Genomic DNA, 108,540 nt, shown 5'->3' on the forward strand with positions numbered 1-108,540 from the left:
TTTTCTCTTAGTATGTTTGGGTCAGAAATAGCTTTGAACAGAAGTGAAAAACCCAGGTTGAAGCACAAGAATGAAGGCAAGAAGTGTTTCCTATTGTTGATCTTTCAGAAGAGATCAGACAGATCACCTCCCAGCTTCTCAATGAAACATGCCAAAGTCTAGCCCTTGGAGAACACCCTTCCACCAGAAAGGGTTTTACAGTACCATCTCTTTACTATTTATTTATCCTCACCATTCTCATCACCACTCCAGGATTACCAACGTCACTCCCTACCCAAAAATAACCCTTGATTCAGCTAAAATCCTCACTCCCTTAATGAGGAAAACACCAGATTTTATTTAGAGGCTTGGGATTTTGCTGTTACTATTGGTTTAATACATCACATTTTCAGATACTGTGGTGACGAGAAAAAAAAAAAACAACAAAGAGGCCAGGTACTAGGTAGTATCCAGACCGGTATTTTATCTGATTTTTTTCAGTCTGTTGTAAGAGTGATAGAGCAAGATAATGGTACTGACTTCAGCTCAACCTGCTGTAATGGGGTGGAGAATTGGAGGCAGTAGACTCCTCATGGAAGTTGCATCAGCTGTAGTACGTACACCCATATTCACCACAAGAAGAAATCTCTCCTAGTCTACTTTCTGATACTTTGTTTCTTTTTATAACAAGCAAAAATGTAAAGGGCTCCGATTGACTTATTTTCCCAAAATGAATGATTCTAAAGAAAACATCAATTTACTGCTTAGTCTTTAACTGGATGTTATTCCCAAGTGTTTTGTAATCATTAAGTGAGCTTTAATTTAACAAGTGTGCTGCTCTTAGCACACTTTTACTTATGTAGTAGTAAATTAACTATAACAGATTATAACTGTTCTCCACCATTTAGCAAAAAGTGAGACTTCCCATAAATATATTTAGAACTAAACCAAGGTGGTTTTATGGCATTTGCTCACAACTCATTCTCATTTTTGATCTCAGGTGAAACAATATCCATTTCAAAGAAAAGAAGATTATTTTTCATGCTGAGATTCAAAATTCCAGTTCATTTGCTTTCTGGTCACTGGGAAGGAAACTGCACCACCTGAGGCATGTCTCACCTGGCCACCTCCGGTAGGCGAGCAACGCTTTGATAACGGGGATGGGAACACTTCAGGGGCCGAAGTGAATTTGCTGGATCAATGGGGCATCGCTGCATTTTCAAAGTGATTTCTCTCAGTGTCTCATAGTTTCATGCATTTATATCACAGATTTTGCTTTGGTAGCAATCAGCAACTGGTTTCTGAATGACTACAATAATACTAAGGGCCAAATCCCAGAAATACAATAACCAAACCAGACCCTCACCTTTAGAGGAGCTCTCACCCTTTTTTATCTGTAGCCTGCTGAGTTCTCGTGTTAACCCAGGCCTCTAACCTTGTGTCTAAAGGGGAGAAACTCCTTCTGAGAGACTGTCCTTACATGACGCTTCTCTGTCTGCTGCCTATATAGATAGGGAATGACCATGATTAATTAGAACAGCTACTAAAGTAATTTCTCAAGAACAGTGATGATATTTAACTTGAATATTGTTTTCTCCCGGGCTTTACCCTGATCATTTAAGATTGTGCGCTTCAAAGGAAGAAAAAATGGATCTGGCACTTACAGTTATGCTAGGCTGACGTTGTTGGTTTGCTGCCAAAGAGGCATATCACAGAGGCAACAGCTGAGGGATCTCAGCCATTGAACCTTGGTGCTAACCTTATAAGAAATCACTTCATTGGTGACATGGAATATCTCTGTCCATTTTGTCCTTAGAGAAATGCCATCCCAATTTAAGTTAAATCAAAGCTTTCTCATATAGGCACATGACCCTTCAGAATTGAATTGATGCCATCAGCTTGTTTCACATTTAACAGCCTGAAGCAAAGTCTTGCAGAATGAAAATTTTGGTTATAAAAAGCCTGGCCTGGCCTCACCCTCTTATTGCCCACAGCGTATCACAGACCCTTCATATAGCCTATCCTTCCTCTGAAGTGTTCTATATTGTTGGGTTTGGGGTTTTTTTTAAGGGCAAAAATAAACACGACGTGAAAAACAACTGTTATTCTCCTGCCCTCAGCAAAAAGAACTTGTGCTTGCATTTTCATATAATTAAATTTGCATTTCAAAACTGTTTAACCATAATGGCCCCTTGTCAGTATTCTCACTCAGAAATGTTCTTCTGATTCCTTGGCATCTCTTTCTCTCCCAGTTGGTGGGGATTTTGGTCTCTAGCAGAAACCAGCAGAGAACAAACTAGCTAAAGAGGCTAGTGGAATTTGAGTTGCATAGGGATGTTAAATTAATTATGCATAAAGTGTCTACTCCCTTTTTTCCAATAAGTCCATATGTTCTTTTAAATATACAGAATGATGGTATTAGATAGGTAATAATGCTTGATTTCTCTCAGTAGCCTTAACTGAACTGTGAGATAGAATTGCTCCTCTGGAAGGAAACTGCCTGTTTTAGCTTGGCAAAAGCAAATCTATTCATCCAGTCAGGCAACCGCAGGAGCAGGACAGAACAGGAATTTGATCAACATCTTCAACAGTACTGTTTTTTAATATGTAGAAACTTCTCTTTTCTTTTATACACATTGCCAAAACAACATCTCCAATTTGGAATTTGGGATTATTTTTTTTTGAGGGAGTGAGTTTTGGAAGTGGCCCACTATCACTGGAAAATACAATAAATATTGCTGTATTTAAAACCTGGATTTCTGTCTGGGTGATTTGTATGTACAGCAGTTCTACTGTGTCCGTGCTTCTTCTTTGTCAATCTATGTTATTTAGATTTTTATTATTTCAGTTCTTATGCTATTCTGAAAACTGAGAAAAGCATCTGTAGTGCACCTTATTTTTTCCAAATTTTAAACATCTTTCATTTGTAAACAGTACTCCTTAGAGTCTGTAGAGAAAGGCATATGTGAGCGAGTCCAACACAAGTTATTTTATTGCTGCATATCCATACCCTAATCTTGTTCTCAGTTCAGGTGACGTCCCTGTTTATTGCCTTGCCCCCGTGTATGAAGGTATGATCAGACTTTTGGTGTGGAGACCTCAAGGAAACAGGTATTGGTCATCGGAGGCTTGATCTATGTATATTACGTTTATGTGGCTGTGCTTAAAGCTTTTTAAAAAAGGGCTAGTTCTTTAAGACAGGATAATGCTTGTGTTATGGGCAAACTTCCCTCAACAGTGATGCTTGTTTTATAACGTTTTGAGAAGATGTGTTTCCCTCTCAGTCCTTTCATTGATAGCCAGATGTCAGGGAGTGCTGGAAGCAGATAGACGAGTGTAATTACAGGTATCCTGGTGATAGCCTGTTTTATGACTCTGATCGTAAAAATATTTGAAATTTTCATCAGATATGTTACATTAAAAGCATGTCAGATAAATTATGAAAAGAAAAATGGAAAGGAAAGCGGCCGAGTTGTTTAACACCTTAACTAAAAGGGGGAAAAAAAGCGCATCAAAGAAGCCTAAGCAGCAAATCTGTTTGCTGTTTTTTTTATCAAATATTAACTGGATCCTGAGGGGTTTTCATTATCCAGATGAAAATATTGGGCTTGTTTATCAGAGTGCAGAGGCCTATGCTGAAATGATAGTCTTGTATTCAGTCATCATGGAATGGCACACATCAGAGGCAGTGAAACTCGTGAACTGATTGAAGCCTTACGTTTGGCTGTGATCCTAGAAGCCCTGGTAGCGTGGGCTCAACTCCTCACACTGTGTTTCCGCAGCACTTCACTGAGAACGGGGCCTTTGACTCTAAACTCATTTCGCCTGGTCTTTGATTCCTTGTCTGCACCATGTGACTGCTATCAGTTTACAAATAAAGAAAAATTAAAATTGGTTTATGAACTGTTATTATTGTAACTGAGTTCTGCTATTAGCTAGGTCTAAATGTTTTCATATATTCCACACCTCTGTTGCCCTTTGAGATTTTTAACTGTTGTTTTCTTGTACATTAATAATTTCCTTGTGTAATTGTTCCCAAGAGAACGAGCTGAAAGAATTATGAATTAATTTGCATCCTTTAATGTACTAATAAACTCACCAAGAAGAAAATTTCATTCCATCCAGGTGGAAACCAATCACTTTAAATCAAAGCTTAGTGAATTTCAACGAGGTTTTCGTTTCAAGAAGTTGCAGAACAGTAGTGCCCTGCATGTTAAAAGTAATTAGAAAGCACAAACAGCAATTTTAGAAAAAGCCCCAGGTCATTTTTTGCTGCAGTATAGAGTTCACAGGCATTTAGGAAAATAAGTATTTGTTGTATTTAAACAAAATGAATAGCAATTTCTTGGAGGTTGAGAGGTCTCATGCTGTAAATGTGGATTTCACCCTTTCATTGAAAAATATTTGTAACTTTTTAAGCTTGTTTTGTCATCTGATGTAAATAAATAATTCATGCTATAGACTCTAAAACATAGATCAAGAAAACGAAATGTCCTTTTATGTACAATTTATTCAAATAGAATCTTCAGTGAACAAAATGTTCTATCTTACATATTCATTTATAACCGTACAATGTCGGGTCCTTGTTCACCAAAGCACTCATCTTCGTCTGTCTCTGAGCACTTGAGTAACCAACGCACTGCTCCCGAGTAACTAAAGCAACAGTTCTGAGCATGTGCTTTAAGTAAAATACATTAGAGTGCTCTTCCAAGTAGTAGCATAGTTACTCACAACCTGATGCAATTTACTGAACTGGGGATTTGACATCCAAGTGTATATACCTTCAGGTATTTTAACCTTGGTTAAATTCAGGAATAGAAATGAATACTCTAGCCCTCATTTTCCAAATGAGATGTAAAATACATAATTAATGGAAAATATAAGACTTGATATCAAACTTCTGATTTTTGAAGTTCATTTTAGTAGTTGATAAAGTTTAGCATTAACGTTTGGCAGGGCAAAGAGATTTGTTTAAATGGCTGTAGACTGTCTAGGCCAGAATCAATCCCACAATATGTTTTGAAAGAAAATTCTCTTTAGTGTCAAAATCCCTGTTTAATGTGTGAAAAAAGTAAACAGACTTCTTGTTAAGAAAATAAAGGGAGGGACTACAACTGCCTTTAACCAAGAGTTGATTACATTCCGCAGCTGGTATGGGAGAGGGAACAGAAGAGGGAAGGGGCTGATGAAGCCCAGGGAGAAAGCAAGGATAAAGCATAGCCGGCTCGGAAGCAGACCGAAGAGTGTCGGAATTGTGACCCAGGGGAAGCCTGGGAGAACGCAAGCAGTAGCGAGAAAAGGCCTGGGCACTTGCAGTGACCAGGGAAAGCTCCAGAGCAAGAAAGAGGGAATGGCTGTGCTAGGTCCAAGAATGGAGTGCTGCTAAGAAGGCTGTAGCAAAGGTAGCTCTGCCTCTTCCCTAAGGAAAGAGATGCAGAACAGAGACAGGAGTTCATCAGTATTGGTATGGCTGTAGGGAGTCCAACCTAAAAAATGCTGAATACAACCTGGGTCGTGTTTCCTCTCAGAAATATAAAAACAAAGTAATTTCTACAAAATAGGGCCTAAATACGAATGATAAAAAAAAGGATGTAGGAATTTCTCAGTAGAAGATCTGGCCATTTAGATTTTTTTCCCCATTAGGGCTTTGAAGACTGAAAGCTTCTTTATCACCACAGCTTGATACGACAACCTTTCTTTAGTATGCCCAAGAAGGAAAGCATTATCGTATTGACTGAAAAAAACACCAACAGAACCACTTCCTCCCATAAAGCTCCTCTGTGCCATGCATCTTTCCATAAATTCTACCCGAAAGACTTTTTCTTTAGTAAGTTTGAAGTTTGCGGAGTATTTGCAGAGCAAACTTGTATGTGTGCTCATAGCATTGTTTTTCATGAAAAGTGCCGATGACAGGCAGAGCACCTCTAGCACTATGAAAATACACATTTAAAACAAAGCGGCTATTTTTGTTCTTCGAGATGTATTGTTTTGTTTTCCAGGCTGTTTCTGAGGTTGCAAACATATATTGTTTGTTTTCTATTCATAAAGTATTTTTTTACACAAATGTGTATATATAAATTAATTTTTTTAATGTCTACAGTAACTTTAGAAGGCTGACTATTTTTGCTGTGCTCAAAACACCATTTTTCACACACAGGAAAATCCAGCCATCTCTTAACCCAGAAGACATTACTTTACACCAGAAGTGCCTGCTGTAATGCGTTCATTTTATTTTATCAAGATCGACAAAACATGAAATTCCTCAGAGCTGATGCTTCTTAGGACAGTGCGTGGGGAATTTCCTCACAAGCACACACAAACCTTTTCTCCAATTCCAGATACAGTATTACTACATTGAAGTTACTTTTGCTAAATGGAAATATGCATGCACGTCCTCAAAATATACAAACTGCAGTCCAAATTCCGGTACAATGCTTTTTAAAACTAACGAGGCATTTTTTTCTTGCCAGGCTGTGAGAAAGATATCAGTAATGTTTCCCCAAATTCCCTCTGCACTGCACTGTCTTCTGATATCTAATCAAAAATAAGAACATGATGCTTAATGAATATGTGTTTGTTACATGAATAACAGGAAGAGATTAAGTCTAAAAGTCCGCTGTAATGTGCTGGGAGAGCTATCTGGAGTGATACAGTCAGCATAGCCAGAAAACCTTCAAAATATTTTTCTTCAGCTCTAATTTGAAAAACTTCAATGGCAAAGTTGACCCTAAGGAGAAATTGTGCTAACCACAGATTTATTTATTTTCTGACGATGAACACAGCCATGTGAACAACTGACAAGAGATGTCTTTTTCTGCAGGAGGACGCCAGAGCTGCAGAGTTAAAAGCTTAAGCTTCAAAATTGACACTGACCCTATTTATTAGCACAATAATGTGCTTGTTGTGGCTCATGCAGCTTTCCAGGATTGCACTGGGCTAAAAATAAGAGTTTTTTACTGTCCCATTTCAGGTGGCTGAAAAGGCAGAGTGTGCGGCTGAAAATACGTCACATGTTATCTCCTGGAAGATGACTGCATTGCTCACCATCCTCACTTTCATGGCAAGACAACAAAATCCCTTAAGAAACCATTTATCTGTAAGAAGAGACTGACTTTATTGTTTGAAAATATATGATGTTTCTTATACAATACTTGAGGAGGGGAGTTTGGAGGAGTCTCTTTGGGAGTCAGGCAGTCAGGCCAGCTTTCCCCCTCGGGCATGGCAGCCGGAGACCACCATCCGGTAAGCCCTGGCAGCAGCCCTTCGCAGGAGATGTCCCTCCCAGGAGGCAGCAGGGCTGGGAAGCAGGCAAAGGGCTGGGAAGCGGGCAAAGGGCTGCTCCGTCAGCTGGCTTCTGCCTGGCAGAGGCAGGGCTTGGAGCCTGCCCTGCTGCCTGCCACCCCAACTTCACACATCCCGTCGGGATAGTCAAGTCCCTTCACCATGGTGTTTGCTGATCTTGCAATATTTCTAACTAGACATTAACCCTTTAATATCAAACTGTACTTGATCCTGCCTTGAGAACTATTAGATTTCCAGCAGATGCAAAACATGTTGTAGACGAAAACACGGCCTACTGAAATTAAAATCGTAGGCAATTTTTATGCCTGTACAAGTCTTCCTGTTTATACTTTTGATTTCTGAGGAATTCTTCACCTATTTTCAAAAAACAGTATCTTTGTGTTTTTTCTTTTTTAGTATTTTTGTTTCTTTGGAAATATCTTTTTTTTACATACTGCCTACAGAAAATGTTTACTGTTTTCCAAACACTTCTTATCAGTGCATATCAGTCCTGAAAAACCAAAAGTGCTTCAGACCCTTCAGGAATGATCATTATGTTAATACTTCGTAGACTCACAGAATAGCTGAGGTTGGCAGGGACCTCTGGAGATCATCTGGGCCAATTCCCCTGCACAAGCAGGTTGTTCAGGACCGTGTCCAGTCAGCTTCTGAAAATCTCCACAGATGGAGATTCCACAATTCTCTGAGCAACTTGTTTTATTGTTCAATCACCCTTACAGGAAAAAAAAAAGAAAAAAAGTAATAATTTAAAAAATTCTTCTGTTTAAACAAAATATCTTGTATTTCAGTTTGTGTCCATTGCCTCTTGTCCTGTCACTGGAAATCACTGAGAAGAGTCTGGCTCCTTCTCCATTACTCCCTGCCATCAGGTATTTATACACATTGATAAGATCCCCTAAGCCCTCTCTTCTCCGGACTGAACAGTCCCACCTCCCTCAGCCTGTCCTCATGTGAAAGATGCTCCGGTCAGTTAATCCCCTCTGTAGCCCTTTGCTGGACTCTCTCCAGTATGCCCATATCTTTCCTGTACCGGGGAGCCCAACACTGGACACAGTACTCCAGGTGTGGAGCGCTCACCAGTGCCGAACAGAGGGAAGGAGACACCTCCCTTGACCGACTAGCAATGCTCACCTAACGCAGCCCGTGATACCACTGGCCACCTTTGCTGCAAGGGCACACTGGAGGCTCAGCTTGTGCCCACCAGGGCCTCCAGGGCCTTTTCTGCCGATCTGCTTCCCAGCTGGGTGGCCCCAGCCTGTGCTGGGGATGGGGCTGTTCCTCCCCAGGTGCAGGGCTTTGCACTCCCTTTTGTGGAATTGCATGACATTCCTGTTTGCCCAATTCTCCAGCCGACTGACATCCCTCTGGATGGCAGCACAACCATCTGGTGTATTGCCTACCCCTCTCGGTTTTGTATCGTCTGCACACCTGAGGGCACACTCTGTCCCATCATCCAGGTCATTAACAAAGATGCTAAACAGCACTGGACCCAGATCCAGGTGCTGAACGCACAGCACACTTGAACACAATCCCATGAAGGAACAATGCATCGGAGTTAAAAAGCAAATTTTAATGTGTGTATTTGTCTGCTATCTCATCAGCGAGCCTCGCTGTCATGCTGTTATCCCTGCTTTTGTCAGCATGGGCTTCGACTACTGCAAAGGCGCAGCCAGCTGCTTTGAAGCTCTGCAGCAACTGCAGGTGGCACAGCGACTGCAGCTATCGCCTTCCTGCCTGGGAGAAACAGTCCTGCTACAGCGGCGCCAACAGGCGCATCCAGCCTGCTGGTTTTAACTCAAAAACTCTTAGATGGATTGGGATTCGCTTACAGAACTGGACACTGTTTTCCCCGCTTGTGCACCAATTTTGCTAGCTAGAGCATTTACATGTGTTGAACATCTCTCTAGTAGAAAATGAGTATCTTTTAGCAGACCAGTTTCTGTGAAAAGGCCTCAACAGCTGAATTTGCTCCAGTGTGGGCCCTGTGTGGATTTGGGTTGCTTCTGGGAAAACTATTTAAGAAACGATTCGGGACAGAGCTGGATTGAGGATCTTATTTGAAAGTTCCAGGAGATTTTTTTTTACATGACTACATGCTGTAGTAAAAGAGATAAGTTTGATTCCGTGCATGAATGATGACTAATAATAACTAAATTATAAATTTAAAATTAATGATTATAATGAATCCTTTAGTACCTAACAATTACAGTGTTACAAACTCTGAAATAAACACTAGAAGTCTCTAAATAAACAACATATTTGTGGCTTGAAACTGGCTTTTTTCTTCCATTGTAGGAGACCTTGGGGCAATAGACTTCAAAGCTCTGGATTTTCAGTTACTCCAAAGGAAAGCAAACAGGCGTCGGAGTAAGTAAGAATCAGACCCTGAATCCCATTAGATTTGCCCCCCTTTGATGGAATTTCCACCCTTCTGTCATGCATTCTTCTGCTTCATTCTTCTCAAATTCTTCTAGATTCTATGTGCTGGTGCACTTTTAGACCTCTAACACATCTGATCTCTCTTAGCTGACATTCATTTTGCAAACCAGCAGTTCACTATATTTCCTTTCTTATAGTTTAAACAAGGAGGCTCCAAGATATAGAAAGGCTAATCTCGCAATCCTCCAAAGTGTACCCGTAACTCTCATTCTATTTCTGTACTTAATTCTATATTTGACACCTTTTTTTTTTTGTTATATGTGTCTTTGATCCTGTTCTAGGCTTTCAGTCTGTTTTACTTGGCTGTGAAGAACCATACCCATATGTAGCGTTAAGGCTGAAAGAAACTACAGAGCTGTAGCTAGAGCGGGGCTGGAAAGGGGCTGCCAAAGCAAACATAAGGCTGCCAAGAGTTCTCCTCTGAAGAATACTGTGTTTCTCAATAGTGCCTGGCTTATAGTTTGAACTAGGGTTAGGATTATCACTAGCATTGAGAGAAAAGAAAGCCTGATATGCAGTTGGGATGGGGCTGGCAAAGGAGAAATAGGTCTGCCAAATAAATTCTTCTCCCGGTAATGTTAAGGCTGTGTACAGAACCATGTCACAAGCCTTTGGCTCAGCCTAGACTTAGGTTTAGGGCTGATGCAAAGGAAAAGCCGGAGCTCCGGTTGGAGTTGAGTTGCCAAAGGAAATGAAGGGCTGCAAAAAGATGAATTCCCCTGAGGAACTGTTAGTCCAGGGAAGTGCTACTGTCTTTTCGAGGGCTCAGTTTAAGGTTAAGCTTGGAAAAAAGCTCAAAGGTCCAGTTGGTGTGAGGCCAGAAGCTGCCTACAGAGAACGTTTAGCCCCTGGAAGGCCTTGAGTACTCTCGCAAGGCTCTGCCCAGAAAAAGGCTAGAATTAGGCCTGGAAGCATCCATTTCTGTAATTTATGTGAACAATACTGTATTTCGTGCTCACCTGGCATGCAGGCACCTGCCCTAAAGCAGGCAATACATACTCACAGAAGAGAGGTATAACTCTGAAAAGCTAACAAAGGGGATTTACCTCCCATTCAGACTAGACTGCTCTGCCGTAAGAGGAAAGAAACGTAAAGGGATTGAACTTTCTGACACCCGAGAAGGGCACGACTTAAATTCACACGCAAGTGGTAAAGGTGACAAAAAGGCCATGAGCAGAGCCAAGGCGCAGACACCAGCCACAGACACCGTCAGGAGTCCAGCACGCCCTTGGCTGCTGCCTGGTGGACCACCGTGGTTGAGCCACTGTTGCTGCGACCACCACAGCCAGCTTGGGTGCCCTGGCCGCCAAGCCTCTCCTCCCTGCCATTTTAAACTCCGCCTCGGCAAACGGAGCTGCTGACAAAATGGAGGGGGGAAAGCGCGGAGAACAAGGCGTGTGGTTGTACTCCTCAGAGGCGAAGTGCGCTTGGCAGGCCTCGCTCGGGTATTTCCACACAGCTCATGCCACCTGCCGGCAGGCAGCAGCAGCGGCCCGGCCCCGCGGCCCAGGCCCTCCCTGGCCAGCAGGGACGATCCCCAGCCGGGGCCCTCTACCTCCGCATGGGCGCACCGGGGGCGCTACGGTTACAGCCTCCCGGGGGGCTGGGGCTCCAGCTGAGGCCGGGCTGACCAGCCGCGGACCGCTCCGCAGGGGGCGGCTTCGCTTCCTCTCCTCTGCAGAAGGGAGCAGAGGCATCCACCCCCTCGAAATGGTGCCGCGGGCTGAAATGGCTGCTGGTCAGCTCTGCTCGCCCTGTGGGGAGGGCAGCGGCTCTTCTCCGCCTCCCGGCGGGAGCGGCAGCGGCACCGCGCGCAACGCCTGATTTACGGCCTGCGACACGGCGGAGTTGCGCAAGGCAGTGTCCGGCCTCAGGCGCCTTCCAGAAGTTTCTCTGCCCCTACTAAAGATGGTGCCCGCGCCTGTCTCGGGGACCGCGGCGCGTCACTTCACCCGGCCTCCTCGAGCCAATGGCGCCTGCGTGCTCCATAGTCACGTGGAGGGAGCGAGCCAGTCACCGTCCGCGCGCGGCGCGGCTGGACGTCACTTCTGCTGCTGTGGCGTCGTTCCGGCTGTACGCTGCGCGCGGGGTCGGTCGGAGCGAAGTCGGAGCCGCCACCCAGGTGCGCGGGGCGGGCGAGGGGGCCGCTGGGTGGGGCCTCGCCGGGGCGCGGCGGCGGGAACGGTGGGGGCCCGGGAACGGTCCGGAAGCGAGTGAGGGCCCGTGGCCCGGCCCGGCCCAGGCCAAGGCCCGAGGCGGGCGCTGGCCGCCCCCTGTCCCCTCAGGGGAGCCGGGCCGCCCTGCCTGGGCCGGAGCGGGCGGCCTCCTGCTTTGGTGCGGGAGCGACCTCGCAGTGCTCCCTGCTGCTGTGTTTGTCGGTTAATGTGCTGGAGGTGTTTTGTTTCTTTTTTAACGCTCTGCTGTCACTCGTCGTTACTCCTAATCTAATGTTTGAAGTTGTGTTGCGTCACGTACTAGTTTCAAAAAAATTGAAGTCAAAAGCGTAGAGCCGTCACTTTAAGTTCCTACGAACTGTATCGTGCCAGTGGAAGAGTGGGGTTTAGTGCCGGAAACAGGATGTGCTTCCGAAAGTACTTCCACTTACAAAAGCAGGATTTCATAACGGAGCTTCAAAGCAAACTGACTTCTTGTGGCAGCGGGGTTGTGCTCTCGCTTTCACTTCTTTGTGGTTAATGCTTGCCGTCCGACTCAGTGGGGCTCGTTTCTCGTCTGTGTTTGAAGTTATCTTTATTTAGAATGCTCTTAAACTATACTGGGAGCTGTATGCATAAGCTATGAATAGTCGTCTGAAAAAACATATCGGTGGTTGGGGTGTCACACAATATTAGGGGTTGTATATAGTGATAATTAAACTACATGTACTTATAATGTCTGGGGAGGGGTTATGCATAACATATAAGCTACTTGTGGAAGTAAGCTATCAGTTTTAATACTAGCTATAGAATACATAGGCTGGTGTCTGCTTATGCCGTCTATGAGTAGTGTCACTGTTCTCTCGTCAAAACTGCACAATACGACCTCTGTTCTGGGCTGTGACCTTGACTGAATGACATGTCCATAAAGCTCATTAATTCTTTAAAGAATAGCTTAAAACCTCTCTAAAACTTTTCCACTGCATGTAATGCTATTTACTCATTTGGGTTTATATTTAGTTGAATTTTATATAAATTTGGAGCATCTTTTTGAACATCTACTTGAAGGGCAGAGTACTCACGCAGTGTTATGTCTCAAAATGAAAGTTAGTTGCCAAAGTAACTCAAACATCAGTACATAAAAGTTCTTGATATAATTTATATATGTGCAAAGTGATATGTCCTGTTTTCATGTAAGTTGCAAGAGAGAAGTCCGATGGAACTGGGAGACGAATATAGGTAGAATAGAGGTAAACTGCATATTTAAGAAGGTTCTGGTTCTTATTACAGTGCTGTAGTAATACCATTTCTATTATAGGCTGTAGTGTAGTTGAGAATGAGTAATATAGGCGTACTGTGTCTGAAAACTACATAACAAAACAGTAAAACTTTTTTTTATGTACTTGCAGGAACGCAGTGTGTTAAATTATCAAAGCAACCATGCTGGCTGCAAGGCTGGTATGCCTGAGGGCGTTATCATGCCAGACTATCCGCCCCACCGTTGCCCAGGCTTCCCCAGCTTTGAGGAACTCCAACATAAAAGCATACAGGCTGTGGCAGCCTAACCAGGTAACCTAATTCTCTTTCTAATGGTTCTAACTGCTGATGTTTTAAAGGGTTAAGTGTTTCGTTAAAAGAATTGCTTTTGCACGGAGTTTTGAATTATTATGAGCGTTCTGCTTGTTGGAGTTACCTGCTTTAATTTACTGAAGGAAGAGTGTTATTCAATCAAAGAACGGGGGTTAAGAGCAATTGAAATAACATATTCTGTTCTAATGACTGTTTCTTCATTGAAATTACTAGAAAAAGGGCTTAAAGGAAGTAGGTAGTGATGGACAAGCCTTACTATGCAAGGTGGGAGGCGCAGAAATTCTTGTCTGACCTCTTCCTAGTGCCCAGTTTGTGTGTAAGAGTTTTAAATACAGTATTAAAGTAGAAACTTTTTTTTCAAAGACTTTAGTCCTTCTGCGCATTTAGAGCTGTTGCCTGGGTTAGAGCAATTTCTGAACTATGGCAGGACTACCATGGGTCTTGCCAGTAATTTTAAAAACTGGACTGTTGTTATCCTAAGATACTGTCTGTTTATTTTTCATTGAGAGATGTTTTATTTCTGCTTTATGCCCAGGTAACTCACAACTGTTAGGAGGCATTGCTTTTTTGTCACCATCTTGGTGAAAGTGACAATGGCAAATTCTTTGCCCTCTTTGTGTTTTTCTTTTAAGCATAGAAAACTGTTTTAAGCATCCTAAAATTTTAGGTGTATTAGGTATTTTGCATGTGTGTGTTTTCATCTTTTTTTCCTTTTTTTATTTTAGTTTTATTTCTGTGGTAAGTGCTACATAGTTACAGTGTTGTGATAGGTCTTGTTGCAAAGCACAACAAAACTTATGTGTGGTGGTAAACTTCCTGAATTGTATTGCTCTAGTGGCTGATGACAGTGGTGCTTGTAGATTTCAGGTTTTGGATTTAAAAGAAACTCACAGCTTTGAGTGAGCCCTTACCTGCATAATAATTTAGAAATTCCTGGAAAAAAACAGTAAGGAAACTTCAAAAGTGCCTTCTGAACTTAAATATGAGTTTATTCCTTGTTCTTGCAGCTTACTAAGACTTTGAGCAGCATGCTGTATTTATTTGGAACTTGTCAGTCTTAAAAATCTTATGTTTATAGGCCTTCATTTAAGGTTTGTTTCTTAAATCAAGGCTAGGGTTGAAAGCAAAGAATTTGTCCTGCTTTTCCAGATCTAGTGTCTGTAAAGTGTAAATATTGTGCGAGAATATCTTTTTATGTAAAAATGTTTATATGAAGAGTGTTTTTACATAGAAAGCAAAGTAACTTTGCAAAATAAAAAAGTAAAGAGTATGTTTTTACGTTTAAAAATAAAAGCCTTATGGCCTTGTTTAGTACAGTGGGACTGGAGCAGAAGAAATGCAAACTGAAAACTTCAGCTTCTGAAATGCACTGCATTGGTTCTGTACTTCTAGAACGTGTGCATGTTACTCACAAAGCTTCCTGAACTTTAACGTTCAGTTGTTTTCCTCGAGTATAGTTGTTTCATGTCTTAAGGAGGTAAGCATAGATAAAGAAGAGACTATGTAGCAATTTGAAGTGTACCAAGTAAATTGATAAGAAATGTCTTCTATTTTATTCCATTGAATCTTTTGTATGTTTTTTTTTTCTGAATCTAACAGTGTTATGCCACGAGAGTAAGAACGGGTGTCAGGCGTGGAAAAATTGGCCAGGAAATTAAAGAAGCAGCATTTGAGCCATCTGCAGAAACAGCACTTAAAGGTAGAGTAGCTCTGCTTTAAATACTGAGAATCTTTGAAGCTTAACTTAAAACTTCCTCGAAGGAATTTGTTTCATTCAAACCAACGAAGAGACTGAGAATATGGTTTCCTATGTAATTTTGCTTAGTGATCTCCCTCAAACGACTGGAGGCAGTTTCTCTGCCTGTCTTTCCTTGTGAAGTTAAAGCTGCAAATATGTCACAGTGTAGAGAAATGTCGTCTTGTCTCTACTTTCAGCTGCTGTTGAGAACTATTAAGTCAAAAACTGTTGCCTCTTAATGGAGACTTGGTTGCAGATATTAAAAAAAAAATATACTGACACTCACTTTGCTATATCTACATTGTATACTGTTTAAGAGAAGGATTCTTCTACAGTGTGTACAGTTTGCAGAAAGTTTCTGGTGCTGCGCTTATGTAAGGCATTGGCTTACTATGCTTGATTGTACATCTAGTGCGGATCATAATTTCAGTAGCTTACAAAGGGATTTTTTTAGATAGCAGTGTTCAGCAGAACAGATTGTAAATGTCCCATAATAGCATTGAATTGACAAACAGCGTATGTGTAGATTGGCTAGATAGTGTTTTTGCCATAACGCATTAGGGAACAATGTAGTCTTACCTTGAGTTGTGTAACTCTCTCTTTATTTGGTCCTGGCTGCTCTTACGTCAGTTATAACAATGTTTTATGCTTGTTATTTATGTTTGAGCAGTGATTTGGTATGTGGCATACAGATGATAGAAACTGATACTAAGTCATGTGTTGTTGCCCATGAGCTTTGGAGGTCCCTTTTTAAACTGATTTGGATATAGTTGCTACCAAAGAGCTCATGAAGGAGCAAGCATTAAGGGCAGTTGAATAAAAGGAAAGGATACAACGTCTAGTTTTTCTCCTGTTTTATAGTGAGTTGGCTAGTGAAATCCTATACTAAATCAACTGACAGGTGAACTTTTCTGTTGGAGAACCTGTTAACTGGTTTTGTGTTGGAATTTCTGTCACTGTAATGAAGATCGGTAAATGTGGCATGTTACTAGCTGGTCTGTTATTTGTTACTCTGTTTTATGAAGCTATATTGCGTTGATAGGCTGAATCTAGAGTTTTTTACGCGCAGCTCATTGAGAACTAGTAACACAGTGACTTGAAGTGGAACTTTAAGAAAGAAGTCTAACATGGATCAGCTGTTGTAGATACAGCAAAACTCAGGTGAGGATGTTATTAACTATCTAAGAAAAAGCATTAATGAGAGCGTGAATTTATTTTTTTTATACAGCTGATCGTCTGGGGAAGTTTATTGTTGCTGGTGGGGCTGCTGTTGGCCTGGGGGCCCTCTGTTACTATGGATTGGGCATGTCCAGTGAGATTGGAGCTATTGAAAAAGCTGTGTAAGTAAGATAATAACGCTGGTAGTTGCTTACAGTTTTAAGTAAAGAGTATGTTGAGCGACTCTCCCTCCTTTTTATGCCTGTCTCCTCTTTAGCTAGTATGATGCAGTGTACACGTAGCTTACGGGGGTTTTTTTTTAAGCTCTGAACAAAAAGCCATCACCTCTCTCTGTGCAGGATTTTAAAGTGTGTAACTGAAAGCAAAATTTAAATTAATGAAACTTCAATGGATATTGACTTAAGTGAGTTCCTTTGTTTTGCTAAATTTGAAATTTATTTGTGAAGAGTATATTAGTATGTCTTATGAGGTGTGCCACTGAGAATTTATGAAGGGTAGCCTTCTATAAAACATATTGCTAAGACTGCTTTACCTGATGTTCCTGTGAGACTATTCATTAAACTTTAATACAGCATGTTGGAAGGAGAGGCTTCTTTAAATGCGCTGTTTACCTTGGTATAAGCCCTATTCTAATAAACATGTTTTGCTTAAAACTTTGATATATTGCTTTTTGGCCAACAAAAACCTGACTGTGATGGCAAAACCCTGTAGTTACTTAGACTTAAAAGGTTGTTAGTGATAAGCATGGGCTTAGGAGAAATAAGTGCTGGAGACATTTTGCTTTACTTAATCTGCGTTTATATTTGGAGTAATTTCAACATTCTATATTGAGTGCTTGCTAGTTGTATCTATGAGAAGCTTTTCATTGATACAGCTATCTGTAAATTGTTTTCTCTGCAAGCCTTGAAGTAACGGCTCAAAAGAGTAAAATGGGAGAAAACGCATACACTATGTTTAAATTTAGTGTTAGCAGGGAAAGCTTCCTGTCCATAGTATGACAAAATCATACTGCAGAAACTCTCATTCATGGCTAGGTCTGTTGCTATTGTTAGAGCTCTCAGAATGATGCTTGTGTCTTGTGATATCAGATAATCACGTGCGCTGTGACTCAGCAGTTTGTGAGCAGCTCAGCAGGCTACTTGCACAGCTCAGCAGGCCCAGTGCACGTTCTGTAGACATTTCTCCTTAAACCAATATATATTATGTGTACACCATTCTGTTTTTTCATAGTTAAAAAGCATTCATTACTCTTTCTTGTGTATGCTTCCTCCCTAAAATTGAACTATAATTAGCATTATTTGTAACTTGCAGTGTTTCTAGAGAGTTAAGTTACGTTAAACCAGCAAGATTTAAAAGTTCGGCCCCCGTTGTAAGGTAGACCTATGGCAGAAGTCGCTAGACTGCACCTTTGCTACAAAACCTCCTTTATATTCACAACTATAAATATATTTAAGAGCTTGATTGCATTTATTGTTGATCTTCATTCTGATACTGGTAATTGCGCACCTATGTATGACTGTTTATTTTTCAGTATTTGGCCACAGTATGTGAAAGACAGAATTCATACTACTTACATGTACTTTGCGGGAAGCATTGGCTTGACAGCACTGTCTGCTGTAGCTGTAAGCAGAACTCCAGCACTCATGAGCCTTATGACAAGAGGCTCCTGGCTGGTAAGCTTATGTTAAAAAAATATTTACTGAGAAAAGCCCCCAGATGTGATGGTTGATATAAAAAACGTGAAATGTAAAGTAGTTGGTGAAAAATAAGGTAAAACTGACTTACACTAGTGTCCTTATCCATAAAGGCTACTTAAGTATCCTAATGATATTTTGTGATTCAAGATTTGTGATTCTAATTATATACTGACAGGCACCTTCTATACTTCTTTGATAGTTTGTCAAAGACAAACTACACGAGCAAAAAAAATGCTATGCTGTCTTTACCAGCTATATGCAAGGAAGAATCTGTTATAAATAGCTACCTGAGGCTAATGACGCTCTTTCTATCTAAAAATGGAAACTGAGGTCCCTATGCATTCTTACTGCTCCCTGTGCTCTTCTGTGTAGCTCTTTGAAACCTGTCTCTTGTTTGCCAAGGCTGAAACGATACCGGTAGGCAAATCATCCAGGCAAACTGCTAACAAAATGTGTCTGCTTAGTACATATTTAATGTGTTAAGTGGAGTGGAATACTAATAGTTAAATGCCACCACCTACATAATTTTACAGAGATTAATTTAATAGCGCATTCTTGGTGATAAACCAAAGTTGTACATTTCAGTGTGCTAGCTGTTGGATGATTCTGTTTGGAATCAGCAATAAGAGGAGGCAGTGAGGTTTAAGATCGTTGGTAGTAAAAGCATGTGAACTGAGTATTGGCTTTGGGTGGAGAAATGTACAGGAAGAAAGTAAGGCTAACATTTCCGGTACCTTAATGAGGATTAGAGTAAGGGGTGGAACCATATGTTGGGTTTTTTTTCTCTTACCTTACACAACATCTTACCACTAAACTTGGGTTCCTAGAAGAGTGAGTAAAGGTAAAATGGGATTTCTGCAAGCTAGCATCTGCAAAGATTTGACTCTAACCTTACAGGAGTAAAACTGACAAGCGTTCCCATTATGAATTAGGTTGCTCATTTCAGAATTACACTATTTGACTTTTAGAGTAGGAGGTTAGAACAGAGACCATATGTCATAATGCTCTGTAACACTGTTTTTACAGGCAATAGGCGCAACTTTTGCAGCTATGATTGGTGCTGGAATGTTGGTCAGGTCCATATCCTACGAAAATAGTCCAGCAGCTAAACATTTGGCTTGGGCGATGCATTCAGGTATGTGATTTTAGTGTTCTTTGTAGAGATATCTGTGCTTCAGTCTCACCAGATTCTTACTTTAACAAAACTTCGACTTCAAGGTAAATTTTTATATACTGCTGTAGGAGAGTTTAAATTTTTCAGAGACCAATAAGAACTCCTGAACGTCAGGAAGATTTCTTAAGTGTCCTTAACACTACTGTAATATTTTTCTTAACATTCTAAAAGTCATGCTCAAGTGAAACTTGAGATACGTATGTACCACATTGGATAGAACTAGTAGGTTTCATACCAGCTTTAGTTTCATAACTGTTTTCTGGCACTATAGCTTCTGTAAGCGCTATTGCCTACACCTGCCATTCTTTAGCTGTACAGGATAGGAGAGTATTTGAAAACTTGACTAGAAAAATGAGATTTTAGTATTAAACTGCAGCTTCTTAGATACATATTCCCATTGGGTACATAAGCTGTGAGTACAGATCAGTTTCTCACTAATGAATAACAAGGGCTATCATTTTTCAAATCTGTTTTGCTAGAAATAATTTATGGTTCAGGAAAGATACTGGAATCATACTTGCCTCTTATTTTTAGCAAGAAGAAATTGTGTTTATTTTAGTGATTGTTACTAAGTTAAACAACCTAATGTGATATTGGTGGACTAGATAGAGGTTTCATACAAGATTCTAGCAAAAAGTCTGACTTGCTTGTCTAACTAATTGTTGTGGCGGAAATACGTCCTGCTTTTCAGTGTTGAGCATTCCTGTGACTATTATGTAGCTGATTAGTCCATGCTAAGTATCTCTTACCAGCTCTGTTTTGAACAGGTTGATATGTTGACTTTTGTTAGCCTTTCTTCCAAAGACCAGCTCCTTGAAGTACTCTCCAGAGCTAGACAAAAGGAGGTCATGGAACTTAAGGTTGCTAATTTATTGTACTCCCTTCTAGATAGGTGCACAATCAAGTGTGTTGGTATTTTGTCATGTAAGTAGATTAGTTTGAGCCATGTTATCTGGCTGTAAAAAAAAAAATATAAAAATTGTTTTGGCAGGTATTGTTTTTACCAGAACTGTTACAAATCTTAGAGTGTTGTTTTGTTTTCCTTTGGCTAGGTGTCATGGGTGCAGTGGTGGCTCCTCTGGCCTTCTTGGGTGGTCCTTTGCTGATCAGAGCTGCCTGGTATACTGCTGGAATCGTTGGAGGGCTCTCAACTGTGGCCATGTGTGCTCCGAGTGAAAAATTTCTGAACATGGGAGGACCGCTTGGAATAGGCTTAGGCTTTGTTCTTGCCTCTTCAGTTGGTAAAATACTGTTTTCACACTGTTAGATAAAATATGTTATAAACTTAAGCTGCTAAGGTGCTGCTCGTGTTTAATTGCGGGCTGGTCTGTCCACTTAAGATTTGCCTTAAATAGTCCTTGCAACATTAGAACAGCAGAAAATACTCCCATTAAATTTGTTCTTGAAAACAAATAAGAAGTTACAGTACTGGCAAGCATTAATCTGGCAAACTGATGATAGTGGTGGCTTGTATTTTTAGTTACTGCCAGTAACTAGGGAAGACAGTAAACAGGATCTTGGTTCTTGATCCACTTGTTATTCTCCCTTACATGTTTCTAGGCATTGTTGTAGTCCTAGGGTCAGAAGTATTCACATGGAGAAAAGTACGCAGGGTTCCCTAGGGTGTTCAAAATAACTGGATCAGGTTGTATATGTTACCTCTTCATCTCGTGTATTAAAAATGCACCATGAATTGAGAATGGAATACTCATTGGAAATGCGTGCTACGGTAACTGAAGCTTGACCCAACTCAGAGTAGCAGATATACATAGTAGCTTTCGTTAATAGTATTGTACCTTCCTTTCCAGGATCCATGTTCTTGCCTCCTACTTCTGCTTTTGGTGCTGGCTTGTATTCAGTAGCTGTTTATGGTGGATTGGTGCTCTTTGGCATGTTCCTGCTCTACGATACACAGCATGTTATCAAGCGTGCAGAAACTATTCCATATTATGGAGTAACAAAATATGATCCAATCAATGCGTAAGTATTCTGTGTTAACACAGCTGATCTTAATGTCAGTGTAAGAGTTTGCTTCAAGCTATGTTGAAGTATGCTTTCAAAACAGACAGACCTTTTGTTTACTACTCAAAAGTGTAGTGCTCCTAAATGTGAAGAATCACAGGGTTTAAAAATACAATGTGAAGATAACTAGTGGAGTTAAAACTGAAACCGTGTGCTTCAAATGAGAGAAATGGGATTGAATGTGTGGTGCCACATGCTTCCAGCAGTACTTCCTAAAAAATATTTTTGTTTTCTAAAGCATTGCTGGGAGAATTTACAGCTGCTTTCTGAAAATACCTGTCAATATTAGCTGAGACAAAAAATGTTAACTCTTTCATAGCCACTTAATATTCACTAGTCTTTGTCACTAAGTAAAAAGCTTCAACAGTATGATAGGTAGGGAAAGAAAGATTAATTGACTCTCGGTAGAGATGAAGTCTGACTAACAAGTAACTTGCTTGTAAATTTTGTCTGTCTGATCTTAGGTGAGTTGTTTACCTCCTTGATTCTTGTTTCTTATACTTAGAATCTAATACTGACACTTTTCAAAATTCTTGCAGATAAACAGATAAAAGTACATAAGCATATGTCGTGGTTTTGTCCGGATTGGCCAAGCAGAATGACAGATGGCCCTTCCCCCTCACCTCTCCTCAGAGAGCAGAGGAAGAGATAAGGAGATTTACGAGTTTAGAAGAAGAACTAAACTACTTTAATGAAAATAATAATAAATAAGAAAATAGCAAATAATAATAGAAAATAAAAATTAAAGAAAAAAAGTATACAATATATACAAAACCGTATCCAGCTCCCAGGGTGACGATTGCGTCACCAGCAGACACAGGAAAAGTCCCAGACTGGAGTCAGCGACGGACAGGAGCTGAATTCCGCAACTAGAGTCAGGAGTGCTCGGATTGGGATCAAAGGCAGACGAACAGACAGGGTCCTCCTCAGACATCGGCCATTGAAGAAAAAATGAGCCAGAGCCCCCTTTGCCCCTTTGATCCCTGAGCGTGATGCATATGGGATGGAATACCCTGTTGGTCAGTTTTGGGTCACCTGTCCCATCTGCTCCTCCCTATGGGTAGGACCCCTCTACGCTTCTCTGCTTCCGACCCTCTAACGGTGCAAAACAGCAAAGTTAGCTGACCTTGGTTGTTATAGCAATAAGTCTAAGGAAGAGCCTTTGCGCATACTGTTCCTTGGTATAATCAGGTCTTATCACTCTGAGAGTGAACAGTTTCTGAACAATATGCTGTTAATTTCAGACTTTAGTTAGAAGAGGCCCAGCTAAAAAGTAAAATCACAAATCAGAAAATTGGTTCTGTTTTACCTCAAACCAGGACAGCATAAAAGCAGAGGGTTACTATATGAGAACAGTATACTGTTTGTTAAGACTTCTGTAAATAGTTCCTGCTGGCAGAGATGGTAGAGCAAAAATAGGGGGGCTTTTTGGCATGTCAGGCACTGAGGGTAATCATAGTTGGGTTTTGTTATGGATGTTTCATGAAGGCTTTTAAAAATGAAGTATAATGGTGTGAAACATCAAATAATACTATTTCTGTTCAACAGTATTAACTTTGATTTCTTCTTTCCTAGGTGCATGGGTATCTACACAGATACACTGAACATCTTCATTCGGGTGGCCACCATGCTTGCAGGTGGTGGAGGTGGCAGGAGAAAGTAAACCAAGACTCCTCTTTGCAGCTGTCTGGCAGCGTACCTAGTGCACATATGAAATAAAAATTCGTGGTTACAAGCAGTTTTGCTGCAAGTCAGAAGCATAAAGCATTTCAGCATATTGTTTCAGTGCAATGTGATTCAGACTTAATAGTTTTTCTTCAAACACTTTCCAGCTCTGTGTTTAAAGTAGTGTGAACTGCTTCTAATTGTACGTTATTTTGGAAAAGTAAATTATTTTTAATATATGAATAAGATAGTCTGTCTGCTTTTTAATGGGTTTGACAGCAGTTCAACTCTTTTTTTTTTTTTTTTTTTTTTTAATGTTACTGCGTAGTAACAGAAGTAATTTCTAAACTGGTATCCCATATGCAGATAGCAATACAAGCTACTTCATGAAATGCTGTTGAGATGCATCAGTTTTCAGTTAAGATTGCATAAATGATATTTTAGTGACACTATAAGAACAACTGCACAAACAGGATATGGCACTAAATGCAGTGATGACGTCTACCTGTGCAGAAATTTCAGAAAGGTTTAAGCAATTGTCAGAAATGCATTGTATTTGACAGGTGAGGTGACCAAAAAGCTTAAAGGAGACAAGATGAGGAAACTGTGTGGCACTTGTCCCATAGCAACTTCAGTCTCTTTCTGGAGCACCCATGAGGACTTCTTCCTTTCATGTTGACTGGATATAATAGCTGTGTTCTTTTGATACTAGATTTATCGAATTATTGAATAGCAATAGAAGTGTGTCTTTATTCCAGGGACAATTTCAGTATTGTGGATGAAGCCCCATCCTTCAAAAGAGCTCCCAGGACTCATGTCTTGCAGACTTGTACAATTGACTCAGAAACAGGGAATTGAGGATGGCCTACTGTAAACCCAACTATCATACATTTACCGTACTGTTGTATGCTTTAGTCTGCTTCTTACTTCTTCTCCAAATTGGTATATTTAGCTTGGTCTAAAAGAAATGTTCCCTTTTAGTGAAATTGATTTAACATAAGAAATTTATACTTGACAAACTGAATTGCTATATGTTGGAATAAAAAGTGAGTTCTCGGGCACAAGAAAGTTTTGAGCTAATGTCAACGACTCAGACTTTCAATTTCTGGTAAATATGCTATGTTTATGTGTTAACTTACAGAACAATAAAACTCTAGCCTCACAAGTTGACTACTTTCACTTTCCCTGTGTTAATAGAAATATTTTAGTACCCCTGCACTAATAACTTGGTAAAGAGTACTATAAATATTTTTTTTGGCTACAATTTCCTTTGTAAGAGAGTGCCTATTCCTCTGAAAAAAAAAAAATCCACAAAAATGATTTCTAGTGTGACTGGCTAGCATGTTTTTGGGGATATTTCCCAGATGAAAGCTGCTGATCTACACTTGGTTCAGGTGGTTCTCTTAGTGTGTAACCTGTTGGCTATTGACTACAGCCAGTGCTGTTTTTGTGTCTGTCATATACTGGAGTAATTTTCATCTCTTCAGTTATAGGGAAGAAACAGTGGATTGTGAAGAAACTTGTTGCAACTCCTTTGTGCCTAAAGTTTATACAGCACAGTCTAGTTCCTGGCACTATTACATCTGAAGGAAAATCTAGTAATTAAATGGAAGAAATCTGTGTATCATGACAAGTGTAAGTAGCCTGTTTAGAGGGTTTTATCTTTTTAAGCAGTTTTATATGCTTAATTTCTGCATACTGTTGCTGTAGCTGAACACAGCAGTGTGCTTGTCCTCAAATTCTGAAATCTGCAGGAAGCTGTCTTACACCAAAATTCTGGTTCTGTGCCTATAATAAAAGAAAATCTGAGCAAAACTCTTTTTGTCTAGGTTCTGAGGACAAAATTTTAGAGGTTGACCATGAACAAGAGAGGGATCTGGGAGTCAGGTTGAAGAGGGTTATACACAGTTGTATTCCCTCATTGAGTTTTAGTCAAGATACTTATTACAGAGTTTTGCTCATTGTTTATAACCAATTAAGTTTTATGGGGGAGTGAGAGAAATCGATCACAAAAGCAACCAGGATCAGATACTTTCATGGTTTCCTGTTTCAAGTAAATAAATTCATATTTAAGGAAAACAGTTTTCATGTTTTCAAGTGAGATTTAAGAAGGTCAATGTTATTTAGTGAGAAGCTTAAGCAGCCGCTTAACTGACAACAAATACAGGAGAAGTACCTATTTATGTGTAAGCATAGCAGGAAAAAAAAAGGAGTCATAAGTTTCATTAGCCAGAAATAGGACTGTATTACAATCATGATAAAATAGGGTAGAACCCAGGAACACAGTTCGAGGGCGGGGAAATTTCAAAACTTGCCATGGGTTAATGGGGGTTGTGGTTAGTTCTCTTGAAGCCTTCCAAGTCAATTTTGGATCTCATGCTACAGTGCAGTGGTTACTGGGAGCAATGTCTTGGTAGAAATTATGCAGGAGGTTGGGCTGCATGGTCAAGTTCCAGCCTTTTTTAGGCTTGAGATGTAAAAGTCCGTTTAGTAATTACACAGTATTGGCACTTAATCTGTCTCATCAGTTAACTGAAGCAAGTCTGTCAAAAACAATATTCACTTGGACTATGGTTAGATCCATGAATTACAAGCAAAGAAAGTCGGAGTGAAGTGGGAAAGGTTTTCTTTTGTTTTGTTTGCTTTACAGACAGTAAAATTGAGACTCTACAGTTTGGTGGCTGCAGTGTATTCAGTTGCATTGGTAGCTCACACTGATAAAGGTGGACAAAGGTGTGTGCCATGTTTCCAGCTTGGTTAAGTCAGGTAGTCCAAGGCAGCAAGAATTGCTTCAAGAGCAACATGGTTGATCTTTTCTCCATGTACCGTTTCACTCTGGTACGTGTATGTTGGTGGCATCTAACTGGGGCAGTGGGGCAGACGTGGGTGTTGGGTGGGAGTATTAGTTTCCTTGGCAGAGAGTGTGTAAGAACAGAGATGAAGACCTCCAGCTGAAAGTGTATTATTTCTAGGAGACATGGGGATTAGAAAGCTAAGAGCTCCCTTGTCAGGTTCCACCCGTGGTTCAGGCAATTAGCTAAACTTCATTGTAAATGCCACCTAAGATACAGTGGGAGAAGTGGGAAGGCAGAAAATGTTCTTAAGCAAACTGGAAATAGAAGACTAGAAGTAGTGAACTGAGGTCATCTTCAGACTTGCCAAGAAGAAGGAAAAATCTTTAATAAAATAGGTCAAAGAATGTACAGAATTGTAAGACAGAAGTGTGTCAGGGGAGTAGTTGGAGACAGGAGATGGAATGAAAAAACAAATTACTATATAGCCTGCTAACCTGTAACTTTAGAGTCTGACAGCTGGAAGTTCAAGGCATTTGTACAATAGTCTTTAAAGCATTAATTTTATGAAAGGAGCAGCAAATGTTGTACTGTGTCTTTGCAGTTGAAAAAAGGGTGTTGCTCTTTGCTAAGGTGAGTTGGGGGCTGGGAAGGAAATTGAGTGCAGAGGTAAGTACTTCTGAATCATCCAGGGGAATAAGGGATGCATCCTTAGATTCATATTAGAGTTCAAAAGCCACAAAGGATGTCTCCCAGAATTGTGAGGAAAGTAGTTTGAGTTCTCATTGTTAAATTAAGGCACGCGCTAGAGTCTTTTTGCACTTGACAAAAAGAAACTAGATAAACTCTTAAAACTGCAGTCTTCATAGTCATTATTTCTGGAGGTGGTATGCTAATATATTATAAGATTCATCAATATTTTGTTAAAAGCTCATGCCATGCTAAGAAGAATCTGCGTTTTGTATATGAGAATTTATTCTAACCAGGTTGAAGCAGCTGCTTGTGGCATAAGGAGAATAAAACAGTTGGAGCAAATGATCTTGTTAAATTTAGAGATAAATGAAACTAGCTTTTGAGCTGTGAGAAGGCAGGGAACGTTAAGAACTTTCAGGATGCAAAGTTAATTTAATTCAAACTAGACTAGTTATGGTGAGCCAACCTAGTCCTCTGGGAGTACATGCTGGCCTCTGCGTTCAAAGGGGAAGGGTATGTAGTGTAGGAACTGCAGGCTATGGTTGTATTCGCTGTATTAGAGGCAGTAATGACAGAGTCTGGGATATAGTAACTAGCAAAGGCCAGAATGAAGAGCAAGACTGAGATCATCATTTCTCTTAGCAGTTTATGGTGAATTGATAATAGCTCAGGAGACTGTCGTGGAGCAGGGTTTAAAACATCTTCCACGGAGCTTTTTTTGCAAGTGTCCTGCCACTCCTTGTTTTGTGCCCTGTGAGTAAATTCTCTGCAGAGCTGGCAGCTGGCGTGCCTGTGAGTCTCGTGTGTGGTGTTTGTGGTCTCTGAGCTCTGTCTCTTCACTCTTCTGTCTCATCAGACGTCTCTATTAAGGTGGGGCTTGTAGCTGTGTATATTTTGCCTGGTTTTAACTTTCCTCCTGCAGGCAACATGGTGAAGATGGAATAACAGATGTGTCCCCTTTCCCCCTGGTTTCTTAGGTGATTTCTGTTCTTTCTCTAGTCTTTCCAGGCCTTAGATGTGATGAGGGCCAGTTTATCTGGTAGCTGTAGGCTTCTAAACAGAGAGCACACTAAGCCAAGGCAAGGCTTCAGTCCAAAAACATTTACATTGGATACAGCGCTAAGCGTGCTATGCGTGAGGGAAACATCATCTTCTTGTGGTGGTCTGGTGCTCTAGTTCAACCAAGATGTGATTTAGGAAACTGTTTTTGACAGCTGATCTGCCAGAGCTCATGCCTCTGTGACAGGGTGACAAGAGGAGCTGTGTAACCTTCTTGTTATGGAAGCAGATCTGTTCCCACTGCGTGTCACTTCTTCCCCCAGAGTGAGGAAAAACACAGGCGCCTAAGCAGGGAGGGTTATCCCTCTTGCCATTTACTGTGGCTCTAAAAGATTTATCCTTCTTTCACTCTTAGCTGCTGTTGAGAAAGCGCTTTTTCCTTCTTTCAGAAAGATGATAGAAGAATACAAGACACTGTTGGGTCTTTTGTACAAAATAACTAGTCTGGTTGCCCAATACTTAGTTCCAGAAAGCTTAGTATGAGGAAACAAAGTGGTACAATGACAAATGTCTGGGCAGGCATCTTGTTCTTTTTCCTGAATAGATAAGGCGTTTAATTCATTTGGCAAGCCTCCAAAGCAGAAAACACTGTGCAGCTGTCAGCCTCTAGGGCTTCTGGAAAGATTTCGTGATTTATCTGCATATTGATGTCTTTCTTAAAAACATAGATAAACCGTGTTTGTACTGCTCTGGCAGGAGGTGGTTTCAGGGCTAGCAGGGGAGTTTGCCTTTCTGAGTGGGTATAAATGGTGTTACTGAGCCACTGTGGCCTCTTCCTGGATCTTCTGTACGTTGTGGATATGCTGATCATTTAACACAACCAAAATAAGTCGGCAACATGAAGTCCAGAAAGTGAACTAAGGTGCTTAGAGGCTAAGGTGCTCTGCATTTCTGTAATGGTATGAGTTTCAGCTTCTTCCTATCAGCTCCTACAGAGACACATTTGTCTGAGGAGAATATTGCATCATTTGATTTAGTGTCAGCTACTGGTATCAGCTTGCCTGAGCTAAAATCCCGTGATCCAGTTCACTGGGCACCATTTCAATGCAATGAACACAGTCTGTCCCCCAAAGCAGTTAATTGTCACTGCAGTTGTATTTAAGTGACTAGGAAGGTGTGGAAGAAAAAAACCACATACTTCATCAACAATGGTTTTAATTTTAGCTAGAAATTTGATGGGATAGGAGAACTCTGCTGAAGCTTTTAGTGAGAGCCCAAGTGGTGTCTGAATCCATCTCTGTAAGAGACACAAATGATAGGAGAGTAAGTTTTTTGCATTTCAGGTCAGCTTATGTTTCTTCCTTGGGACTCAAATGTAATTTGCAAACATAGCTGGAATTTTGTTTCCTTACATTGTCTTGGGCGGGGGAAGGAATCTGGTTAAGTTACTCTTGCTCCTGAAGGGATGTATTGCTTTAAGAAATGCAGTTGTTCTTGTTTGGTTTTTGCAGTTTGGGGTTGTTGGGTTTTTTTACTTTTTTTTGTGGCATCATTTTTCTTAGAAAAGATGGTGATGGATGAGGATGCATTGTGTACTGCTTAGGAGGAAAAAGTGATCTTCATCTCTGGATGGGCCATCAGCGCAGTCAGGAACAATGTGAATTGGTAGTGATGGTAGATGTGTACCATCCTGTGTCAGTACAGGTACAGTGATTTTAGGCTTGCACTCAGTAAATGAAGGCCTGTAACTTAAAACCATTACGTTTATACAAGTAAACTATCATGCTTCTGCTATCTCACCATTGCAGTGGTGGTCAGTTAGTGTCTAGGAAGAAGTCCAGTACTTCCATAGATACCTAGACCACTGTACATTTTATTAAAATGTCTAAGTAATATTTTTCATGGAAGCTGCATTTAATCTTGGATTTTCCAGTTAAATACTTAATTTTTTTTTTTTCCTGATAGTGGTCAGAAGCTCTTTTTGTTTTGGTTTTGGTGTTTTTCCCTGCCCCAGGCAAATTCCTTCTTGGCTAAGTCAGTTTCCAAGAAGATGATTTGTCATGCTATTTTTCTAAATGAAACTGTGGTAATTAAAAAACAGATTTCCACCAATTCTTTTTGGTGTTCAGACCACTAGCAAGAAATGCAAATATATAATATATTACAAGATTGCTCATTCACACAAAAAAACCCGCTGCTGTCTTGCAGTTAAAGCTTAGCTCCTCTGTACAAGTTAGTAAAAAGAAATGCCGTACAGTAGTGCTGAAGATTTGTTGAAGCTTAATGATGATGACCAAATGGGGTCAAAGCTGAGTGAAGGAATTAAGAAAGATAGCATGTCTTTCTGAACCCATTCCCATTCATTGTTGGCACAGGAGAGGTTGTTAAGAGCTAAAAGTCATCGCTTTGAGATATGTTAGGTATGTGTGAATGTGACACTTGCGTTTCCAGAGTGTGTCAGTTCTGTGTTATACGTGTGTTCATAAGCTGTAAGATGGGGGTGGGTGAATGCTGGGTTAATGACTGCTCTCAGAGCCTTGTGCCAGCAGGTTACTTGCCTTTGTAACAGCTGACCTTCCAGTGACAGATTACAGGTCTGAACAGCCATCCTCACCGAGGGTTGCCACAGACTGAGGTACTCTGTTTTCTGGGTTGTAAGAACCTGTCTCCACTTTATTACGATGACTAAAGGTCACTGAGATGATTGAATGTTGAAATAAAAATCCAGTTCTTACTTAAATACTACCTGGCAGGGTTATTTAAATGCTTTTTTCTTTTTTTTTTTTTTCAAAATTAGTCAGTTTCAAAATTTGAAGTGAACTTATGGCAACCATTTTTAAATTCTAAGTTTGCTGTAAACTGAAGGTCATTTATCAAAGAATAAATAAGCTACCTTACTGGATTCTTTTCAAACATTGAATAGTTTAAAAAAAAAAAGTCCTTCTCTTTAATGTCAGCAGAAATAGGGAGGAATCATCTTTGTCTTTTGGAGAGTAATTCAAGTTTTAGAAAGGCATCAGGCATACCTAGTGTTACTGTTTTATAGGTGTACTATTATATAGGTTTTATGAATGCCAGTGCATGTTACCTCTCAGCTTCCAGCAGTGTTGCAGGTGGGACAAGTTGGATGAAAGTTGCAAAGCTAATTACATTAAATATTTTTCATAAGGTGAGATCTAAATTTCATCCTGTATTCTGCCATGCCAACTGAAAATACATACAGGGGTCAGGTCTGGCCTTCTTCCAGCTGACTGCAAAGAACCCTTTCTTAGGAAAATAACAGATTTATATGTTTGTTAAAAAAGTTAAAGTAAATTATTAAAAATTATGCAGCTGCTTATTTAGATCATGATTTAAAGCACAATTATTTGAAACATCATGGAAATCCTTAGAAACATCTGCTGTAGTCAGTATCTAGGATCAGATTTTAATTTAATTGCAGGGTAATTTAATTGCCTTGTCTCAAATGTTCTTTGGCACACATAACAAAATAAGGAATTCCTGTAAAAGGTGGGGAATTTTTAGCCATGTTCTGTTTACATATCATTGAGTCATGCCTGGACCTGCAAAAAATCCCACAGGGTTTTATGGTCATAATTAGGTGTGACAGTGGTCCTTTTTATATATGTATAAGTAACAACACAGAAGTACTGGCTGTAGTGCTGAAAAGGAAGGAAATGGAAAATTAGCAGGTGTGAGAAGTGAGCTGAATGTGCTTTTAAGAACAGCAGTTATGGGACTAGGTAGTGCGTGTTTGAGAGCCAACGGGATGTGTGCCCTTTGGCAAAGAGGGTGACACAGTCAAGGGCATAAGGGAGAGAAAGAGCTCTGACAAAGACGGGGTCAAGGACACCCCTGCTACCACTACTCTGTGATTTACGAAGGAGCAGCTGGGAGAAGTATTGGAAGGCAAAAAAATCAGACTTTGTGGTAATTGTGGACCTTGTGGTGTTTATCCTAGCCTAGGTAATGGGTGACCAACACCTGCATGGGATCTTAGCAATGAAGGGAGGAAGGAAGGGTAGAGCTGGTAACATCAAAGAATAACTCATCCTACTGCAACAGCAGGGAGTTCATGAATGTCAGGGAAACAAGGGAGACTGTTGGCTCTGTAGGTAGGAGTTAAGTGAGCAGAGCCTTGCAAAAATCACAAATTAGAAACTTACCTAATTCTGTAGTAGGTGAATCTAATGTATTAAAATTATGAACGCTGAAATCAGAATAAGCATGTACTGAGCTTATTCTGAAGTGTTTATACCTCCTTCAGGTATGCAAAAACTAGTAGTGCCTTGTAGGCAAAGGCTGTATTTTGTAAAAATTGATGTGGCAGTTATAGTTATATCAACCAACTTTGAATGTTTCCTTAGGGAAATAATGAATGTGTATAAAGGGGAAACAAGATTAAGAGTGGATATTAAAATCTGCTTTTTAAAATCATAATTTAAAATTGATTATTTAAAGCACTTTGAATCAATGTCTTCCATAGTGCGTGGGGGCATACTGTGGTCCGTTGTAGTCCCGATCTATGAGATGCTAATTTAATGCAGGCTTAATTTCTGCCGTAGCTGTAGTGTGCCTTAGTATATTTGTCATACTAAAAGTCCCCTTGAAAAGCAGGGGATTTTAACAAAAACCTGAGTAGACAGCAAGTTAAAACAAAAAAAAAATTTAAAAAAAAAAAAAAAAAACAAACAAAAAACAAACAAAAACCAACAAAACCCACATTAACTTGAGCCAATTTTGGCCTTCCAGCCATAACTAGGCATGTCACTCTGAAGAATGTGGATGTATTTTTTGGTATATACAGAACATAAGGCTTGCTTATACAAAAAAGGAGGGAATGGAAATCTGCAGTCACGAGGAGGGACAGGGAAGTAGTCTTGAAATATATGGGTTTCGGGAAGGCCACTGGTGGGAACTGGCGTGGCTACAGCAAGGCGAATGCTGTGATGAATAGCCAGGCAGTGAAGGTGTGCTGTGAAACCGAAACAGGAGGGTTTCGGGCTTCCTGGCAGCAGGCGAGAGCGGCTTCAGCTCAGCAGGGAGACTGGTGAGGGAGGGACAAACCTTTCTGCCTCTAAATGCAGAGCTCCCGCTTTGTAGAAGATTTCAAAAGCTAAGTTGTTTCAGTCTGGTGTATGCATCAGCAGGTTTCTAGTTGCAACATAGTATGAGAGATTATCCGGAATGGACAATTTAGACCACATGATGAGTGGGAAATTTTATGCTTGAACTTTCTCTCCCATGAGGAATGATGGTAGAGTCTAAGCATGTATATGATTTGAGACTGGTTCAAAAAAAATAACACTTAGGTTTTCATGCATTTGTATTTTATTGGAAAGTCAAAATATTTCTGCCAAAAAGCAGACTCATGCCTGGAAAAAAATAGCTTAAGGGGGGGGGGGCAGAAATAAAATCAGTTAAGCAGTTGCAATAAAAAATATTGTTCACCTATTACCAGGTCATAATAAAGAAAATAGGAGACTGGGACAGAAGTGGATGATAGAGGAAAAAAAAAAAAAGGCATGGGAGTGACATAAGGGAAGAAAGCAATATGAAAATAGAACAGACTCAAGGGCAGAAACTACAGGTGTCTGCAAACACCAGGTGAGGAGATATTTAAAAAGTAACCTAAATGAGCATAGCTACTGGCACAGACATGCTGAGTAGAGCACATAGGCAGACAGCAATGGCAAAAGTTATAGGCAGATTATGTGAAATAAAGATTAAGAATCAAATAACGTAAGACTAAGGATAGTTTCCCTTATAGAAGGCGATGTGTCTTGAGCCGAACGGATGAGAGCATGTAGGCTGGAGATGCTGCGTACACATTGGAGAAAATACAGGAATGGACTGTTCTGCCGTGTTTTGAAGTAGCGATCACTGATTCTTTCTGGTCTGAGGGCTAAAAACACTTTGCAGGTAACATCTTCCTATTTGCTCAAGAAAGCTGTGGAGATAATGGCAGTCTCCCTTGGTTTGCATGCAGACTTGGAGGTTTGTGGGCAATACTTCAGACTCATCTGGTGAAGTCCTTTGTGCTCTTTTTGGCGCAATGGTTTGGCTTCTCCAAACTCAGAAATAAAAGGTGAAAGGCAAGAGTGTAAACCATTTAAAACTGTTCCCCTGGGCAGACAGCAGAGCTTCCCACCACCTGCTCCATTTCCCCTCTGAGGGGTATTTGGCATGCAGAGGTAAGTATACAGGTTTGCCTCATTTCCCATCACAGTAGCTGGAAGGCTTGGATTGTTGTAACAGCAGAGGCTGAGTAGCAGCCTGCCTCTTCCAAGGAGAAAACAAATAGGGCATCCAAGTAGCACATGCTTGGGGTGGATGGTAAAGTTACAATGCAGTTATCTATATTTAGAAAAATAAGTCTTTGTAAACACTTCTGTTGCCAATATTCTGCTGTAAATATTTCAGAAGAAAAATATGTCTTTTTTTGAGGTAGGTGTTGGCAGCAGTGCGTTTAACATTCCAACACTTTTCCAGTTTAATTAAATGAACATAGCTAGAAACATCAGTAGCCATCATGTGATGAGGTTCTCTTATGCAACTTGTCTCCCATCTCACCTGGTTATTTTCCTCTTCTGTATCCATTTTTTATTTCTTATCACGCACACAGGAAGAGAAGGAGATGGTTCTATTCAATGCTAAAAAGACATTAAAAATTCTTTAGGTATTGTCATGGTTTAACTCCAGTCAGCAACTAAGCCCCACACAGCCACTCACTCACTCTCACCCCTGGTGGGATGGAGGTGAGAATTGGAAGAGTAAAAGTGAGAAAAGTCATGGGTTGGGAAGAAGACAGTTTAGTAGGTAAAGCAAAAGCCACACACACAAGCAAAGCAAAAGAGGGAATTCATTCACCACTTCCCAGTGGCAGGCAGGTGTTCAGCCATCTCCAGGAAAGCAGGGCTCCATCGCTCCGAACATTACCCCCCTTCCTTCTTCCCCAGCTTTATACGCTGAGGGTGATGCCACATGGCATGGAATATCCCTGTGGTCGGCTGGGGTCAGCTGTCCCAGCTGTGTCCACTCCCAGCTTCTTGTGCCCCCCAGCCCACTTGCTGGTGGGGTGAGGAGCAGAAAAGCCCCTGACGCTGCGTGAGCGCTGCTCAGCAATAACAAAAACATCCCTGTGTTATCAACACTGTTTCCAGCATAAATCCAAACCAGAGCCCTGTACCAGCTACTGTGAAGAAAATTAACTCTACCCCAGCCAAAACCAGCACAGGTATAAAATCTTAGTAGGCTTGAGTTAAATGTGCCTTTTTTAGGATTTTTTTTTTTTTTCATTTTTACTTCACCTTTATATTTAAGGAGGAAGGATAGTTGACTGAGGCAGCTGCCATTTTCAGAGGCAGAGCTGAGATGCACTCAGTGACGTGATTTTCCTTTTTTGTTTTTCTTTTATCAACAAAGTCATTCTTGGGGGCTGGGGAGAGGGAAATGGTTGTTCTTTGTTAACAGAAAAGCACGGAAGACCTTGAGTGTAAATCTGAGAAATAACCACCTTAAAATCAGTGAAATTAAAATTGGTTTGGGGAGTAAAAAGCTTTAAAATGGTCAGAATAAGTAACAAGAGTTTTTGCATGAGAGCTTTAACCATTTCTATAGAGTATAGTACTTCTATACAAATTAAAGGATTGATTCTGTGTTAACCAGCGAAAATGTTGATTTTAAAAGTACAAGATGATGGCTCACATCTGTATGGTTCAACTATTCAAAAGAAGCCCGAGTCCATAAAACCAACGTGGACACTCTGTTGTGCTGTTCGTTTATCTCTGCGTCATTGACTGAACCATAAAAGTATCTTCTGAGAAGCTCAGCAGCGACATGAACTAAAAGCCTTACTACAGTCTGAACGATGATGCCAATGATGAGACACAGCTGCTTATAAAGCACTTCGAAGATAATACTATCTGTAGCAAGGGTTGTTAGTGGTTTGATCCTAGAGCCTCACTAATGTCAGCCTTGGCAAAAAAAAGACTGTCAGGCATTAGTAATCTTTACAATATTTGGATATTGCTAGGTAGAAATGTAGAGATAAGATTTGGGGCTAAAATTGGTAGATAAAGGGGTGACCTGATTTGGAAGGCTGCTGGTGCAGTGCAAGAAACAAGCCAAATCCAAAATCTGAAATATGAAAGCTTTGAAAACTGGGGGCCAGGTGAAGAAGGGCAACATATGTGCAGCAGAGCGAAGCCTTCTGTCCTGCTGTAATTCCAAGTCTGAGCCGCTTCCAGGTACTGCTTCCAGCTCATAGGGCTGCATAGCTTACAGCATGTTCTGGTATTTGAGACCCAAATCTTATCAGAATAAACTGTGAGAATTAGATGCTGCCAATCGTAAACGTCTGTGTTATTTAAGAGTCTCAGCTCTGCAGTTGATCCCTGATTGCAGGACTTTTTTTTTTTTTTTTTAATGCGTGTTCTCTGAACCTTGATACCATGTTGAATTTGATGAACTTTTAATCTTGATTTTTAACTGGAATCTCTGTAACAGACTTAATTATCCAGATATGATAGATACTGAGAAGTTAATAATAAACTCACCAATCTGCTGCTTAACTGGCTGTCTTGTTAATTATGTTAACAACACATTGGCAACTGCTTTGATTTAAATCTGCGTTTTGTTTACCTTTTCAGTTCCAGCTCGATGTCCATACAGCTTCCTTTCAGCTGCTCTCTGCCTTTCCCAGCACCCAAAGGAGCACACAAGGTCACCTAAGGAGACTGCTGTAAACGACAGGACACTCTACATCAGAGCATCCCTGTATATGCTAAGACTCAAAGCCAAGTGCTCCTTTTTAACTGATAGGACACTCTTCTACAGCTAGCAGCTTCCTGATTTTGTTGAGTAAACTGCTTCTCATAATAGGAAGGGCTGTTTCTTTTCATCCCTTGAAGTGCAATACAAAGGCCAAATCTCCACCCATTCTGAACACGGCATTCCTTTCAACCAATCTTATAAAAAGGTAAGGTTGCGCTGGAGGCAGACTAGAACTGCTTCAGCCTCCTTGAAGACATCTCCTGACCAGCTGGAAGGATGAAGCTCCTCATGCTTTGTGGCTTTTTGTTTGTCCTTCTTTTGTGTCTCAATGCCTTTACTGCAGAAGGTACAGTATATTCTTCTAACACAACTGTCTCCTTTCTCTTCCTATTCTTTCCTTTTGTGATACAAAATGCTCGTTCTCTATGTTGATTTTAATTAAGGAAAACAAACAGAGCTAGATGACTGGAAAGGAGAGAATTAATTTAGGAAAAGACTTAGACTGCAGAATGTGGTTGCATAGCAATGCTTTGGTTTGTAGTGCTTCCTCTCTGTTACTGCCTGTTGCATGTAGTACAGCATGATTAATTTTTGCGTTAATCTGTGTTCAGAAACCCACCTCTGAAAAAAATTCCGGTTATATTTTTCCAGTAGATAACTATCTGCCAATGTAAAATAATCTATCTTCTGAATAGTGAGAAACACATTAATGGAAGAAGTTTCTACCCTTATGAAACAAGGGAATATGAAACAGTCAGGTCACCAGAACTGGATTAAATGCCAAGTTCTTTATAGAATAGTGAAACAGGTGAGAGTAGCTCTTCTGACCTTCAATCAGTCTTGGCTTTTTTTTTCTTTTTTTTACCACTGATACTCCACACTTTAATTACTGTATTACCTTGTAGCACCCAGTTACGATTTTGCAGTACTCCAACACGCACGAATTCAGAGAGCAGTTTAAATCTTAAAAACAGAGGTTTTTCCATCTGTCTATAGCCACATCCCTAGAGATGTCATTCTGTGTTTGCAGGGAGACATTTTAGTAGGATTTCAAAATTCAAAGGTGTAACTTTTAGAGTTACCTGTTCAGATTTGATGTTTGATATTGTAGATCTTTGAGACTCACCATTATTGTTCTATGGTGTTTATTTTACACAAGATGTAGAGAATGGGTATGAGATAAGGAAAAACAAGTAAGCTGAATGTCCAAAGGTCAGGAGTAGGAGATTTGCTGTGCTTCATACGTTCTACAAACCTCCTAAGAATCACTTTATGTGTAAATAGGAGTGTGGAGAAACATGTGGAAAATATCTTTCAAACTGGTCAAGTCAGCTGCCCCGTTTTCTCCTTTACCAGAGTCTGTTCTGAGTTTTAGAACTGTTTGCCAAAGCTGTGGTGAGGGAAATGAATGCTAGAACAATGTCATCATATATGTACCTGAAGTCCTTCTGCCGCTCCCTTTGCGTTTTATATTTCTATTTATTCATGTTTCCCGGCCCCCTTGAGGGAAACCTAAGGAACAGTGCAAAGGAAGCTGGCGAATATCTAGATGTGTCTTCAGGAGCATAGCAGAAGCCTGTCCAGGAAGGACAGGAGACAGCAATACTAAATAAAACCCAAATGAATACAAACAGGATCCTATAATAACATTCTTTGTTGTTAATTTGCACCCTAGGAGTTTGGTGCATCACTGAGTTGGAAGGTGGGGAGGAGGCGTGCAAAGGACACTGTCCCTTATCCATAAACATGCTTATGGGAAAGTAGAAGTGCCTGGCTGGGTGTGCAAGATGAATGGACATTTTGTGTAAAACCTGTTACATCAGAATGAAATGATGGTGACAAGACACCTCAAACCTCTTGGATGCTAGAGCAGCCAACATCACTAGTCTTGGCTGTAGAACTGTGCCACAGGGATTTCCAGAAACATTGAGCATATGCAAGATTTTGTTGATGAGAAATCACCTACCTCTGTCCTTTCTGCTCCACCTCTGGTCCAGAGTCAACCTTTCTTCTGACTTTAATGTGTCCAGCTCATAATGTGTCAAGTGCAATCAACAGCTCACTTATTTAGGTCCAGTAGGGAGGGAATAATTAAATGGCTTTGCCTGTCCAAAGCAATTTATTCTACCCTCCTGTGCATATGGACACAGAGATACTCTTTTTTTTTTTTTCCCCTGTTGGTAATCTTTTATATTTTCACTAAGTGATGTAACTCTAAAAAGAGTGTAGAGTCTCTTTCTGAGGTTTAGGCAGCTGGAATTTGCTGCTTTTATTGCCTGCCAACATATGACATCTTGACAATGTATCTGGCGTATCTACTAGTGATGGAAAAGAACAAATTTGTTCCTGTTCCATTCTAGGGACAAAGCTATGCACAGATGTAAAAATCAGTCATGACGATCCTTCGTTTTACAGATCTTTCTGTTCAAAGATTTTAACTGTAATCAAAATGTCTGTGGACTCTGACCTGTTTGGTGTATATGTACGGCTATTCGCACTATCTGTTTTCACTAACATATTTTTCACCCTTAGGTCGGAAAGTTAAAAAAGTCTGCTGTTCAAAACTGCCCAAGCTCAACAAAAAAGTGCATAAAGGTAATAAGATTTACAGTTTCATTACATTAATTAGGTAATCATTATAGATAAATCACAACGCTTAGAGGTTTTTCCACCTGCAAACTTTGCAGAATTTTCCATGCAGGTGAGTATTATCTTCGTTGTACCACTGAGAAATTGTTCTCTCTTCTCCATCACCTTATTGAGTGTTTGGATTGGAAGAAACACCCTGTGTACCTGCACGAGGCTGCAGCCAGCTTCATTTGCTTGGCTCTGGAACAAGATAATGCAAGGAGGGAGTAAGTCAGCTGGGAGTTAACTTAGCTTCTTGTTCTGATGCGCAATGAAAGAATTTAATGTAATTTTCCAGTTCTAGTTAGAGCTACTTTTGATAGCAAAAGGACGATTTCCTGCAGAAAGAATCATTGTTTCTTAAAGCAGTTATTGGAACTTCTGCCATCATTATCAGTGCTTTCCCTGCGTAAATATTACAGTTTTATCTCTTGGCAATCTTGTCCACTTTCATATATCCTTATTATGGTGATTTGTCACCATCACTAGTCCGAAAGCACTCAGTTTGCTTCTTTCTGTATGTCTGTAGTATCCCTGGTTTAAGTGAGACCCCAGTAAAAAAAGCTAAACCATGAAAAAGTCTAGGATAAAAGGATTAGGTATGCTTTTTAGGATAACAACATTTTACATCTTAAAAGTTTCTAAATTCATTAAAATGCCTAGCTGATAACTTTCATTAAACTTTAAAGGTAGTGAATTTGATCTAAAATAGTCTATTTCCTACTTATTTACCCTCTTCTAATCTTTTAATCATAAAATTACCAATTTGAAGTTCACAGCAAATTCATTCCAGCTGATAAAGTACCTTAAATGCTTTATTCTTTTTTGTGTTAAGGTAACCCAGGTGGAAATCCTTGTGTTTCTCTGCAGTTTTCCTTTATGTGGTGCCTTTCCATCCTTTCCAGTCTCCCGGTGCTTCGTTTTATACGCAGAGCCCTATTGGTATCAGGGGCAGTGAACACGTTGCAGATTTATGCCTGTGGGTCAAGGGTTTATAGCTGTTTGGGGCTCCTTTCTTATTTAATTGGCAGGTGTAGTAGCAACTGAGGACTTCAGCTATAAATGATCCACGGCAACAACCGTGAGTTCCCGGCCCGTGCAGAAGGACTGGGGAATGCAGTGCTGAACGCACAGAGGTGGCTCTCGTCACTCCTGACCTGAGACAGACCGTGTGTCCCAGCTGGCTGAATCTATAGCCTTTCCAAAGTACTGAAATTTCATGCCATGAGCATAGCTGTTACTTTTCAATCTGAGGTACCTTCTGCTGTCTGACAAAACAGCAGGCGTTTCGGGCTTTTCTCATGCAACAGCCATGAATTCTCTCTGATAAAAAGTGCTTCCAAAGAGAAGGTTCCTTTGAAAGCAGGCTGCTGTTTCCCATGGGTAAAATACAGTGATAACCAGTCTCACAGAGCAAGGGAAAGTACTATGCTGAGGGGAAGAAAGAAGTACAAAGGAAGCGCACTCCGTTAAAATCTGTAAATGCACTGCAAAGATCTTCTACAAAGGGAATGTGAAATGCCTTCCTCTATTGCAGACCCAATAGTGCTTGATGATCGTGGCTTGTCCCCTGTTAGACTCTGCCCTGGTTCTGAGCACTCCAGCCTGCTCACTGGGGCTCTCTTTTTTGGGTCAGGGATTGCTGTTTATTTGCTTTCGTACAAGGCGCACCTGCCTGCTGCACATGGCTGCTTGTCTCTGTTACAAATCTGCCTACATGAAAATGCTTGATCTGAATTCGTTTCGACCGAGAGGCAGATGTAAAAGCTTAGGCCTAATGCAGCAACTGCCCAAAGCGAAACACCGTGTTTTGTTTCATACGCGGTTCTGGACTGGGGTTGCACGCTGTTGGCTTGGTTTTGTATTGTGGTTGTATGGTTGCTGTTGTGAGATTTCTGGGTGACTTGTGCTTCCATGTTGCTGCCTTTTCTATGGGCACGTTATACAGTCTACGGGCGAGGCACCCTGACAGTTCTTCGGTGTTATTCTGCGCTGCTCTTCATGCCAGGCGTGTGCCTGGGGGAAGCAGCAAAGCCATTCAGAGGCGAATGCAGCGTGGCTTAAGGAGGGGGGTAATTCAACCACACTGGCTACTTCTTTTGAAGCAAAACCATTGATGTCCTAGAATGTTATTCTTCCAACAGAAACAATTACTGTCCCAGAAAGCAAATGTTTCAAGCCACTGCCAGCTTGTGGCTTCTGTCTAGGAAAGATGGTGAATGTGATGATATTAAGGAGAAGATACCATGTAATGTGTTAACTGTGGGACTCGAGCTCTGGAGAGAGAGTAGCGCTGCCCCTGTGTCTATGAAGACCTTCATCTGACTGTGGAAACTTCCAGAAGCAGCAATCATATGGTCAGTGATTGTGCAGCCTCAGTACAGGGAAAAAAAGATGCTGGGAATGGGTGATCTCCAGCAATCTGATGAAGAGGAAAAAAAAAAAAATTGCCATCACATCCCTTTTTATTTTCAGATCACTAATAATGTAAGCCTGCCAATACAAACACAGCTCAGCTTCAGGTACTAAAGTTGTGTGTCATTCTCCACACCTCCAATTAAACACCTCTCTTCATTTTCTCTCCTTTCCATCTTTGTTTTACAGGTATAAATTTCAAAATTACTCCGATGGAAATAAGGAAATATTGCAAGCGTTGTCCTCCACCAGGCCCTCCGATGGTTCCTGGACCCCTTCCACAGTTAAAATGACGGGGAGCTGGCTGAAAAGCGTCTGCCTGCCACTACATTTCACAGTGCTTTACTTGGTTGAGGGCTCTCCTTTCACAGATAGGACATGAGTGTATATTACTTTCATTTTTTGTTTGGGAAAGGCTTCAGTCAGTACTGTTTGTTCATTCACTCAGGCTCCTTCATCTTGTTAATGTTAGTCTGGCAGCTAAACTTGGGGAAGGCTTGTCTGGTGCCTCTGGACTTTGTGTCGGTTGCATATTCCTCCACACCAAACAGGGATTTAGCTCCTCAGATAAGAGAAAGAGGAGAGCTGGCTGAATCACTTTGTTTTGCATTTTTGGATTGCCTAAAAGGTGGGGAAGGGATGATGTTATTGTTTCTAGCTACCAGTATATATGCATATTTAACCTTTTCTATGAATGATTTATTTTGTATTGACAGAAGGATTTTGTTTGTAGCTAGGCACGTGATTATTTTTCCTGCAGCCTTTGCTCTTGGTGCTTGAAATCCACTTGGAAGTAAATTTCTAGCAAATGAGAAAGAGCTCATCTTTTAGAAAGGGCTGAGAAACTAGATAAGCAGGTTGTTAAAATAGTGGTAAAGGAGCAGATTCAAGTACAGTGGTAAGCTCTTCAGTATCTCATCTAGGGTTTAAATCTGGCTTTAAAAGCAAAGGGGGCTGTTCTTTAACTTCCTAGAAGATTGTCATCAGGTAGTTATTAAACAACATACTGAAACGGTGTTAAGGCTAATCAGATTAAATCTCTTTCTCCGGAAACCAGAAGGCAGCTGTTCTTTCAAGGCACCTGAGTTGTGTGATCACCTCAATAAACAAAACTTACTGGAGTGCGAAGTAAGTGCTAAGAATAATACCAAAGGGTTGAATAACAGAAAAACTGAAGCACCCTCTGCTGACCTCTTAACAGTGACTGGGGTCTTCACTCAGGTATCTTCCGTCCTTTCCTAACTTATGCTGCTATCTCTCTGCCTGGGGTGAGTCCTTAAACCAGAATTACTTGGATGTTCATAGATTTGGGTTTTTTTACTTCTAGCGAATATGAGGAGGAGTAGAAAGCTCTTCTGCTGTTGGGCAAACTGCAGATTGACAATAGTAGTTTTTCCTTCAGTACTCAAGTACTGCTTCTCTTAACATAGCTTTCAGTATGATAGAAGTGGTCTTGGTGCCCTTCAGAATTTGGGGGAGTTGAATGGGGACAGCCAGGGGCCTGTTGTAACCCACACAGGCAAATGCAATTCTGAAGGGTTGAGTTTATGGGCACTTGCATGTGGCCATGCTCTCGTATTGGCAATGTTTCTATCGTACTCAGCAATTGAACTGATTTCTGGGTCTTCCGTGTGCTTGTTATTACTTTATTTTCTTATTGCTTTTGAGATTAGATAGACCTAACTCTCCACTTCCTATTTTTGAAGAGCTGTCCATGCGTAGCATTTTTCTATCGAGGATAAAAGAGCTGCCAGTCCTCCTCACAAGATCTGAGTCAGGAGGTTGGTGAAGGAGCAGTGTTTGATTGTTCTGCTGATGATCACTAGGCAAATATATTTTATTTCTATTTTGGCTTTTGTAGCTCACAGAAGGAATCTGTAGAATACAAATGATAAGTAAATGTAAAAAGCATTTTTGGTATTAAATGTGTTTGCAGCAGGGTTTTTACTCTGTTGAATATGGCCGTGTGTGTTCACAGCTCTGTATAAAGCATTGCTAAAAGGTACGAAGATTCTGTGCTCTATTGTGAGCTTAAGCCCATTTCTTTTGTATCTGAAAAATGCTGTGTGATTTTTGTCTTTGCCCCCACCATCCATCCAGTCCATCCAGTGTGCTCCACACCCTCCGATCCTCCTTCAGGAAAAACTTTCTCTCTGATTGCAAAAACATAAGCCCCAAAGTCCACAAGCACAATTACAGAAATATTCTGGGTGTCTGGAGGGATACGGGGACATCATCCAAAGCACCTGAGTATTTTTACTGTTTCCCAGACAGGCCTCAACCTAAGGTTGAGGGCTGTTCAAGTTAAAAATGTTATTTGTGGGAGGTTCTGGTCTTGACTGAACAAACTTAAAGCAGGAATCCTCAAATTATTTCAGCGTGAATTGTGACTGCTGCCCAAACATGCTTTTTTGTTTCATCTAGGGGTATCGGGATGTCATGTGTCAGCCCCTGAAGGTGATTCCTCAACAGAGTTTGACTTTTATGTACCAGGCCATGTTCCCCATGTGGTAGAACAGAGCTACCATCTGATCATGGCTTCACTCACCGGCATCTGTTCTTCCTTTTGTCTTCTTTCACTTCTATGTATATTTGTTTGGCATTACCTGTGGAGAAACATACTTGTTTAGTGGCTTTTCGAAGTACACAAGCTGTATGCTTATATAATGCAGTAAACTTAGCTTGTCCAAGCTGACAAATGCATTTGTTTGTATCTTGTGGTTTTGTGTGCATTCGGCTGTCAAGCATGAAAATTGCACAGCCTTCAAGTTCCAATAAAGATGTTTCTGAAGTATCCCTATGCCTGCCGGAACAGATGTTGGATCCTGGTCTGACCTTGTCAGCTAAGTGAGCCGGCTGGCCCCTTGCTTTGTTTGGAGCTTAGTACCACTAGCTAACACCAAATCGGTCTGTCTTACTTGGCGCTATGACTATGAATTGTCAGGGGCATGGGAGAAATCATCGCTGCTGACAGGGAGTGCTGAGGCAGAGGCAGGTTTTGGTATCTCTTCTTTCAAAGTGGGTATTAGAAGAAATAAAATTATGTGTTCTTTATACAAAATATGACTCCAAAAGGTGTAATGGGAACTCTTGCTGTTTGGTTTTCAGCCCTCTAGACTGTGTGGCCCACAGCTGATGCAAGGGCCCACATATAGTTGAAGAATTCAGGATTTTAGCTCTGGAGAAGTTCTGCTTATCCAAAGTATGGACTTCAGTGGTGATTTCTTGTGATGGCATTTGCCAAGGAAAGCTAAAATCCTTCATGGACAATGTCAACTCAAATGATAAATTCAGGTGAAACATAAAAGCAGAGGAATGAACGCTTCCTGTTGGAGATTTATATATTCTTATAAGACAACTCTTGCCAAAGCTGAGTGGAAGACTCCTGGTGACTTCAGTGTTCATTGGATCAAGTCTGGAGATCTGTTGCCTGATTCTATTTTGTCCAACGTTACTGCCTACCCCCTCATGAATAGTTTTAGCAAACTATTGTCAGATGGTGAATGCAGATCTATTTCATATCCAGTTTTTACTGAAGTTTGTTCTGAGAATTTGTCCAAAGCTTAGCAATGACTTTCTCTTCTTACAGGCTGAAGATGAGGGGAAAACCCCCTTATACATCGGGGTTTTTTGCCTCGGATCAACCAGTTCTTATTAAATGTGAGCAGTTGTCTCCATCACAGCGAGTTTCTCTGCAGGACTCATCAAGTATGTTTTTTTAAATGCTGGTGGGGAGCAAAGAGCTCCATAGTCTTACATTAAGTGACATGATCAAGGGTGTTGTTTCCAACACGCACATGTCTGTAGTTTCCAGTACCACTTCAGTATCTTGAGACTTACGGCAGCCATTGCATGACCAACATTGTTCTTGAACACACAACTGTTTCATCATGCTCTGTCTTTTGATCTTAGAGCAGGACTATCAGCGCAGAAGGAATTCCCAAAAACTACTTCTGTTTTCAGTGTCTCAAGGGTGGGAGTCTTATAGAAAAATTCAGTGTCTGGATATGGATTTGTCCAAATCATCATTCAGCCCTTGTGACAACATTTATTTATGTGTTACAGAGGCATTGACTGTGAATATCTTCAGGGGTGGGGGATTTAATTCCATGTTTTCAGGCTCATCTTCCCCAAGTGAGTGGCAAAGGCCAGAGATTTGCTGTGGGATAAGCACCTTACATTCACAATGCCATCTGGTCAACCTCTGAATGCATTATCAGAGAAATCGGGTCACTATGCGCCTATGAGAAATCCTAAACTAAACATGACTTGTCCGTCGTCTTCAGTCTGACGCAATCACAAAAATCTCTGTAGTGGTAAGAAGCTGTCACACCAAGTCCGGTTTCTATCAGAGACTCAAACTGCACCCAAGATGTTAGTTCAAGAGCTGGTTAGCCCCAGCTGACAGTATAGCACAGATGCTCACAGATGAAGATTTAAACCTTATATAGGAGGCATTCAAGCCCAAACATTCAAAAGTTCAGTATACACAAAAATGCCTGTTCAATAGATGGTTGTGATTAACTGCCCTCCAGGCACTTGTAGTCTCCTAACTGTATTAACATCCATTTGCATTTGTGATTAAGTGTAGTGCAGTCAAAGCAACTAATATATCCTGGCTAATAGGATCTCCAAGTCCAAAAGCTAAATGGCAGCAGGGTTTCCCTCACCTGACAGGCAAGATGGCACTTAGAACTTAGGTCAGTGAAAAAAAAGTGGTTTTCTGCTGGGTTCTGTGGTATTGTTTGGTCATCAGCACTGATCCCAACCTCAGGGGGAAAAAAAGACGTATTCCTGAGGCACCATTTGCTTAGTCTGTAGCCAAGACAGTTTGCACTGTCTCTGAAAATCAAATCTCTGTAGCATGCTCTTAAAATTAGCTCCGCAAACTGAAGTGCAGTGGAAAATGCTGTCCTTGCTAGGTGGGTTCTCCAGACAAAACTTCCTGAATTGTTGCAGAGCCCTGTGTCACAGTCAGTGCCAGCTGTGTGGCATTTTCACTGAGCAATGCTAAAACCTATTTGCATCCCAGAATTTTCCCCAAGAGATCCATATGCCTGTGAAGAAAGATGTTTTCATACAGAAAAAAAGTGTGAAATCCATCTGTTTACAAAGACTATCTGAGAAACAGTGAGATGGTTGAAAACAAGATTCTGAATGAGATGAGAGAATGCAGCAGTGTCTGCAAGTCCCTTCTTAAAGCGTTTGTTCTGACTCACTGGCTTTTGAGTTGTTAACTTTTTATTACTTAGGAAACAATAAACAATGGCAATTGTCCCTGGGCTCTTATCTTTAAGTTGGTTGAATGTACCAAGGTTAAACAATTTAGCGTTATCCTTTCACTTAGTTACATATATACTAATCTTGTTGCTTTCTTCTGCAAAAATATTCAGGTGAGTGGTTGATGAAAAGGGACATTTAAAAAAAAAATCTGAGCTGTTAACGCCTAGCAAAGCACTATGTGCGTGGTTGACCTTAACCTCGTAAACTCCACCTTTAATCTTGAAAGAAAGTCCCCTAGATTTCCACCAATTTAAGTCAAGGCTCAACAGTTTTAGAAACAGATCCTTAAGTCTGAGAAGTGAAGTCAACCTGCTCATCGTAATTTTATTACAAAATGTGCTTTGCACCTTTTCCTGTCAATTGAACAAAACTTTCTCTCTACTTCCTTCCCCAACTTTCTTTCCATGCTTTCTTCTGTTCCTAGACATGATTTTACCATTTTTGATGCCACATCTTCCTCATTGGCTATTCTCACTGACTAGAGAAGTCGTCTTTTGGCATGATGGTCCCCCATCTATTTGTCTATGTGCGATCTTATCTCACAGAAATTCTTCTGCTTTCTGAATGTCCTCAAGTTTTTCTCCTTGTGCTGAATCATTTTCATTTGACTCTATGAATTTCTGTCCATGACACTGACTGGAGCGCACCTTGTCAAAAAGACATGGTGTAAAATGGTGCTGCATTGCATTTGTTGTTTCCAGGCATTACTTTTGTACCAAGGACAGTTTCAGTTACAGGATTTGAGCACCTCTGTTTCAAGGCACCATGCAATCACCTTAAAGTCACAGTGTGAGTAGGGATTTTTCTGTCATTTAATTTGTATTTCAGCCTTCACTGCAGTAACTTTGGATCATGTAATCTCAGTTACCAGATATGGAAGTCTGTTCCCAGATATTTTATTCATTCCTCAAATTAACATCTGTTGTTGAGATTCCTCCTGTGTGGTTCTACTGATTTATTTTATTGACAGATTGTTGTAAAAAAAAATCAAACAAGCACAGTACTTTGAGATAAAGTACTTGAAGGCATGGGAGGAGACAGTAAGAGCACAGTGCTCATAGGTAAACCTAGTGGGCATGAAGAGTCAACCTCTGGGCTCTAGCCAGGTTAAACTACTTGTTTTGAGAACCAACATATGTACAGGACTATTGACTGTAGAAATCTCTCCAGACAAAGGCTAGATAGTTGCTGGAAAGTGTATCAGGGAATAGAGTGATAGTCCCACGCTTTTTTGAGGTAAGGTAAATTACCTCAAAGCTAAGTATTTATTGGAAATTCAATTTATTGAAATATACCTTGCTTTCTAGGTTAAGGACCAGCACTGCTTTGGTGTAAGGTGGCCTGGATACTGAGATTTCCTCTTAATACAGCAATCAAAGGCAAAGGCTGAGATAACTGCCCTGGCCAGTTAGACCTCCCAGATCCTAATAAGGTAAGTACCTCAGCACTTAGTCCAGTTTGAGAGTTGCTCAGTTGTGGGGTTCCCTTCTGAAAATGGTGAAGGCACATGCCTTCATTCCCAACAAGGGAGGTTACAGGAATACGCGCTGCAACCACAGTGCCACACCTTTACCTGAGTGAAATCCAAAGAGTGTGCCAGCCCCTGTGGCTGAAGTGCTGCTGTGGGCTAGAGCTGATCTCTAGCGAGGGCTTTAGTTCACCTGCAGTCGTTGCATTCATGCCATTCCTGTACTGAAGAGCTGAGTTTGGTTAGACGTGGCAGTGAAAGGAGCACCTTTAATTTTCATACGTCCACTGGTTCAACAAGTCATGTTACTGCCTTGTAATCAGGGTTTATATACAATGATGTCCATAGCATGCACGCCAACCAGAAGATTTATGGGGAGAACGCAGGCATTTCCTTCCTCTGCCTTGACAACTCTTGTTATTTTTCTCAGCCACACAGCAAACTATAAACTCGTGATTCATTCGTTATTCACACCTCAACTCTGAGTTATATATACTATTTTTACAGGCAAAACAATACACAACACTAGTTCTTCCGTAAATAACTTGGACTGTCTGTCTGCTGCTAAATGGCATCCTTCGCACAGATCTGTGTCATGCTCCATGGCACCACATCCATCAGAGATCATGCTGCTGAAGTGAACGTAGGCTATCTAAATATACCTGGATATTCTAGGGACTATTTGTTCTTTTTCTATCCCTGTCAAAGCAAAAAGAGGAGAATGATCTGTAGCTTCCAAAGAAGCAAGGTTACTGAATTGTAAATGGATTTTGCAGCGGTCTTTAAAAGCTTCTAAGCTAGTAAAATTGCTTAGCAGAAACTTTAATTACTTAGCAGCTGTGGCAAATGTTCTCCTTTCCCCAGTTACCTGCAGCGCCTTTATTGCAAACACTATAAAACGCTCTTTGGCAGACTACAATCAGGAAGATCTGTATTTGAGATGAAGCACTGGGAGAGTTACTGCGTTTTCCCAGGAATTCACCAAGCCTTCTCTGCTGCCACCCACAGTGAATGACAATAACTCATGATAAATCATACAGGCAAGTGCTCTGAGATTTTTGCTTTGCAGACTAGCAGGTTTTTTCTGAGGGGACGAAAGCACTGTCTCTTTACCTATCTGGAAAAAACCCACCACAGTTTGTTGGGAAGCACTTTGACATTTGTTTGAAAGTCACTGTGGAAATACTAAAATTGCTAGGTGTTTGGTGTCTGCTTTCCCTCTGTTTTCTTCCCATTGTCATTTCTTAATTCCTTTGGAGACAAGAACGTCACGGCTGTGGTTCCCTCATGACAGTGTTCTGTAAAGCTGTAGCATGGCTTAAATATATTGTGGTATGTGAAATAACAGGGCTGTCTGCCCACACAGAATGGTGTTATTCAGGTTTTAAGACCACTTTGTCCTAAGGAGCCCTTGGTTCTTCCTGTTCCTAAACCATTACCTTGTCGTGTTTTTTCTGCTACCCGGGTAACTTGTCTTGGTTCCTGATGCAGTACGGCGAGTCATTTCTCAGTTTGTGCCTAGCAGAGATGCTATCAGAAGTCCAGTAAACTGGGGCCCACAGAGAATGAATATTGGTTTTATTTAGATATACGTGTGGAGTTTGGCATTTAAGACACTTCCCCAGCAAGAGAAGATTTGGGTCTGATTCAGTTGTACCAGGCCATTTAAGGAGTTAGGGACAGGAAAATCTGACATTGTTTTATGCCTTATAAGATACTGACCAGATACACCTCCATAATTTGGTCTCGGTCTTTACATGCTTAAACGATAAAGTGAGTATTTCCTCGTTCAAGGTCTGTCTTGTAACCTCACAACAACACTTCACTAGCAGTTACTGGAACAAGAATCTGACTTCCTTCTAGCTTTTCATAGCAGTGGGAGTGAACACAGGTAAATATTTTTACTGCTGGTAGGCTTCCAGTTTTGCTTCTTTTTTTTTTTTTAGAAAGCCTCATTCTCAGATTTTGTCATGATTATAAAGTGCATTTTCACAGGTATGAGATTGTGTATGGATATGATTGTGTACCTGCTCTCTTAGAAAGCCTTAGATAGAATATGAGAAGTTTCTTGCTCTATTTAGTGCTTTGTATGTAAGTACGTATGAAAGAAATTTAACATGAGGATGTTATATATGTGTACATGTGAGTACACATCCCGTGTTCAGCAATGGGACTACTCCAAAACAGTTGAAGGCAGAAGAATTATGATTATTCAGGAATGTATTTTCTTTCTGTTAATTTATTCAATAATCCTTCATCAGCGTCTGACAGTATGAAGTTTTCTTGGCTTATGGAGAGCTGTGTACGGTGCTGATAAGAGAGCCATGGGTGCCTGGGCTGGGGACGGTGTGCCTGTGGAAGGGAAGCTGGTGTGACACCCCTGCAGCTCCTCATGTGCCGCTGCCCTCGCTGACAGAGGTTTCTGCATAATTGTGCTTGACCAGGTGTGTCCAGGCTGTGACAGTACTTCCTCAGCGGGGCAATGGGGGAGGTGCTTACCAAAAGAAAAAGGTGCATCCCAAAGGATGATGGAGACGAGCTTTGCTCTGGATCAAATATGAAATCAGGCTGTGAGGTGTGAGGGTATGCGCAGAGTGAAAGGTGCAATGCAAACAGGAGACTGCATAGCTGGGAGAAGGTTTGTGATCTTGATTTCTCTGGCTTTCTGGCCTGTTCCCAACAAAGTTACCCCCATCCCTCTTTCCTCCTCTGCTTCCATTGCAACAAAAAGCATATCCACTCCTCACAAATGGCTGGAGCGGGGGGTTCTGCCAGTAAGAGTCTGTACAGCAGGATGGAAAACAGAGCTTTTCTCTCTGGGAAAGTCTTGACAGAATCCATGTTTTTGTTCCCCCTGAAATTTTCAGTTTCTCTGTGGAATAATATTAAGCACAATTTTTACATAAAAAACTAAAATATTTCAAATCTGAATATGGTTTTACTGCAATATGAACATTTTCCAAAGAAATAAGATGAAAATGTTTGAGGTCAAAAATTGTTTTCTATATTAGAAAAAGTGATGATGAGTGGAATTTTTTTACTGATCCTTATAATTCAGATACTTTGTCAAAGGCCAAGACAAAAGTTGCTAATTTTAACATGTGAGTCTTAATTTATAAGCTCTCCAATTTATTTATAAACACAAGGGAGCAAAAGTAGATCACGTACAATCTAAAAGTGTATCCAATTATTAAAAATGACAAATAAGCCAAACCAAAGAAATTGCTTTCTGACACTGAGAAGTAACCAAGTACCAGAAAACCTAGCTCTTGAAAGGAAATTAAGCTTTCTGGTTACATGGCTTTTGCCAAGATTTTCTGTGTCGAGGAAGAAGATAATGTGCTATATCTTGCCTGAAGAAACTGCAGTTTGTGGGCAAGCTTTAATTATTTGTTTACCCAAACTTTGTCACAGAATTTCAAAAGCATCCAGCCATTTTGGGTGCTTCTGTTCTTGTTATCCAATATAGGATGCTCTAAGGAGTTTCAAGTTGACATAATGCTTGTGGTCAGATGCTTGTAGTCACCCCTTTGAATCTTGGTTTTCCTTTCCATGAATGAGGAATATTTTTCTTCTCCTTTTTTGTGGGGAGTATCTTCCTTAATCAGTTGAGTTACCAGTTTTATTCATGGTATGTGTTTTATCAGAGTAGATACAAGGAAGAAATCTTTTACAATGAGGGTGGTGAAACACAGGAATGGGTTGTCCAGTGGGGTCGTAGATGCCCCATCCCTGTAAACATTCCAGGTCAGGTTGGACGGGGCTCTGAGCAACATGCTTGGTCGAAGATGTCCCTGCCCATTGCAGGGGGGTTGGCCTGGATGACCTTTAAAGGTCCCTTCCAAGCCAAACCATTTTATGATTCTATCCAGGGTTTTACCATTCTCCTGTACACTGCTGAGATTTAGTGTAGCTGCTCAGAGGAGCTGCAGTGTAAAAATGGGTGTGTGGACAGCTGAGTTATAACTCATGTTCTTTAAACTCCTCAAACCAAGCAGTACAGTATTGCTTTCAGCTTTCTATTACTGAGCTGAGAGAGGTTTATAAATTTGACCAAGATCATTAATGATCACATCACTATCTTTTGATGACTTTAATGTGAATTTAATGATCTTCGGTTTATTATTTATAGACTGTCTGCGGTAGAGATGAAAACTGAACTTAGACCCCTGTGAGTCAGAACTGTAACAATGAGATCATTTTCCTTTTAGATGTGAAGGTGTTAATTCAGTTAGTAACAAGAGAATAACACAGTGAGAGGGAGAAAGAGGTGTTTATTGGCATGTATTTGAATCTTGCAGGACTGTAAAAAAATCAAAGTCATTTTAACACATTTGCATATCCCAAATGATGGGAGTGGGCTGTGGAGAGATGCATAAACTCTTATTTAGGAGGTGGCATATTTGTTCTGGCAACAGGGAGGATCAGAATTTGGTGATCATGGCCAAGGGCTCAAGCATGCTGTCTCTGATTAGATTTAACCACCAAAAACATGGGACTGTTTCTCTTTTGCTCCTCCTACTGTATTGTGAATCTACTTCCCTCTTATAGCTGGTAATTCAAAACGTATAGTGATGGACCATGAAGACATCTGAGGGATTTTAGGCTCTTCGCTCCTGCCATCAGACTCGCTCAGGTTCTTGCGGATCCCCAGCGCTGCCCATGGTTTCTCTCAGCAGCCAGAGAGAAGCTATGGTGCTGTGCTAGGAAAATGCAAAGCATAGCTTGTGTAAAATTCTTCACCACCAAAAACAGTCACCTGAAATGGACATCAGCAGTTGTTCCGGAATTTTCACCACCATTTGTACTCTGTAGTAATGGAAGTTGGTGGAGAGTGGTGATGTGCCTCAGTATAGATAATCTCTCAGTGCTTTGGGGGGAGATTCTGAGGGGGAGGAGTTATGTGGTTTGGAGAGGTGAGAGCTTTGTGTTTCTTTTGTTTACGGTGAGAACTGTGCATTTAACCTTGTCTCAACTCTCTGCTTATACTGGCTCAGCTCTGCTGAAACAAAGAGCACTATGACTCCCCCCCAGGCTCCAGCCAGAGAGCAAACATCTAAGCAACTAGTGCGTTTGTTGTGTTTACATTAGCACGTCCTGCTGCTGTTAAGACGTTTGGAGAACAGCTTGGACAATTCTTGCTCACGCCATGCTGTGGGACTTGCTAGTGAACTGACCCTTCGGTGTATAAGGAACAGCCCAGCTGTGGGTACAGCTGTGTCAAACTCAGGGTTGTTAGGGTGTCTGTCTTACCTGTGGTGTATGTCGCAGGCCAACCCCTTGCTCCCCTTGCTTTGCTTTCAAAGCTAAATAGGAACTTTCCTATCATATTCAAAGATGTGAGAATAGGGAGAGTTTTGAGAAGAGTCTTGAAAATGGCTGAGGCTTCGCTTCTCTCCTTCGTGGCTATTGCATCAAGCAATTCTGAGTGAATCGCTCTGTGCAGAATGACTCCAGGCATCGGTGGTAACTCCCACAGCTCCTCTTAGCATGTGATTTAGGGAGGGAAGGCCAGAGTGCAATTCGGACTTTTTCTGCACATGCTGAGGTTTATATAAAGTTTGCAGCACTTTTTATGTTGAATTTATTTACACACACAAATGCACACACAAAAAATGCTGAATATTCCTCTCCAAAGTAATGCTTAATGTCAGATGCACCCAGAATTGGAGGATGAGCATAGGAAAAAAAGGTAGCTTGAGCTGTTATTACATGAATGTGAACTTCCTTATTTAATACTGTCCAGAATCAAGAATAGAGGGGTTTTTAACTCAGACGGAAGCAGCCATAAAATCTGAAGACTGTACATAGTTAACATAAATCAAAACAGGGCAGTGGAAGATAATTTAATCTCTTTTATTTCTTTAATTTTATTTTTCTCTCCATTTTTAAATTGCGGATGCATGTAAGCATCCGAAAACTGATTGAAATGCAACTCATGAAAACCTCACATTTATATGCCAGGCAGGCATTCCCCAGGTAGGCAGCTCTAATGTGATTGCCCTGAGGTGGAAGGGCCACCCACAATGTGGAAAGAGTAATTTATCTCTGTACCAGCTCAGTCTTTGCCCTCTCTGCTCAGTCTGCCGGCACGGGTGACAGTGAGTGCCAGCTGGGATGCCAGGGACAGAACAGGGGCACTTGCTCGTTGCCGGCTGTCAGCAGCCCTCCTCCCACCCCCCCAATAGGGGAAATCCTGAGCTCGTATTGGTCTTGCTGCGTAGTGTGTGGGGCTGTGGTCCTGTGGTATCTTAGGTGCGGTTTTTGTTTTGGCATCTTCTTGTGGCATCTCAGATGCCATTTTAGTGTTGGCTTCTCTTCACAGTTCTAGTCAGGCCTACATTTTAGGTTGGGCTTTGTGACTGGGCTCAAGGACAACTGTCTTGGTAGGGCCCATGTAATGGGTTTGCGTGGCAAGGTTTTGGTAGCAGGAGGGATACAGGGGCGGCTTCTGCGAGAAGGTGCTAGAAGCTTTCTCAGCATCCAATAGAGCCAATGCCAGCCAGCTCTAAGACAGACCCACCGCTGGCCAAGGATGAGCCCATCAGCAACAGTGGTAGCGCCTCTGGGATAACATATTTTAAGATGTGCAACAGCAACTGCAGTGGGAGAGAGGAGTGAGAATATTTGAGAGAGACAACCCTACAGACACCAAGGCCAGTGAAGAGGGAGGGGAGGAGGTGCTCCAAGCAATGGAGCAGAGATTTCCCTGCAGCCCGTGGTGAAGACCACGGTGAGGCAGGCTGTCCCTCTGCAGCCCATGACGGTTGACGGTGGAGCAGTTATCCACCTGCAGCCCATGGAGGACCCCATGCCAGAGCAGGTGGATGTCCCAAGGAGGCTGTGACACCATGGGAAGCTCATGCTGGAGCAGGCTCCTGGTAGGACCTATGGCGCCATAGAGAGAGGAGCCCACACTGGAGCAGGGGAAGAGTGTGAGGAGTCTTCCCCTGAGGAGGAAGGAGTGGCAGAGACAAGGTGTGATGAACTGACCACAACCCCCATTCCCTGTCCCCCTGTGGTAGGAAGTAAAGAAATGGGTAGCGAAGTTGAGCCCGGGAGGAAGGGAGGGGTGGGGGGAAGGTGTTTTAAGGTTTAGTTTTTATTTCTCATTATCCTCCTCTGATTTGATTGGTAATAAATTAAATTAATTTTCCCCATGTCAAGCCTATTTTGCCTGTAACAGTAATTGCTGAGTGATCTCCCTGTCCTTACCTTGACCCACGAGCCATTCGTTGTATTTTCTCTCCCCTGTCCAGCTGAGGAGGGCAGTGACAGAGCAGCTTTGGTGGGCACGTGGCGTCCAGCTAGGGTCTACCCACCACAGCCTGCGACTTGCATATTCAGGGATGTGGAAACAGAAAAAGGGCAGCTCTCAGTACTAGTGGAAGCCTATTTCTTGTCAGCCATACTAAGTTACGGACGTCTATTAGTTTTAGGCTTCCATTGGGCTTTAGAGCTAAGAAAAGTAAACCTGTTGGGGGCCAGGTTTTTCCAAGATTCTCAAAGGCTCAGAGAGATAAGGGAGCAGGCAATGGCAGGGGCTTGTGTGTGGTTAGTTTTGTGTCTGGCCCCTGTGCCCTGGAAGGTTCTGGTTTCAGGTTGGGGTATGGGTTTGTGCTGGGGAAAGAAAAACCTGGGGGCATCCCAGGGGGCTTCACAGTGCGCAAACCAGCAGTTGCAGCCATGCTGCACTGGTACACCCAGGCTGAGGTCTGAAGGGGTGAAGTCTGCAAAAATATTCATTGTATTATGGTACCATCCTTCAACAGTTAAACTTTTATTTTACTAAAAATCTGGTTTGTCTAACAAACTCTCATAGATATTGCTAATCAGTGACCTAAACCCAGAATTTTTGTTATGAAAATATTGGATCCTTCTTAGATTTGTTTTCATACTGAATAGTAAACAAACAGAATATCCTGGGAAGCGAATTGGTTCAGATCAGACGGGTATATTTCATTCTTCTTTTATGTTTCTTGCTACTTGATATGCTAAAAACATATGAAATAGAAAGTTTCTTCTACATGGAGAAGAGGGATTCTTCCATTCCTAAAACTGTTGGGACAGAATATATTGCCCTCCTGAAACCTCCTCTGGCCCCTTTTCTTCCCAAGGAGAAAATTCGTCAAACTCAGCTTGTCTCCATGAGCTGTATTAGCTTTGATCAAAGAATATTTTCTGACAGAAAAAAATACTCTGTCAGAGTGTTGCTGTGTTAGGTATGTATCTGAGTGTGCATAGACGCATATTAGCTAGGTTTTCAAACTCTAAGGGGATTAAGAGCTCAAACTCATTGAAATTCAGGAGGAGCAAGACATTTTGCTTCCTTGGAGCTACAGGCCCTAGAGATTTAGATCCCCAGGGGATGCAACCAGGGGAACAGACAGCTATTAACTTTGACAAGAGCTCTCCATCACTTTTTCTAGGAAAATACTCTGCAGAAAAAAGTGTTGTTAGTTACAGATTGAGGAGGCAGGCGAGAGGACATTTACGTGCTATTTATGTCTCCTTTTGGGCACCATGCAGGTGCATTTCTGTGATTTTTATCAGTGGTTTAATATTACTTTTGACAGTGGTGGCATGGTTAAATCTGTAACAGGGATTATGTTTTTATCTGTCTTCTCTATGTGTATCCCCTCCCACATAATTTTCAGCTTTGGATCCTCATATTGTGAATTTAAACGCACTAAAAATACATTTGTTTTTCTTAGTTGCCTGATGCAGGTTCCCCTGAGCTTTACAGGCCACCGCTGGAGTCACATGTTGGTTCCACATGGAGCCTTTGCAAACACTGCTCTACAAGAACAGTCATACGGAGTCACACCAAAGGTCTGATCTTGTGGGAGGTGGTTACAAAAAGATCAAAATGACAAAGAGCCTTCCCCTGGTTTGACTTTCGAGCTTCTGGCAGGTGGTAATTTAGTGCCTTACTGAGCCAGGGTTTGTGTCTGTATTGTCACATTTTTGAGACACCGGTGAACCTAATCTTCATTAGTTTGTCTAATCCCTTTTGGAGCCTTTTTAGGCTTTTGCTCTCTGTACTTTTCTCTGGCAAGTTCCACTATGGCTGGTGAGTTTTGTTGATATTGTGCACAAGCGTTTACTTCTACCCTTCTGGGAGCCTTACAGTTGGTTTATTCTGCAGGCAGAGGTGTCCTCCCAGCAGCACCGTAGGTCCAGGGGAATCCAGAGGTGCAGAAACACCCTGTCTGCAGCGCGGGAGCATGACAGCACTGCATTGGCAGCAAAGACTTCTCTCCCATGGCGTCCTCCATCATTCGTTCACCCTGCAGTTTCACCAGCTGGTGGGTAAATACGCAGCAGGATCTAACTGCCAGTTGCCTCTGCAGGAAAAATATGCAGAACCTGCCCGTCACGTCCCTCCCCTATGTGTGTGATGAAAGCTGGCCTGGGAGCGCTGCCCACCTTTAGCTCTGCACCCTGCAAGGAGGTGCTGGGAAGAGAGCCTCTGCCTATAAGGTCATGTCTGGGAACACTCGTCTCCTCTCTTCCAAAACCTTAGCAAATAACAATAAAACACATGGATGAATTAGGGAGCCAAAAAATCCCCACCGTTGCCCAACCTAACGCTGCTTCCTGGCTCTGCAGTTCCTTTCTCTGTCCCAGGCCTGTCCTTAAGGGAGGGGTGGTCACCTACCTGTAGCATCGCACGGAGCATGCACTCGGCATGGCCAAGGGATGGGCTAGCACGTTCAAGGGACGGGCTAGCAGGGCGGAGGCACCCATGCCACCAGCAGCCTTCTGCATGCAGTCAGCGCCAGCGTCAAGGGGCTCTGCCCCTGGGAGGAGGCGTAGCTCCTGTCACACTTCAATGCATTGCAATGGAGAACTCTAAGACTGGTTAATTTCTTAGACGTTTCTTTCAGGCAGGCTGCTAATTAAAAAACAGAAAACTGCATTAACACGTCCTTAAAGGGCAAGGGCTTTGCCTCAGGTCAAGTTTAAACAGCTAAGCCACTATGTAAACATCTTCTTGATTGGAGGCTACCTATTATTACTGATGAAGTCCTTTTAAGCAGCCAAAACCTTTGTCTGTGAACAACTTCCCACAGTGGCTGTTTTTTTAACCCTATAATTTATCGGATGAAATATGTTTTAAATTAGTGCAAGCACCTTTTATATGCAGAAAACCAAAATGATCAATGGAAAAAAGCTACTTTGTTACCTTTTGTTACCTTTGTTACCATGTGTTGGTGGTTAAACACGCTTTTTAGTGTGTTGTTTAAAAATTACCTGCTGAACGTTAAAGATGCTTTCAGAAATTCATGCAGTTTAAGAGTTAAATGATCAGGCCAGCTCATGAAAAGAAAGTTTTGACTTCTGCATTTTTAGTATGCAATTTTGTGTATTTTTTTACTGTCATAAATGTGATTGTTTCCTTTAAAACAGCAACAGTCATGTTTACTGTTTGTTACTAACATTAGATTTTCTTCCTTTGTAGTTTCCCAAGACTACCAAAGCTAAAATAAAGAGAAACCTCTTTTAGCTCTCAAAAATAGAGGACTGTCTTGTAGAATTAAAGACAGAGTTCAGAAAGAAAACAACTTTCTACTTTCGCTTGTCTCTGACTCGTGTGTTTGAGCAGCACAAATACAGTACTAACAGCAGAACCTATGAGAGTTACACTGATTCCTCCAAATCTTGTCTCGGAAATGAGTCCCACAGCTCCCTGCAAAGTAATTGGTCTAATTAGGTGGTAGGAAGGAGCTTCTTTAAATTCCTCAGAAATTAAGACGTGTCATCCGCTTAACATCTTAGCATCTGTTACTGCCTCTTGCACATTTCTCCTGCACTTCGGTCTGAAGGACACTTTCCTGGACCTTTCAGAGAGGAAAAAAAAAAAAAACAAAACACCAAACCCCAAGCCCTTGAAACAGAGAAGAAATTGGCCCTTTCTTCAGGGGGATGAAGCATGTAAGGCGTTTCACTCCCTCCTTATTTCTCAGTTTGGTGCACATTTGCCTGGGTGAGTACAATAATCACTTTGTTAAGTAAAAATATAGGAGGGTACAAGCATAAATTTAAATCCTGTAGTATTCCTTACTGATGTGGTAATGTTGTCCTGAAATATTTGTCGTGGCAACTGATCCCTGTGCAAATGTTACCCTTCTGTTTATACGTTTGGAGTTTTGTTTCAAATGGGCTATTTTGAATCTCTAACAGTCAGTCAGTAGAATGACAACTAATTTGTTGTTTCTTGTTTTTTTTTAACTTTGTTTGCTGTTGTCTGGCAGCAAGTAAGTAACTATTTAATTATGGCTAATTGCTCATGCAGTAGGCATAATTTTAAGACAGAATGTGCTTAGAATACTGGGTAAGGTACCGAGGCACTGGGAAAGTTTCAGACTTGCATGTGCAGAGTAGGGGAGAGGTGTAAAGTCATTGCAAGCTGAAAAGGTTAATTTTGCAGTGAAGCTGTCTGTAACTGTTTGAGATATTTTAGAGAGATCCTGTTACTTGATTTGTTTCCGTTGGTTGGGTTTTTTCCCCATATACTCTCTCTATTTGCTGCTGTGTGAATACTGACGGAGTGGCATGTAGAAGTAATTTTATTAAAAATATCTGTACAGATATAGTTCTGAAAGTTCATTGCAGCAACTGAGTATGTTATGCGCTGTTAGTATTCCCAAAACAGCTCATGTTTACTGAGTATCAGGTAACAAAACCAAATAACTGCCACCTACAAAATGCTTTTCTTTGGCTTCTGTTTTGTTTTAATTGCAGTTCAGGCAAATTATGCCCCCTATTTCTTTGATAATGGAGCCAGAAGCACAAATGGGAACATGGCACTTTTCAGCCTTTCGGAGGACACACCTGTGGGTCAGTATTAAAATGGCTATGTTTAAATTGTGAAGCTAAAGCTGTTTGGTCTTTAGATTAGCAATGTATATTCTTTTGTAGGTTGTTGTTATATACTGTGGTCTTACTGTTTTTCTTGCAAGCTTTTAATTGGCCTCGATTTAAAATTACATATCTGAATTGTAGATGGAATTTAAGACATGAATTTTAGCTCCCCTTTTCTTGGTCCACCAACCTATTCACAGCATCAGAGCACAGACCTCTGGGGTCAGAAATAAATTTATGGTGGTGAGGGACTTCTTACCAATTCTGTAAATGCTAATGAGAAGAAAGCCTAATTGCTAGTAATGTTGTTAGCCTTCGTAAAAACGAGCTGTACGTTGAAAAGTAACAGAGGCATGATTTTCTTTAAACAGTTATCACATTTTTCATGTTTATGGTACAAATGGTAGAAAATGTTTCTACTTGGAGTGAAAATTGCTTTGTCTAAATAACTGATGGTTTTTAAAAAGGTTTAGCTTTGGTTTATTGAAAATTCAAAAACTGATACATTTTTTAGCTTTCAGCATTTTGAGGAAGGTCTGTTTATGCTTCTTATAACTGTAGTTGCATTAAGAAAAATTAAATAAGAACAAAAAGGTGATTTATAATCAATCTTTTCCATGGGGGAAAAATAATTTCCTAACATTTAAAAAATTTTATGTAAAATATATTAGAGTGATGAACACCACCTTTTCTTCAAACATCGCACTGAGGTTTTGTTTAACATTTGCTCCTGTTTGTTTGTAGCTTTTATAGGCTAAATCAGAAAAGTGTTTAACTATTGCAAATTGAGTACCAGAGCACCCATTTATTAGCTGCCTCCTGCACAGAGGAGAGAGATGGCTGCGTGGAGGGGTGAACCCAAAACCCTCCCCTCCCAGGGCTTAGGCAGCTGTGGGAGGCAAGGGTGAGGGAAGGATCCAGAGGGCACAGCCTCCTCGGGAAGTCCATTGCCTTCCTAAACATGACCAGGGTCACTCACTGCTTTGGGAAGCAGCTGCCTGGGGTTTGCCCAAAGTCTCCATTTCTGGCCCAGTGGTGTTAATGCCAGCCCAGATCCACACCGGGCATGTTAGGGGGTGGGGAGAGGGTGGTTGGGAAGCAGTGATTTTTTTGCCTGCTCAACCACAGAAGAGGAGGGGACGAAGATGGCACACAGCGTAGAAGTGACGCATCTAGGTGATGAACTTAAAAAGAGCTTGCTTATGATGCAGCAGGGATTTGCTATAAACTCGGTCAAGCTTAAGTGGAAACTTAAGCTGAAGGCCAACAGTAATGTAGTGGCACTTGCAAAATCCAGAGGCAGACCAAGAAGCTGTGATTTTTGTTGTACTTCTGCCCAGATTCACAAGGAATCCACACTTGCTCAGCCTGGGCAATCCATGCAGCTCTGCTGATTGCAGGAGTAAGGTTAGCCAGTGGAACCACTTGTCTAATAGTGTAGATAAGTCTCCTAATGCCGGCTAGCCACAAAATGGGACCCCGACTCTGTTTGTTTGGGGTGGTGTTTGCCAACTCCGCCACTTGAACTGCAGGCAGCACAATTCGCTTGCCATCAGTCTCCCGTCCCCTGGTGTGGTGCCAGCTCGCAGGCATTTACAGAGCATCGGCCTCTCCCTGCCACCGCTGGCAACCTCCAGCCACCTGCGTGGGGACGGGGACCTAAAGATGGCACAGGGCCGCGACACAGTCAAAAATGTTCTTCCTATCAGGACTGCTGCACCAGACGGTCCCTCAGATGACAGCACTCCCTGCAGCAGCAAAGCACAGCAGTAATTTTCCAGCGCTGAGACCCAGTGCATCTGATCTGGGGCTGCAGGCAGAGGAAGAGGAGAGTATGCATGCCACGCCAGCGAAACAACAGTGTGAGGGATCAAAGCCTGCATTAGCACTTTTGTAACTAGCCTGAGTAAGAATAGGGACGAATACGTGATGGGCTTTTGCATGTGCTTTTGTAACATTAGCAACCAGACTAGGTACGTAGAGGTCCCTGGGGAGTTTATGCTTTGGTTGCAGCAGTGATAAAGCGCAAGCTTCAGTGCCTCATGCCTGCTGGCTTCATCCACAATGTGTTTACATGTATTTACATTGGCTGGCTTGTACTTTGAATTTGCCGCATAAATGTGCTTTAAAAGACAAGAGAGAAGCAGTTTCTGAGGTGAAAGATTAGGAGGCGTCGAGTTTAGGCTTTTGCAAAGGGCCTAGAGAAACCCTTGGGAAAAGGAGGTAAGAGCTTACTTTTGAGAAGTCCAAATGTGGTAGATTTGCCATGCAGCTGCCAGTGCTTCTTTGGGCTAATTCCCAGAACACCTTGACTAAAAACTGTAAGTAGTGCAGGGTCCTCTCTTCTGAAAGCACTTTGGGAAGTTCCCTTAGGAGGTGGCTGCTTGGGGTTTGCTCAGTGCAAATTGCTGCTGCTACCACTGCCCGTGTCAGCACAGCTGCCCCTCGGGGATGCTTTGGCACGGAGGCTCCCAGAGGGTACAAATGGCACCAGCAGTCGTCTTTCAGTTTGAACAGGATGATCGGTGACAAAACAGGGGAATTAACACTTCTGTATGTTGGATTCTGGATGGCTTCACTCAGGCTTAGGTGCTGCAAAAATGGGCAGGTTGCCATTAGGTCTTCCCTATGCTTACATAAAGTTTGGAGTCATAGGCAGGATGCTTTTCTTGGCAGTAGCCTGTGTCTGATCTGAGCAATGCCATGAACAGCAGCTTTAATAAACCTTCAGCAATTTTACAGTCTGTGTCCCCACCGAGATTACAAACAGTTGGCAAGGTGGTGTATGTTAGTTATGTTCCCAGGCATCTGTAGGCTAGGGACATGCAACGTTTTGGAGCACCAAAAGGAGACAATGGATTCTCTATGTAACCCTAGAAAGAGAAATCGCAGTGCTGCAGCTGCATGAACGCATCAAAGTCAAGAAAATCACATTATCATGCTTATATCATCCTTAACTTGACCTTCTTTTCCCTTGTGCAATTGTGCTTACTTACAGATAGTTGTGATATACCAAGTTACATACATTTTGGCATAAGTAGTCATAAAAGCAGCAAATACTATTTCTGTGTGAAAGCTTGAAAGTATCCACAGATTCCCAGATCCCATTTATTGCTGCAGAGCATGAGACCCATCGAGGTAAGAAGGGCCAGAACAGCGTCCCCTCACGGTGCCAGATTTTAGAAGAATGGGAAAAGTTATGAACTAAAATCCAGTTGCAGCTTGTGTGGCTGTTTGGCAGGGCAGATGGGTGATTAGCTCTTTGCAAGGAGTTGCCTGTGTACATACAAAATGTACGTGTGCTCCTAATCAAGGTCTTAAGGCATGTGTGGGATGCTATTTCAGGTTGTTTCATCTTACCTCATTAATCCCTGTAAGCCCTCATAGCGGGGACAGAGTGGGGCTGGGAACAGCTGCAAAGCAAGGGATTGAAGCATACTCAGAAGGCCTAAGTTCATTACTCTCCCAAAGCCAGGCATCATCGGTGCTCTGGAGATCTTTGCATGCCTCTCATCCTTGTGTTTTTCCTTTCTGTTTTTCCCCATGTCCCCAGGTATGCCCTATGCCCCATTAAAAGCCAGTTTGCAGCGGCAGTTACAGCTGCCAGCTACCTACCACTGTCTGACCGACCACATCATGCCCCTCCATCCTTCACGCTTCCCCCGTTGTTCCTACATGCTGCTGGTCTCCTTTCTTCCCGTCATTCACAGCTGGCTGTGGAGAGCCCTCTTCTGCCCTCTGGTACCCATCGTTCCTTCCCTGTTTCTATCACCCTGATCCAACTGATGACCCCCAAACTGGTGAGAGTCCCTGCTACTGTGTTTCCTGGTCCTTCCTTCAGCGCTCAGTGATTGCACCCTGGTGCTCTGTCACCTTTCTGTATCTGTTTCTGGATTTCATCTGTCACAGGCATAGTAGCTGAACCCACAAGGAATTTTTTCTTACCACAATTTATTTCCAGCCCTCCCGGTCACAAAAAATATCAGAGTGAAAGAATTAACATGCTGCTTTTTAAAATTATTATTCCTTTTTGACTAGAAATGACACAGACATGGACAATTTAGCCCAAATTGTGTCTTGAAGTCTAGAGACCCACCAAGACATTCATATGACTCCAGAAAGGCTAAATTTTTTGAAGGTGCAAAAATATTCAACTTTTTACAGAAACTAAAATCCCTCCCCTAGGAAAGGCAGGAGATGCCGGAACAAAGCTGTTAAACGGAGGCTGCCTTCTGCATCGCTGCAGCAGAGCTGGCGCTGCACAGCAGGGAGCCCCCGCCAAGCAGAGCACTGCCCAGAGATGCAGTGGGGGCGCGCAGGTGTTACAGCCTCCGCTTTTGGTTTTATGCTTCTAACAGAAACTGCAGACACAGAAAATTGCCCTGAGGCGGCTTCTCCATGGGGTTGGTGGCTGTGGGTGCCCTGGGGCCGCGTTGCTGGTGTCCATGGGGTGGTGTTTCGAGTCCCACGACGAGCGCTTGCTGAGGAACCCCCCTCTCCTTGCTGCAGGGGCTTGCAGCTGTGGGGCCAGTTTTGGCTGCAGCTGTAGCAGCCATGGCATTTGGGCTGTCTGTCCTGGCAGTGTCTCTGCTTTGCCAGCCAGCGCAGTGTGCCAGGGTGCAGGAAGGGAGCAGGAGCTGCCCAGGCTAGCTGGTAGTGAGTGGGAAAGGAGCTCTTTTTACGGTAGTCTTGCTGTATGGTCCATGTCTTCCAGGAGCCTGAGTTCCCCTGTGATTGCAGCATAGAACAGCCCTCTGTGGGCTGTGCATTAATTGTCCATCACCTTTCCTGGTGGGAAAATAGGCCGTTGGCTGGGACAGGTGGAGAGCAGGCGGCCTAACCCTGGGTGAGATGGTGTTTGCTGTGACACTGGGAACAGAGGTGTCCTGTCCTGGGAGCATGGCCATGGATGTCCCTCTCTGCATCTTGTTAACAGATGTCAGCTATGGTGGCAAAGGACGACATGGGGACTGAGCATGAGTCCAAAATGTGTTTGGCTTGTTTAACTTGGCAGGGAGGGGATTTGATTGTCGAGTGTCGCACAGCAGACAGGGAGAGCGTGTCTTTGGTGAGAGAGCAAAACCAGCCCCGAAGCACATGGAGAGAGGCTGGCTATGAATAAATTGAAGTCAGAAATTAAGTAAAATGAAGCAATGGCATCATGGGACAGCCGTTCAGCCTGAGTGGCAGGAGCAAAGAGCTTTTGCTATGGAATAGGAAAACGGAGTGAAAGCCTGGCGTGGGTCCTGGGAAGCAGCCGTAGCAGGGAGCAGCGTGTAACTCCCTGGGACTTCCCCATCCCAGCCTGCTGTGCCATCCCCATGGTACTCGGAGCATCCAGCTACTGCAGCCAGGGCCCTTACATGGCATTTCCTATATCCCTGGGTAAAACCTCTTCTATTCCCATATCTTTCTGACAGGGAGAGGCTGTTTATTTGCTACTCACAAATAAGATTTTAGCTGGGTTTTTTTCCATTTATTTCCTTTTCAGCAAGTGGAGGCAGCACACTGAGAGGAGATTTTTAATTGGCATTAACACTGCACTGAGAAGTGTTCCCAGGTTGTTAATGATATGGAGAGTATTGTGCAGTGAAATTACAATTCAGAGAAAATTAGGAATTATAATGAGCCAGAAAAGAAATTTTGATCCACAATCCAATTTAAAAGGCAGACAAGTGTCCTGTATTATGAAAAATGAAAAAGTACCAGCTTTAGCTAGGAAGCAAACAGTCCAGTGTAACGATCAATGATGTCCTGCATTACCTGCTCGGAAACCTCAATAATCTCAGTCTGTACCACTATCAATCTTCCTTCTCACATTCAGCAGCAAGAAAGTTCCTATTTTCCTTGTAAGAAAATTCCTAGAACATGTAGGAGAGAAAATTGTGAGACTGGAAGAACAAGACCAGGTTCAAATGTATTCACCTAAACTTTCACAGCCTGTTCTTCTCTAGCATGTGCCCTGCCATCCTTGAGGAGTGGTCTGCAGTCTGTGCACTGTCGGCGCTGGTCGTCCAGGGTAGCCCCAGTCACAGCACTGGACCGTCTGCCTGACTGTCACCCACAGTTTCCAAGAGACCCCAGACATGGGTTGTGGTGTCCATCCCAATTCTCAACTGCACAGGCAGCACTGCTCATCAGCTGCTGCAGACACCCGCACAAGCTAGAAACAGGCAGGACAGCCAGCGGTATATAAAGGGGAAGGAACAGGAAAAGTGAAGAAGAAGGGCAGAAATGCAACTAAGAAGTAAAAACTTCTAATGACTGAAAAAGGCTGAAGAAAAGCACTGTATTGATAATGATGTCAGTGAAGCGCTGGCAGTTGACACCTGAATTCTCCATTTGGCCCTGGTTGTGATGTTAAGACAAAGCTTTTGCTGGTGCTGCAGAACCTTCAACAGTCTAGAAATTTCTGTCTCTTATATAGACAGTTATATCAGGAGGCAGGTGTCCTTTCAGGATGCTGTTTTATATCAACTCCAGTTTATTCCTGTCCTTGCATTTCTTTGTACTTACAGTGTTCAGTTGTTACAATCAGAGAAGTGTCTCATCACACCACTCATTGTCTTTCCCTAATAATTTTGGGGGATCTCAGTTACAGATGTGTTTTTATTTTCTACTCTGTTTTGTGGGAAAGGTCCAAGAAAAATGTGGAACATGTTTTGTAGTTTTGTGAACCTGTTTTGCAAATCTTGACTATTCATTGGCTGGCTGGGCCAGCTCGTAAAAGGGTCAGTTGCTTGTGCTCCTGTGGGGCCACTGGTTTTTGCAGAGTGAACGTTTTTCTGTACAAAGTTGCCCAAATTTTGCCCTGGTAATTATCATAAGAGAGTTTACTCATACATGAACACAGATGCCATGTGGCTTGGCATAATCTCTTGCTATCCAAAGAAGACAGGCATTTCAAGAAGACAATTTTTTAAGTATCACCGCTGATGCCTGGAGGTTGCATGTCCATTAAGCCCACTGATCTGTCTGCTTCACATCTTGCATGCCAAGGAATAAGCAAATGAGGAGCAGAAGGTTGCATTGCAAACTGAGGAAAGATTTGAGAAGCTGACCTGTCAGTGCTGTGGGCAGGACATCAACCAAAGCCCTAGAGTTAAACAGAAGCTTATGGATCTGGTCAGTGAAAAACTCCTCTATCACTGCAGAGGGGATATGAGAAAAAGATTATAACTTTTGAATACAGAATTAAAAATCTCTGAAACTCAGGGCCAGAGTAATTTAAAACTAGAGTTGTCTGGTTTCCCTTTAACAGCGTTCTTCCTTAACATTGTGCTAACTTTCTTAGCAGGAATCCTTCCATCATATCTTTGTGTCCCATGCACAGGCAAAACTCACTACTAACCTGTGAGTCTCTTGGCTACGCCATTTCCCATTCAGGGAACTTTGTTAGATGTAAAGCAGAATTTCTGTTTGGAAACTTTGCACCTTGGATATCTCAGGTAACTTACCCAAGGCATAGTGAATTGGAAGGAAACAACAACAGTGTTTTATATTTCAGGCTCAGTTAACTGATATTTTTAAAGTGCTTGAAGTTATTTGGGTGAAGATATTAATGCGCAGTAGAATAACAGATATGTAAGTTTAAAAAAATAATACTAATAAACCCTCACCATGTTTTGGAAACGTGGGTGTTATAACTCCCCCAGGAAGTATCACTTCTGATAAACAAAGTCAGTTTACTGGAAAAACTGGCACCAATTTCTCAAATGTTTAAAAATAGAAATAACAATCTCTCTTTCCCCAGCTTGTGAAAGAAATACATTGATGAGTTTAGAGAATTTATTCATTGGTATGAGCATGAGTGGGTGTGTTAAGTAGAGAATTTAATGAGCGGGAGCTAATGAGGGGGAGCGAATTAGGAAAGAAGACTTTTGCATCTATTAGTTCTGAAAGTGGAAAAGTCTGCAAATGTCCTTGCATCTCCTGAGCTTCAGAGCCTGGGTCCAGTCTTGCGGGAGCACTGCCTTCAGCTGACACATCCTCTGCCTCCTAGTTTGCAAGTCTGTTGTTCCCATAGAGCAGAGGTGTGTGAGGACCTTTTGGTACTTCTGAGATTGTCACACGGTCATACAACAGCATCACTTCTCACCTGGGCTGAGAGCTGGTCAAGAGCTTGTCATCTGTGTAAACACTATGATGTGAACAGTATTGATCTAGGTGCGGTTCCACAGGAAAGGGCCTGAAGTGAGAGAAACCAGCACTGATAAACTCGGTTTAACCAGTAGACTAAAAAGTGTCAGTCAGGACTATTGAGCTGTCTACTTATCCCTATTTCCTAGTAAGTGGGTTTGACTCACAAAAGCTTTGCCAGATGCAGCGGAGATAAGTTCCTAAGGAACAGACCAGTGAAATACTCACTGATTGAAGTAACCACAGGGAAATGCTGTTGCATGCCAATTTTTCAGGTACCCATGTGTACACTCTGAATGGAACTGATCCAGAAGGAGATCCTGTGACGTATGGCCTGGCTTATGAAGCTGGATCAAGACGCTACTTTTCTGTTGATAAAAACCTTGGAAATGTTACACTGATCGAGGAGCTTGATAGAGAGGTACAGTGAAATGGCACCATGCTGAGTGTTAGTGGAATTTCCTTCAGTTTAATTTGATCTGTGGCTTTGAGGGACAATGCCAACTTATTTGTCCCTGAAACATCTAATATACTTTGGAATTCTGAAACATTATACTTCACCCATCAAGTTGTTTTCCAGTTGACTTGTGCCACTGACACTGCTATCCATTTTTTTAGCAGCTGTCTGTCCAGCTTTTGCCAAAAGAGAAGTTTACTCTTTGTTCCTGTCTTCCCCCAACTGCACCCCATCAAGAGTTTAGGGGCAGTTACAGTCCTCTGATCCTCAGACAGGGGACTCTGCTGTCATTAGGAGGAAGTACAGATTTGTGTAAGAGTGTTCCAGGACACTTCTCTAGTTGCATCACAACCCTTTAGCCCACGTGTAACCTTGTTGGGTTAAAGATGTTCGCAGCAATAATGGTCTAAATGGCCTTATTGTGGGAACACAGGCACTGAACCCTTCATGTCTCCTTTGCAGGGAAGGGCACACAGTACTTAGTAAACCCTTCAAAATGCTGTGTGCTGAGACAGAAGAATTTTGAACCAATCGTGCCTTTTTAGAGAGCGTTTCTTGAAAAAGTTGACTGATTTTCACTAGCACTTTACAGGGCAACAGGGATTCCCAGACCAACTGTCTCTTGACAGTAGCCACAGAAAAGTCCGAGGAGCCCCGCAGCTGAGGGGGTCTTTGTAACCTCTGCTGTGATTGCTTCATGGTATTAGTTGTTGCTTTCATCTATCTGCTGAGATACATTTAAACTTGCAGTCCCTTCTCCAATCGGGGCAAACACACCATCTCTCTAACAAAAGCATTTTCTTGGTTTACAGAAGGAAGATGAAATTGAAGTTATTGTCAGTATTTCAGATGGCCTGAGTACAGTAAGTATTTAATTATGCTGTAGCTTGTCAAACTGTCTGTCCCCACATACATCCTCCTATTAATTTACCTTACAGGGACTGTCTCATTTTATCAGAAAACATAATCTCATTAGAGTCTTACCTCCTGTTTTGAGAGCCACTGAACTCCCAGTAACTCAGGTCTCACTCCAGCTCCTTGCTCAGCTATTTGAGGATAATTACAATGTCGTGTGAACTGAAAGTCTGACTTAGTGCCCTGCAGAATTACAGCAGCTTCCTATGAAGCTTCACTGTCAGCTCAGTAGGACCCATACCTAAGGAAGAACTGGAGGCTTCTTGGAGAAATGCATGACTTCATAGGAACTAGTGTTGGATACCCAAGAGCTGACTGTCCTTCCACACCTGCAGTGTTTCTCTAGCATGACATTAAGAAGATTTCCTTAGACTAAGGGTATGGGCGTTTTCTTGTCTCTGTCGAATAAAGCTTTGATCATCTGGAATCATTAAGGATTTATCTGAGGCATTGCACAGGCATCCAATCCTAGTTCTACAAATTTCCGTGGCATTTTGCTTTACAGATGAATGCTGTCACAGCCAGGATATTAGTCTGACAATAAGAGGACCAGGGTCACAAAAGTGGGACCCTCTTACAAGACAGAATCCACAAGACAGAATAACTCTTGAGCTCTTCCTCATCTCAAACAAATTAATTGAGATTAGCACAACAAGTGTTTGGGAGGTGCCAGCATCCTATAGGCACAACTGTTCTGGCAACCCCTGTAAATAGGAAATAATGGGATCACATCCACATGTCCACTTGCAAACAACTGGGAAGTTTAGTTGGTCAAATATGTTTGCTTCTGTATTTTTAGAAATAGAAAACATATTTTGTTCAAGGTGGATTGTTACATATTAGTAGCATGTATTTGCACATCCAAATTATGCATGCTGTTAACTTAGGATCATGATATCAAATGAGGCATTAATGAATGCTCTTGGCTGTCAGGTACCAACTTTTACAGTCTTTTATGTATTCTCACAAAATCCATCATGGTATCTTGAATGCCATAACGAAGAAGACTTTTGAAAATTATCCCCAATCTGTAATTTATAAAGTACTCTGAGACTCCTTATTTAGTTTGGAGATATTTGTGTGTTCTCCACAAAGCAAATTCTTCTGGATTATGGGATTCTTCTGTATTTTCTTTTATGTGCTCAATTTTGGTAGTGCAAAGATATTCTATTACAACATAATTTCTCATTGCCTTTTACTGCACCTTAGTAGGCAAATGAACGGGTACATGTTGAAAATCAGCTAGAGTCATAATATGTTCTTCATATTCTACTCCAGGTTTCTGAAAAAGTCAGGATCCTTGTAATGGATGCTAATGATGAGAGCCCGGAATTCATCAATACACCTTACATAGTCCAAGTTCCAGAGGTTGGTGAAGATCCTTTGCATACTGGAAGTATATTTCAATAGGATGTAAAAAGGAGCTAGTATGTTTTCAGTAAAATAAGATGATGCGCAGGACTAACTTGCATTCTTTTGTTTTGGCAGTTGGGTAGATATTTATGCAAACTTAGGGAATAAGTCTGTAGGTACTTAAGGTGTGCTGGTTTTGTGGGTAAGCTCGAGATGTGAGTCATTGGGAGTTTTTAGAATTTACTTCAGTGGGAATAGGATGCGCTCTGTCTTAGCTGAGATTTCCTGTCATTTTTATTCCAAAAAGGTTTTCTTCCTTCTTGTTCTTCTCCAGTTTCCTCCATTTTTAATCCCTTCCCTCTTTTCTTTCTGTTCTTTGGTTTCCTTTGGTTTGCATTTATATTCTTTCTACCATCACTCTCTTGCTGCCTCCTAGCACGCTCATTTTTCATTTCTTCTAACTCACCTGGTTTTCCACTTCTGTGTGACTCTGGTAACTCTTTCTGGTCACAGAACACTCCCTCTGGCAGCAGTATCTTTAAGATCGAGGCAGTGGATAAAGACACAGGTTCTGGAGGAAGTATCACCTATTTCTTGCAGGTAAGGTATTACTTGTACCTTCAAAAATCATCTCTCATTTACTGAGTTCTCAGAAATCAGGTTACAAAAGATGTTGAGGGTTGAGCCTGCTACTGGTGTCTGTAGGACCAATTTTGTCCTGTGCACAAGAAAACAAGCATTGACAAAATGGAGACTGTCTGAGTACGAGCAGCCAAGTGCAGCCCAGCAGGCAGAAGGACGAGCTGGAGGTGCCACTGCCACTCCTAAGCTTGCCAGCAGGACTCCTCGCGGCAGGGCTCTTATTGGCCCTTTCTTTGGAGTAATGGGGAGAGCAAGTCTAATTTGTAATCTTGTATGCATATAGGATCTCTAAAGCATGAAATAGCTTTCTTTAGAGAGCAAAATGCACTGGAAACCCAAACATGCACTTCAGTGCAGCGGGCTGGTACATAACTGAGACCTGGATCACAGTGTGAAATGTGAGGTACTAAGTCTTCTCACTGATGAAGCCATGCCTGCTTGAAACCAGCCTTTCAGGTGTTGCTCACTGGGGAAGAACAGAAAGCGCTCCGTATTTAAAGCTGAATTTTCTGTGTTACAGACTTTCTGCATGGCAAAAGGGCAACTTTTTGCATTATATCCTTCAAATTCCTTCTTCCTGTATAAGCAGCTTTGTCCAGATTAGCTGCAGTTCCCCTTATTCAAGAGGCAACAGAGAAAAAACCCAAACCCAAAACCAGTTTGTTGCAATATTTACTTTGGGTACAAATATGGAAATAAGTTGGGAGATATTTACATAGCACTGAAGCTAATCCTGTTAAGAGCTTGGGCATACTGTGAAAAGAACACCTTGAGTGCCTTGTTGAAATTTAGTTTTGATTTCACCAATTATGATCCATTTAATATACAATATGTGCGGGATTCAGTTTTGCACAGGGGATTTTCCAGTAAGCTGATAGACTATGAATCCAAGGAACGGCAATTTCAAAATTTTATGTCTAGTTGGTATGTTTGTGTGGCAAAATGGTTACTAAATACGTGTATTTGTTGAAAAAAATGTTGCCATGTCTTTTGGCACAATCTCTGGGAATTCTCAATATGCACAGACGAAAACCCTCTCCAAACGTCTGATGTAGGCAGGTGGGGATGTCTACTGAAAAGGCCAAGATTATCTGACAGTGGCCATTGTGTATGGTTACCCAAATGGAGGTGTGTTTATAGATATCTCCAGCCCAGAAGAATGGAGGGAAACAGGTTTTTTTTTAGGCCTTCTTGGAAATCAGACGTCTTTTAGGTTTTATTTGTATATCGCAAAAATCACCAAAACACCACTCTATTGACAATAGTCTATGCATGCAAACTTCCTGCTTTTTTTTAAGCTAGTAGAACTTTGAAACACTGAGGGATAAGACCTTTTTTCTTCTTCCTTTTCCCCTTGTCTTTTTTTTCTGTTAAGCCTTCCTACCTCTTTCTATGCGGTGAACTGTGTTAACCAAAGTTTAAGATTTCACAAAGAAATACTAAAAGATTAAAAAAATCTACATTGCAGGTAACTGATTTATTCTGAATAATGAGAGACTTGTGGTTGGTTCATGAATTGTTCATAAACACACAGAGGTGAAATTCATCAAATATATTATTCACCTAAACCATATCATTATTCTAGTCTTTTCCCTTAGCAGATGAAATAAAAGATGAATCCCTACGGCAATCTTATTTCCATACCTGTAATGTCTTGCTGTTTCTTCTTTTCTTCTAGAACATCCATGCTAATAAGTTTACAATAGACCGTCACAGTGGTGTCCTGCGCATCAAAACAGGGGTCACCCTGGACTATGAGAAATCAAGAACACATTTTGTTGTTGTCGTAGCCAAGGTATAAAGCCTGTGTCTGAAACTAGAGGAGGTGGGGGGTTGTATTTGAGTAGGACGGATTAGTTCGAATACAAGTCTGACTTAAAGGGTTGCTGAAACGTGAAGTATAACATTGAGGCAGCAGAGACACTCCCTCTGTAACATCTGGAGGTGTGGGGGGTAACATGGAAGAGTTAGGGAGGAAAAGTGACTGGTGTGTGCTGCTGAAAAACATCTAGAGGCATTTGGGGAGTGATTTTCCCCCATTTCGCCCAGGTAACAGTGCCAGGATAGTGACCCCCGCCGCAGAAAGTCACCTGTGCCTTTTGAGAGTCACCTAGAAGTGAAGCGTTGGTGGATGCAGCCCCGGCTTCAGGAAGCACCAGCCTTTAGGCAAATGCAGGTGCCCAGGGCTTCCTTGTGCTGCCCCAGGACACAGCCCTACCGCAGGCAGGCAGCGTGGGTCACAGGCATTAGCCAGAGGGCACAGCTGGACCCAGTGCAGCACAAGTGACTGACTCCTTTGCCAGAAATATCTGTAGATGTTTCTTTCTTTCACTTCTTTGCTGCCTTGTGGCAGGAGCTTATTCAAATCCTGCAAATATCGCTGCACATCCCTTCTTGCCGCTGTCATTCTCAGCAGTGCTGTGCCTGTGGCACAGCTGAGGATTCATAACAGGCATTAAAAGTTCATGGATTCTGGAGTGAAGTTTCTAGGGATCCTGTGGGAATCTGTCACACAGACAGACTCCCATGGGTGGAAAGAGGACAATTTTGCTGGTACTTATGGGGACTTTGAGTTTCTCATGTTTTATTAAAAACATACGGATCTTTTTCTGTATTTATTTAGCCAGAGTTCATTTGAGGAGAAGTAACAAAATTTGGCTTAAATGCTGCCTTTGGGGCAGTAAGGAGGAAAAAAAATGAGCATATCTTATCCAAAAAAATGTACTTTTTGGAACTGGTGCAGCAGACATGCTGAACAATTCACACTCTTATACACCAGCATGACTACTGACCTCCAGCTGGTGCCCTGAGACTGAGGGTGTTAAAAGCTTCTGAAATTGCGAGTCATCTTTCTAATTGGCTCTGCTGTATGAGTAGCACAGAGTTGATTGTAGTCAGGTCCCCAGAGACTGTTTATACACCGTGGCTATCTAACAGCTCTTGGCTGCACAGCTCCTCCGTGCTTTCACTTTATCAGGTAAGAGTCCCTCGGTGCGCACTGTTTAATTTCCCCCTAGAAATACACTACCTTGCTATTGCACATTGTCTTGCGTTTATGACAAGACTATATGTGGGATGAAAAACTGTAGACCTTAGTCACTGACTTTTTGCCTCAGTTTCTAGCATTCTTTTTTTCCCCACAAAAAAGTTGAATTCCCTGTCCCCTGTGTTGTTGATAAAAGATCATGTATGACTGCATATATTGGCACAACCACTTTTAATATAAGAAATTCCTTCTGAGACACTGCAAGCTGTCTTCCTAATCAGAGAGGGAGCAGGACAAGTGGAAAAGAGAAGAGAGTAGGATAACAGAGATTAATCTGTGTGTTGAGAGAGAGAAGGGGCTCCTGGTGCTTCTGAAGGCTTGTGAGGTGCATGCAATGCCCTAAGCTGATTTGTGGACATGTTTCAGCAGAGGGATCTGATGATGATTTCTCTTCTAGGATGGTGGTGGGAAGCTCAGGGGAGACAACAAAGTGTTTTCAGCCACAACAACAGTTACTGTCAATGTGGAGGATGTTCAGGACACTCCTCCCATGTTCATCGGGACTCCCTACTACGGATATGTCTATGAGGATACACTTGCAGTAAGTGCTGTTTTCGCCTGTAGGAAAACAAGTGCAATCTTTCACATCTCAGTCAAGATGGCCCTATGGTTTCTAGCACAGGCTTTATTGGAAACTGGGACCTAAGCTCTGATATGACTCCTAGGTGAAATGAGCTGACAACATCTCAAACTTGTTCTTATTTACATCCATTGCAAATTTGCCATGCAAGACTTCCTGTTGCTGTCATTAAAGTCAAAAGGATTCTGCCCATTTACGTTGGTCTAAGCCCAGACAGAGGCTAAGAGCTCTTCTGTAGCTGAGACCTGCAGAGGCACTTGGCTTAAGGCTTAAGCTGGTTGCCAGTTACCTTACCTGAACACGTCATGCTAGAAGCCTTTGTGTGCTTGTGTGCTGTGTGGTCTCCCAGTGCTTTTATCTTCTAGCTGATCAGTCTAGTACCAACTGCTGGTTGTGCGAGGTATGGGGAGAATTTACGCCCAAATGCTCTAGACTCTGCTCTGTCCCATGGAGACGTGCTTCTCCCAGGAGGGAGAATCCATGGAGGATCCTCCCATGGATTCTCTCTGTGAGAAGCAATCCTGACACCCCCAAAATGCAGAATACTTTCTGCTCAGTTATGGCTAGATAGGCAAAATTGGTCAGGAAGCCCCCCCAGGCCTAAAACCCCCTAGATTATTGAGCAAGCAGGGACACACTTAGGAGAACCACTTACAAATGGGGACCTGCTGCTGAAGGTACCACTTCATATCTATCACGGACACAGAATCCAAGGAGTACACTGAGCTCCTGGCTGTGCCATCACTTCAGAAATGCCTAATAGCAGATTTGCTTAGAAGGGAGTGTACAGCTTAACACATCAGTTTATTATATCCACTATGATGCTTTCAGCCATTTACTATTCTTGAAGCTACAAACTAATGAATTTTCTCTATATCTAAGCAGTGGCATGATAGCGTGTATGGATCAGCTTTCACCCTGATACATAAGATTTAATTAAAATTTTCTTCATACGCAGGACGAGAAATGATATCTACTCTATGAAATTACTCAACACTAGACTATTGATCTCTTTGTCAGTGTGATTGCACACTGTTCACCTGATTTTCCCTTGAGTTTCAGGAGAGATCATGTCTTTACTTTCTGTCCAGAACTCCAGTGTACACTGCAGCCCTTGCATGACTGTATATTGCAGTTCAGTGCATAGGCTGTTACATTTCAGCAGGGCAGAAAAGTAATGCTTGTGTACTTCGCAGATGTTTGGAATGAATGATATTATGCATATTGATTTATTCTGCATAGTTGCATATAGATCTCGAAATAACTATCAGATGCACACCGGAGTTAGTGTTTACCATGGAAATGGGACTCATTAAACGTTAATTACATCCAGTCTAAGTTCATAACTTACACCATTATGATATTATAATGATGTAAGTACAAATTGGTCCTTTCCAGTGTGGGTTTTGCTATTAGAATGAACTCCACAGAGAGAGACGCACTAGCTGATTTTAGTGTTTTTTACACATTTGGTGTTAATTTTGTAAACTTCCTTCTTTTCTCCTTGGTGGAGTTGTCAGGCTTTACAAGTACTCTGTCACCTTCAAAGGGACTGCACTGCATTTTGCCCAGTAGGCAGATTTTATTGCAGCTTCCAGCATAAATGATAATAAATACAGTTCTGTATTTCCAGTTGATCTAGCAGAACCTTGCTCTTGCTTGAAAAATTCATTCAGGGGTTGTCATGAAAATGTTCCTTGTTGCCATTTGTGATTAACTGACAGTTACTTCAGTGTTCCCTGTTTTGGAGCCCCAAACAGTAATACTTTAGTTCAGAGGCCTAAATTGCACAGCTTGTTGCCACGTGGGTGAGCATTTTAATGCTGACAGTCACTGCCCCTCTGAGCTGACAGCAGTAGTCATACGAGCAAATGGTCTCCAGTACACAAGTTCTGTACATATGGCTCACGGCCACGTTACTTGCACAGAAAGAAGAACAGTGACGGTGTAAGGACAGTTGAATCACCGTAATTCTCATCACAATTTTATGCTCTAAATGTTCTGTAGGCCAGTTTGCTTTGTGATCCCCTGTTTGCTTTTGCTGCCTGTCTGAACTTAATTAGGTCAGACTCCTCAGCAGCTGCCAGTCTCTCAGCACAGTGTGTGGCCATGGGGCACGCAGCGATGCCAGGAGCCTACACAGACGGCATCTTCTTAGTGACCCAAACTAAACCTCAGGTCTCAGATCGGTTACTCCAAATCCTCTGTCCAAGTCTGTGGCTCAAGGTAGGTGTCCCTGGCCGCAGCTGGGACCCCTGGGGCAGCTGAGGCCCATGCAGCAAAGCAGGTTGCTCTGCCATTGGTGCAGGCGGTGGCATGGCTCTGGCCACAGGCTAGCGGTGGCAGGTCACACAGCAGGTCCACAGCAGTGAGCAGCAGTGGGGGTGTCCCCACTTTTTATGGGGGTACAGTGCATGGGCTGCGACATCACTGGGAACAACCGAAACAACAAGGAGTTGGTCCAAGGGGTAGCATTCAGCTCCTGCTCTGCAAAGCCAAGCACTGATTTTTTTCTGTCTGGGAGCCAATGGCCCTTGCTGTGTTCCCCATACAGCATGAGCAAAAGTACCCACTCTCCCCTCCCACACCTCACTGCAGAAAGACTTACAGAAGTTCTGTTTATTAATATGCAGTTGCAATTTCACTGTTCTTTGATCTCAGCACACAGACTGCGATTTCCCATTTCTCCCCAGGGCTCTGAGGTCCTTACTGTTGTTGCTCTTGATGGAGACAGAGGAAAGCCTAACAGTATTCATTACTGCATCGTGAACGGTGAGTGAACTTGTTTTGTGAGAAATCTGAAGGGCAGTTGAAACTAGATCTGACATTAAATTAGAATAGGATATGCTAGGGTTTAATAAAGCTGAGACAAACTCTCAGGAAATAATGTCAGGTACCTCAAACAATGCCGGGGCCCTGTCTACCAGAGAACAGCCAAGATACAATTCACTGAGTTTTAGTATCTGCTTCACAGAACTATGCTTGGAGTTGTTAATGTTGCTGATTTGTTAGGCATCAGTAGCCTGCTTGTCATTTCAGAAAGTGTAAAGGGAGATGAGCATTCACTGCTAGTGAGCATCTCTATCATTTAATCTGGGAGGCAAGAGAATGCATTGGGAGACCCAGACGTGGTATTTAGAGGGATAATTTTATTAATATTGTGATTAAAGTGGCTAAATGGTCAAACCTCTGGTTTCTTGGAAGAAATTATACTTACCAGGGAAGAGACACCGGCTGTACGCTGCACTGGAAGGAAGTAGATGTTATCAGAAGATTAATGCTTTTCATCAGCTATTCTGAGAGTGTCTGTCGCATGTCTTTTAATAGCATAAATGTGAGACTTAGCTGAATTGATGATTCATTAGCTGGTGAAGTCAACAGCTTAGCTCAACTAAACTCCAAGCTACAACTTTAGTTTTGTTTGGTTCTCTTTTCCTCCAAAACAAGACTTCCATGGCAACTGGGCATCACAACTCCCAGGTGTGAGAGATCCCAAAATGTCATAAGAGAAATCTGAGGTGTAGTTGCAGAGCTACACAGTAAGTTCTTCATTGTGTTACGTGATCTAAACAACAAGGTCTAGAGAGGACAGAAAGGGTTGAAATTGAGGTTTTGCCTTGATGTGAGAAAAAATGGAAAATGGGAAAAGGTAAAAAGAAAGGTGGAGAATGAAAGGTAAAAACAAATAAGTGTTATGAAAATATGCAAGACAAGGGAGAAATTGAGTGAGCAGAATAAGCAAAGGCAGATGAACCAAGGAAGATGTCGAAGGGAAACAGGATTAATGAGGAAAGATATTAGATTTCCAAAGAAAATAGAGTAGGATCAAAAAAGGTGCTATGGGGTAAAAAAGGTAAGTGATTAGGAAAGAGTGGAAAATGAAGATGAAAGGGGATGACAGATAAGTAGCACAAAATAGGACTTAATGGAGAGCAGGCTTTCCTCGTGCACATTAACACAGGGTTTTGCTAGCATGAAATGGAAAAGAGGGGAAGGGAATATGCTTCTAATGCACAGAAAGTTGAAGAAATAGAGAACAAAAATATGACAACAGATTTCTGCCCCTGCATCTCAGACCCTGCCATTACTGGTGACAAGCCGTTATCCCAGTACTTGCAGGCTGGGTTGTCAAAGGCCAAGAAAATACTAACAGCAAATAGGAAATAATTTATTCTTTATAAGCATTTTTTAATCCGGGGAGTGTGGGAGAATTTTAGAAAATACTCCTCTCCTCTGAACGTGCTGTACAAAGGAAGACACATAATGCTACATACCAGTTACCAGTTTCCTGTGATAACTAGGCAATAACATGAAGTATGGTGGCTTGAAACCACTATTGACTTAAGCTTCTTCTCAGTCAGGATGTACTTTCCAGGCCGATGTATCTTAATAATTGACCATTGTATGAGTCGATATCTGTTCAATGTTGTGTCTAGTGTACTTTAATGAAGTTGCAGTTATTGCAGGTATTAGCAAAACGGGATACTATCGGATGGCTTAAAAATCAGCATTGGAATTGAGTTAGAGAAAAAGAAAAATGACTGGGCTTTCAGTTCATCATCCTTTATTTCTGAAGGCTTGATCTCCTTCATTGTAAGGGTTTTCCTCTCTTTTCCTTTCAATGGTAGGCTCTGCCACAAAGCGTAGGTTGTGGCCAATATCGCATGCGAGGCAGCAGACAGGGCTGCCCACAGCCCCTCGGCAGAGCAGGGCAGGGACCCCTGAGCTGCCGGCACATCCGCTCCCTGGGCACCAGCCTGCTTTGGGCCGCGAGAGAGAGATGGGAGCAGACATGATGATGAGACACCGCTGCCTCTCTGCAACCTGGCGTCTGCTTCAGCACAAATTCACCCGCTCTCAAGGGATTGCAGCCCTGTAACTCATCTTCTGTCGAGATCAATGGAAGTTAGGTCGGTGGTAGCAAAGTCAGCCTGCAGCCCTGTCCTGCCTGTGTCAGACTCAATGTGAACAGACTGGGTTTTACCCCAGATCCTCCAAAATCCCTTTTTGTTCAGGACAGCCATGCAAGAGGCTGAGAGCTTTTTAACAACTCAATGTTTAAGGCCAGAAGTAGCTTCTCCAGAGATGCTGTGTGCAGAAACAGTGACTATGTTTTTTTCAGACAGATTGTCAGACTTCTCACCTTAGCTGATATTAGTGAGAGAAATGTTCTTGTTTCTCAGAGACTTAATTATGCATTTGCTAATTAAAATGAGGAATGTCTATTTTTGTCTAAACCAGCATATAAAGAAGACAGCATAATAGATATGAATACCGGATTTGCATGCCTGGTTGCTGGGGGTTGAAGAGAACCTAACCAGGGTGGGAAGAGGAAAGTGAAGGCAGCTGCCCATAGGGGCTGAGCTCCACTGAGCCGTTCCTTGGGGACGAAACCCTTTTTGGCCCTCATCTGTGTTTTCATCTCACTGTGACCAGGCATAGAAATGCTTCATTTTTGAAAAGCAGCTTCAGATCTACTAATAGATATGGATACACATATGGACAAAGATATGCTTAATGAAGCGCATGGTTGATTGCTCATGCTTGTTCAGAAAAAGGAAGCACGGTGTATAACTAGAGCATCTTGGTTTCATTGCAGGAAGTGAAGGTTCATTCGAAATCGGCAACACAACTGGAGCCATTTCCGTTATAAAAAGCCCAAATCAGCTCAAGAAAGAAGTGTATGAACTAAAAGTTCAGGTATGTTCTGTGGCCACTTGAAGACCATTGGTCTTAAATGCCATGAGCAGGCATGATTGTCTAAAATAGCTCAATTTATAGCTGACTTTACTTGTTTCAGAAACTACCACCTATATTTGAGCAGAGTGCCAGGTAGGATAAAAAAGAACAAACTGCTTTTGTTCCTTGAGATATTTAGTGTCTCAAATTACTTCTTCCAAAGGAAGTCATCTTGTCCTAATTCCATCTCTGAGTCTAGAGAATCAACATCCTTTACAGTGCGTAGATAACTGTTCTCTGTGTTTTCAGATTTTATTGCTAAACTGGGAATTAATGTCTTGTAACCTCTATGTGATGAGATAGGTAACTGTCAAATCTATGATTAGTAGTTGGACTGGGGTAGATCATGCAATGTCATATCAGTATCCACTCCTGAATCATTGAACAACCACATAGGAATATATGCTAACACCTCAACGAGCTGACACCTTGATGAGCTAGTATCAGTGTGACAGGCTGCATTCTTTCAAGCTGTTTCTAAAGACCAAGAGTTTAAGAATGTAGAGTTAAATTGTGAAGACTATATCAGTTTTCTTCGGTAAATGCCTATTACAACCATGAGAGTTTGTCATAGTAAGGACAGTTTTGTCCAAAGGCAGCTTTGTCTGAGTTAAACGCAGGCACCATTTCTTCCCTTAATCTCTGTGGTTTACGGCAGTCTGCTAGCACTTCCCAGATACAGGATTAGTTAAACCCTTGCAAGCTTTTGTGATCTCCTAGTTATATCTGTGAGCTTGTGCAGGCTACAAAATCTGCCTGAGGAACCAAAAGGGTATTGTATTACCCAGCATAGGTAGTGACAGGCACCTCAGTTACCAGACTAGCATCTTCAGAGAAATGTAGCAGTCTAGTGCCTTTGGTTTTGAGCCCTTTGAGCAAAAAAGCATGTTAGAGATAGCTGTTTTGTTACAAAAACACCAGCCGGAGTTTCTGACCTGACAGAAGTAACATCTTAGGTTCGATCCAGTGAATGAGGCTGCATGTTGGAATTGGAATTGTTGAAACACAGACAGATCTGATGTTTCAGTTCAGAAAAATGTCAGCTAGGTTTGCTTGTCTGTCCAAACTATATCCCATTTAAATTAAGCTCATCTAGACAGCAAAGGAGGGAATAAATCTCAAAAAATTAAAAAAGTGTCATTTTTCTTTTTCAAATATTTGTCTAAATGCTGCATACAGTTTTTCTCGCAGTTTTCAAGGCTGCAGTCCTTGCATCAATGTGAAAATCAGCTACCTGTGGTACACAGCAAATTTAAAGATTGTCTGCCTTTTCTATTCTGTCAACACTTTGGGCAAACAATTATCTTGCCTCTATTAGATTTTCTGTCTTTAGAGAACTGTTTTCACCTAGGGTGAGTTACTAAGCTCACAAAATGAGGAGGAGAATTTTTTCAATGGGGCTTTATTGGGACTGGTTTATTACCATAATCTTCTAATCATCATAAACTTCAGTGTGAAATGGACTGAGATTTCTAGAGAAATATAAAGCTGTGAACCTTCGTACAAGTTAGTGTGTCAGGGTGATTTGTACACGCAGAACAATACCTGAACATGGAACTGAGGAAAGAGAGCATACCCTCATCATTGTTGTCTCTCTCCTGCCTGCTGCAGGCATCAGAAGTCAGTCAGGAAGGTGACGTCTCAGTGTACGCTTTTGCCGTGGTGACTATACGGGTGGTCGACCTTAACAACCATCCACCAACGTTCTACGGAGAAAATGGTCCCCAGAACAGATTTGAACTGACCATGTACGAGCATCCCCCAGAGGGTGAAATCTTGAGGGGACTGAAGATTACGGTCAATGATTCAGATCAGGTAAATCAAAACTATGTGGACTTTCAGTTTTCCTGACCTATTTTCCCAAAGACTAGAATAAGTTGTCAGATGGGGGATGTCATTTTAGGAACTCAACTATTTCACCTACATTCCCCAAAAGCCTAGGGCAGACAAAGTAGTTGTAGGTTCCATTAACACAGGGAGTCTGGACCCAGAAGTATACTTATTCTGTCATATGCTGCTATGTCGATGAGAAGGGTGGTCCTAAAGCTGCACCCCAGTTCTTGTGGTAACTAAAGTTGAACAGTCTTTATGAACTTCCCCTAACTACTGGTTACATACAATTGTTGTCAGTGTAATGTTCAAGAATGTACTCCCTTAGAGTTTCTAATCATTTTAGTAACTGCAAGCGCAATTGCCGTCTGTATCTTCTCCGCTCCTTCTGGAAACAATACAGTCCACACCTTACATTGGTTTTATTACAATATATTATCCTTCTGGCCCTTACGTTACAGCCGAAGTCTGCAATGCATGTTTTAATAAATTGTTCCCACTGGAGTGATATTTTTAGGTAATCTTAAAAATTATGCCAGAGCCAAACTAACTCTAACTAGATAAAGGAAAGGGAAAGAAGACTCCATCCATCTCAGCCTGCTATCTAACTGACCTGTGATGCCCGTAGATACTATGGTGATGGTTGCTATAGGGATCCCTAAGCTAAATACCGCATGAATGGCATCCATCTGAGTTAGCCTAAGGTTAGGTGGTGACAAGAGAAAAGCTTAATGCATCTGAGAACTGTATTACTATTGGAAAGAGTGTTCTTATATAACAGTGCTCAGTATTGTGCTGTTTTGACGGTATTGTACTCTATCAAACCCACGAGCTTCTTCCCCCTCCCTCCTGCTGCTCTGCAGCAAGCAGATAAATGACTGCTTTCAAAGTCTATCCTGCTGTTGTCACAGGGGATGTTGCTGCAGAAGGAAAGAAACAAAACCCATCTCTTCTATTTTGAGACAAAATATATATGTATCATATGTAGGCTGACAAAATATTCAAGCTGCAAGTTAGGCTATAAAATAAGCAGAAAACATTGCTAAATACACTATATAGATTTCTCGAGAAGCTTCCTAGTACAGTGTGAGACACATTCAGGGGGGGTTGGGTTGCTTTTCTTTTAAGGCATAGAATGCAATGTTTTCCCTTCCATAGAAGAGGACTATATATAAAATAAAATGAAACGTATGTCTGTTTCTGTCACAGCCATTAGTGACTCTTTCTTTTGGGGGAGTGGATGGTACAGGTGTGGAGGAGGAAGCTGTGGGCAAGGTCTGTTTTAGGCCCACAGTTTGATGGAAATGCCATTTTTACTTGCAAGAACATTATGCAGAAATTTCTGCCCCAGCCCTCTTCATCCAACAGACACAACTTAGGGCTCAGTGCTCTAGTGGCAGAGATTGTAGGTTGGTTGTTTGTGGGTTTGTGGTTTTTTTCGGTGTGTGTATGGTTGGACTCAATGATCTCAAAGGTCCTTTCCAACCATGAAGACTCTATGATTCTATGATTGCTGTGTCCCATGGCTGTCTGCTTGGAGACATGCAACAGCATGGCTTGCTCCAAACAGATCTGGGTTCGGCGGACATCACTGTCAGAAATCCCTCAGCCGCTGGAGGCAGGCAGTTCTCTCCTCCCCCCATGCCACCCTCCCTCCAGTCATGTACAGTCCCAAGTGCAGTGGACTTTGTATGGTCAGATGGTTCACTTCCCCCATCAGCACTATTTTCCATTGCCCAGCACCTCTGGCTTTGTGTGTTTGGCTTTACTACCAGCGAAAGTGAGCCTGTTGTCATCTGTGTAGCTGTGAGGGTTAGTATGACCAAAAACGCAAACCACTGAATTTGGATCCAAGATCATTCTGGTTCCCCTGGGGGACTGCTGCTGAATACTTTTCCTTTTGACATTGAGCTAGAGCAAGAACTGCTCATAACAAGTCCTCCAGGGATACTGCTGTAAGCAGAGTTATCCTGTATGAAAGTTATTATTAGAAATTCTTCATCTCAAGATTCTTGCTAGGGGGAGAACATGGCACCAGCCAGGCAGTGAATGTGGCTGGTTGTCACAGTGCAACTGTGACATTGTTTGAGAAACTGATGAACTCAGAGAGTTGGTTAAATGGGCTCAGCTCATTTTCATGCCTTCCCCGGTGAGGCAGAAAGATGAGAATCCCCATTTTATCTTTTCTCTTCCATGCTCCAGTTTGGTTTAAAATAATTGGTCTGTCCATCTGGCTCTGGCTCACTCAGCCTAACTCACACACAAGTGGTGGTCACCCTCCAGATATTGCTGCTTCCCATGTCCTCTCTGGCTAGAAGTTTTATTTATGTTATGGGATTTGGCTTCTCACTTCACCTGGAGCTGTCAAATGTGTGTCATATTTCATCCTGCACAAGTGGAGCTCCTCTATCCTTCCAAGTGCACCAACTTCCAGAAGGTTCAGTGGCTGTAACTCTGGGCAAGCTTAACCCAGTCAGTGCAAACCACGGAGTGCCACCTCTGTCTGTAAACTGCATATCTTTGTGGCTCTGCATCATCACCCCAGGCTGTGAGCTCTTAGACCGGGCTGGGTTCTTGAGAAGTCCATTGTCCTTACTCAGGCAGTTCAGTTGTCTTTCCTTGGAAGGAACCAGGAGGAGGCAAGACTTGCCTGGCGATGTGCACATGATGTCATCTCTGTCACATGCACTAGCTCACAGTGTGTGGCACAAAGCCCAAGGCTGTTTGCCACAGGAGTCCCTCTATTAGCCAGTCCTGGTGCAGGGTTTTTCCATCATGACTGAAAGAACAGCGAAGCTTGTCAATCTGTTCTAAGAAAAGCTTTGTCCATCTTGTGACCAGGGCTGGAGGGATTATACAAGTAAGCTTCTTAGCAGTCTCTTGCCCAGGGGATGGAGAGCAGAGGGCTCTAAGCAGTAAGACTCATTCTAATTTTATGCAGTGCAAAGAAACCAAGCCAATCTAGGCCATAAGAAATGCATCGTTCACTGAAAACAATGCCGTATCTGCTTTTATTCACAGGGAGCCAATGCTAAATTCAACCTCCGTCTTGTCGGACCTGGTGGTATCTTCCGTGTGGTTCCCCAAACTGTCCTGAATGAGGCTCAGGTTACAATAATAGTGGAAAATTCTGCTGCTATTGACTATGAAAAATTCAAGGTGTTAACCTTCAAGGTAATTCTGCTTCTTGGGTCCTCCCTGCCTGCGTATATATGTGTATGATGGCTTATATATCTGATGGGATTTAGCTTCTTAATCCACCTGGAGCTGTCTGATGTGTTGTCAGTGACATTATAGTCTATGTAAGGGAAACTCATTTCTGCCCCTGGTTCATCAAGTTCCAAAGGTTTAATGCATGCATCTGTGGACTAATTTAGTCCAGTCAGTGCAAAGTGTTGAGTATTATCTCTCTGTGGAAACTGCACATGTTGGTAGCTCTGAGTCATTCTAGACCGAACCCTAAGGATTATTTCTGTTCTTACAATAATAAATTCACAGGATGAAATCCTAATTTCTCTGGAGCCAGAGCTTTACCTGCTTAGCCCTACGTAATTTGGTTCATGATCATGCTTTTGAGTGTTGGCAGGCGGAAGACCCCACGTGACCGGAAGATAATTTCCCCAAATTGTCCACTGCCTTTGTCAGAGTGTATCTATCTATATGGCCTTTTGCAGACTGATCTGAGGCTATCTCAGCCATGCTCCAAGCCAGCCATACAAGGACCAACTTTCATCCAAAAGCTGGACCCTTGGCATTACCACCTTCCCTGATGGATTCATTGGCTCACCAGCAAGATAATGAAGTAGTCTGGTTTCGTGTCAGCTGCCTCTGAACATGAGTATAGATGGTTCAGTTCTGACTGCAAAGAATGGCATAGACAATTCCTCTAATAATTAAAAAAAATATAAAAATTGACAAAACTATCTAGCTGAGTATTAACATATACTAGTTTTGATTTTGTGCAGAAAGTGGCATTTTTAGCACAGACCAGAAGCCAATGTCCTGGACTTTGTTCTCACCCTTCCTACATGGTTTGCTTTGTGTCCTTAGCAAGTCGTTTTACTGCAGTATGGTTCATGTCTCCTCTTGTAATGTTCCTTAGTCATTTTGAGCCTCATAGGTTATAGATGCTACAAAAATATGAGGCATCATTACTGTATTAAAATGGAAGATTCTGAAAGGACTATAAAGTGCTACCGAAACTAATTATAATAAGCACACATTTATTCAGGTTAAACTACCAAAAGACCAGTAAAGAAGTTACACATGGCCTCCTCATGAATACTAATAAAAATCAAAGTACTTAATGTGATTGCCATGAACACCGAAAGAATTAATTACCAGGAAAAAGGACATATATTTTTTTAGCTTAAGTGCTTACTCACTGTTTTTGGAGGATGAAATTATTTCTACTGGAGAAAGACCATAAGGCTTTGCTGAAAATGCAGAGCCTTTGTCTAGATTCCAACTGAAGAAGGTGCAGCTGGATGATATGGTAGTAATATATTGCAGCAAATACTTTATAAAGACCTCATTGCTGTCTCCATCTCCCTGAAAAGTTCAAATTGCTTCCTACCCAGTTTTAGTTGCCAATGTAGTCATTCTAGTTAGAATTTTGGATTAACTATATTCTTATTCCTATTTAATATGTATCCCACAGCAGCTTTGAGAAGCTGCTTTCAGGGTTTTTTTTTCTGCAAGCAATGATCTCTCTCTTCAGGTTTGTTATTGAGCAGTAAAATGCCAGAGAGGAATTAAAGCTGATTTGACTGGGATGTGCACTGAAAAACTACCTGAAGGAAAGGCTACTAGGGAAAATCTATCTTCCATTTAGGTCTGGCTCTTAAATGCAGTTGATAGTCAGGCCCTGTTTCATTTTCAGCTGTCCAAGAGCTAGAGTGGGTTTCCCAAGTACGGCAGCTGAGGTAATTCATATCCCTCCAGCCTGGACTCAGATCCCAAGTCCCTCTGCCACAGGGGCCAGATGTTGCTGTCCCACCTTGTCATGGACTGACGTGCTCTGGGCGCCAACCCCCCTGCCTTCAGCCCAGAGTACATCCCGCCTTGACAGGAGCCTGTACCTACCCCTTGCGTTCTGCAGACACACGTCTCCCACAGAACAGGACCAGACGAGGCTGCAGTTATCTTCAGTTCCCAAAATCAAACTCTATTTTAAAAGTTTACCTGCCCCTTTTAAGATTATATCTCAGTTTGCTTTTCTGGCGCTTGTATTAATTGTTGATACATAGTCCTGTGAAGTAATAGTTTTAAGCTATTTTTTTCTCTGTCTGCATAAAACAAGCAATACATCTCTGCATAAGGCATTGCAGGCAAGAACGCTGATGAAAATCCCTCCCTGAAGGAAGATGTTGTCAGCATGTTGACATAGCTGGACTATGGCTGCTAAAAGGAGAAGGAATAAAAGATGAATGTAGAAAAAAAAGTAAAAATACAAAGCCCTCATGAGGTATTCTACGATGGGCTGATTCCAGCAGCAAAGATTATTTCACTGCGGATGTTATAATATAGTTACAGCTCCACGTGCACAATAAGCAATAAGATTTTATCTCTGTGCTGCTTTAGGAGCTGAGATTGCTCAGGAGCAGGTTTTTGCTGACGTTTGTATGACTGGCCCTTCAAAAATTTCTTTTGCTGTAACCCCATCTGAGACTCCGAAACACAAAAGTTAACACAGACATGCAGTGACCAAACTCCCCTTTTAGAGCAGATGTGTCCTACAGCAATTACAAGCAAACCTTTGAGATTAATTTCTTCAGGAAGCCTTTCACTGTTTATTTCCAAACATTATAAACATTCACACAGTAGGAACAGCTCCAGGGGCTGATACTGAGATAGCCTTTTTCCTGCCTACTTAAACTGCTCCTCACCCTCCCCAAACCCTGTCACTTCTAGGTGATACCAACCCCTCTGAAGGCCGCAGGGACGTGAACGCAGCGTGTGCCCGCAGTGGTGCCACTGCTGGTGTCCATCACACACCGCCTGCCCCACGGGGACCTGGGACATGGAGAGGGCGAGCGCCTGGCGAGCGGCATGGGAAGGACAAGCTCCCACAGCCCTCCTCTCAGCCAGGCACTGCGCCAACGGAGCAGGAGATGCTGTGGCAGCCCCGCTCCACCTTCTGGAGCTCAAAGCTTCACCCTGCTTGAGTGAGCTCCTGGGACATATGTCTACTGGGAGTAAAAGCCCACGCAGCTAGATTTTTCAGTTGAGCCTTTCATATGTCAGTTAAATGTCCTGCTGACTAGTCCATTAGTGCCGTCTTGTGCTCACTAGGTTTGTGGAGCCCTCCTGCTTTGTGTTAACTAGGTCTCTGCCCAAACATGAACACCAAATGGTTGACCATACGTGTTGGTCATTTGGGTTCAGCCCTTACCGAGCCCAAGACTGATGTCCTAGTGCTGATTCTGCGTGATGGAGGGACCAGGCTTGTGGGCTGGAGGCTGTGCAGGGCTCAGTGTCTCTCAGTACCTGTTGCTGAAACAGCTCTTTCTTGCTTGTCACACGCTGCCTGAGCGATAGGCTCGCTGCTCTACCAGCTCGGGCTTCATACTGACATTCCCCTAATCTATTGAGGAGCAAACAGAGACACAGCAGAAACACTGCTGCTATTTTGTGTTAGACTAAGAGAGAAAACATGTGGTGCTAAGTAGCTGAAGTCCTGTAGAAAAGTGCCTGTCTGAGACTTTGGAGGTGACTTACCAAATACTTGCTCTGGTCTGTTCCCAAGCGGGGATCTGAGAGCTCCCCGCTGTCTACTGAGAACTGCCACGCACCAGGCGCCTGGGTTATCCTCCTCCTTCTCTGTGGCGGCTGCTCTCCCCTGCATCAATTAGTGGGGCATTAAGGGGCAATGGGAGAAACCAACTTGCTAACCCAGCAGTGCCATCCCTCAGCTGAGGGATGAGATAGGCACATACTCGCGTTGAGCTCTGCTGACAGCCAGGCAGAACATCCCTCCCGCTGGCTTGTCCCCATCCCTGGTGTTGCCGCAGGTGGTTGTCTGCCCTTTCAGATGAGCAGAGTTATGAGAACGTGTCATGCCAGGGCTCTCTGTTCCTCCTCAGAGACAGTGAGGTAATTCAAAAGTCCCAGTGGGTATCTGATAAAATCCTAATTAGCATGAGGCAGGAAGGGTAGAGGCCCAGGAAGCCTGGTGGTAGGAGTTCTCACAGACTTCGTGAAATGGGATTCCGCTGTACACGACTGATCCCTAACTGTCATGCATTTGGGGTGGGGGTACTGCTGCTTCCAAACGTCTCAGGGCACCGGGTCTCTCATCTCCTGTTTGGTGTAGTTTCTTTCCCTGACTTCTTTCCTGATGAGAACTTATGCTTCCTCTACAAAGGACTGTCATTCAATTTACGTGATTATTCAAAATGATTCAGTGCTTATGGTTCCCTAAGTTCTGGGAGCTGCCCAGGGATGGGTGTTTGCTTGCTTCTGTTATGGCTTTTTGAGCTGCATTGGTTAGTTATGACTAATCACATCTGTCACCTGAAGTCTAATATGTATACATGGGTTTGAAGTCCTCTTTCCACACCTTGATTGCCCATTGTGAGCATGCACAAACAAGCCTCGGCTGCACACTGACCTAGCTCATCATCTCCTGTTTTTGAGCTGTCTGGTCCAAACAGGCTAAAATACACCAATACGCCATGGGTAGTGTAAGGAAGCTGCTTTGTAGTAATTTTCTGGTTTTCTCTTCTTAGCTTCTTGCAATAGAGGTGAACACACCAGAGAAATTCAGCTCAACAGCTGACGTAGTGATTCGCTTGCTGGATACCAATGACAATGTCCCAAAGTTCTCCTCCGACTACTACATTGCCAGGATCCCCGAGAACTCCCCGGGGGGCTCAAACGTAGTTGCTGTTACAGTAAGTTTCATTAATCTCTTAAGAAATGCTGTTTTTTTTCTAGGTGTCTGTGGAGGCAGTTCAAGTACCTTAAAAATAGTGGGGAGAGGCAAGTAGGAAATCTTACTCATCATTCTGCTTCGAGACTGAACTCCAGTTCCTTTCCAGAATCAACAACAACAACAAAAAACCACTTCTGGGGAAAAAAGACGTTTTAGGCAATTTTTTTCAGAACAACAAATTTACTTCGGTTTTTAATTAAAGGCCATCTGCTTTTAAGACAAATCACATGGTCTGTGAGTACTAAGAAGGCCCCAGTCAAATCAGCGTCCAGCAGGAAGATTCAGTTATGACTAAGTGGAATTGAATTTACTGGATTTGCTTGCTTAGGTAGGAGTACAAAGAAAACAAGATGGCTGCTTAGTAGGTATTAGTCTCCTCCGCCTGGGAGGAATCTGGCTGCTAAATGCATAATTAGATAGTTAATGAAGGCAAGAATATAACATTAAAATGCTTAGAGCTGGGAAAGAAAAATCCCTATGTAAGTATCTCCTCACAGTGGGAAAAAAATGCCTATAGATTTTCCAGTATCTCACATTTTCATAGAAAGTAAGTCAGGGTATTACATGGGCCCTATGTGCTGGAGAAGCGTTTCCAGCCGTTGGTGTGAGCTGTATCTCTTTAACGCAGCTGCTAGGACTGGAAACGGATCTCCTGTCCCAAAGCAGAGGAAGCTCCTGGCCACGTGGGGCTTGGTGGCTGATGCCCAGCTGGTGGCTGATGCAAGTCACCTTGCGGGGGCCTCATGGGTACAGAGATCTCCAGCACAGGCTGGCTGCAAGTCAGAAAGAAAATTAAATAATCAGAATAATAAAGTGCTGAGGGAAAATTTTAGGGATGGAAGAATGAAAGAAGAAGTGGAACATAAGCAATACAGAAAAGGTTGTTAGAGGAAACTAATAGGAAAGCTGTAGAAAACAGAGACTCCCAAACATCACTGTCTTTCCAGCAAGAGGAATAACAAATTCTAGGAGGTGGACAACAAAAAAAAAATTAGAAAAAGTTTGCAAAAGCAACAAAAGTAGCCATTCTGAGCCACTGTGCACAGGACAGCGTAGCTGCGGATTCCCTGTACAATTTACTGTCATGTGCTGTCAACTCAGTATTTGACCCAGATTCACAAATACACTTGATGAACTGAGATACTCCAAGTACTGAGGATGGCAATTCTGGCAGAAGCCCCAGGCATGCAAGCGTTTTAGGAAAAGTTAGGCAGTCCTAAAGCAGACTGCAGTCAAAATTATGGGGCGAGAGAAGCTGACAAGCTCCTGTCAAAGACCTAAAAACACCTGTCAGCAGGGCTGCAGGTGTGTTACATTATCCATGCAGGAATCAAAGACATTGCTCCAGTTTTCAGATATTTAAACAGGAAGATGAATGAACCATCTGCTGTCACCATGAATTCTGATGGCTAGATATAACGGTATAATAGAACAGCGCCTCATAGCTACCAGAGAAGCAGGAGTTTATGGAAATAGCTGTTACCACATCGATAGCTTTCCTAATCCTGAGCTAAGAAAGGAAAACAACAAGAGTCTGTAACAAAGATATCATCTGATGTAGCATCTGCATTACTAAAAGTCACACAGGCGCAAGAGTGATTGAAGTATAAACAAAGCTGAAATATTGTGTATAGATTGAAACATTTGTTATGCATTACTTTAAATTGAATCAATTAGAGAAGCAGGCTTAAAAAATACTCTCTATAAACTAAATAATTTTGTCTGGGGAATATACATTAATAGGTCACTGATAATTAGGAAGGCTTGAGAGCGGGCAGTTCATTGGCGTCATTGAGATTAGCTTCCTCTCTCTTAAAGGAAGGACGTGTTAAATGTCAATAGACGGAGCCATCTAGTGGCTTTCTCCCTGCTAGAGCCCGGGCACAGCCTGGCATCTTCGCAGCTTCCCTGGGGTGGCCAGTGACATTTCCTTGTGTTAGATTTTGCAGTTTTCTAGGTGCGCATTTGTTTATGTGATTTCCCCCTAAACATGTGATGTAAAAAAGTGGGGAGAGAATTTGGGGTTTTACATGGCCTGTTGTTAAAAGAAAAAAAGAAGCATTTCTGTTTGCAATTTAGTAAAGGATGACTCTCTTCTTTTCTTTTCTTAAGGCTACAGATCCAGATTCAGGGCTTTGGGGAGAAGTCAAGTACTCTGTCTATGGAACAGGAGCAGATCTGTAAGTAAAAAAAACAAACAAAACAAAACAAAAAAAGAAAACTGACTATCCTCTGAGCAGAGTTTTAAAAGAATTAAAAAAAAAAAAAAAGAACAGGCTCATTCTTGACCTGCTCATTTTCAAGGACATTTATGCCATGTTCTCTGTGAGTTCTGTGAAAACAACAACAGAAAAACTAGTGTGATCATTAAACATCTGCTTCATGACCCATGGAATTTTACCCACAAGCCCCTAAAGAGACATACGGCAGCTGAAGTACCAATACTCAGGATCTGTTCAATCACCATTCGAAAAACAGTTGTAAGAGAGAGAAAGGAGGTTTTGGTCTAGTTGTTGTGAAAAGTCAATTCTGGAGGAAGAAAAATCCCTTGCTCTTTCCCCTTCCCTTTCCATATAGCTGCACAAATAGTTCAGTTTCAACTCTTGTCAAAATAAATCAAAGATGACAAGACTTTAAAGAATATAAACTTTAGCTTTGGAGGCCAACTGCATTGGGTGTTCAAAGCATTTGATATATTTAAACCTAATAGTCCTGCATCAGGAAGAGGGGAATCTGGTGCTTACTTGATTTTGTAATGATGCCTATCCCCCTCTCCCTGTCTTTGGGGACAGTGCTGGGCTAAGAACACCCCGAAACCCTGCTTTCTCCCGCACTGCTTCCATCCCAGCAGTTGCCCTGGCCCATTGGTTGGGGTTCCCAGCCATGGCTAGCATCACAGACCATCACAGATACTGTTGCTGGAACATGCAGCTCCTGGACGTGGTGGGGCTGCAGGCCAGAATATTGGAAATGAATGAGCTTTTCAGGCACTCATCCCCAGAATCCGTTTTTCTCCGTACATTATCCACCTGGAGTTAAAGATGAACTCTTCTTGTTAAGGTGAAAGCCATTTAGGAGGCACAATCAAGGTCCAAAATCCAAGATGTTAAGGATGAACCTCTTCTATAGCCAGAAGGATACACATATGGGAGCATTTCCAGGATGGATTATTTTGAGCCCTTCACTAAGTCCTTAAGCTAGCTGCTAACTGCATAGAGGCAAGCAGGGAAAGGTCATGTCGTGCAGGCAGACCGCCTCGGTTTAAAATGTATCAGCTTGTGAAGGTTGGTGATGAAGAATTTAGAAAGAAATGTGCGTACAACTTTATTCTGATTGGAGCTATGGGGATGCTCAGACTCACTGTTCGTATGCTGTTGAATGAGGAAATTAGATGTGAAGACTTTTATTTTCCTTCTTAAGTATGATTTTTTTTTCCCTTTCCTTGTGCTAGAATGGCATGGCTTTGCAAGGCCGGGTTGGTTTCCTTGCCCTGGCACCTCCAGATCTGCCAAACACACAGTTCGATACAGATTTGAGAGTTTCAATTAGACGCGTGAATTTTTTTCTGTCTCAGGGATTACATCAGTGGATATGCAGTTGCGTTGGCAGAAAGATGAGTTGCACTGGAGTGAGAGGAATAGCGTTAACTGCCGAAGATAAAACCATTACGCTGGTAATCCTACATCCAAGCTGCCAGTGGGAGTGGCGTACAGTGCTGTAATGGCTTCACATCTCAGTGCTGCTATTCTTCCACTCAAATGGGGGTGATGAGAGCCCTCTATTCAGGGTTAGGCTGGTTGGGTGCTAAGGAGGCACTCGGCACAGGCCCTTTTTCCTACCAAGAGCTTGCACACCTCTTTCCACCTCCAGGTCTTGGCTTTCATTGAGCCTTGTATTTGTATTTAACAGGGTAATGAAAACAATTGAAGATTCTGGATTATTAAGTGCCCCTTTTATAATCACTCTCAATTGCACTCACAGTTGGAATACAGAAAATGTTTTGTTATCCTGTACATTAATTAAAGGGTATATAAAACCTTTCATCTGTTAAAAACCTGCCTGGAGCCTACACCAGGAGTCCATTTTAAAAAGACACTGTGTTGGTATTGTCTCTATAAATCCAAGCTTTTGGCTGACACTTTTGACAGTGTCTGAGTAATTACAAATGTGTAGAATTGAACTCGCTGCAGATAAATCTGAACACCCACTCCATCCCAGTGCCAGTCTATGGAAAAGTCATCATTTTTGGAGGAGATCATTTGCCCTGCACTTTGGGGGATTTGAGAGCAGCCATTTTTCTTACCCATTCTGAGAAGTGAAGAGCTTAAATACGATATGCAGCACACTTCCCTTAGCTATTGAGGTGATATCAATCAATCTTAATTTATGCAGGACATGATCTAATACATTGTAGTTATAAACAGAAAGAAAAAAATAGGCAGTTCCTCAAAGTTTTAATGCAAAGAAATCACTCTGAGAGAAGGCCATCACACTAAGCATTTATTGTGGACAAAGGCTTTAACAGAAAACGTAGTTAAAATGCACAATATGTAGAAAAACACCAGACACTGGTAGTTCGCTGGTTTTCAAGCCTAAAGAACTAGGAAAAAATAGGTAGAGTGAATGATTTGGAAACATCAGCCAGACAGGAGTTAGGTGAAGAGTACCAATCTTTGGGCACAGCATTTCAGTGCTTAGAACCCACCTTTGCTCCAGGCCATAAACACACGGATTTAGAAAGATGTGATCAAAAAACCCAAAAGTCTTTCCATCCTTCTTTTCCAGGTTCCTAATCCACCCATCAACCGGTATAATTTACACCCAGCCCTGGGCTGTATTAGATGCTGAAGTGAACTCAAAGTATAATTTCTATGTGAAGGCAGAGGACACCGATGGGAAATACAGCTTGGCTGAAGTGTTTATCACTGTGCTAGATGTCAATGACCACTCTCCAGAGTTCAATGAAAACATCCAGGAAAAGACGATGATCATCGGGTCACCAGTGAAGATAGAGGTGAGAGACTACACAGTGTGTCACAAAGCAGAGGGCTTTGGAAAAGCCCCAGCTCCGCTGTTTATTGCACAGGGATCATGATGAATGCCTGGAAGTTGGCTTTTTCTGGGGCTTTATTTTGCACGTCCATTTGTATGTAAAAAAAAATTGATTAATGCGTGGAATGATAGTATTTACAGACTACTGAGAAGGAGGAATAAATTCTATAGGCAAAGATAAAGTTCTGTTACAGTATTTGAACCATCAGCTGGTAGAGGATCCTGGATTATACAGTGATCATAGTAAGCCCAAATAAGATGAGTGAACGGAAGTACAGAGTTTTGAATACTTAACCTTCCTGCCATGCCTTTGTGCTAAACCACACAACTTCTTTCCCTTCACTTTGTGGAATTGTGTTCATTGATCCAGCGTAAAACAGGAGGTAAAATACCGCAATAGCAATTCACAGGCAAAGGAGCAGAACATGCCATGTTACACGTATTTGAATGCATATAGTGAAGCCTGATTACACGACACCTAATGTTAGTAGAATAAATATCACAGCACAAAAATGAAGGCATCTGTACTTTAACACGTGTGGAGCTAATCCCATTGTTCGCTATTCACTTCACATTTGTTCCCCACGCTGTGTGAGAAACTCCCCAGCAGTGGACCATTTGCATTCTACAGATAGGTTACGGTTCAGTTTTTCCTCTGATTTTATTTAATCTCAAATAGAAATCGCTTATACAAAAAGAACTCTAGTCCTGCTGTTTTTCACTAGAAAATGTAGCACAGCTGATACCAGAAAAGAGGAAATTGTTTCCAAGATGAAACAAAAAACAGCCCAGTCATCTCACAGCATGGATATTATCGGAAGCGAATGCTCAGAAACTTTTAGAGTTTTGTCTTCAGGCAAACATAGAAACAATAACCTCTTTGTTCTTTACACTTCCCCTACCAGGCTATAGATCAAGATGCAGAAGAACCCAACAACATTGTGGATTATTCCATCATGCAAGCAGATCCAGCCAATGTCTTTGATATAGACCAAAGCACTGGGGAAATCAAGCTGAAATCCTATATCCGCTCCCTGGACATCATCCACAACATCACAAAGAACAAAGACTGCATATGGTCATTGGTGGTGCAGGCCAAAGACCGAGGCTCCCCGTCCTTCAGCACCACGGCAGTTCTGAAGATTGATATCACAGAGGAGGTAAGAAAACATTTCAGAAAAATCCTTATGTGAGATGATCCTTGAGAGGCAATGAAGGGTAGTCTCTGCCTGCTCCTTTTCTGGGACTACTTTAACAGTGCTTCAGGAGTTGAAATCAACAGCCAGAAAGTTGCCAGCCATTGCTCCTCCTTTCTTGCTGGCTCTGGTTTGTAGAGTGTTTCTAGAGCCTTGTGGTGAAGCTGGATTCTACAGCCACAAATGTAAAAGACATTTCGATCAGAGAAATAGCAAAGGTACAAAGGTAGGAGGATAATGTGGGTGGGAGATGAGTTTCTTGCATCTGATTGTTAGAGACATATGCCAATTAAGGACTATAGACTCCTGAGAGTAAAGGTAAATCCTGACTTCTAAATTTCTGATTTTTTCTTTTCATTCAAAAGAAGAAAACAATCTTTTTCCCCTACAAAATGTGAGTGGAAAGTAGTGGGGCCAGAGTGAAGTATATCAGACCAGTTTTGCAAGTCAACATAAGTGACATAGGAAAAGTGAGAAAACTTTATAGAAATGCTTTAAAGTAGAATTTTGGATGTGAGTTTAATACTTGCAGTATTATTAGCAGACGGAACAAGACAACCCTAAAAGATAGCACATGTAGGTTCAGAGTTTCCTGTTAGTCCAACTTTTACATCAACCATAGCACAAGCAGCGATTTATGATGAGCAGTGGATGCTTGTGTGATTCTTATTTATTGTAGTTGCCTTGCCATGCCTTTAAGTAGGTACCAGCAGGGAGGAAATGGGCTTTAAAGTAGATGAGAAACGCATCATTACCCTGATGGTCTCTGGACCACACACATACTGGGCAAAGATGCAAATCTCTTCCTACAGACAGCAGCTGGCCTTCTCTTTGGTCAAAATGCACCCACTGCTCCTTATCTACTACAGTCCTTCTCTGTTTTTCCCGTCTCCTCTTATTCCACCGATACTCCTTACCAGGTGCATTTATATGATACTTCTTGTATACAGTTCATGCTCCACTGGAAGGTAAAATTGTCTGCAGAGAACACTTGTGCCAGGCAAACAGCCACCAGCAGCACAGGAGTAGCTTCTGGTCTCCATTGTCTGCCCTGCCCCACCAGGGCTGCTGCAGGACCCGGGTCTGCCCTAGCAGAGGGGGTGCCTGGCGTGGGGCTGCCTGCTGGGGCGGCCAGCCCTGCTGCAGGCTCCACGAACGCCGCCACGGGCAGGGCAGGCAGCTTCAAGGCTCTGCCAGGTGGAGCTGGGGGACTGCGTGGGCTGCGTCTCCGTGGCGAGTCTGGAGATTTAGCCATTCTTACCGATACGAAGGAAATAAACTGCTTATCACTTTGATTTCCCACGGAAACCATAATTTTTGGTGGTTTTTATACAACAAATAAGAATAGCTACCCGCAGCCAACAGTGGGAGCGCCCGCCCTCCCTGCCTTGCTTCCAGGCTTCTCACAGGGCACATGTTTCAGGAGTGCATGGCACCAGGTGGCCTCAGGCCCTGTCCCCCCTGTTGAGCCCCAGCATCCAGCCTCCAGCTTCCCTCCCCTCCCAGATAAGCCGGTGACCTCTCTGTTAGCCTGTGGCGTCTAAGGCACAGGGCTGAGGGGTGTCAAGGGGCGGGAGGGTGCCCCACACCTCCTCTGCTAGGGGAAAGATCCCTGAACCGGCTGATAAAGGATGTCTGGAAGGAAAATGAGCATCTGATGCTTTGGGATAAAAATTTTCCTGGATTTTCTTCTAGTGCATGAAGCAACATCAGCACCTGATGAAAGAAGGTGTCTCCTACTAAGTCCCCTCTCTGCTTCCTTTCCCCCCCCTCCCAGGGGTACAGATTTGGCACAGAGTGAGGGAGCATCCCTCCTGATAAAGTATAAAGGGAAACAGGGCTGTGACATGGATTCCCCTCACACAGCTATTCCCTTCTTCCCATGCTCTCCTGCATGCCAAGTCCCAACACAGACCCCAAGGTGGCAACAGCGTCTTCTTTCTTCGCATGAGTAGGTCTCTTCAGCAGGATCTGCACCACTAATCTGGCGTCACATCCTCCGTACGCTTCTGTACATTTCTCCGTTACTTCTTCCTTTGCTTGCAATTATTTGGGTTGGATTTTTTTTTTCAAGAGCATCACATCTCCTTCCAAAAACCGCTCTCAAATTTCAGCTTGCGTGTGAGTGAGGTGCCTTGTCGGCATACAAAGCCCTTGGTCGCTCCCTACGTCCCAGAGACAGCATGGTCACTGCTGACACTGTGAAGGATGCAGTGCCTTGGTACCGGGACATTGCGTGCGCTGCGTACGCTCGGCCTCTCACAGGCTGTTGCAAACGTACGTTTCATCCCTCTCTGCTCCAGCTGTACAAAGTCTCTTTTAGTTAGCTGTTTTCTGGGCATTTATGTATTACTGATTTCGGATAAGGAGGATATTTTTGAATGCATCCTCTAGAGGTTTCCTGCAGTGTTAATCACACCAAGTAATTAAACAGGCATATTTTCTGATTAACATTTACCATTGCAATTAGCGCAAGGCTGTGCCCTTTGAGATAGATGCCTTGTGGCTAAGTTCAGCAGTATTGCACATCAAAAGGACCTTTTGCTCTTGGAATAATACAGTGATAAAAATTCCAGAGGCCTTTTAATTTCACTGAGTCTGGTTTTATGAAAATTGGTATTGAGTGGCATCTGTTAATCTCTTATCCCTTCTCAACAGAATAAGAAACATATGCTGAAAAAGCCGCTCTTTTTTCACCCTTATGTTTCACTCAAAAATCTATTCCTGCTGCCCAAGATTTTCACGGAAAGCTCATTCCCACTCCTGATCCTGAGGGTTGGTCTGACTGGGGGATTCCTCTGCCTCTTCATGACTCCACCGACGTTCTCTTCATGGACTGAGGCTTAAGTCCATATTTAGATGGCATAATCTGTGGTTCTTAATAGCTTTGGCCACTCATTTAGACTTCTAAATATAGCTGATGAGTCTCAGTTTTAGATTCCCCTGATTGAAAGGTTCAACAAATACCTTCTGTGAACTAACGTGGATATCTCCTCCCCTCTCATATAACTCTGCAACCATGGGAACTGTGGTTCTAAACATGTGTCGCTAAACATCCTTTGCCACATTTGCAAAGCAGTTAGCCTCTTCCTCCAACAGTTGCATGGATCTTGAAAAAAATTGTTCAGAGAAGGCCGGTTTGATTTGAGAAGTCTGGCCCCATGCTCAGGTCTGTATTGCAAAGTGCTGTAAATGCAGCCTTCATATAGGATGACGGCACTGCTCTTTGGGATAAGCACTGGAGGGGGCAGCTTGTGTTCTACCTCAGATCAGGAGTTACTTCTGAAGCAAATCTCCTTATCATCCCTGCATACTGTGGTATGGCTTATGTCTCAGATAGCTCCAAAAACACCAGGTGGACTTCTTTCAGACAAAAACGTGCTTGGGGGGCACACCTAGTGTGCTTTGGCACCAGCAGGCAGTCCGTCTCTGCAATCAGGCTAGGGCAATCTGAAGCAAAACCCCAGCAATGCTAAATATGTGAAAGTGGGCTGCGCAGAACCAGCTGGTTCGTTGTACAGATCCGCTTGCTCAAGTCGACACAGCCCGAGTTGCCTGTAATCTGCAATAGCTTGGGCTCTTAACAGCTTTGCCTTCTTACTTAGGCTTCTAAATATAGCTGGTGAGCCTTAGCTGGTCTCGTGGTTGAAGAGCTCAACCACATGTTCCTGTTGGGTCCAACTTCTGGATACCTCGCCCGCTTGTTCTGCTCACTGCAACCCATGCATTATGAAAGGCTCTTGAGAAGCTGCCAGGAGGTGTGGATGTCTGCACATTACAACCTACCAAAGGAAATAAGTCACCATTTCAGTAGCAAAGGCTAGTGGACATTCTCTTTGGTAAACTCAGATTTTTGGGTAGGAAGCCACTCTGGAGGAAGGATGGCAAGAGCAAGCCCTGCATGCTGCAGAGGGGTGTTTTCCGCAGCCTGCCCTTCAGGTGTGCAGCCTGAAAACATCTATCTACACTTAAACTGCACAGCGCTGGGTCTTGTGAAACCACCTTCAGCGGCATGTGTCGATGTCTCTCTAAAGCTGGTGAGTCCTGGTGACTGCTGGACACTTCAGCACCCTGCGGGACTTGGGCTGAGGAGCTTCCCTGCAGGGGACCACACCTGCCTGTTAAACAAAAAATAGGTGATGGCATCTTTTAATCCAAATAGTTGCTTTTATCTTTTTAATTGTATTCTTGTCGTAGGATTGGACTTCTTTCTCGATGGTAATACAAACAGCTTAGCTACTTCCAAACTTCTGCCACAGTTCTGTAACCCTCTAATTGTCCTCAACCCTTCTCTGGGCCAGTGCTCATTAGAACTGTGAAGTCACAGCAAAAAAACCAGCAGAGCATCATCTCTTTTGAGCAGTGGTATTTTAACTCTTTTGATGGCTATTAAGAAAGAGAGTGTTTCTTCCAGGTTTTGGCCCTCAGAAATATGACAGTGCTTCCCATAGCAGCTTTCATTTCATTGCATATCTGCTTTTGTTTTATGTAGACAAGAAAAATCAGTACTCTTCGAAACGCGGAGTGTCTCTTAGGAAAAAAACAACCGCTAAATAAATTACAGGGGGGCACTATTTGTTGACCCAGTTCTGAGGCACTGTTGGTAATCGATACAATGACTTGAAGGTGTTTTCAATGCACAGAGTGGTGCTCAAAAGCGCTTACACGAAGGTGTCCAAGTGCTCCCAGGCTTTCACTGTCAGAGGGTGCTCGGACCTCTCTCAGACCTGGTCTGTGCGTTCACCGACTGGGCCACAGTGGTGACACAGGCAAGATTGCAAAGCTTTTTTGGTGACAAATGCACTTACATAAGCTGCTCTGCAGGCTGGCTAGGATGGTGCAGTTCCAGGCTTGTTTTGTGAGTTATTCTTGTATTCATCCTATGAGAGTCATGGCCATGACAAACAGAAATTCTCCTACTGTATGCTTGCAAAATGCCTTATGTTTTTATGCGGATATTGCAGAAGAGTTGTTAGCCAAGGCTGATTCTAGGCAAAGCTTTGTATAGTACAGCCCCGGTAACTACAATATAGGCTGAGCCAGCTAGCTATTAATAGGTTTAGTCTTGGTATTAATTACCTCCTCATAACTGGAAGCTCTGAACAGGTGCCAAACTTGGTGAGACAAGGGGGAGTTGAACAAAGCTGAGTTCTGAAACTCCCCATATGATTTCCATCAGTTCTTACCCCTGAAACTTGTATTCTGGCAACACAGACATGTACGTCTGTCTAATCCCATTTATTCAAGGTTTTCAAATAGTTAGTCAAATAATTATTGCCAAGATACAGCATCTTCTTACGTATATGTCATCTTTCTTCTTGTGTTGAGCCATCAGTACCTCACTACAAAATAGATCTTGACAACACTCATAATAAGTGGACTCATTTCAGGACATGTACTACTTAGCAGGATTTATCTGACAATTCATCAGACTTTCACATGAAGTGAAGTAAGGCGGGGTAGAATTTCTGTTATCTGATGGGATTTAAGTACGCAAAATCCATGTAATGTAGAACAGCAAAGCTGATGTGAATCCAAGCTCCACCAGAGTCGTGGGCTGCTCTGCTTTTGGTTTCTAACTTAAGTCCATTCCTAGTTAAATAATGGGAAAAGTCTTTGTACAGCAAAATTATGAAAATTGGTCATTACCTGTAAGGTAATGTGGTCCATGAGTTTCAATATCATTTCTTCGCCCATTTCTCTTTGGCAATAGGAAACATTCAGGACAGGGAAGAGAGGTCTTGGATAACGTGTTTGAGGTAGGTTGTGAAAATGCAGAAGTGAAGACAGTGGGGTGTGTATTAATAAATTTATGTTCCCTAACTTTAGGGATGTGATTTAAAAATAGTGTTTTTGTGTAATACATGACGAGGCACTCTGAAGCATCCTTTGGGAATACTCTTAGTCATGTCCCGCCACAGACTGGAGAGGGTAAAGAGATGAGCATCCTAGTTTGGAAGGAAATCCATCTGATCTCACTTTAAATGTCTAAAATTCAAAGGTTCAAGTCCAAGCTAGTCACAAGGCTCTCCTTATACTCACTCTCTTTGATACCTATTTTAGCATGCGGTGACTACTACTTTGGAGGTGTCCTTTTCTCACCATTGACTAAAAGCTGGTATGAAATGCAGATAAAATGCAGTCAGACCTCTGACTAAAATGCAGATAACCTGTTACTAGACATGCAAAGTTTGGGTGGTGATTCCCTCCTGGAGCTGAGGCCAGAGGAGCAGGGCACGGTGGGTAGCCCTGTCTCTCCACAGCCATGCGTAGCTTCATGACCAGCTCTTGGTAAACAAACCTGCTCGTGACCGTGCCATTTCTGAAGGATCTCCTGACCTTGCACAACACTACTTGCTGTCCAGATACCCTTGCAGGAGCTTGTATTCATGATGAACTTCTCCTGGAAATGTAGTCCAAGGCTGGACTACCGTGCCATGAACAAGCTGTGCTGCGCTGATACCCTTTATTCCCTGACCAACCAGGTGTTTATACATGTCTCCCAACTTCTTTTAGTGTTTCTGGATTCAGTTCCAGGTCATTGCAACTGTCTCTTCTCCTGTGCCTAGTTCAACACTTAGCTCCCTTTATTTTACATGCTCTCCATCCTGTACACATTTCACCCTAGTTCCCTAGTTGTATTTATAATAAATACTGGCCTCTTTCAAATATAACTATGTGAGGGTTGACCATTTCTCTTATTTTTGATATTTCCAGATCAAGTCCAGGGTAAAATCCTATATTTTAGGCCTCAAGAAGCGTCCATGGACAATATTTGGAATTTGCATGAGTGGCGTCCTTTCTACCATTTCTGTAACAATGGTGATCTCCACCATCATGTACTGGAAAAGTGTGAAAAGATCCAAGCTCCACCCGCAGGGCAAAATCCGCAAAATAATACGGGGACCTCCGAGACGCACAGTGTGCTAAGCTGCAAAGTGAACTGGCCATTCATTTGTCCTTAATATGCCATATGTAGCTTACATTATTGCTGATTTCTTTCGTTTCTAAAACAAAGCTCTTTACCTCTACTCATGTCCCCTACCTCAAAGAGTTTTGTCATGTCTGTAAAAGAGTACTTGAAAACAGAACGTACCTGCTAACTGCTCATTCGTACACTGTAATTTTATGAAGTGAAGTTTTCTCGTAATCCTTTGAATGCCATGCTCAGTAATAGTCCCGTAAACTGCCTCACCATATCACCTGCAACTGGTTTTGAAAGATGATGTTCTACTCATAAACTTCTGTTTGGGTTCAACACTATTATTCCTAGGAACTCTGAAATGTAGTACATTTCTGAATAACTCTGAAATGTAGTACAACAATACAGCTGCAGAGCCTGGAGACAATTATTTTCTTGCTCAGTTCTTGCAAATTAAACAAAGGCTATGGTGACACGCAGGAATCCGTCCTAATTTGGCGGTAATACTCCTGTAAGCTTTTGTGTTCGGCAGTCGTCCATCTCACGATGTTGTCATGCTTGCCCAGTCTCCCGCTCCACCCAAATTCTCCAGACCTGGACTGGCTCTTTGACTCTCATTTTTTTTAGAAACAACTTCCATTAGTCAGCCCTGCTTGTTACATATTTTGGACAAATGAAATTCCTGGGTCACTGTCTGTCCCATAGAGTAAGTCATGTGTTTTCTTTGTACTCTTTTACAGACTCTTCACAAAGGGCCTATGGCCGCCTTTTTGATGCAAACTAAAGATAACCCCATGAAAGCCTTAGGAGTGCTAGCTGGTGTCATGGGCATAATGGTGCTGATAACTATCATGATCTCTACTGCCATGTTCTGGCGCAATAAGCGGTCCAACAAAATCACGCCGGTGAGAAGGATCATAAAAAAGAGACAGACCCCGCAGCCCCGGGCAGTCAGGATGGAGTGGCTGAAGTTCAAGAGGCCCAGCAATGCTGCGGAGAAGTTTGTCGTTGAGGACGACTCCAAGAGCCTACACAACGAGAACAGCAACAACAACATCCATGTTGCCCCCGTGCCACCGACGGCCCCTGTGCCCCCACCGCCCCCCGCCCTGGCTCCCAGGGGGGACGCCCCGGGGTGGCGGGTGCCAACCGTGTCCGGCTCCCTCACTCCCAAGTTTATAAACAAGCAGCTGAAGAAGAGAGGTCATGGCAGCGCCCACAATGCCCTCGTGTCAGAGCTTAAACTGAAGTTTGAGAAGAGGAACGCAGCTATCGGTGAGCCCCACATCTAGGCACTCTTGGCAGTGCCCAGAGACTGCGGACTGTGGCTGTGCGTGGATATATTTATGTGCTGTGGTCTTCCCCGTGTCTGTCAGCACCCTGCGAGCTGAGAGCAGCTTCTCGCTCTGATAGCCACCCCTCACCTTCTGCAAGTGTTACGTGCTACGGAGTCACCCCACCCATAGCAAACGCTGCAGTCCGTGTCCAGTTTCGACTGCAGTTCCTTTGGCTCACGTCCCCGGGCTGGTCTCTCCCTGCAGCCATCTGACAGGGTGCTGAGTACCCTCGCGCCAGCCACAGTCTCCCCAAGCGAACGGGGATTCAGATTGCCCCCATTTCGGAGGTCCCTACCCACAGTCCTGGTTTTCAAACAAGGCACTCTGCAGCCAAGGCACTGGAGGATGCCACTTCTGACCCAGTCTGGCAGGTGGGTTTGGGGTGTCCAAAAACCCATTGCGTCAAATCCTAGACCCGCTTTTGAAGACGTTGGCCTGGCTGTGGCACCAGCACTGAGTTGATGTGCAGGTCTCCTACAGCAGTGACACTGCACGCTGCAAGGGGGTAGCGTGTAGCTGATACCTTGCTCTCCGAGGTGGTACCTGCTGCCCTAGGTGGTATCTGTCGTCTTCAGGGCGCGACACGCTTTGCAACAGCTGGTGGAGTGATGTGCTCGTGGCCTGAGTAGCTCCGTTCCCAAAAGGTAAGCGGGCAGGCTTGGAGAAGTTCTTAATTTTCCTGCAGCTTGTGGTGGGTTTTGCCAGAGTACATTGAGATGATGCTGCACTTCGCTTCTCTGCCCTGGACTTGCCTGCTTATCAGGGGACAGGAGGGCCACCTCCACCTTCCCTAGACTAGCGGGGGCAAGGCTCAAGCACAGAAGTTCAATAGCAGCGCTCGCTCAGTACTGCCTCCCTCTGACACCGCGTCCCCTAATGAGGGGGAGGCCAGCAGGAGAAGGCCATGATTAAAGCAGCAGGGGAGACAAGGTAAAACTGAGAGAAAAACGATAAGTGAAAAATAAAGACAAGTGCTGGGAAGTCGCATGTGTCGGTCAGGAAGGTGTCTGGAAAGATCATTTGGTTTTGTACACTGCTAGCAGGAGGTGTCAGGGAATGTATTTCACCACCTCTCCTGGCTTGCTCCAAGGACTGCTGAGTGCAAAAGGAGGTTTCCATAAAATATTCTGGCTTGTCCTATCAGTATTTTTGAGTGAATTATGCAACAGTTAATGGGGATGTAGGGTTGGGGGGGCAGCTGACACTTTTTTTCCTGTTACGTGACAGTAGAAAGGCACCAAAGGCAGAGCACATTTTTCACTGGATCTACCCCACAGTTTCTCCCTCGCGTTTGTTTCTGAGGAGATGTTTTTCAGCTGGGCCTGGCTGTTTCCCATCCCTTGGGACGAAGGCAGTGTGTGCCGGGCTGGCTGGGGAGCAGCGCCTGAGCCCTGGCCCCGCAGGGCGGCTGTGCTGTGCTGGATTGGCACCACGAACATCAAGATGGGGAGCAAACCCTACAGGCCGGGACACTGTTAGTTCAAGGGGGTTGTGAGACTCTTCTCCAGCTGTCATTGCAGCTGGAGCAGCAGACCTGGCCCTCAGGGGCTCTTCTTTCCTCACCCCATTCTGATTCCCTTTGTTTGCAGCAGGACTCCATCAGCTTAGAGGGGGGAATAGCTGGTTGAATGAGAAGTTGCCCATTTATGGGAAAAAAATCTTGTCTTTTTTAACTTCAATCCAGCTAGAAGCCAGAGGGTGACCACGGCTTGTGTCACCCGCAGCTGAGCCAGGAGCTGTAGCTGAGAGCTGCAGCAGGGTCCGGGCTGGGGGTGGTGGCAGCAGCGCTGTTCCCGGAGCCTCTCCTGACATGTCTCTCCTTTCCCACACCATTTTCTTGCTCATCCCTCCTCCCGGGGCTGCGTGGTGAGGCCCAGGCTCTCGTGTTGTGTGCCGTCACCTCATCCTTGTCCTCCAGCCACAAGTCCTCCAGTGGGAGGGAGGGGATGTGCAGCCTCCGGCCCCGCTCCTGGTGCCCTGTGCAAGCAGGTTTTGTCTCCAACAGGTTCTGCAACCTTTCCCGAGGTACCAAGTTTGTGATTTATTCCCCGTTACTACTGTTTTCCCGATGTTGTGTTGAAGCCAGTATTCAATTTTCATTCTCCAATGAGGAAAGCCTATAAAGACCTTTCAATTAAGTGAGATTTAACAGGAATTATAGGCTTATAGTCTTAGAGATTATATTTAAGAGGGAATAAAAGATGTTTTATTACTATGTTGTGACACTTTTTTCCAGTTACTCTGTATTTCAGATTCAGGGTGGCTTTTTTTTTATATAAATAAAAAAAAAAACTGCAAAAGGTGCTTCTGTGTGTGGAGTGCTGCTGGCAACGATGCCTTTTCATTGCTTGTTACGTGACCGCACGGGCTTTCTACAAGTGGTGATGGGATGTTTTGCCTTTCCCTGGCTGTTTCCTCACTGTAATTCACCAGCTCTCTCTACAGTCTCTGCAGTTCGCCACCGTTCCCCCATGATGGCTGGGGTGGGAGAAGGCCAGTCGTTACTGGTTTGTTTTTCCCTTTCCCTGGCACACAGCCCAGTGCTGGTCCTCAACCAGCATGAGTTCCTGCCTTTCTCCATATGCACCATCTCCCCAGGGGCTTCTCCAGGACAGGGTTGTCTCCCGGCTGCTTCTGCCCCATCCTCACCGCTCCAGACCTCCCGTCACACACGCTGCAGCTGCCTGGCCTGCCCTGTCCCTCCGGTGCCCTGGCGCTCTGTGGCATTCAGGTTTCTTTGCAATCTGTAACTGTAAAAGAACAGAAATGAAGCCTAGGACATCTGCGTGTTCTGAAAATCCGTCGTGTTTATTACTTTGACACTAGAAGACTGACAAGATGAGGAAGTCCCTTGAAGTATTAGAGGGAGAGTCAGGGTTGACAACACAGGTCTCTGTTCAAACTGTGCAGCGAGTTACAGCAGGAGGAGGAAAAGTAGGGCCTGAGGAGACACAGCACAGAAAACACAGCAAAAACCGAAATACAACTAGAAAACCAAACTGCCACCTAGTGAAGCTCACATTAGGATTTAGCTCTGCCTACAGCTGAGGTTTCTACTCTAGTTTTCTTTTTGAGGTGGTCTATAACAACACATACGACAAGGGCTGTGGGTCTATTGGTCACGTGCTTTGGTTGTGCCAGGAAGCACGAGGCCAAAAAAGAAAAAAAATGTCACGTGTCCTCAGACCCCTGACAAATGCTGCGTGAGCTGCTCCGCAAGCAGGGGCTGGTTGCTTTTACCTGCATATTTGGGGCTTTTTGCCTCTAGAAAGGAGGCAAGCCTTGGTTTCAAAGCAGCAAGATGGGCAGGTGGCCCGTCTGCATTTGAGGAAGGTGCCTGGCTCGTACCTTTGGCTCCCATATCCCAGGTCCAGCACCCCCCAGCCACTTGTCCCACCACCCCGGTTCAGGCCAAGCATCCCCATCAACCCCCCCATCACCCTACAGCCACAGCGCCATCCTGGGAAAATGGAGAGGCATGGTGGGGAGGGTGGAAGGGGAACAGCAGTTGAGTGTTTGCCTGCAAAAGACAAACTT

At 42.7% G+C, this 108,540-nt stretch overlaps 2 protein-coding genes and 1 long non-coding RNA gene across 16 annotated transcripts; all 3 read left to right on the forward strand.

The window, feature by feature from the left end:
* The first annotated feature begins 977 nt into the window (after nucleotides 1-977).
* LOC134516914 (uncharacterized) lies at nucleotides 978-9,649 on the forward strand. 3 transcript variants are annotated; one of them, XR_010071491.1, is made up of 5 exons: nucleotides 978-1,111; nucleotides 3,007-3,090; nucleotides 6,950-7,075; nucleotides 8,070-8,150; nucleotides 9,577-9,649. It is a non-coding gene; the product is annotated as an uncharacterized LOC134516914 (long non-coding RNA). The 3 variants fall into 3 exon arrangements; XR_010071490.1 differs by lacking the exon at nucleotides 9,577-9,649 and adding an exon at nucleotides 8,883-9,104; XR_010071492.1 differs by lacking the exons at nucleotides 3,007-3,090; nucleotides 9,577-9,649 and adding an exon at nucleotides 8,883-9,104 and having other exon boundaries at nucleotides 995-1,111.
* A 2,041-nt stretch (nucleotides 9,650-11,690) lies between these two features.
* On the forward strand, nucleotides 11,691-24,108 carry GHITM (growth hormone inducible transmembrane protein). Its single transcript, XM_063338787.1, has 9 exons — nucleotides 11,691-11,842; nucleotides 13,283-13,442; nucleotides 15,063-15,162; nucleotides 16,430-16,541; nucleotides 17,912-18,053; nucleotides 19,104-19,212; nucleotides 20,304-20,492; nucleotides 21,060-21,231; nucleotides 22,849-24,108. Exons 2-9 carry the CDS (start codon nucleotides 13,314-13,316, stop codon nucleotides 22,934-22,936), a joined length of 1,041 nt encoding a protein of 346 aa, XP_063194857.1. The 5' UTR covers nucleotides 11,691-11,842; nucleotides 13,283-13,313; the 3' UTR covers nucleotides 22,937-24,108.
* Nucleotides 24,109-24,251: 143 nt separating this feature from the next.
* CDHR1 (cadherin related family member 1) lies at nucleotides 24,252-107,271 on the forward strand. 12 transcript variants are annotated; one of them, XM_063338779.1, is made up of 23 exons: nucleotides 24,252-24,573; nucleotides 36,074-36,402; nucleotides 38,730-38,792; nucleotides 41,430-44,948; nucleotides 47,225-47,312; nucleotides 47,831-47,955; nucleotides 57,140-57,299; nucleotides 59,740-59,835; nucleotides 68,274-68,419; nucleotides 69,268-69,318; nucleotides 70,649-70,738; nucleotides 71,237-71,323; nucleotides 73,044-73,160; nucleotides 74,809-74,952; nucleotides 77,685-77,763; nucleotides 80,591-80,691; nucleotides 82,342-82,545; nucleotides 85,582-85,734; nucleotides 90,291-90,455; nucleotides 92,609-92,676; nucleotides 95,282-95,510; nucleotides 96,454-96,708; nucleotides 104,407-107,270. In XM_063338779.1, the coding sequence occupies exons 8-23, from the start codon at nucleotides 59,799-59,801 to the stop codon at nucleotides 104,956-104,958; spliced, it is 2,478 nt and encodes an 825-aa protein (XP_063194849.1). In that variant the 5' UTR covers nucleotides 24,252-24,573; nucleotides 36,074-36,402; nucleotides 38,730-38,792; nucleotides 41,430-44,948; nucleotides 47,225-47,312; nucleotides 47,831-47,955; nucleotides 57,140-57,299; nucleotides 59,740-59,798; the 3' UTR covers nucleotides 104,959-107,270. The 12 variants fall into 12 exon arrangements, with proteins under 12 accessions (XP_063194849.1, XP_063194850.1, XP_063194851.1 ...); XM_063338780.1 differs by lacking the exon at nucleotides 24,252-24,573 and adding an exon at nucleotides 32,830-33,029; XM_063338778.1 differs by lacking the exons at nucleotides 24,252-24,573; nucleotides 36,074-36,402 and adding exons at nucleotides 36,409-36,543; nucleotides 48,904-49,035 and having other exon boundaries at nucleotides 57,144-57,299.
* The last annotated feature ends 1,269 nt before the right edge of the window (nucleotides 107,272-108,540 follow it).

The sequence above is a fragment of the Chroicocephalus ridibundus genome, chromosome 6 (genome assembly GCF_963924245.1).
Source record: "Chroicocephalus ridibundus chromosome 6, bChrRid1.1, whole genome shotgun sequence".
In the NCBI taxonomy this organism is placed as follows: domain Eukaryota; kingdom Metazoa; phylum Chordata; class Aves; order Charadriiformes; family Laridae; genus Chroicocephalus; species Chroicocephalus ridibundus.

Coding starts and splice junctions, on each gene's coding strand:
- CDHR1 (XM_063338786.1), top strand. CDS start 56,515: ATGCAGGTGCATTTCTGTGATTTTTATCAGTGGTTTAATATTACTTTT. Junction 68,420..69,267: donor TCGAGGAGCTTGATAGAGAG/GTACAGTGAAAT, acceptor CTTGGTTTACAG/AAGGAAGATGAAATTGAAGT. Junction 92,677..95,281: donor TATGGAACAGGAGCAGATCT/GTAAGTAAAAAA, acceptor CTTCTTTTCCAG/GTTCCTAATCCACCCATCAA.
- GHITM (XM_063338787.1), top strand. CDS start 13,314: ATGCTGGCTGCAAGGCTGGTATGCCTGAGGGCGTTATCATGCCAGACT. Junction 15,163..16,429: donor TGCAGAAACAGCACTTAAAG/GTAGAGTAGCTC, acceptor TTTTTTATACAG/CTGATCGTCTGGGGAAGTTT. Junction 20,493..21,059: donor TGTTCTTGCCTCTTCAGTTG/GTAAAATACTGT, acceptor CTTCCTTTCCAG/GATCCATGTTCTTGCCTCCT.